Genomic DNA, 144,179 nt, shown 5'->3' on the forward strand with positions numbered 1-144,179 from the left:
AAAAACTTAAATCTAAAAAATATCTCTGGGCTGGGACTTAATTATTGGAAGTACATTGAAAGAATTACCACAAAAAGTAAGTTATTTAGAATAATTATTTAGATTTTTAACACCATTCTCTAACTGAATATTCCCCAAAACAATGGAAAATAGCAGAAATCATTATGGTTTCCAGACCAGGTAAACCAACGAAAAATATTACATTACTTTGGTTGATAAGTTTACTACCTGTACTTTCAAAAGTTTTTGAGAAACTTATACTTAAAAGATTATAACCTCTTTTTATAACAAATATCTGGCTATAAATTTGGCTTTAAAGCAAGTCACAGCACCAGCAAACAGATTCGTAGAATTTTTTATAATATTCAGACAGCTTTGGAAGAAAATAAATTATACTCTACTGCTTTTCTTGACATCTGCCAATTTTTCGATAAAATGTGGTTCACCAGCATTCTTTGTAAAAATTAAACAGTGTCTACCTTATTAGTATTTTAACATTTTCAGTTCTTTGTTTGCATAACAGATATTTCAAGATTAAATTTCAGACTAAATTGTCTCAACTATTTTCCATAAATGAAGACGATCCTCAAGGAACTGTTCTGTCTTTGATCCTGTACTAGGTTTACTGATCTTTTTTAAAAGAATTAATTGTACAGATAGGAGCTAATTGATATTGGGCTTTTCTCTCTCAAGACATTTACTATTATTCACTCATCTATTCATTATTCTGGTGGAACAGATTATAGATATCTAATTGTGTTAAAAAATAATTTAAAAAATGAAATTGTTATAAGAATGAACTTTAATACTTTGTGTGAAAATATCTATTATGTACTTTCAATTCAAAGCAGTTACAGTTTGGAGAATTTTACATTTTTGTATCTGATGAAATGCTATAAAAATAGAAAAACTTATTACAAAAAGTGAAAAGTGAATCCAATGTGGAAAAATAAAATGAATTATTGGTCATATTGTACTTACAATTTTCAAAAAAACACATGCTTGAGGGAATCAGTTCTTGAATAACTAAACTAAAATTTCTATATGAAGAGTAATAACCATAAATGTAATCTAAATATATTAAAGGAAGATTAGAATGTATAGAATAGATTACTAAGAATATATGTAATACATTACATTAACTTTACAGGTTAGAGCAGAACACAAAGGAATTAAGAATAGCTCTACCAAATAGCCTTAAAAAAATGTAAATTTAGCTACTACCTAACTGCAGGGTTTAGTTGACAACCCTTCTTTGGTTAGCTTAACTATAAAGCGCTCAGATTAGTACAACTAGTACTACAAAAGTTAGTATTCTACTCTCTAAAAACATAAGAGAATTTTTATTGAGGGCGAAAAACGCTTTCGCGTTATCATTACCCGGTATGAAATGATTTTTTATAAAAGAATAAAAAAACTAAAACTAGTCTAAAAAATTAAAACAAAAAACTTATAACTAATATCACAGTTAAAATCTAAAATTTAACTAATAATAAATAGAATTAACAAAGTCCGAGAGGGGTGTAAGAGCCGCTGCTCAGATACCGAATAAAAAAAAATCAAAACAATTAAATGAAAAGAAAAACAAACATATTAAAATAATCCTTCAGCAGTAGAACAAAAAAATATATTACAATTTGAAATTCTGTGTAAAATATTAACACTTCTTAAAAATAGCAACACCAGGTCTAAAACTTCCTTATTATTAGCCAGAATTTGACAAATGTTTCGTTGTAATTTACATTTACGACGCCGTATAACATATACAATCCATAAGTATGTGGCGCACAGCCAAGCGGCAGTTACATCGTATGCATAGTGGTGCGTGTCCTGTTGATTACATGAAATATTCGTGTGTGATTCTGGAATGTCCTAACCGCAATCGACAGAGGACCACTTCCTCACGACGAGTTTTTCTGCATGAGACATCCCATGGCAACACAGAATCTTTCCCGGAGTTTGTTATCAATGGTAGTCGTCCAGTCACCTTACCACTTTTCTCGAAGAGACTGTTCTATACAATTAGTAAAGTCAGAAGCAGCAAGATGAGTGGTTGATTATGTGCGTCTTTAGCACACAAAAAAAATTAATCTGCACGTTCATTAAATGGAATTCCCACGTGGCTAGGAATTCAACAGAAATTCACTTGTGTGTTGCGATTGCGTTATAAACGGTGACTAAACGATGTCGAGAGTAAAAATTTTCTAAAGCTTGGAGTGCACTACACAAGTCACTACAAAAAGCATATTTTGGAATTTAGGGGGTTAATGATATTCACAGCCTTATTTATAGCATATAGTTCAGCAGTAAACACACTTGTAATACCAGGTAGACCAAACATATAAGTTTTATCATTGACAACAAATGCGCAACCACGGTATCATTTTGTTTCGATCCATCATCAGTGTGTACTACTGTGTCTGAGTTTATGTTGGCGAGAGTACAGTGAAACATTTGTTGGAAGACCGTAGGTGATGTTGATTCGTTATTCTATATCGTAAGGTCAAACATAAAATTTATAAGGTTGATTCCCTACGGAGGATATGAGCATGGATGTCTGGGAAAAATAGAAGTTGTCCCGATATTTATAAGGTGCAGTACAACGTAGGTGGTCCTCATACCTTTGTAAATTAGGATTCCCAAAGATTGAGTAAAAGCCGGGTGATTTGGCTGTCCTTTGAGACGGGCAAATTAAGATGCTAAAAGCTGGTCCCGTCTATCCCAAAGTGAAGGTTCACCACAATCAACAAGTAAGCTTGCGACAAGGCTTGATCTAAATGCAGCTATGGATGATGTACAGCATCCAGCATTTTAAGAAAGAAAAACTCCAACACGACCATGGAAAGTTCGGTAAGAAACCTTTGATAAAAGCAAGCATCTTGCCCTTGAATCCCCATTCTTTGAGGGTGTATAGAGTACCACGTCGTCAGGTCGTATCGAACGCCTTTCTGAAATCAAAGAAGACACGACGAGGCGTTGGCGTAGTAGGAAAGCATTTTGGATGACTGTTTCCAATGATACTAAATAGTCAATGGATGATCGTCCTTGTCGGAAACCACACTGTTCTGAAGATAAAAGGCTATGTCTCTCTAAGTACCATGTGAGCCTGCGGTTCACAATTCTCTCCATCATTTTTCTATAAAACGCTCGTCAAAGAGGTAGGGCGGTAGCTTGAGGGGCTTCCTTTGTCTTTACCAGGTTTAAGTACTGATACGACAATGACTTCTGACCAGACTGAAGGGAAAACTTGTGAGGAGAATAGACTATTATAAATACACAATAGGTGTTGTAGCACAGAATTACGAAGGAATGAGAGCATACTAAGATGAATGTTGTCAGTTTCAGGGGAGATGTGCGAGTTTTTAAGTGCGTGTGACGTTGAATGAAAATGGAGCGTTTAATTCAACAACCAAATCACCAACGGTTAACGATAGTAATTCCATCTATAATTTGTACCTCTGAAATGCATTACTGTATGATGAGGTGAGGAACACCGAATGGAAACAATCTGCCAAAATGCTTGCCATTGTAGAAAGTGATGTAAGAAGTTCTCCTTTATGAATGAGTCCGAGAATAGATTGTTTTGGTGATCTGCAGAGTGTACGGATCTTTTTCCATACAGTAGACGTGGGAGTAGTGCGTGAGATGGTGTCCATGCAATTCCTCCATGACTTCTTCCTAGTGTCTAAGAATACCCGACGACATACTGCTCTAGCCTTACGGTACAAATCTAGGTGTTCATTTGTAGGCCTACGGTTAAATTTGCGTAGTGCTTGTCGTCAATTGCTAATAGCGTTTTGGCAATAAGCATTCCATCAAGGAACGTTAAGACGTCATGGTTTTTCCCAAAGTTTGTGGGATATATCTATTAGCATTGTCAAGTATCAGAGACGTAAAAGAGATAAGTTCGTCAAGGGCGTCTTCACCATCGTCATATTGTGATGGGAAGGCTTGATGGTAACTGTTCCAATCTGCCTTTTCAACAATCCATCTCCGTGGTCTTTTATTCACCTTCCCGTCGACACCAAAAGCTGTAGTAATTGGCCTGTGGTCACTGCCATGAAGATCGTCACAAGCAGACCAATTAAGCCAAGGGAGTAAATTTGGTGAGCAAAAGGAGAGATCGATGTTTGAAAGTGAACCAGAAGATGAGGGCATAAATGTGTGTGACCCATCATTCAATAGCAAAGGTCCAACTCTTGTCTCACTCTATTTATCATACTTCCTCCAGAGGAACAGAAAGATGAGCCCCAGAAAATATGGGGGCATTGAAGTCTCCTATTATTAACGACGGCAATGGGATTTTCATGAGGAGATTTGACATTTCTAGAGCATTGAACTCAGAGTTCGGTGAGAGATACAAATTGCAGATATGCAATTTAAAGGGGGACTGAGATTTTTACAGAAACAGCAGGAATGAGGATAGCTAGTTGTAGCTTTATAGCAGACACCTCGTTCCGCATGAAAATAGCAGCACTACCACTCTCTCTACTATCTACAAGACACATGTATAGCCACATACATGTATCTCTCACGTGTATAGCCTCTGAGTGTTACTGCATCTTGTTGTAATAGATGCGTTTCTTGGAAAAACATTATTAATAGTTTATATGCATGCATCAACACTAACATCTTCAATGTGTGACCGAAGACCTCTAACATTCCACTGAATAATGCCCATAAAGGTATACATAGAAATACAGATAAATATATATGAAAAATTAGTTGTAGGTGATTTGATTTTCTTTTTCGAATTTTTTGTTTTAAAAAACTCTGATGCCCTGGGGTCGGGCAGTTCCTCTACCATATCCTCCAGTAGATGTGGTGTTGGAGGGGGAGATTTTGAAAAATGGGAAGTTGTAGACATCCCAGAGGAGGTGGTTGTGGGGGCTCCCTTAACAGGAGCTTATTTGGTGGCCTACCGCCAGCTGTATTTACTTGTGTCCGCAAAGGTAAAACTTTAGGGACAGGAACTTTGAGAGGGATCCTACTATTGTTAATCTCACTAGTTGTAACTACTGATTTCTTCTTCATCTTCATTAACTCAGAAACAGTTGCAGTAAGTGAAGTAACTTGATCAGATAACACCTAAACAAGCTTCTTCAGCTCACTGCACGATCCGCACTGTTGGTTGTCTGCATTTACAGGAGCTTTACTTGATGTCGCAGCGGCGAGAGTGAGACATCTGATTTAATGAGGTTTCGAGAGCTAAGTGTCTTTTTATATTCTCTTCAGGTGATTGGGAAGGAAATTTTTTGTTCGGTACAGATTTTTAGGATTGCCTTCTCTTCTTTAAAAGCTGGGCCATCTTGAGATCGAGCTGTATGTGTTTTTCCACAGGTAGCAGATTTTTCTTCTTCCTCGTAGTTGGTGTCGTTTTGACCTTCTTTAGCACATCGAGTGCAAATGGCAGTTCTTGAACAAGAAGTTGTGGTATGGCCATAACCTTGGCGTTGAAGCCATTGTCGTGGATTGGAGATGAATGATCTCACCCGAACCGACAGGTAAGCCATTTTAATCTTCTCTGGTGGTACGGGAAGATTAGAAGTTAATATAATGGATGGTATAGGTTCTTCCACTCTGTCCTGTCGTTTGTTTATTCATTTCACCTTCACAACTTCTAGGTTACAAAGTTCATCAGCTATTTCAATTAAATCCATGTCCAGAAGGTCGCGGCAAGAAATTACTCCCCGGCTGGTATTTAGGGTCTTGTGGCATACCGTACTTATGCTTATGCCACCCATATTGCTAAGGCATAACAGAGAGTGACTCTGCTCGTCATTAAAAGTTTCTGTAAGAATCGTTCGGTCTCATAATTTTTTTATGTTCTTTGGAGAACCACTTTAACCGGTTATAACTTTATTAATTAGGAAAGGCGATACCTATTGGAGGGAGCCACCTACCTGATTGTTCCAAAGTACAACAAAACGAATGTTTCTGTATTTTAGATTTGATGCTTTAGAATTTCATGTAATCTCTTTGGCAGTACTATTATTCTCGTCAGAAAAAGCTGACCGAGGCCTTTTCACTAGACAAGAATTGGTGGTTTTTTCAGATGGACCACCACTGTCATAAAGTTAATTTGTGGACTTGAAATCTTGGTCCCACGAGTGCCGGCGATTTAATGGACCACTCCAGCACAGCACACGTGTACTGGAGCTAGAGCTAATTACAACTGGATTCGCCCAGGTGCTGAGATGACATCATTCAAAACACACTACGTAAAGCCATTCACCCATTGGCATGATAGTTTCCACGTTAGTTTTGATTGTCGCAACTACTAAACATTTATGTATGTGTTGTGTATGACAAAAGAAACGGAACAGCACTTCAGTAAAAACTGTTCGGTGTTAGTAAATATAATATTTTCACGAAGTTTAAAACATCTACAAAGATCGTATGAGTGAAAATATTAGGAGTTTATTGCATGTGCTTATAAATTTATTTATTTGGTAAAATAAGGAAATTAAAAATTAATTTTGCTAAAATTTAGAATTATTTTTAGTTTATAATTTATAGAAAATATAAGGTTGGGAAAAAATAAGGTTTTTTATAAAATAAAAATTGATGAGATATTGTATTATCAGTGATTAATTCAATGTTTTACTTCACACACCTACTGATGTTTTTGTTATACTGATAATAGTGTTTATTTCGTGTTGCATAATCATGCTATTAATTTACATAAACTATTTTGATTTTTGTACGATTATGATTATCTAAACTTTACGTAATGGACCTAGAATAATTAAGATTCAGTCACTCGTAAAAAAAAACCTGTGGGAGCACTGCTATTGTCATACTTGAAGATCGTGGGAAATTTAAGAAGGGAGTTATATGAAAAAGCCATGTCATGGTAACAGTTTACGTATTATTCTGTTATTCTGAAGCTAGTACATTAAATACTGAGAAGAGGACTGATTAGTTTTTTTTTTTATAAAATTTTTGTTTATTTTTTAATTACGAGTTTTCTAGATTTATTACTTTATGTAAATGCGGTTACGATAACAGTATTACATCGTAACGAAAATGGGAGAAGTTGATGGAAGTAAGATTTTAGCCGAAAGCTTAAAATCGCAGGTAATTTTCACACTAATTTAAGTTTATTTTAATGAGATATTAAAAAATTGGATATGTTTCGTATAGGTTATGTTCCATTTTTGATTAAATTTGCTCATTTCTTTAACTTTCAGCAAAAGAAATTAAAAAGTTAAAGAAATGAGCAGTGTTTGGCATACAACAAAGAATATATGTGTTCAGTATTTTATGACAAGTGGGTATGTAAATATTTATTTAGATTTGTAAGTTATATAGCTAATGTTAGGTACAGGTAGGCCAGATAATATCATTTAACCTACCGGTTTGGTCTACTGGTGAGTCCGCCAACGCAAGTCAGCTGATTTCGAAATCGGAAGTCGGTAGGTTCAAATCCTATTAAAGGCATTGACTTTTATACGGATTTGAATACTAGATTATGGATACTGGTGTTTTTTGGTGGTTGGGTTTCAATTAACCTCATATCTCAGGATTGGTCAACCCAAGAATGTACAAGACTACACTTGATTTACATTTATACATATCATCCAACATCCAGTAGCAGAACTTTTCCAGGCAGGTTAGAAACCTGTTTAATTAAAAGTAAATCCAGTTTTTAACATTTTGTTGATAATGGTAGTACTTAAAAATTAATACTTCATTTATTAGATAAAGAGATTAAACATCTGAAACATTGTATTTATGATTGAATTGATCAAAATTTATTTATTCCTATGTTGTAATCACCATTATGTTTTTAAATTGATTACCCAAAGAGATATTGTTAGTTTAAACAGTGTTTTATCTATGTAAAAAAAGTGATCTCTTTGATATTTAATTTACGATATTCAAATATGGTCTCATTCCAGAAATATTCACATTTGTCACTCATTGGAGAGAAGCTGTGCTAATTAATGTAAAAAAAATGTGCTGTGAGATGTAAAAAAAATCTATTCAAAATTAATTTCATTATCTTTCTGATAACAGAGATTTATAAAGTTTTAATATTGACCGCTGTCACCATAAGAAAAGTAAATTACATTCTTTCTTTTTTTTTTATAAAAGGAAGAAGGATTATATTTTTAAATTAGTTTTTGTTATATGTATCATGAAGAGGCTCAAAAAACGAAGACTTTCGGAAACTTATTTTTGTTATACATTGTGAAAGGATGTAGGTGTTGCATGATAACATCATTACCTTGGATTATAAAGGAGAAATTTTTTGAAAATGGCAGTTCATTCTGAAGGTACTTTTTTTCTTTAATGTATGCTGATTGAGTTTTTAAGATTTACTTTTTTTTTTTAAAGAGACTAAAGTAGAAATAAACCGTTAAACAAATTCATGATATGTCTTATTCCAATAACTTAATAAATTATTTCTAATAATTTCTGACCTTGGACTTTCATCACTTGTTATACACGCATATTTTATTTTTAAAACTAATTTTTTAGTTGAGGTGCCTCACCTTAAATCACAAAAAAAACATATCAAATTGTTGTAAAATCTTTTTAAATATATTTTATTATGGAAATGAAGTGTTGGAAAAGTAGATATTTGAATATTGATGCACTTGATATTGTAACTTAAATAATAAGTTTATTATTTAAATAATCAAAACATTGCTATTAATTAGTTGAGGTTAGCGAGCGAAGCGAGCGTAGGTTAAGTTTGGTTAGATTAATAAAATTTTAATATAGTTGAGTAATTACCAAAACTGAGAAGAAACCAACCAAAAAAGCAAAAAACCACGGAGCGTTCAACAGCATGTTTTCACTACTCAATGTCTTCCTCAACTATATTAAAATTTCATTAATCTAACCAAATTTAACCTACAACCTCGCTTCACTCGCCAACTTCAACTAATTAATAGTAATGTTTTGATTATTTAAATAATAAATTTATTATTTAAGTTTTAAATAATAAAAGAAGTATAGTGAATAAGAAAGAATTCTACATTATCCGGAGGTGAGAATCTGCATTATCGAGCGTATCAATATTCGAATACCTACGTTTCCATCATAAAATACATTTCAAAAAATTTTACGATTTGATCTGTTATTTTATGATTTCAAGGTGAGGCACCTTAACTAAATAGTTACCATTAAAACTACTGACTGAAGTAATTTCTGATAATACAAATAAATTTTGCTCAATCACGCATAAGTTTATATTTTGATAGGCAGTACAAGGGTACATTGGCAGTATGGATACTAGTTGATCCTAAGTAAACACCATTATGGTTCAAATTAAGCAAATTCAATTTTAATTTCAGTTAAACATTCATTTTAGAAGAGTGAATATTATTCTTTTAAATTGCATAAATTTAAACTGATCAGATTGCAAAATTGATTCTTAACTCATTTTTGGTACCTTCATTCCACAGATACGAACAGTCTTTTTAACTAGGTTATACTCTATTATAACAGCAATTCTCATTCATCTCTAAAATAGTTAGCACTATTTCTCTGAAAAGTTATTGATATTTTTATGTTTTAGAAGAAACCTTTATTTTTCTGTAAGCATTAAACCGCGTCTTGCCAAATGTCTGCTAGTCCCAAAACTCTTAGCTTAGTTCTGATTGTGACTGGAACTATATATTTTAACATTATCAGCCTATTTTACTTATTTTTTGAAATTATGTATGTCCTGTTTCAAATATGTCATGGTTTAAGTGTTATTGTAGTAAGAATAAGAGAACCTTTATTTATATGAATGTTGGGAAAGTTTGGTTGGACTCACTGTTAAAAATTGTGAATATTACAATTTACATATTATATATATTATATTGAATTTTAAATATTACAATATAATTGTTATATTGTATTTTTAAAAAGAGCTTCCTGTAGAATCTCTGATCAGCCTTAAACGATTTGGAACTTAATCATGTTCAGTGTCATGGCTTCCCAGTAACTACTATACTGGCTATAGTAGTAGTATAGCTAAAACTAGCTATACTGGCTAAGTATCTACTATAACTGACCTCCGTACAGTGGACTTTCGACATAACGTGACGTCATGTTGGAATTACGGCAACAGTTTGCGCCAGAAGACACGTATGGTATTTCCACTGCAGTGCAGTGCATGTTGTGATTGAAAAGAGACTCATTCTTGTGTTATTTGTTCTCGTTAAATCTGTATTATATGTAGTAGTTTTAAAAGTGTATTTACCAGGGTATATATATATATATATATATAATTGTGTATCGTGTAAACAGTTTTTGTAGATTTCATTTGTTAGTAATATAGACTTTGGTTCTTTTTTTTTAAGATGTGTATGAGCAATAACACTAGTAAAAGAAAACTTTTTAATTTGTGTGTAAGCCAAAAACTTGGATTGGTAAAAGAGAGTCTGGTACAAGGGTGTCAATGTTGGAGAAATGTGCCGTAAAAAAAAACAGTATCAAACGTTAGAAAATCAAAACTTGTTAAATTTTCAATAAATTTTAGTTTTTCTAAGACTGATTCATAAATTGAACAAAAACATATGAAAGTGAATCTGGAAGATTTTGTATTAAAATAGTTTATGGAGCAATGCAGTTGAGGAGTTAGTATACATGAAGTGGAAATTCAGAATGCAGCAAAAAGATTTGACAATCATTTAGGACTTGAAAGATTTGAAACCAGTTTTAGTTGACTAAGCAGATTTATAAATTGTTATGGCCTAATGAGTCATATAACTTATAGTGAAGCTGCTAATGCCATTGATGAAGAAGTAGAACCGTTTAAAGCCAGGATGGACCAACTCATCAAAGATGAATCACTGCAGCTGCCCCAACTATATAACACTGATGAAAGGTAACACTGAGTGGTCTCTTTCGCAAAATACCAAAGCACTACAACACGAAAAGAATCTACCTAGGCATAAAAAAACAAGGATAGATTTTCTGCCTTATTTGTGCAAATGCCGATTGCACACATCGAGTGAAGTTGATTGTTGTTGGTAAAGCTGCTCATTTGCGTGCTTTAAGTATATCATCATGCAAAATATTCCTGTGCATTACTATTCTTCCAAAAAAGGTTGGCTTAACTTAGCAATTTTTGAAGACTGGTTTTTTTTTTTTTTAATAAATTCATCCCTGCTCTGAGACAGTATCAAAAAGACATACCCAAACTACCTGGTGATAAGGTAAAGGCTGCTTTAATTATTTTAGTTAATGCCCCAGCATATTCTGTACCAAAAAAATGTGTTAGTTATGACGGGAAAATAAATGCTAGCTTTTATCACCCAACATAACCTCTTTAATACATCAGATCAGAGTGTGATTGTGGCATGCAAAAGGTTATACCAGGCAAGGTATTTAGATGAAGTATTTACCATACTTGAAGAGGAAGATGATTTAATTGAAGATAAAGATAGGGGAAAACTGTAAAGAATATAAAAAATAGACAGCAATATTTAATTTAAATAATGCATGGCAGTCATTGAATAAGACGACCCTCATACATGCTTGAAAAAACATTCCCTTAAATAATGACAGTGTCGAAAAAGATTTGGAGAAATAATTTTGTGAAGTGGGTGATATTCTGATGGTTTTTAGAAGGAAAGGAGAAAATAGATTGCTGAAAATATCATGCAAGAATGGTTGGAAGATGACAATACCAATCCTGGGTACAGAATTATGAATGACAAAGAAATAAATCATGAAGTCCTTTTGCAGACTGAAAATGATTCTGCACTTTAGGCAGAAGAGGAAATGGTTAAAATACCCAGCTTTTCTAGTGTTTGTGACGTGGTTGATTCAATAATTTCATACATCGATTTGTTGCAAGAACAAAACATGCAAGCTATATATGAAAGTGTTAGACGGTTTAAAGAAATTTTTAATTGCTTGCATGAAATTTTTACTCCCCAGTTCTGTCAGTTTTGCGTCAGTAGGCTAAATCAAACATTTTTACATTTCTAGTTTTTTTCAGTTTACTGTAATCAGTATTTTAGAACCACCATTGTGTAGTTGTGAGCGTAATGAAATAAAAATTAGTTTTTCGTGTGTTTTACATATTTCAATTTTTTTCTCAAATTATGTATTTTCATCATGGCTTGCGATCTGGGCTTGGACTATGTAATTCAAGTAAGTACAGTAAAAAAACTTAATTCAATTTATTAATTTACATACAGTATTAATATAAGGTATTTAATAATGAGGTATGAATATATAGGTAGTGTGTAAGCCTGGAGATTTCCATAACATAGGTATACTGTAATACTATATGTGAAATTTGATAATGTACTTTGCCAACAATGGACAACGGTCTCCTCCAATTAGTCTATTACAGTGGTCACTTACTGTACTTCCTCATGAGATTGAAGAATAAGGCAACTTTATATGAGTTATCTTCTTAGGTTTTTAATGTCTAGTGCTTTATACTTTATGTTTGTCTCAATAGTCTACTCTTTGGGTTCAACTTAGGCACTACAAGAGGCAGTCTTAGATTACCTTCTTTTACCTATAGAAAGCATCCTGCTTTTTTTCCTTCAGCCTTAAATGATGCTCTCAGAACTTCTGACCTTTGTGTGTGTGAAAGTCTTTTGGTTATCAACTTGATAGATTCTTGGTTTCCAAGTAGCCCCTGTGACCAGAGAGTGAAGTAGAACCTTCTGGATCTAAGTAGGATTGCTTTTTCCTTCTCTGTAAGTTGGTGTTGGTTGTTCATACTCTGCAGTGGATTACCTGTTGGATAAAAAAACCGTGTTAGCAGAAAGACTGTTGATAGTTGGTCATGTTCTTTGAATTAAGATTGTTATCAGCTCCCTTTGTTCACTACTCTAATGTAAATTTTAGTATTTTTTAATACCATCCTAGGAGACTTTTTGTTATTAATTATAGTGAGAGTCAGAAGTATATTTTAAACCGTAACTACCCAAATTGGTGATTCCAAACTCATGGGTCATGAAGAAAAATTTTTTGAGTTGTGAATATTTGAATAATGTGATTATAAGTTATTATAAGGTTATTCAAGTTAAAAAGGTTCTTAGGATTATATCTGACAAAAAATTTATCAACTAATCATTCCACTTGATAGTTTAATAACTTGCTTTATTGGGAGGGATAGTTTACTTCTGTATTTCAAACTGTTTGACATTTAGTAATTATTTTGTGTATGATATAATTAATACATATAAACTATATTTATTTGGTTTTCAGGGTGTTGAGTATGTCTTTGGTATTGTTGGTATCCCCATCATAGAATTAGGAATGGCCATTCAGCAGGCAGGGATAAAGTATATTGGGATGAGGAATGAGCAGTCTGCTTGCTATGCAGCACAAGCCATTGGTTATCTTACTCGTAAACCAGCTGTTTGTCTTGTTGTTCCTGGTCCAGGATTATTACACTGTACTGGTGGCATGGCAAATGCCCAGATTAATGGATGGTATGTAAATGTTTTTTTCCCAGTAGGCTTTAATAAAGTTTTTACTTGTAAATTTCTGCTCATGGTTTAAATGGTTAATGCTGTTTGGACTCATTGAAGTTTTGAGAGGGAAGAAGGAACCTTAATATTTGTTTTAATATAAAAAAAGAAAAGCTGCTCCTTTTAGCCATTATTAAATAGAAAACAGTTTAGAAAAGTGCCAGTTGATATCACCGTCAGAAAAATTGTGAAAAAATAATTATCTTTAAGAAGCAATGCTGAAAATAATATTAATCTTAAATACAATTTTACAAACAAGAGATAAGTATTGAAAAAAAAAAAAAAAACATGACAGCTGAAAAAAACATTCCTGACAAATATTGTTCTTTAATATAGGATAATTGAAGAGTGTGCAGGTGACAATTTTGTTTATTTAAAAAAAAAAATTTTAAATCTATTTAAAGATATTTGTACAGCCTCTGACATTCCCGGTAACATAAGGATTTCAACATGGGGTCATACATCTAAATCGATTCAGCTGTTGAGCTGCTGTGGTGGAACAAACGTAGTTACACACATACGTACACCCTAAATACATTATCTCCTTTTACGGCAGTTGTGTAAAAATTATAAAGAAGGGATTATTAATTAATATTTAGCAATAAGATTTTGGCCTAAAGCAGACCAGTGGGAGTGCACCGGGTGGCTACACATGATTCCCTCGTGCTTGAGCAGTCCGTTGTCAATTAATCTACAGTTTATTTAATTTAATTTCTAAGTGTAGATTATTTTTACTTATAATTTATATTTGTATTTTTATTTATTAATTTTATTAATAAAAGAAAGGGATTATCAGTTAATATTTAGCAGTAAAACGAACATGTTTACATGATTTGAACATACTGCCCGTCAAAAAATCATAAGATTTTTTTCTTAAATGTTTATAAACAATAAATAATAATTATAAAATAAATTAGTAAATTTTACTGCCGTAATTCATTCATTCCATATTGTAGCAGATCTTAAAACAACTATTTTCAATACAAATAAATACTATCAAAATATTCACTGAAGATACTGAAAATACTATTGATTCAATTATCCATTTATAACTGAAAATATGATTTTTTTTTTGGCCTTGTAATTACAATTAAAAACACATACATACATACATATCTATGTACCCTGTAACACTCCCTGTAATGTAAGGATTCCAATGCAGGGTCATACATCTAAAACAGTTCGGCTGTTGAGCTGTTATGATGGAACAAACATACATACATACACCATAAAAAACATTACACCCGTTTTTGGAGAATCGTGTAAAAACAACTCATACTTTATGTGCTGAGTTTAAACTGATGGTTGGAAAAATAACCTTAAAATCTGTTAACTGTGCAGAATGTACAGTACAATCTACTGTATGCTATATTGCCATTTCATACATTTTTTACTGATATTGACATATCAGGTGTAGGTATTGCCTGTTCTATTTTGTTTTCAAATTTCATTAGATATATTGTAATTTTTTTTATTTTTTTTTATTGCCAAGTAGAGGGAGTGTTAATTACCTTTAATCAGAAAGGAATACATTAATTTCTTGCTTTACATTATCTGGCCCAGTTTTCCTTATGGATTTGATGCATGTACAGTACCTAAGTTACAAGGACAAAAAAAGTTGCTTTCCCTGATAGTAATGATGATTGAACTGAACTCTTTGGTTGGCAAGACATTTGTATCACATACAGATGAATAGTTCCTAGTTTTTTGGTGGGCTTGACATTCTTATGTATGACAGGGAAACCAACAGAAAGCTAATTAAGTTTGTATTTTCCCCAGTCCGTTTTGAAATATTTTCTTGTTCTTACATATGGCTACTCAGACTTTAGAAGTGACTTCTGCCTCATATCAGACTGTTTGAAATGAGACGTCTGGTTATGGCGTTTAATAATGGGATCTAAAGTAATATAGTTCTTATGATAATTTATATTGTAAAGATGGAAATTAAGTTTAGAGGATGTTAAATTTTCATCCACGTGTTAATTCTAAAAATTTAGGATTTCAATAAATTTCATATAGTGAACTCCTCCTTAAGTGTCAGTACTTGTACTTCAGGTTTGAAAAGCATTAGTAAATTAATTCATTGGTAATTGGTGTTACAAATTTGTTAATGTTTACATTGACTTGGTGTTTTAATTCTTATAGTTTATTAAGCTAACTTTCATCTTTTTTAAAATCAGGGAGGATACAATAAATTTGTTTTGCAGTATTTACTTTTAGTCCTAATTTTAACATCAAAGAAAAGTTTTAATATTATAAATATTTGTTTTAGGCCTTTATTAGTAATAAGTGGAGCTTGTCCTGAAGATCATGAAGGAATTGGAGGTTTTCAAGAATGTTCTCAGGTAGAATTAAGCCGTCCTTACTGCAAGTATAGTGCCCGTCCACCTAATGCATATCTTATTCCTCAGCATGTTGAAAAAGCTGTACGTTTAGCTACTTACGGTCGTCCAGGTATACACGTCTAATATATTTTTTTTTGATAATTTTAATTTCTTTGAATAAACAAGCCAAGTTTAGTATAAATATTTTTTATTTACATTGCATAAAAAATATTTTTACTTGGATTAACCTTTTTTATTTGATATTTTTGTTATTTGGAGTTTGTTACAAAATTGACACAATATTTACATAATTTCAGGATTTTTTAATGTTATTTTTTTCATTAATTCTATAGAGAATGCTATAAGGATTTCTGATATATGATTTTTTCTTTTAGTCATTTCAGGTTTAATGAATATTTGCCATTTGATGTTTCCTATTGCTGATGGAAAAAATATTTATGTATTATTAAAATAATGTTAATGACAGTTACTGCCACTGTGATGATGATGGCAATGGCAGTGGTGATGGCTACAATAATAATAATAATAATAATAATTGATTGTTGTTAAAATATAATAAGATTTTGGAGAAAACTTACATAAAAAGAAATAATGTATAATAAAAGTCTGATTTGATACGAAATATTGGTCATGGTGGATGGAATTTACTGATTTTTATGCTTTATGTGCGCATGTTTTATGTTGCGTACTGCCACAGTTGTGTTTTTTGACCATCAACTGATGTTTTGGTATCAAATTTTATTCTATAAAATAATCTTAAGATAACCCTTTTTTATGTTATAAAATTATCTTAAATTTAGTAACTTAATTTGCTGTCTACTTCAAAGAAATGTAAAAATTTAAAGAAAAAAAACAACGGGGGAAGTGTTATTTTTAGTGTGTTTTTTAAATCAGTTTTATTAACTTTATTTAATCTTCTGTTTTATTTAAAATATGGATAGGCTTAAAAAAAATATTACATGAAAAGAGCTGTTTGCAAGGAATAAAAAGGAGATGTAGACCTGTGCCTTAATAATAATAAGAAAGTTAGACCAGAGATTTAATGTAGGTTACTTGCTGACTATGAGGTAAAGATTTCTGGAATGTGAAACTAAGCATTAATGTTTACTTTCAAGTTTATGCACTTCTATTGGTGTAAAATATTGTGCCAAATAATTTTTCTCAACTGACCTTAAATCTACATTTTACACTTAGAACACACGCAATAAAAATCAAGATTTAGCAATGATAACAAATCTTTAAATCTTTTTATAGAACATTTAAATATATAATTTACATATGTAGTGTATGATATATATGTATTGTATAATGATAATATACATATGTATATTATTTTTTGTAGACGACGTACATAATTCTTTTATTAAAAAAGTTATATTCCACTTTAGTTTTATGAAAGAAACTTACTATGAGATTATCAGAGGAACTTGTAAACAAAAGGTAGTTATTGAAATTGGCATATCTGCATATTTGATGAACAGTAAAACTAGGAACTATATACTATAAACTAGGAACCATATACTATAAAAATGCATATGGACTGAATTTTTTAAAAGTTGTTTAAAACAAACTTTTTTGACACAATGTCAATCTAAAATTTTCTTTTGTAATTTTCCTTTCTGTATTATTTATACATTAAATGGATGAATTTTTCTATGAAGTTTAAATTAACCAGCTATGTTTATATTTTTTTAACTTTTGAATTTCTTTTTAGGTGTGTCTTATTTGGATTTTCCTGCAAATTTGCTAAATATTCAGGTGCCTGTAAGTAAAGTACATGCATACCATGTTTGTCCAACTCCTCCCCTTGTTTGGCCTGACGAAGCTGCTATTACAGCATCGGTGAAAGCAATAATGTCTGCTAAGAAACCACTGGTTATCGTCGGAAAAGGTACTGTAAATCAACTTTTTATTCTGTCAACTCCTTCGTTCTTTTTTAGTACTTTCATGAATAAAATTGCAATTAATTTGTAAATAGATTTATGATTATTACACCATTAGTGATTAACAATTTTTCAAAATGAGTAGTAAAAAAGGAGCAACAGGAGTGCTCCAATCAGGGCTGTCATAAAAAAAAATTGTTGTTGGAAAAACAGCTGGATTCTGACCCGCTTAAAAAAAATGAATCATGCACTTTGTAACTGTGGGAGCAACAGTGAGAGGTTTTATGTTTTCATTGGCTGCTGTTTTCCCTGTACTGAACAAATTTAGCAGTGGATGGCCATGTAACATGATTACAAACTGCTGATGGCTACATAGTTGTTCCAGACCTACCAGTTTGTCTTAAGTAGCCAAATTGAAAGACAATTTTAAAAAAGCTTTTCAATGTTGAAAGTGGAAGAATTCTAACAAACTTCCTAGTAGACAGACTGTCATCTGTAGCCCACCGGGTTGGTCTAGTGGTGAACGCGTCTTCCCAAATCAGCTGATTTGGAAGCCGAGAGTTCCAGCGTTCAAGTCCTAGTAAAGCCAGTTATTTTTACACGGATTTGAATCATGGATACCGGTGTTCTTTGGTGGTTGGGTTTCAATTAACCACACATCTCAGGAATGGTCGAACTGAGAATGTACAAGACTACACTTCATTTACACTCATACATATCATCCTCTGAAGTATTATCTGAACGGTAGTTACCGGAGGCTAAACAGGAAAAAAAAAGAAAAAAGAGACTGTCATCTGTGTGATTATATATGTTATCTAATAAATACTGTTTTCAGGAATCTATAAGTTCAATACCAAGCAGAACTAAAGTTCAGTTTTGTAAAGACATCTCAAATCAAGGATAGAGAGAAAAAAACATTCAGTGTCCTCTGAGGAAGTGGTAGAAATTGCATTTATTATAATTTTTTGTTGTTTTTAATTTTTATTCTCTCATTGTTTTTGGACTTTTAGCTTAAACTGTGGAATTGATTTAGATGAATGATTGCTTATTTATATGTTCTGGAAGAAGATACATTATTCCTGTTATAATGTGTTAGTTAACTTAACACATCACTTAACATAAATTTAAAATCATGTTTTAAATTGGTTAATAAAAAAGTTTAACAAAAAATTTCTTAAATCGTACATTCATAATCCTATAATACATGATGCAAGTTTATATATTGACTATTAAATAATGACTATTAAATTATATATAGTGACTATTAAATAATGAGACTAAAGCTGTAAAAAATTTTACTTTAAATTTATACATATTTAGTTAGTATTCCCTTCAATACATACACCCCTCCTCTATCTCTACAATTCTCCATATGAATTTTCCATTGTTTGAAACAGTGCTGGAAGTCTTCTTCTGTGAGCTCTTTCATGACGCGTGCCGCATTTTCTTTCACAGCTTCCATGGTCTGAAATCTTGTACCTTTTAATATAGATTTGACCTTGGAGAACAAATAAAAGTCACATGGTGCCAGGTCGGGCAAATAAGGTAGATGGTCTAATACTGGGATGTTAGTTAGAAAGTCTTGATGGTGCAGTGTGAGCCGGTGTGTTGTCCTGATGAAGAACCCATGACCATGACTTGTTCTTCTACAATTCAGGTCGTTTTTTCTTATTTTTTCATGGAGTTGAGCAAGGACATCAAGGTAGTAATGTTGATTAATAGTTTTAACTTTCAGGAAACAATTTTTTCAATACTTTTATCCATTTTTGATCTGGAAGGGCGACCTGGGTGAACATCATCTTAAATGTCTTCTCGGCCATTTTGGAAATGATTAAACCACTCAAAAACCTGCACACATGACAAACATTCATTGCCATATACTTTTTTTAATAAAAGATAAGTTTCAGTAGTAGTTTTTCCAAGTTTTGTATGAAATTTCATGACAACTCTTTGCTGTAATAGAACACATATCATTCTTTCAGCAAAATAAAAAAAAACAGATGTTATCCAAATGAAGGCATGGCCAGACTGATATGTCTACAGAAACTGGAATGGCAGCAATCGAGAGAGAAGGCTTCATGCTACACAGCTGTCAGTCACATGAATTTTGAGCATGCACAGTTCTTCTGTAGCAGTATGTCTTGTTATTTAATATCCACACCTCATCTATCTTATATTTTTCTGTATATTGCAGAAATTAATAATTTAGTTACTATTAACACTGCTTTTAGTACACTATTTTTGGGTTTTAATATTAGTTTTTTTTTTTTTTTATGTATATATGCTGTTACTTTTATTGTTAATTTTTGTTTTTACTATAATTCATTCACAACACAAACTTCTGTGTTCATTACTCTCAAAATAATAGATTAATGCCAAAAGTATAAGTGCAAACTACACCTCCATTGGTTTTGTAATAAAATTTATCAACAGGTATGGGGAACTGGTGTATTAAATGTGATTTAAGTCATTTTCATTGCTTTATCTGTACTTCACATCCTAATTTTTCAAGATAAATATTATTATGCCTTCTGTTTAATTTTGTATTTAATTTCTATTTAATTCATATTGAATTATGTAATTTTTGTTTTAATGGCTTCGTCAATGTTCATTTCTGGTCTTCATGCTGGAGTTATTACCAAATAAAGTTTTTATTCTTACTGGTACATAACATATACATTATATGCACCTTTTTTTCCTTACTTCCCCATGCCAGACATACATTTAAGTAAAACTCAGCCCAAGGGAGTGTCATTTACTCTATGGGGCCTCCCCATCTACCAGCAGTAAGTCCGGCATGGCAGGTCAGCCCCCTCCCCCCCCACCAGGGGATCTTTTCATTCTTTATTGCCCACTCAAATAGGGGTACTCCAGTACTGGATTCCCCCCCACCGGTATCAGGTCTTTTTGTTAGTATCTCCTAACCTAGTCTCCCTTGGAGTCCTCACTCGATCGTTGGAAGCGGCATACTTCGGGATGCCGGCTCTCCCGATTGGGGCTGTCCACCCAATCCTAACTAAAACCCTCTTCTTCTATCTTCCATATCTTTGCATCGAAGCACCTCCCTCAAATATTCCTCCACTTTCCTCCAGTTACTCTACGATGTCAGCATATATGGGACTATATCCTTTGGCTACATTACTTGTATCTTTCTTTCTTTTTCTTGTTTAGCCTCCGGTAATTACCTTTCACATAGTACTTCAGAGGGTCAATGAGAATGATATGTATGAGTGTAACTGTAGTATAGTCTTGTACAGTTTCAGTTCGACCATTCCTCAGATGTGTGGTTAATTGAAACCCAACCACCAAAGAACTCTGGTTTCCATGATGTAGTATTGAGATCCATGTAAAAATAACTACTGACTTTATTAGGACTTGAACGCTGAAACTCTCAACTTCCAAATCAGCTGATTTGGGAAGACACATTCACCATTAGACCAACCCGGTGGATTACATTACATGTACTTAACATATATGTACCTAACATTTATTACATATATCTGACACACAGTATACTAATGACTCATTATAATTCTAATAATATAATACCAACATATATATATATATATAAGGAATGGATAAATATATATATATATATATAAGGAATGGATAAATATATATATATATATAAGGAATGGATAAATATATATATATATATATATATATATATATATATATGTTACTCTATGGATAAAAAATGTATCTGTCCCATTATTTGTCTAGATCGGTCAAGGGAAACCATGTCAAATCCATGATCAGAGCAGAATCACTAAATGTACAGTTATAAAATAGATTTGATTAAAGTTGATATTAGTTATTTAAAATAGAAACACATGAAATTATGTTAAGGGGGATACATGAAGACTCTAAATACATAAACAATAATAATTTAATGAAAAAAATTGATAATTTAATAAAATGTATTTGAATGGTCACGCACACCAGGCTGTTTTTAAAAAAAATTGATTATATTTAAACATTCTTTGGCAGAGTAATATTGTTTCTGTAAAGAAAATCGTTTAACTATTTTAAATAAATTGTTGGGAAGATATTTTAAATGGCTTATAAAAATAACAGAATCATAAGGCACTTTCTTGTAAGCCAAAGTGTTGTGTGGAATTCATTTGAATTTTCAGATGATCTTTATCAGATCATCTGAAAAATGATCTGATAAGGTATTAATTTTTGAATAAAGTAATGATCTGACAGCCCATTCTTGTAATTTCAAAAATTTGTTTTGAATTTTTAAGGGAGCCTCCATGAGGTAGATGATATAATTATACTTCAGATTTTAATATGTGTAAGATATTTTAAGGCAAAACAGTACGGTTTGATTTTGCAGCAAATAAATTCATTTGATCATCCCAAGAGAATTTGTGATTAATATAAAATACCCAAAAATTTTGCTTTATGGGCAACAGAAATACTATCGTCATCATTAATAGAAATTTTATCTATGCGATTAGCTATGTTACTTTTACCTGGGAAATGCAGTACAATTAGTTTTATCCATTTTTAAAGTTATGGTCCAACGAATGATATTTTGAACTGCTAATATAGAATTTTCAAGTTCTATTAAATAATTACCTACAAATATAAATACAATGGTCATCTCTGAAGAGGGTGACAGTGCATGATTCAATAATTTAAGGCGGTCTTTAATGAACAATAAATAAAGCAAGAGACACTTCTTTAAAACACTGTATATCAAAAGATTAAAATTCAACTAACCTGTTTACAGTTAGTAAGGTATGGCTGACCAGTGTATGCATTTCGTCTGATACCTTAACTATTAAGTCTTTTTGTCAGAAAAATAGTGTGGGACTAAATGATTTATTGAGATGGCAAACAAATGAAAATGGAATCTTTTGTTATCTATGCAATTTAAAATATTTTCTTAAAACTGGGAAATGGCTGTGTCTGTAGATAATTTTTTCCTAAAACTATATGCTGAAAGTTTGATATATTAATAATGATAACGATATGGTTTTCAAGAAGTATTAAAAAGCTATCTTATTCATTATAAACACTTAAGAAGATATGAAAACAATTTTGTAAATTAACACACACTATCCATATACTGGCTGGAATTTCATCATTACCCTCTGAATGTTTACTGTTTATATTTAAATACAGGTCTTAATTTGCTTAGTATCAAAGGGAAATAAAATTATTGATTAATCAGTAGGGTCATTCATCAAGAAAACCAACTGAGTAGCTTTGTTTGAAATGAATCAGTATTAGTGGAAAAGAATTTATTAAATTCCCTGGGGTACATGGATGAGGTAATAGAAATTGAGTACTTTTGTATTTTTGATGAAGTTGCTTTTTTTTTGGTCTGCAGAGGTGGAGGAATACCATTTGTGCACTAAGTGTCGGGCTCGCTAACAGGTTTTGCAAGATGTTATTTGTGTGTACGTGTGCCTGCACCCTACCGACTAAACTTCCACCTCTGGATTCCCTCCCCCCTTCTTGGACTACTAATGTGGAATTAATTCAGAAGGGGGGCGACACCAACAGGTGCAGTATCTGGAATGCCCATAACTTCATTGCACCAAAACGATCCCTACGTGCCTGGGGGACCCTCTGCCACGAGCCTGTTCAGCCTCGCACCCTCCGATATCTCCTTTCCTTATGGGATTCTTCTACCGTCAGTTTTGCCAGTAACTTCCTAGCAAAATTTTCCATGGCTTTCCAGCTGCCCACTCCATTAATCAGGACCCACTGGGTGTCTTCGGGCTTGAACATTATCTCTCGTCCAAGTGCATCAAGCATTATCTTGCGATCTTCTATAAACCTTGGATGCAGGAAAAATATGTGCAGTGGAGTTTCCTCAATCCCTCACTCCGGACAGCTGTCGGTGCAATCCAAATTAAATCAGAAAAGATAAAATCTAAAGCCCCCATAGCCCGCCAGAAACTGTGTAAGTTTGTATGTAGCGACCCACATGCTCTCCCACACCATGCTCTTACATCTCCAATGAGCCAGTGCATCCACCGGCCCTTTGTGCCCTGGTTCCATCTCTCTTGTCTTTCTATCATCAGCTCATCCTTGATTTCCTGGGCTTTTCTTGTCAGGTGGACTTCTGTTCCCTGATTTTCTTCAACATAAGTATCTGCAGATCTATCGACATGTGCCCAGCCAGGACTTATGTGGCTTCCCTGAGTACTGTTTGATATACTGATATCATTCTCAAACAGCATCTTCGGTTAATAGACTCCAGCTTGCCTCAGTATATTCCGTATTTCACTACTTCTCCCCAGAGCTCCACACCATACAATAACGTGGAGTCTGCAACTCCCACAAGCAGTCTCCTGCATGCTGAGCTTTTTTGCCAGTGGTAGGAGGCCGGCGATAAGCCTTAGTGCTCTATCCACTTTATCAGATGCTTCGATGGCTTGTGTCCCAAACCTAAGTCTTGCATCAATCCAGAGGCCGAGATACTTGATTGCTGGTCTCGTAACTGTCCTGCCTTCCAGCATAAAGGTCAGTGGGGGTCTCTTTCTGGCAGTTATTGCCACATCCTCAGTTTTAGCCAGGGCCAGTGTCAATTCAACCTCAACCATCCAGTCTTGTATCATAGAGAATAAGTTGCAGGCCTTAGAGATAGCCTCCCGCCATCTGACAACACCGATCACCAAAGGTAGATTGTCTGCATACCCAAATAGCTTTATGTCCTGATGAAGGAGGACCTGGAAGATGCTGTTGTAGGAAAGATTCTACAGAGTTGGTCCAAGGATCAACCTCTGTGGAACTCCCCTGTAAAGCCTCTGTTCAACTGATCCATTCTCCACCTGGCAAACAAAATGACGCCTAATGAAGTACAACTGCAGACCGCTGGTACTTGTCAGATCAGGTACATAGGGATCCCAAAACTATCCAGTGAACTCATTATTGGGATCTTCTTGTAATTCATTACTGGGATGCTATTAAAAGCAGTTCTCTCATCCAGCATTATCAGGATGCAGATCTTGCCCCCCGCCGCCTCTTCATCCTCTGCACTTCATCGTAGACCCTGGCTACAGCATCCATGGCAGACCTAATGCCAGTGGCCGGTAGGAGGATGGGAGTGTATGGTCCTAGCCGAACTTAGGAACCAAAACCAATCGCCACTTTTTCCACCTCCTGGGAAGACTCCCTATGCTAGGTTTTATAGACATTAAAAAAGGCATCTGGCTCGGCCTGGGCTGCCACTTTCACTACCAGGTTTGGCCACAGGTTCGAGCCAAGCGCCTAACCCTTCAGTATTTGTGATACTGCCTCCGCTAGCTCCTCCTTTGTAAAGGTGGGTGGGGGTTCTTCATTACCTCCTCCATTAACCTTTAATTCCTCCCTGTGGGGGAAGAGCCCCTCTATGATGTGCTGTACTTCCTGTGCATCTCTTGTGACAGGGGCTTTAGGTCTTAGTACCTTTTTAATAAAAAACCAGTTGGGCCTCCCCCATGGGTCAGTTTCAGAAATTAGCTTTATCCAGGCCCTCCTCTTCAACTCTCATATACATCGTATGAGATCTTCCATACACTCCCTGTATTGTCCAGTCTATATTGCTCTCAGGAAGTGCAGGTACTCCCTCACCATCTGCCTTCATGCTTTATGACACTCTTCCCTCTTTATTGCTATTTCAGGTTTTTGGGTAGCCCCGCCTGTCATATCACTGTGGAAGTCCAGAAAAAACATCATAGAGGCAGCCCTCCTTGTGGGAAGTCATGTCCTTCACTGTAGTAGCTCCTTGTATATTCCGTAAGTCAAGAGACTCATCTAGGGTCTCTGGCTCAAGGTCCCTAGTACTCCACCTGCAAAACATAGGAGTTCTGCCTCGAACAGGACCAACATCAGATATTGTCATTGCAATCCCCTGATGGTTGGTACCTGTGAACTCAGGAACCCAGCAGTATGGGATCCACACAGCTAATTCTAGCGAGCAAATGTCAGGTCCACAATGGATCCCGTCAGACTTCTCCTGTATGTGTAAGCTCCTCCTCTGTTGAGGCAGACCTGTATCTATATCAGACCTATATCTAGCCCTGCAGCAGTGTCCATGACCAACTTGTACAGATCACACATGTCCGTCCTTGCAGATTCCTATGTCACTGACCAGGCATTAAATTGCCTACTAAAAGTGTCTGCCGATGTGTTTGGAGATCGCTCAACAATTTGGCCAGGATTTACTTGTACCATTATATGTGAATGTTGGGTGAAATGTAGCATGAATAGTGATATACCCCGCCAACCCTTGCCTTCACATATCCGACACTGCAATGGGTGTCCTGCACTGGCAGGGATGCGCATGACCAAATTGCAGCAGTACCATCCTCAAACATTATCCAATTCAATTCGCACCAGGGCAGGGTGCATACGGCTTGGAAACAAGCCCAATATCCGTACCCGTATCAAAGACATGCCGCGTCAGCATATCGCATGCCAACGATGAGTGCTTCATATTAAGTTGGACCATCTTCATCAACATGCCAAGGATTGACCGGTTCTTCCCTGGTTTTCTTCCTGGTCCCATTATTGCCTCCCTTGGGGCATGTGGCACCGCTCATGCGGGACCTTCTACATTACAAATTAGACACTTTGCTGGTCTCTTGCAATCAGCCGCTCAGTGGTCTGCTCCACCATAGTTGAAACAGGCCTCCGGCCTATCCTCAACTCTACAATTCTTTGCTGTATGTCCAGCCTCCAAACATCGGTAGCATCGCCAAGTGAGGTTGATGATGTTTAGCCTGCAGGAGACCAGTCCTATGTGGATTCTACCCTTCTGTGTTAGTGAGGAGACAAGTGGCCCTAGGAGTTGGTGGGTTGCCACAACAGTCTCTCGGAAACCTGGTCTTATGTTTACCTTCAGATCGCCTGGCATTTCATGCCCAGCCGCCACTGCCAGCCCTTGTACAATCTCTGAAGCTTGAATGTCACTCTCCAAATTTTTTATTCTAAGGATGACTGATCTGGTCTTTATGTGGATGCTTCCTTCTGTAATTGCCATTGATATGGCTTTTCTGAATGCACTAGAAACCACTACCTCTGACTTGACTATTTTAAGTAATTCTGCATATGATTTATTAGTTTTTACCACAAGTGTCTCTGTTTTGTGAGTTTCCTGTGTTGGCTCAGTGCTGCTCCATGCAGCAGGCAGCCTACCCATTGGAGCAATAACATGAAACCAGCACCTGGTCCTCCTGCCCTTGTATTCTAAAATTTTTTGGGTGAATGTCATCGTATCTTGTCACTATAATTTGATCTACAGCCACCTTTTGTTTCTAACCTTTTGGGAAATATTGATAAGAGCCTCAGCTAAGTCTGTTCCACTGTCAAAATCCATGTTCACAACATGGAACTTGTTGGCAATTGGGGTCACACTCTCTGCATCTCCAATTAATTTGGCCTCCAATGTGGCTAACACCAGAAGGACTCTGGTGTTAGCCTGGCTTTAAAGCCAGGACGGCTTTAAAGCCGGGTTCATTCCAAAGCCAGTCCACCTGTGGGTGCCTGGTCGCCAGGGTCTGGAGCAAGGCGCTCCAGAGGAGGGTCAGGAGGGCAAGGCGCCCTCCTTCATTGCAAGCATGTCTATTACGACCAGCATATTAATTTATCACTAGTTTCTATCAGATATTCCAATCAATGTGTTTCTGAAAACCTTTTTTGGCCAATCCTTCTTTATCAGCTCGATTTAACTGAGGTGTGTTTGCACCATTGTTTAGTGCATCCAGAATGGGGCAACCAGTTGTGACCTGTGTCTGTCTGGCCATGTCTATTGTTTGACGCTTCACAATGCTTAAAGGAATACTATTGACCAGCCTCCTCAGGGGCCTTGACTATGATGCTAATATCTGTCTCAAGTTCCTTAATAGTGTGCTTCATGTTCTTGACAGTATTTTTTTGTAACTCCTTAGCCAGTTGTTCAAACCATCTGACTACTTCTACCTGAAGAGGTACTTCCTCCTCGTCAGTAGAGGACTGCCTTGATTTAAGTCATTTGACCCCTCTCCTGTTCTCCGAAGCAGGTTTAGGAGGGATATCCTCAGCCTGAGCATCCGCCAGTGTTGTGCTAGTCACACAGTCACCACATCCATTTCATCTTGCCTCGAGGTCATTGGGTTCGAAGCAGTCTCTGATGCCTTTTCTGGAATTCCCTTCATAACAATGGGCTGGACAGGGAAAATATTTATCGTAGCTTGGGGAAGGGAGGGTCAGGAAAATGTATCTAAACACTGTGTATCTTAAAATAAATATATCTTATGAATAATAAAATTAAAATTAAATTATCACCAAGTTTAGATAACAACTCTTGATGAAGTTGCCTACCTATTTTATTTCTAAATATGCTTTCACTTTTGATAACTTTCACATAGTTTTAGATTTATTGTTTGAATTTAGATTATCATGTATATAATGTTTTAGCATTACAAATAACTTTACATTGAAAAATTACAAGTTATCAAACAGATTATAGACATTTCATTGAGATGGAGATTTTTTATCTTAGAGCTAAATTTTACAATTCCTTTAGTAATCCATATGTTTTTCTTTTTGTGTTCAAACTGCTTTTTTTTATTAAAGGACAATTTAGTAAGATTGCCTTCTGAAAAATAATAAGAAAGTTGTTGAATTTTTCATTGAAGCTGATTTTGTTATCACTTTTCCAATTTATTTCTCGTAATAAGGTTCTCAAATTTCTTATTATATCTATATTCATTACTCTTTTAAAAGAATAAAAGTAGTCATGTCTTATCACATTTTCATTAATAAATGATGCTGTTACAGTTGTGGCTTGAAAGACAGCAATCTGCACATACTCTTATCAGTTAAATTTGTAAAACTTCTACTAATACAGGTGGTCAAGGTACTTGTTCTCATTGTTGGAGAAAGAAACATTTAGCCCTGCTAACTCAAACTGATTTAGTATTTCATTCTTCCAAAGTTATATTTTTCTATCAAGTTAACATTAAAATTGGCGTACACTATGGTAGTGAATTTAGTAGGACTTTTAATGAGAGTTTCTGATAATTTATGCAGAGAGTTTTCAGAAGGTCAAGAAGAATAAATTTCCATTAAAACCAGAATAAATTACCATTAATATCAGATTTAGATTACAATAATGAATGATACAACATTCAAAATTATTCTCTTGTGAATATACAGTAACTTTAAAATTTAATATAAAAATCTTAAAATTGAGAATCCTATTTTTATGTAGTTGTACAGAAAACTTGAAATTACTTAGTACAGAAATGGAAACATCTTTACTTTTCAAATGTAAGGCTATAGATTTCAATTCCATTTACACTGGGAAATTTTAACATGCTAAAAAATACTCAATCAGTCCTGATGTTATACAACCCCAAAAAATTGACCGTTTCTATGTTTCTGGGTCTTTTTCTTGAACATATTTGATCCTCTTCTAGGTTGTTTGATTCATATTTGGACTGTTAGTTTCTTCCTTTTTTTATTAACAGAAACTTCATTTCATGAAGTGAAATGTTTGCCTGCCATTTTGATAATTTTTTATGCAATATACAGGGCTGTGTATTGTGATGAGTACAATCTATTTTATTTTGCTGTTTTTGTTTTTGATGTTTGATTATCACAGAGAAAAAGTAAAATTACTAAAATTATTGGAAGGCATGTCTTCTGGTGCTTTGAGATGTTTATTGATAATATCTATATGTAATATTTATACTGACTTTTTATAATAGGATATGTAATTTTGACTTTGTCGATTTTTTTAGATAAATCTGAAATTAAACAATTTTGTTTTTAGGTGCTGCATATTGCAGAAGTGAGAAACAAGTGAGACAACTAATTGAACAAACCAATCTTCCTGTGTTATCTACACCAATGGGAAAGGGTGTTGTATCTGATAACAGTATTCAGAATGTTGCATCTGCTCGTACTCTTGCCCTTCAGGAAGCTGATGTTATTTTACTTTTAGGTGCTCGCCTGAATTGGATACTTCATTTTGGTCGTCCTCCAAGATTTAAAAAAGATGTTTTCATCATTCAGGTATTTTATATGTAATTTAGATAAATAGTAAGTACTATCTGATAATGAATATCTAATAATGGATAAGTATCCATTATTAGATATTCAAAAATGTTAGCTTATTGAATAATAATATTCTTTTACAATTCATCATAATGAAGTGATAAGGTTTTATGAATCTTCTGAAAATTAAAAATCTGTTATTGATGCTTGTGCATTTATGAAGAATGGTAAAACACATTCTCAGTCTGATACTGATGACAATAATTTTGATTTATTATAATAATAAAAAAATTATAATATTGTATAATGTAATATATAAAAAATATTTATAAGCATATTTGAATTTAAAATAATTATATATTATTTATTATTTCTGTATTTCATGATTGATATTTTATTTTATTTTAATGGGCTGTACAGTTTTGTTTTATGTCAGCTTATTTAATTTCAGGTAGACATTTGCCCAGAAGAGTTACACAACAGTGTTTTAGCTGGTGTACCTATACAAGCTGATGTTAGTGTTACTGCTGGTCGACTTTTAGAAACATTCGTAAAGAACAACTGGAGATTCAAAGAATGTAATGAGTGGTGGACTCAGCTGAGAAAGAAGAGTGAACAGAATCTAAAAGCTGTTTCTGTAAGTAAACCCCATTCTTTTATATATATATATATATATATATATTTATAAGATTGGGATTTACTTTTACAGAAACAGATTATACATATGTATATGATCATTTTACCGTTTTTGATATTTTTTTTTAACATGTCTGATATGCTATAATTAATAAAAAAAAAATATTAAATTACCCAAACAGCAAGTTTATTGTAAACTTATCAACATGGATTCATCATCAGTTATGAACTGTATGAAGGAATGTACGAGAGAATGCTTATAATCATTGTAAATAAGAGTTGATCTCTAAAGTTACTTATAGAGTCATAGTTTACATACAGTGAGAGTAATTCAGTTTTATAACTGTACTCCAAATTAAGAACTTATGACAAATGTGAAGTAAATTACATCTGGTAATATTCACAATAACCCACCGGGTTGGTCTAGTGGTGAACTCGTCTTCCCAAATCAACTGATTTGGAAGTCAAGAGTTCCAGCGTTTAAGTCCTGGTAAAGCCAGTTATTTTTACACGGACTTGAATACTAGATCGTGGATACCGGTGTTGTTTGGTAGTTGGGTTTCAATTAACCACACATCTCAGAAATGGTCGAACTGAGAATGTACAAGACTACACTTCATTTACACTCATACATACATATCATCCTCATTCATCCTCTGAAGTATTATCTGAACGGTAGTTACCGGAGGCTAAAATCAGGAAAAAGATAGGTAATATTCACAATAAAGTTTACTGGTACGATTCATAAACGTTCAATGTGGCCCCCTCCAGCTGCATGGCACACATCTAAATGGTAGCTGTACACATCCCAGATGCGACAAAGAATATCTTTTGTTACAGAGTTCTTCGCAGCTTTGATACGGTTCGGCAGGTCGGCCATATTTATTGGTAGAGTTGGTACATAAAGTACATCTTTCACAAACCCCCACAAGAAAAAGTCACATAGTGTGAGATCAGGTGATCTTGGAGGCCCGGACTGAAGAGCCAGGTCTTCATTCCCAATGAAGTCCTATCCATCATTGAGGTAGAGATTCTTTCAGATAGCGTCGAACATCTAGGTGACAGTGGGTCAGGGCTCTGTTCTGTTGAAAAATGACGTCTTGTGAATCTTCATTTAGTTGAGGGAAAAGCCAGTATTTCAGCATGTCCTGCTATGTTATCCCAGTAACCTTGTGTTTTGCAAAAAAGAATGGTCCATAAACCTTTGCGATAAGGCGTAAAAGACATTAACTTTTGGGAGTCTCTCTTGTGTTGCATTGTATCATGAGGATTTTGTAGTTCCTATATGTGAATACTTCTTCTATTTACTTTTCTTCTGAGATGGAGTATCACTTCATGTTTAAAAATTAAACATGGAAGAAAAGTGTCATCCTCCATGTTTTCAAGCATTTGAGGACAAAATTCAATACGCTTTGGTTTGTCACCTCTGTGACGAGTGTTTAAAAGTTGTAGGTGTGGCTTGAAAAGTAAATAATGTCTCAAAACACACCAGACAGTTGATTGAGGTATTCAAAGTTCTCTGCTCACTCTGTGGGTTGATTTTCTTGGGCTTTGTACAAAACTTTCCTCAATTCATCTTACGTTCTCCTCTGCCACACAAGGTCGGCCTGTGCTCTTGCCTTTCTGGAGACACTCTGTTTGTTCAAACTAGTGAAACCAATGACATATGTTCTTCCTTGTTGGAGGGACAATGTTAAATCAGAGACGAAATGCACACTGCACTGCAGTTGCCGACTGGGATTTGTTGTACTCAACAACAAAGAAAATCTTGTATTATACTCTAGCAATCTTCCTCAACTGACACGTAATGGCAGCGCAAACATCTTAGCGGTTGTTTACACAGCTATATGTGCTCTAGCAATGTTATTTGAAACTTTCAGACCTACTCTCTCAATTATTACGTATATTACGTAGATCAGTCAGATACAATGTATAGTTCAGAAAATATAGAGTTTCTAAATTGAGTTCATCATTGAAAATTGCCCTTTATAGAAGTACGTATAAAGTAGTATAAATAATATAACCAAAAAATACAAATGTAATACCATAATGAAAATAAAATGACGTATGCATAGCCTCAAAAATGATGATAAAGTTAACCTAAGTAGTATATATAAAATTAAATATCACAATTGTCATTAAATATGTACTGGAAAAACTATCAGGTAGTTGAGAAAAAGTTTTCAGAGTACTATAATTTCTATAAAATAAAGCAATAATAAATTTTTCAAAGTAAGAGAATATATAATTGTAAATAAGAATTGAATTACAAATGAAAAATTCACACAACTTTTTTGTATGCCAAGATCTGTTATTATTTGGCAACAGTTTCCTGATTGATGTTCACTTCTTCTGCAATCATTTTTACAATTAATCTTTGATCGTATTGTATGATTTCACATATCCTGGCTGTCTTAATGTCTGTCTGTGAGGTTGATGGTCGTCCACTGTGGTCTTCGTCTTCAACATCATTCTGCTTTCACAAAACATTTTATGCCACAAAAAACTTCAGCTTTTGACATAACCTCATTTCCAAAAGCCTTTTGAAGCTTACTTAATGTTGTTGCATTCTCACAGAATTTAACACAAAAAGAAAAAGTAGAAACCATAAACCTCCCACAATAAAAACAGATACCAATGGTAGAAAATATGCTAAAAGAAAATATGAATAATAAACTATTCATGCAAAAAATAAGACATGCCATAGGAAAATAAGTATGCTGTATTTTGGTTCCTTTTTGGATTATTTCTTTGTCCTTTTTGTGTTATTTTATGTAATATGTTATGATTTTCTAATATAAAAATAACAATATCTTGTGTACAACTTATTCTAATTTTAAAACAGCTGATAATAGAGGATTCCATGAAAATATTACCTGTATAAATATAAAAAGCTATTACACTTGCATGGACGTGCACACATGCATGCATGAATGCACATTTCACTTCTTGGTTATTTGGCATACCTTTGCACAGTATTTCCCGATTCTAGTTGCGTGAAGAGAGACCAAAACATGTGTTTGCTTATTACACACACCACTACTCAAGACTGTTGTACTGACTTGTTGCTTGGACTATTAGTGGTGGGAAGATCAAGGTCAAATATGGAATGTCTATGAAGGCTGCTGGGTTGCCACATGTTGCTCAAAAAAATCAGACTTGTTGTTTTATTGTTGCACCTCGCATTTTTCTGACTTGGAAATTGGAGTTGGTTAGTGGGGAGCAATACCTGGCTTTAAAATTTAGTATCATCTGTAAAATATAATTCGGAATATACTGCAATTCTGCACCATCTGCAGAAGCATGCAAAATGTTGTAGCAGACATATTGTGAAGATTTTCTTCTGTAACTGACTGTGTTGGTGTTTTGAACAGTTTCAGAATGGTTGACTTTTGACCTCAATGCAGGGCAGTCCAGACATTCCAGCCACTGTAGTGATATCAGATGCTGAGATTGCTAATGGCTGAACAGAAAATGATGTGAGTAGAAGTGTGCTGGGAACTTCATTGCCTGGTTGCAGATTGTGGTGAGGCATGACTGAATCCCTTCATTACTTATGATGAGAGTTACCTTCGGCAATGTGATCCTTAAAGAGAATAAGCAAGCTCAGTATGAAAATCGTCTTTGTCTCTAATATCAAAGTTATTTGGTCAGTGAAAATTTTATAATGATTTCCTTCTTCAACTACTGTGGACTGGTTTGCCAACATTGTATACCTGCATGAAACAGTTACTGGGTAATATTATGTGAGTTTTGAAAACTTGAACACATCCAATGAAAACACCCTGAGCTGCATCCATCTTATTGACTTCTTCACTACAATTATGCTTACCTTTACATTGCCAATGTTTGTGCCCAATATTTGTCCTAACAAAACAATGGATTATGTTGTATCCTGTACACTTGGCTCTGTCTGACCTTTTGCTATTACTTCATCTGAAATCTGAGTTACGATGTCAATATTTTGACTCTCAATGGCCATTTTGAATAAAGCAGACGAGATACTGAAGATGAGGCAAAAAATTTGAGCATTCTTCCAGGATTGACAGACACCTTTAGTTTAGTGAAAATCAATGGAGACTTTTTTGATTGATTTCATATTAAGTTAGACACCTAATGTATTTGGTAAATAATAAATTCATTCTCACTTTTTTGATTAGCTGTTGTATATAATAATTTAATGAATAATAACTTTTTATTTATGTTCAGAAAAAATAATCTAGATTTTGCCAAAACCTGCTAGAAATGATTGGAAAAAATATTAAATCACTATAGTAAGTGTGAGTGCATAACTTTATGCACTGTGTGTCTGCTGTTCTATATGTTGACATATAACAATTTTCATGGCCACAATAACTTATTCATATCTATACAAATGTATGCAATATTCAAATAAGTCTCTTACACTGTTGTCAAATTAAGTCATGCCAGAAAAAAAGGTATTTCAATATGGAGGATGCGTATAATTAAAAATACAGTGCAGTAAACTTGTTAATTTTTATAACATGTTTAGAATTGTGCTAATTATAATAGTTTGGAAACCTGATTTTACTGTATACAGCTGTAAATTGTTTGTTGATTTATTCACAATTTATTTACCTATTAAAATCATTAATATATTTAAGTTTAAGTGTTTGTATTTCAAATATCTCTACTACTTTTTAGGGATGCTAAAAGACATACCCCAAGTGACTGGTGATGCCCACTTTTGGAACTAGTGCTATAGAATATTTAATTCCTTCTTGCAGAGCTGCTGTGATATATGTAATAAAAAATAAAACATTCTGTTTATTATTGTTTTGTATTTTGTTGGGAACATTTACATTTTTCGTGATTAGTTTTTACATTTATGTCTGTTGTTCATTATGCTGTAGTATGGTTCTTTTTTGTTAAACATAGCTAGCTGATGGTGTAACTTAATTAGTCAACCTTCTGTATTGGCTCTTAATTTGTTGGAAATAATATTGAACAACTGCTCATTATTTCCTGCCCTTTTTTATTGGTATTCATTCGTCATTACAAATCATGAGACTTTTATACTGTATAAAGAAGGGTCCGCTTTACTTACCTAAAGCTTATTATAAAAAAATCATGATTTCAAAAAAGAATTTTAAATTATGTCGCACTACTTTTATCCTTTTATTGCTTCTTGGGTACTAAGCTGGTAATTTCCAACCTTATCTCATTGATTCAGTAATGGATTCTACTTTTTCTACAAATTGAATGAATCTTTGAGCTAGGAAAATAATGTTTTGCTAATTTTGTTATTAAAATGTTAATATATGATTTTACCACCTACATAATTAGTTTAAGTTTATAATTGTTAATTGTTTTTCCCAACATTTTTTAAAAAGATTTGTGATAATGTGAAAGTACATTATTTTATTTGTATGTTAATTATTGAGTACATAAAATAAACTTTATTTTTCAGATCATGTCTTCTGATGTATCAGTACCATTGAACTACTACACAGTATTTCATCACATCCAGCAAGTAATACCTCAAGGTTAAAACACTTAATATTATGACGCATATAATTATTAAATAAGTTTTTTAGTAAATATCCTTTTTTAAAGATTATTTTGATAGATATTAATGTAATTTAAATTAAATAAATACTGTTAGATTATTTAATTTTGAATTCAACTATTTAATTTTTTTTTTTTTTGTATAGTTCCATTTATTATTACACTTGTAAGGAAGTTACAAGTTCTTTCATATGCTTTTGTTCTCCTGTATTTAATTTGTGTTGTTTATTTGCTATTAAAAAATATAAAACGTAATTAAATTTTTATTATAAACATGGTAGTGGAAGTTACGGGTTATTAATTTAAAGCTAAAAAGGTTTTTAAAAATTACCAATCAATATTCAAGGGTCATTTTTAAGCCAAAAATCATTTGAATATATTGAAAACATAAGTTGACACTTTCGAATATGATCTGATCCAAAATATTCCAACATGCTTTGCTGTCAGCTCCAAGCTCTTGAGGATATCAGATATTTTTTTTGCAGCATCTCATTAACTACGTCAATCATCAGTTCCACTGATTAGGTATGATTGACGATTGATTTTTTAAAATGCTACATTTGGCCAGCTGAAATACAGTCAATTGTAGTGAATGGAGAACGTATGAAGAGGATGAATGAGGAAATAGTGTTTGTTATTTATTTAATGAAGGGAGAAAAAATGTGCATGATGAAGCAAGATCGGGACACCTACTTACCATAATCAACACTTTTTGGGACCAGTAAGGCATTCTTCTAATCAGAAGAATAATCAATCATAGGCAGATAATCAATCGATTATCTGCCTCAAAAAGAAACCATCAGAATGGAACTCTTAACAGTTGTAGCACACTATATAGAACTGTCAGTGTAAGCTGTTCACTCAGGAAATGTTTGTTCGATGATAATGGGTGTCCTCACATCACTCCAGAATAATTGCAAAAGTTTCGATATGAGATATTAACCATCAGCTGTTTATTTTGGAACTGGCGTCATCTTATTAAGTTTTGCTGAAATTAGAGGGATTTTTCAGTTGAAAATGATAATGTCTTATCAAGTGGACACCAATTGGTGGTTCAAGGAACAGATAAAAGAGCTCTTCAGGAAGGAATTCATCAAGCTCATCTTCTCATCTCAAAATGCTGGGATGTCAATAGGAATTATGTTAAAAATTATTTGACAAGTCTTCATTCTTAAAAGAAGGATTTTGAGTCAAACAATGGTGTTTACTTGTAAAATGACCCTTGTATTTTATTTTATATTGTGATATAGATATTAATATTTCACTTCTTTATTATTTTTTTAACTGTTGTTTGTAAGTTGGTTATTCATTGATGCTGTCTTTTTATCATTCTCGGTGTTAATTTTTATAAAAAGAACCATATTTTTTTTTTTCATTTAAATTTTGTTGTAAAATAATCTAAAACTTTTGGTTGCCTCATTAATTTATGTTTTGCACCCATATTTTAAATCTTAATGATGATTTGAATGTATTTTTTTTCATTTAGATTGTATAGTGGTCAGTGAAGGAGCAAATACTATGGATATTGGGCGAACTATGCTACTCAACATTTTACCACGTCATAGACTGGATGCTGGTATGTTAAAGAATCTACTACTGGTATATTTAGTTTTCATTTTTAAAAAAAACCTAATTATTTACTAATCTTGTTAATTTTGTATTAACTAACTTTGTTCTTTATTGAATACAGTAATTTCAACTAACATTTTCTCTAATTTCTAACTATGTTTGACTACTTTAAATAAACTACCTCTTTAAAGAAGTGATGTTGTTCAAGTATGTAGTAAATTAATTGAGTTGGAGTAGAACTTATATTGAAGAGAAAGTAATAATAAGAACATTTACAGAAAAGAAAGAAGCTTAAGACAGGTAAAATAATTATGTTAACATTTATAATCTAAGGTAAGTGAAATTTGTGAATGACCATACCCTGAATATGACTCAAGACATGCTATTTAAATTATACAGGGCAGAACAGAAACACTTAGATGATTTAAAATTTGAAAATGAACACTTTAATTGCATAAGAAACACTAATTAGGTACACTATTGTAAAAACCAAGAACTGCATGTAGTTTTCAACTTATGTTTTGAAGATAACATGATGCAAGTGACCACCATTACCAGTAAGTCACATCTCTGGATGTTGTCTGTGACCTTCCTCAGCCAATGCACTGAAATTGCATGAATTTCTGCTCAGATGAAATCTTTCAGTTCCTGTGTAGTGAGGTTGATTGGCGTAAACTTTCTCTTTCAAATGGCCCTATAGGAAAAGATTGCTTGCTGGTAAATTGGGTAAGCTGGAGGCCTGCAATGTCTCTGAAACGAGAGATGATATGTTGAGGAAACATTCCTTGGGTGACTGCCATGGAATTTCATGCTGTGTGGGCGGTAGTGCCATCCTGTTAGAACCACACCAGGCATGTGTTGAATGACACTGATGAGGTTCATTATGAAGAAACATTTGCAACAGCAACATATATTGATCTGATGTGACTGTAACAGACTGACCATTAGCATTCTCAAAAAAGTACAGCCCAATGACTCCAAATATACTTATACAATTTTCATGCAACATAACATGGGTTTATTGCAGCCTAAAATATGAAGTTCTGCTTGTTAATATATCTGTTTAGATGAAAATCATCAGACATTAGCAGGTGGCCAGAAATTGCAGGTTTCTTCGATTAGTTGCAGCAATTGCCTGCAAACATCACTCTGATGATTTAAATTATGCGGATGGTGTTGTTGCATTACTTGCTTTTTATAGGGATGAAACATTAAATCCTCATGTAAGATGATTCCAGTAGTTCTGCAGGTTAAGTGTAAGGCAGTTGAATGATGACAAGCAGAACACTAAAACTCTTCTGCCATTCTGTTCATTTTCTGGGGTTCGCAGTCGAGGGTGATCAGACTACTTCTTGTTGACAATGTATGCATTAAACCTGAATTGCCTGACCCAGTTCAAACATGTGGGAACCTTTCCATTTTTCCAATTTGAAAATGCTATCGAAAACTTGTGTTACTGTAGTGGAACTGCTATTTTTGCTGGAAGCTTCCACAACAAAACAACAATGCTGCATCATCATTGAAGGCTTTAAACTGCTTTATTCAGCTATATGTATTTCTCTCTACCATGTATGAACTTTTTTCTGCATTATTTTTGAGAGTTTCAGTCTATTTAAAGAAAATCTCTATGAATTACAGTAAATTAATGTAAAGATTCTTCTTTTTTTACTTTTTATTTTTGTCTTTTAGTGTAATTTTGTGTTAAATATCTGCATTAAGAAGGAAGTCTAACTCGCTAGAAATTCAAGTTTAAAATAATGGTAGAGCCAAGTGGGTTTACTAGCAAACTATTACAGATTGTTTGTTTGTTTGTATGTGTGTGAACATTTAAACATGTTTTCTCAACACACGTTGTAGTCAAGTTTAATTAGATTGGAAGAAAATGATAATAAAGAGAATTATAACTGATCAATTTTATTTTCTATACTTAGTCTTCATGGCCAAATCTCTGTTGGATACTTTCATGCTCTATGCATTAAAACCATTATTAAAATCTTATTATGAATTATGTCATATAATCTCCTTAAGTTTAATGAGTAAAAATATATTTGATTACAATATAATAATTTGGAAACACTGACTTAAGTAAGTATTAAGTAAATTGTAAATATTAACATTTAATATTAAGTATTCAAAATCATATAATATTTAATGTGTTGGGTTTGTGGATCAACAAAAATATTTTCCCAAACAGTTAAATTATAATTATATTAATTATAGTTAATTATAATTTATCATTGATGCAAATACTTGACTAACCTGGAACATTTTTCTGTGAAGAATATGTATAAAAAATCATGAGAAAATTACTCAGACAAAAAGTTTTTAAAAGTTAATTATTATTGGCTGAAGTGTTCAAGGATTAGTTTTTGAAATTTTTTATTGCTATTTTTATTTTGTTATTTATGTTTTCTTAATTTTTATATTTTTAATTTTTTTTATTTATTATTATTGCTGTATCAATATTACAGTCTGTTGTTATAATTATATCTGATTCCATACATATGAAATTTATACTTAACTTTTTAATTTTTGCAAGTACTGTTTGATTTTAGCGTATTCATATAGTGTTATCAACCAGAAAATTATCAATGTTTAACTAACGGCAAGTACTTGCAAATATTTTGTTTTAACGTTGGATGAACTCAAGAACATTAATTGACACAATATAAAAATTATTTCTGTCAAAGTTTTAGCCAGTTAATTTGTTTTGTTGCTCTTATTTTTATTATTTCACTTGTCTAACTGGTGTACCTATTTTTCATGTGTAGTTATTTATTATCATACATAGTTAGCAGTATATGAGGGTAGGGTGAAAAGTTCTGAGCTTGGAAAAGAATAAAACATTTTTCTGGGTACATCTTATATATTGATTTATTTTTCAATGTGTTCCCCATTAAGGCTGTCTTAGCCCAGCATTCCACGAGAGCGCTTCTACCAGTTCGGTATGTCAATTTATCCAGCTCCTTAAAATAACCATCTACATCAGCAATAACTTCATTATTGGTCAAAGATCTCTTCCCTCCAAGCCATTTTTTTAGTTTAGGAAACAACATGTTTTTTAGGTTCAGGTGAATATGGAGGGTGTTGGAGTAATGCAATTTGAACTGTAATTTGTTGACTTTTGCCATTGCAATGGCTTAAGTGTGAGTGGGAGCATTGTCTTGTTGGAAAAGCGGTATTTTTTTGCCAAATGCGGTTGTTTTTCCGTAATTCATTGCTGAGATGCTGCAGTAGGGTCTCATAATATTCACCATTAATTGTTGCACCCTGAAAATTATTCCACTTGCACCCCAAAAAATTGTTACCATAATTTTTTCTGCGAAAAGTAATTTTCACTTTTTTGGAGCAGGTTGACATTTTTCAATCCATTGCTTTGACTGCTGTTTTGTCTCGGGAGTGTAGTAATGAACTCTGATCTCATCAATCACAAATTGATGTAAAAATTCCTCTTGATTATTGCTTGAAATGTTTTTTCAGCACTGTTTTTGATCAACTGAGCAAACATGACACCCATCTAGTGTACAGCACTTTTTCTATCATTTCTAGTTTAATCTCTTCAGAAGAGCATCCACTGTATGGTGGATCGCTATGATACCCATATAGTGTACAGCACTTTTTCTATCATTTCTAGTTTAATCTCTTCAGAAGAGCATCCACTGTATGGTGGATCGCTAGTACGTGTTCGACCCATTTTAAACTCTATGGCCCAGCATTTAACTGTTGTATATAATGGAGAAGAGTGTCTCCCAATGTTGCATCAAGGCCTTTAATAATTTTCTGTGCATGTAAGACTTTCAGAAATAAGTATCACTGCATGAATTTCCAGTTTTCCATTTTTCAAAACACTGCCTAATTCTCCACTTTCACAGATTGTAAATACTATACCAAGTGATGCAGTGACTTGAAACCCTTATAATAAATTAATTAAGAAGGAATCATGTGATACTGCCAAGAAATTAAGCATCTCTGTGAGGCCTAGAACATTACATTTGTAAGTGACAAAACAGTAATCAAAGCAACCATGATTACCATTGTTTTGAGAACATTGGTAGTAACTGTGGTAAATTGTTCTTAATATCATATATAATAGTTTTTTATTGAATTAGAACATGTACTACGTTATGTACAATCATCATCAATTTCCAATCAATTGGCCATTTGCTGTATGGATATTTCCCTTACATGAATGAAACTTGTTTGCAGTAAGTGGCTGAAGAGAGGTGTTTTGATGAATTAATGAAGAAAATATCTAAAATCATAGTTTTTATATTTTATAAAAAAAAGGCTTCAGATTAAGATAAAATTTTCATATAATCTATGATGATTGGTACATTAGTGTCTAATTTTTGAAAGAAGAAAAAAAAAATAAATTTTGTAAACAATTAATGTAAAAAAAGATAAAAATATTTTATACTGTTTTGTACATTATTTAAATTGATAAAAATTCAAAAATTCAGTAATTAAAAACAAAATGATTTAAAAATATGTGAAAAATGTTGTATTCTGTTTACAGAGATATAAACACAAACTATTATAGGTATACTACAGTTTAAGTCAAGAAATTAATGTGTTAATAAAATGAGTAAGAATTTAATATTATCAAACTTTTTTTTTAGATATTTCTGTCCTCTTTATCTATTTATTTTTAGTTGAAAATGTTTAGTTTGCCTAACTAAAAAGAAGTTAAATAGTGTGTTTATAAAATTTATGATTAATAAGTATAATTGAATAGCTATCTAGTTGCTTATAAATATTAATATTATTGGTTTTTAACATTTTGTACAATAAAAAAAAGTCAAATTTTTTTATGTTACCGATTGGTATTTGTTCTCTCTTGTAAGATTTTGCTGTAACATATTCTCTAAATTATTCAATTAGTGGTATTTGGGGTAGTTTACCCAGTGCTTATTCTTTAATTTTTGTTAGATGTTGCATAATTTATTGATTTTTGATTTAGATTAATTAAATGTTTAAGTGAGAGAATGAGTTAATGAGTCATGTTTTTATGAATACAAATAATAATATGAATAAATCCAGAAACATTGAAATATTTCCACTACAAGTTCGTTTGGTTTGGTACTACATTTTGCTACTGGAATTATTTACTGGATTTTTTTTATCATTCTTTTTAAAGGAAATAATGTTTTAATTTTTTTAAAGGAACATTTGGAACGATGGGTGTTGGCCTTGGTTTTGCAATTGCTGCTGCTTTATGGTGTCAAGATTTTTCACCAAAAAAGCGTGTATTGTGTGTTGAAGGAGATTCTGCCTTTGGATTTTCTGGAATGGAAGTTGAAACAATGTTTAGGTAAGTAGTTATTCTGTGTTCCATTTTATTAATTGACCATTTTGCATCAGCGATAAAGAGGATGAGTAACTTCATCATCAGTGAGTTGGAAAGCTTTTCCCTTTTCTTTTTGATTAAATTATTCTTTGATGTCCAAATGTTGTAATCTGTAAAGTAGACTGAGCTGGCTTCGCTGTTCCAGTAGTAGTTTTTTTGCGGAGTAAATGATTTACATACTGAAGAAAAAATTTAAACCACAATTTCTATAAGATTTTTTTATTGATATTCTATCCACTATCCATGAATATAATCAAATTAATTAAAACTTTTTTTGACTTAATACATGTTACTAGTGACACTGCATGGATGTTGGATAATGTTGCCGAACAATAAAAATACAGTAAAATACAGTATAGTAAAATAAAATAAAATATATTACAGTACATTAAAGTAGAAAAAATAAAAAGATTATTATCCTACATAGTAATTAGGTAGTTTATAAAATATGTTGTTTGTCTGGCAATTCTCAGCTTGAATGAATAAATTTCTTGGTGAACCAACTCTTGAGCATGCCATATATAATTGACCAAAACAACTGTTTTCCTATAGTAATCCAGCAGTGTTTAGGGATTATCCTTGTGATATGTTGATTGTCATTGCGTGTATGATATTCTTAAAGGGAATTGCAAACTTTTAAATTGAAATGAAAGACTGGTTGAAATTATTAGAATCCTTGGTATGAAAATATCTTCTTCTATATTTTTTTCAGCAAGAAATGTTGCTTCTATGATATTTCGTGATAAATTTTTTATATTTAGTCAAGCGCCATTGCAAAGTTTTGGTGGCTTCAGATTCTGTCAGAGCATAACAGTAGTTCCTGTCTCTAGCTCCAGGTGATATGGTGGCATTCTGTTGATGTTAATGGAAATCAGAAACTCTGTTGGATACAGAACTTATTCATCTTACTCCATTATAGTATCCGTAGAAAGAAAAATCTTTGTTGATCTCGGAATGAGTTTCATAATATTAGAATTTATAATGTTAAAGTTTTCATTGTAAGGTGCCAAAATTGCCCTTTCTCGAATCCAGTGTTGATTTTTGTACTTTGTAGTCTTCAGAAAAATTCAGGAAAACTCTTTCAATTAATTTATTTGATGAAACACAAAAATTATTGGGAAAGGTGATAGAATTATCAAACTGATGAATTCAATTTCTTATTCTTAATAGTTGATTGGCAAATTTTTTAGCTTTGCAGTCATGAACTCTGTTAGTTGTAAGCGATAGTACCATAACTTTTCCCCAAAGATGTGAACTCTTTAGATACATGTCAATTTCATCAGCTGCTGTTGATTTTGGTATAACAGGAAGGGTTTGTTGGAAATCTCCTGCAAGTAATAATACTTTCCCTACAAAAAGAGCTCCAAACAAAAGTCCATCCATTAAAAATGTGTTCTTAGGTTTTTGAAGATTTCCTGGTCTTCTGTTCTATATGGCATTTACTCAGTCTTCCACAAATTTGGAAGTCATCCAAACATTCTTGTGGGCATGCATTATCACTTCATTGAAAAATTTCTTGTTTTTGGGCATTGTTTCCTGTTTACTGCAATATTAATCAAGTTGAACTGTTAGGATCAAGACTGCAAGGTTGGAATTTACTTCAAAAATGTTTCAGGCTTTCGAAGCCGACAAAAAGAACTCTCTCAGTACTTTATTGATGAAAATTATTTGTTTTATTGCACAAATATTGATGAGCTTATGTTGCACTTAGTACAAGTTCCTAAACCTGAGGACTGGTGCCTTTTCATAGATTCGTCTCAAGTATAGCTTAAATGTGGTTGTACTATACAATGATAACAAATATCCTTCAATACCAATCGCTTATGGTATTAATTTGAGAGACGTATGTTGTGATGAAAGATGTTCTTGAAAAAATGAACTATAAAAAACATAGCTGGAACATATGTGGTAATTTAAAAGTTATAGATATTTTGTTAGGCTATACTAAGAACATGTGTTTTCTTTGCAAATGGAACAGCTGAGCTAGGGATAAAATTATGTTACCAAAGAGTGTAAGAAATGAGACAACTTAACTTCAAATGGGAAAAATACAAGCCCTTAGTTGAACCCAAAAAAATATTTTTACCTCTCTCCATATCAAGCTAGGGCTAAAGAATAATTTTGTAAAAGCAATGAGGAAGGATAGTCTTGGATTTTTGTACATCAGGCAGAAATTTCTGAATGTAGTGAAGGAAAAATTAAAGAAGCAATATTTGTTGGTCCACAAATAAAGAGAGTTGGTCAAAGATGATGTATTTAACTCAGTGTTAAATGTAGAAAGTGCAGCTTGGGCTTCATTAAAGGCTTTTGCAAAAATCCGACAATTACTGCGATATTGTTAATCAACTTTTTACTTCATACAGAGCTGTGAGATGTATTATGACTTTGAAAATACATTTTCTCCATTCACATCTGGATTTTTTCCTGGACATCCTTGGAGACATAAGTGATGAACATGGTGAATATTTCCCCCAAGACATTTCAGTGATGGAAAGCCACTATAAAGGGAAATGGAATACTAACATGCTAACTGATTACTGTTGGACATTAATTGGGGATGTACCTGATGCTATTTGTAAAAGAAAAGCATCAGTGAAATCATTCTAACTCAGGTATGGCCATGCAAAATTATAAATTTTACAGATTTTAACTACATTTTTCCTTAATCTTTTTTGAAGCATAATTTATTTAAAACTAAAAAAATTGTATTTACAGTTCTGTAATGTAAGCAAAAAAAGCAATTCAAGTAGTGGTATCATTTGGAGAAACATTAAAAAATTTATTTTTGTCCTGTGTAATCCCAGGCGGTATGATCAGCTAACCCCAGCCACTGTATTATGAAGCTTTTCAAAGACCATGTAAGAAAAGAATATAAAAAATGCTTGTTTTTGAGGAAAATTTTTTGAAAAAGAATACAAAATATTAAAAAAAATTAAATACTAAAAGAATACAGAAAAATAAAAACAGGCAGTTGGGAGTGGGTTTCTATCGCCTGGTATAAAATAACTAGATGTTCCTTTAAAAAATGCTGCATTACAAATGCCATGGATAAAATAGAAGAAACTTAATATGAGATATTGATGACTTGACACTACTTTCAGAGACAGTAGTGATAGTGCAAGTGAGTGTTTATGTGATTGGAATTAATATTTATTCAATGTAAATTATCTTCATGGAATTATTTTATGTATTATTTAAATTCTGTTTTTGTGAAAAAAGGTTCCAACTTTTTTTCACAAAAACCTTTTGGAAATTTATGGTGATGGCTTAGATTTGAGGAATATGGTAGTTGTTAAAAATCACATGATTTTCCATCTTTGAGATGCTTATGTGCATTATAAATATTGCTGACAGTTGACTACCATAAATACTTTATTTTGGTTTCTTTTCCAAATTAGTGGTTTAATTTTCCAAATCTATAGATGCAATGTTTAAATAGTTAAATTAAAAATTTGATTGCTTTATGTGTGTCATTTTTTGGCTGATGTTTTGTGAATGAGCTGTCTTTTAACCATATATAAAATTTATTGCAATTCTCACATTTAAGTTTGTAATTTTCATTTTCTTTTCAATCAAGATAGATGTTTTAGCATCTTTTGAATATTATTTGTTGTTTAAAATGCTTATGTTGTGTCAAAATTTATCAGAGCACTGAAAAAACTTGTAAATTTTATGAATAATGATTTAATACTAAATACACTGAACATTTTAGTATAATCAGTATCGGGTATCTGAGAATTATCTGTACAACTTTGATATTGAGTAAATAACTTATTTATTAAGATACAAACACAGGTTGTATGAATTTAGAAACATTAAAAAATGAGGTTTTTTATGCCTGTAATTAAAAACACTCAATGTCGATTAATAATCTGCAAGATATCCAAATGGTAATCAATTTCATGCCATGTTTGTTGCAACATATTCATATCTTATGAATTCGAATGCATTTAAGGTCATCAATGTTCATTACACAAGTTTTATATATAATGTATACAAAACTGCACATGTCCAAGCCAGTGATTTGGGAATGCATTATTGAAGGATTCACGCACTGATAAACTCCAATGTGGCAGTGCTCCATCTTGTTAGAGTATGATTTCAGGTTGTGTAACTCTTTAAGCTGAGGGTAAACAAACCTTTCTAACAAGTTCAGATAGATATTTGCATTAACTGCCGCTTCCGCAAAGAAAAAAGTTCCAATCACATGAAGCAGTTTTCACCAAGCATTAATTTTTGGGCTATCTCTAATACGATCAGTTATAAAATGTGGGTTCTCTGATCCCCATATTTAAACGTTCTGAGTGATCACTTTTCCAGACTCATGAAACGTAGTCTCACTAAGAACATAACTTTTTTAAGGTACCACAATCATCATTTCCACAGCAAACTCCTATCTAGCAGTGTGATATTGTGGTGTAATGTACTGTTATATTTGTAATTTATTAGGAACAATTAATTATTTAATCAAAACATCTGAATGGAAAATTTAACTTGTGTGCTGCACTCAAAGTTGAAAGGCTGCAAACGAAAGACTGATGAATGAACTCCATTTTTTCATATGATGTTCCTGTACCCTTCTTATGTTCAACACTGCTAGTTTGTTTGAATTTATGATATCACAAGTGAATACTTGTTCTAGAGGGTGGCTGTAAGTTGTACAGAGTCCTAAAATTGCATCGAGCTTGTGTGTCTGATTTTGTTTCAATAAACCACTTTACTCATTGTGCTTTCATGGCGACTGATATATGTAATCACAGCGCTATCTAGTGTTTGGTAAGGTAAAGTTTATGTGTTACCTGTTAAGAGCCTAATCATTTATTAATAGGACTATTACTTTTTTTCTAATAAGACATCAAAGTTGTTCAGATAATTCTTGAAGACCTGGTATTTCTTTAGCTACAAATTTTCAAAATCTCTAGTATATTTTGATCTCCCTGTATTTATTTATTTATTACTTACTATAAAAATGTAATATTCTTCAAATGATAAAGGATTATAATGTAACAAGGATAGATATTTTTTTTAAAGATAATTGGCCTGATTGCTAGTTCATTTCATTTTTAAATATAAAATAACTTTTTATTTATTTTAGTTTCTCTTACAAAATTATTATTTGAATTACTTTAGAAGCATTGAACGATTTTTCTGCATTTTTTATTTTTTTTTCCTTTATGTTATATCTTTTTTAGATATAAACTTCCTGTAGTCATAATTATTGTTAACAACAATGGAATATATAGTGGACTGGACAAAGAAGTGTGGAATGAGCTCATAAATTCTGGAGATGCAACTAAATTGTAAGTGCTGTTTTTTGTTTAAATTTAATAGCTCTTAATGTAGATGTTTTGTAGTAGTTTGAAAAATATTGTTTTATATTATGCTGTACAGAACGGGCAGTGTGATCAAAGCACTTTGTTGATTTGTATTCCATTGTATATTTCTGGAAAATTGAAAGTGATGTATTTCATCTATGTTTATTTCAGAATTAATGTAAGAAATTTTTTTAATGAAAAATATTAATTTGTACATTTCTTTTTTATTTGTTACTTTTAAGTGACCTTCTATTAACTGAGGTTATTAATGCATTACTGGTTTAATTCATACATTTTCTAGATTCTGGCTGGGAATGGAATTCAGGACCTTCCATATACAGGTTAGCACAGTATCACCTGTGCCAATGGGTGGTTAGTTTGTAAATGTGTTAGAAAATGTTAATAGTTGAAACAAATTTCTGAAATAAGTCCTTTGGTTTCAGGGTGCCACCTACTAGTCTTACACCATCTATTCATTATGAGAAAATAATGTCACTGTTTGGAGGAAAGGGCTTCTTTGTAACTACAGTTCCTGATCTTAAAGATGCTGTTAAAGAAGCATTTAAGGTAAAATAAAATGTATAAGTTAGTTTGCTAATTTTATTTAAAATTAAGTATAAATACTTTTTTCCACTTAATTAAAGTTTTTTTAATAAGTGACTAGATAATCCACCTTTTTGCTAAATTTGTTCACACTAGTAATTAATAGCTTTAAATGCAATAGAATGCTTTAAAGCATTTGTTTGCACAATGTTCGTCTTAGTTTATTACCTCGATTTGGATTAATTATTCGCTGATTCAATAAAATAAATAACATTCCTTATATATTTCACATAATATTTTATTATAATCTCTAAATTTCTATTTTATATTGTATGTTAATTACTTATTTTATACAGATGCATTGTTACAATATTCATATAAAATATCAGCTGTTAACAAAGCCAACTGAATATTGACAATTCAATTAATTTATAAGTAAGAACTAGACAGTTGTAGTTTTATTTTTAACACACACAAAAAGAGGAAAGGAATGAATTATAACATTTTTTATGGAGCTCAAATATCATGTATGAATGTTTTAATTGTAAAGATATTTCTTACCAGTAAACGTAAGTAGATAATTGGCACCAATGAAGTGTGGAATAATGTAATGTAGTGTGTAATAGCTGGAATAGTATAAGGTGGGTAAACTGCGGTGGGTGAATAAAATTTTCTGCTATTGGTAAAACAAAGCAATATACATCAGACAGAACGTTATGATAAATGCCATATCTTGCTCATCTCTTCAGTTAACATTGTTTTTTGTATAATTTTTTAGCTGATGTTTCTGTTTTAAACTCACATTAAAATATAAAAAGTCAATGGCTGGACTTTTTTTTTTTTTAATTTTCCCTAACGCTATTGGCTTAATTTTACCTAAACTTTGTTTCAAAATGTTTTATGTAGTATATTAGCATTTGTAGTATATAATGTAAGTTTTATTTCAAATAACAGTGTCATTATGGTTGTAAGTGAATTTCTTTTTAATAAAAGTTGGACCTTATTATAGTAGCGGTGTTCATAATTTTATGGTAATATTAGTGCCTAATGATTCATAAATGGAATGAAATTAATTATATTAACATCAATATTTTATCATAAAACTAATAATATTGCAAACCTTGTTGATTTTACACTGTTTTAGATTTGACTTAAAAAAAATCTGATGTGGACATTGCATGACTTCCTTGTATGCCTATTAAATTACATATACATTTTAAAATAAATTAGTACATAAAATTTTATTTCATTAATAACTTCTGATATTTTTTCATATTTTTTTTTTTATTGTTATTGATTTGTAAAAATGTTTTTACAATCAGAGGTTAATAATTATTAATAGATCAAAATATTTAAATTTAAAAAAAAAAGTTAAAAGTCTGATTTAAAAATCTACGTGCCTTCCCCTTGTAAGAACCAAATATTTTTTTATTTGGCTATAACTCTTGAACCAATGAAAATAAGTATGACTTAAGTCCAAAAAAGTTGGGCTTTTTTTGGACACTTTGGTCCAGTTGATTGCAATCATAATGGGATATGCACAACTAGATGTTACAACTGTCCTAAACAAAATTTCAACATCCTATGGCTACAGATGTCATGCTGATTGATTCTATTGCAATCTGAAAACCGAAATTTTTCACCATCACAATAATTTAGTTATTGTGATGGTGATGGTAACATATATATATTATGGAGAATAATGGTTCATAGTAATCATAAATTTAGGTGTTTGATTGCAATTTAAGATCAGATATTAAGTGTTGAAAAAGTTATGCTATAGCAGAGCAGAACATAAAGAATACCATTGGAGTTCATCTGACAGTTATTTTTTGATAATACCAAAAATTAAATTAATAATAATTGAATACATAATAAGTGTTATAATGGTTTTTATATTTTCTTTTGTGAATTCTGCATTTTTAAATCAAATTTTTCTGTTCATTGATTTAATATCAGATTGATAAATTATATTTGTAATACTAAACGAGGGTTGACTGAAAAGTTTTGAGCCTAGCATAGAAAGATGTATTTTTTCTGTCAAATGTAGTTTTCAACAAAGTTTCCTTTCAAGTCAATATACTTTTTCCAGCAATGCTCTAACCTCTTTAACCCTTCTAAATAGTAGCTGTCTTTCTCTCTCGCAATTTGTGAATTTTAGCCATGGCAATCGTCAAAGTATGAGCAGGCGCTGTCCTGATGGAAAGCACTTTTTTCTTCTTCAAATGTTTTGCAAAGTAATGATGTGTGATACTGTCTCGTTAGTTTTACTTTTTTGAAGATAATCAATAAACAATACTATCCCAAAAAACAGTTGCTATCACCTTCCTGGCCGATGGAACCGTCTTTGCCTTTTCCAAAGTAGGTTACCCTCTGCAGTCCATTGTTTTTCAACTGTTGTTTCATCTCAGGAGTGTAGTGTTTCATCACGGTTATGAATCGATGCAAATCTGACTAAATTTAGCTTAAACTGCTCAGCAGGGCCTTGGAAATGTTCATTCGAATGTTCAGGCATCAGCTAATTTATGACAAACACGTTCTTTCAGTATGCCCTGTGCTATCTCTCTAACCTTAATTTATCGGTCGTCCAGTATCATTTGGTGAACTTTTTCTATGATATATGTATGTGGTGGATGCAGTCTTTGGCTGTCCCAGATGCTCATTATCAATGAAGCTGGTATGACCATGTTTAAATTCAGCTGCCCATCTTTTCACTGTGGCGACGCAGTTCCCATAAACAATGTCCAACTCTATTTCAATTTGCATACGTGTATTGCCTTTCAGCAAATATTTAATCATGGCATGATATTAGATTTTTCCATTTTCACAAAAACACTGACGATGACTTGCTCAAATGTCAAACAACTGAGCATCCAAAATGACTGAAATTTTAATGAGTACTTTCAACGCATACACAATTCTCTAACTTTTGTAGCCGAGTACTGCCATCTTCATGTTGAGGCTCAAAGCTTTGTCACACCGTTTAAACCGAATTCTATTTTGAAGCTGTAGACTGTTGACTATTTAATTTTCTTTGGTACCCCTTCATGAAAAGATAACCTGTAAAATGAGATTAAGATTAACTTTAGAAAAAATGAAGTCTGCTTGTGTGAAAATGGATTACCACACATAAACCCCCAATTTTGGAGTTATTTCTTTATATATTTTTTCTTATTACATAACAGTACCGATTTTCTAGTGAAACTTTTTGAAGTATGCAGGGCTTACTGTGTTGATGAGTATGACTCCTTCCCCCCCAAGATTATGAATTCCCTCTTCTGGCTACTAGGATCCACTTAATCTGGGGTTAGTTCTCATTGCTTAGATGTTCTATGTCACTGCTTTGATCGTCGTTCAATTCAGCGTCACAGTTCACAACCACAATAATTAATATATCCATTTCCTTGTCAACTACATAATTTTCAGTGTCTCAGATTTAATATGTTCACAAAGTTTCCAATTTTCTGCACTATAAGTCTGAAAGTTTCAGACAAATTTTTTTTCTTCTTCTAAAGGTGAATTGAGCTCAACCACTTGTTTTTCTCTATTGCAAAAATTATTAAAATTCATGGAGTCATGATAGTCTCTCCTTTTTTCTCCAGCTTTAAATATTAATGGTCCTTAAGTATATTTATCATCGATTTTTTTTTAATGGAAATTCCATCTTGGATATAGTACATAACATAAATAGATTATGTTCGAACCAACTTTTCTGTATTTGCATATATTCTGCAATTTACATATCCGCCATGCTGCAATGTCTGACTGTCGAAAACTAAGCTTTATTATTAATTTTTGTAGTCCTGACTACAGTTGATGACGTCATCTTTTTGTGCTCACACAGTTTCTATGAGGGGTTGAAAACTGTAATTGACCCTTGGCAGAGGATTCTTCTCTGAGATTTTCTGTACTGTTCTTTCAGAAATACCCATTATCTCCACTGTCATGTTAATGACAATGTCAGGTGAATTAACTTATTTTATGCATTCAAAATATTAAGCTACATTATATACAATTTCACATGCTTGACCTTTTAAAGGTCTTTCTGATACGCTTATACAAATAGTGGCCGAATCGCTTGTTAATGAACTTTATTTGACAAAAATCTGGTAACTTATTTGACAAAAATCTGGTAACTATTAACAGAAAAATGTATTTGTAATAAATGGTATTAAAGAGAAAACAGAAAATTTAATATAGTTTTAGGCTAGTTATAAAATGACTTTTATACATTTATATTAGAAGACACACAAATACCTACACTCACAGGCCACAAGTACAGACTAAGACATGTTTTATATAACCCACATAAATCCTAATTGAGTAATTAACTGCCGATAATTCTAACAACCTCCTAGTTTTGTGTCAGTAAATTATGTATTCATCACAATCAATAAATTATATTGTCTCTGAACATAAATAAATTAATCACTGGAATCTGATTTTAGTTGCGAAATACATTATAGTTATTTGTTTATAAACAAATTTTATTTGTAGTTTATAAACAAAGATGCATCCACACATGTTTTTGTAGCCTAATTATTAAGGCTGAACAATTATTAAGCCTAATGACTGAACAGCATTTTGCAATGAACACTTTGTCTATAAAATATTCTTTAGTGGATTATAAACAATAAGGAATTCAAAGAGCTTACTTAAACTAATGGATTAATAAAAGTTATTTCTGCTTTATTAATTAAATGTGCAGTATTTGGTAAATTTATTTTTTATTCACATTAGAAAAAATAGAAAGTAGTGTGGAAAACCTGACCGGAATTATGCATGTTGTTCAGTAGTAGATTTCATAGGTACTTAATTTTATTACAATGTGTTGCTTTGAGCCGAGTAGAGAAGTATCGGCAACCATCCTTATGTGCATGTGATGGATGCATAGTATCGGCAACCATCCTTATGTGCGCGTGTGATGGATGCATACTTCTTTTTTTTTAAATTTGCTTTGAAAATATTTTGACATGAAATTTTTTGGGATGGTATTACTCCTAACAAAATTATTCCCTATTACACTTAACAAAAGTTAAAAAAATTGAATCTTTTACTCATTTGGGTAAAGTAATTGTTGTATGTCATGCCACAACAATCAGTTGTGGCATGATAACATATCTACTATTTATTATAATCTGATAAAAGGAAATCTATATTTAGCAGATAATAAAATCTATGATTTCCTTTTTTTCTAAAATTGGTTTACTTTTATTTCTAGATTGTGGATCAGCCTACTGTTATTAATGTTATGATCAATACAAGTGCAGATCGAAAACCACAGACTTTTAATTGGCTTACTGAATCTAAGTTATAACTTACTGAAGCTAAATATAATCTAAGTTACTCAGGAATTGTGTATGTTTTTATGTTATAAGAGTTAAGAAAGGGGGCTTAGGCTATTAAATGCAGTTTGTTATAATTTTCTCCTGGATAAGAAAATTTGACTGTAATCAGAATAATTGATATATACACTTAATATACAAGATGTTACCATTAATTGTCATTACAAGAGGATCAATAAATAATAGTAAAACCAGTTGATGCTTCATATCTAGGCACCATATCAGTATTTGGGGTCCTGATATGCACGTAAATAGTAAACAACCTTTTATTTTCTTAACGATTATGTATATGCCATCCTCCTTACTGGTTATATAATTTTGAATAAATAAACCTGCCTGCCTTAATTTAGAATGAAATACTACTAATCAATCCTTCTAAATCAATCTGTAATGCAAATTAGATTTATAAAAAAATATAACTTGTAAATATAACAGTTTTCTATTTACAAGTTTTTTCTCTTCTTAAAAAAAGGAAAGGAAAAATACTCTGAAATGTATAAATAATAAAATATGCCAATGTATGTAAAATCAAGCAAATAAAGAACCCAGTGAGTTGACATTAAAATAAAGTTTTTAAATGCTTGATTTGCGCATAATGATTGAATATTAAAGAAGGAACTTTCTTTCATTTGCACATACTATTATTAAGTTGAACCACATAATCTAATCATCTGAAGATATAATAACAGTTAGAATAAAAAAATGACTGGCTTTGGATGTTCTGATTTTTGACAATTGTATGGTTAATTTATATGGATTTTTTTTTTATCATATCGGTCATCTTTTCATAGGATATGCATAATGGGATTAAGGCAATTAGGTTAAGCTGAAAATAAAAAAGGCTACAGCTTTTTTATAGTTTATGTAATTCATTTTGTATTACTTTATATAATATCAAATTTTATTTTCTGTACAAGTTAATAAAGTTGCAATCACAGATTGAAGATTTCATTGTACCTTAACCTCTACTTAACTCATTACCTAATTAAATTAAGTTCCAGAAATGTAATTGTACCTGCATTTCTTAAAATGAAACATTTATCCTTTTTTGTGATTACAATACACATTTATTATTTTTTTAGTTTACAAATTTTGATACAACTTATATTCATCTGACTTATAAAGTTTATTTTTATTTTTAGATTTCTATAAGTGCAGGTTAGTAGATTATAATTCAAAACCAGTTTAGCTTGAAACCCACTGTTCTTGTTTAATGACCCTGTGTATGAATTTAACAGCTTGTGTTTTAGAATGTGTGATTATTAATTTTCCAGCTCAGGTCACAAATGAAAATTATATGTGGTTGTTGATTTGATGCAATTCCAAGAGAACTGTTACACTCTTCAAATATGGTTCTACTCTTCAGCTACAATTTACTTTTAATAAATAAATTACTTTTTATTTAATAAATATTTAGCGACATGTTAGCTTTAAACCATATTGCATTTTCTTTCATAATCACTATTCACTGTAACACAGAACCAATTCAATCAGTTCTCTTGGGCAGCAAATCAACAACCACATATAATTTTTATTTGTGACCTGGACTGGAAAATTAATAATCACACATTCTAGAAAACAAGCTGTTAAATTCATAAAATGAGTTTATGAAAGAGTGTACATCTTTGAAAAAGAACAGGTAATTGAATGGGAAATGAAAGATAATTTGCAATATAAAAAATATAATAACAAACATCCATTTCCTTATTTCTTCAGAAAAATTAAGTTCTTCCATGGACTACATATGCATTTCCTTATTTCTTCAGAAAAATTAAGTTCTTCCATGGACTACATACAAATCATCTCAATACTTTAAACAATTTATAAAAAATGGAATATTAGTTTTGAATCACAATATTAGTTTAGTTTTACTTCACTCTCATTATCAAATAAGTTTCTCATTCTTCTCATTCTTTAAATAAGTAATTAAAACACCACTTACAAAAAAACACTTCACTTACATATCAACATTCTTTAAATAATTAAAACACCACTTACAAAAAAACACTTCACTTACATATCAACATTCTTTAAATAAGTAATTAAAACACCACTTATAAAACACTTCACTTACAAAACATTAAAACATAAAAATTAATACAAAAATAAAATAATAAGCATAAGCAACTACAAATAAAAACCGCACATATGTATATGAAAAACCACACATATTGTTTGAGAGGATTAATTCTATAAAGTTAGCGTGACTTGGTATTACCCAACTCTGAAAACTCATTGCGTTGGGTTCTTAATTTATTCAAAACTTCATTCATATACATTTTCTGTAAAAAAAATACAATAAAAAGTTAAACCTTGCATAAAAAAACACACCTTAGAATATTTTCTGTTAAGGCAATAAGTACAGAACAGCAGATCCTGCAGGGGTTGTGATTGTGAGAGAGAGAGAGTGAGGGGGAATGTTTATTGTTTATCTGATGTCTGCCATATTATAAATTTCTCTACAATGTTCAAGAATTAGTTTTAAAAGATCTATTTGTTTTTCCTACATAAATACCATTACAGTTGCGACATTTAATTTTATAAATTTCACAAATTGTTTATATTATTTTTTTGTAAATATTTTATTACGTGGTTATTAGGTTTGTATGATGGTTAAATATTTCTTTTTGTAAGTTTTAATTAAGTTTTCAATGATATTCTAAGTGCATTATACTTTATGGTATATATTTTCACTTTTTTGTATCTTATTATGTACTGGTTGTCAGGTAGTTTATCAAAAACATTTTCAACTGCTATAAGTTGAAGTGTGTATTTTGATTGCTCTGTTAATAACCATAAAATTATATATTACTAGGTGTAAGTTTCCTATATACTAATTTTTCAGATTGGTTGCCCACATTTATTTCATTATTACTGGGTTATATATAATGAGAATACAATCAACATGCCATTTCCATATTGAAACTAGGATATAAATAAATGTTTATCTGAATCATATATATATATTACTTACAATTATTTTTTTTAACTAAGTTAAATTCTTTAACCAAGAGAGATTTTTAAGTAAATTGATCTGACAGTTTCAATCATTATGGACAGTGCAGTCACAGGCAGCCCCCTTATTAGGAAACACCGAAATGACTAAAAGCACAGCTCTGACATCATGGAGGATATGATAGATACTAACAAAATTGATGATAAAAGAAACTGAGATAAGAAAAAAAGGGATGGGTGGTGAGAAAGAAAGGATGGTCTACCCATCCTATTAATTTACCATCTTGCATGTATTTGTTATTATTTAGTGACTATTGTTTTATTAAAATTGCCACTTATTGAAACCGCACTTTGGATATGAGTATTTAAAAACTTCATGTTCAAAGCATTTTTATTTTAAACTGACACATCAGCAGTTTTTGTCAGTCTGGTAAAAGCCATCTTGTGAACTGATGACCTGTGTTGTTTATTTTAAACTGACACATCAGCAGTTTTTGTCAGTCTGGAAAAAGCCATCTTGTGAACTGATGACCTGTGTTGTAGAGTGCATCATAGTTTTCCACCTTAATCTGTAGTTTCCTATATTTACAATCTTATCTATGGTTATGAGGCAAGTACCACACAATCCCAAAATTGATAAGCCAATATTTTAGTGTGCTGAAGACATTATGGTGCAGGATTGTTCTTGCCCATAAAATATTATAATGGATCTTATAATTAAAAATTTGTAATAATTGTATTACAAAAATATGATACAGAAGTAATCTCTTACATTACAAATTATTTCAATGATTTTTTTTTTTTATTAGAGCAAAAACTCACCTTGTAATTAATAATACTTTCTCTATACAAATCCATAAATTCACTAACTGTTAAATCTTCCTCCTTTTTATTAATCTTTACAAACAGACAATCTGGAGAATGAGATGCATGCTCAGCTCTGAAATAGAAAAAAATTATTTTTTTTGCAACATGCAACTGAATTATTTCTTTCCTTTTAATCTTGTAACAAGTAGAACACAGTTTGAGGACTGTGTTCAATAATAGTTATTCATCGTAAGACAAATAATAAATTCTATCTTATTAACAAAGACATGCCTAGCTCGCTTGTCTGTGAAAAAACCTTTGAAAACATTAAATTTACTAAAGGTTTTTTCATAAATAAACAAATGATTTAACTGATCATCCTATTATGACTTTTTTAATTCTCTGTTAATATAATGTGAAGTTATCCTTTAAGAAATTTTAAACGTTTCTTTCATAAAGTCATCAAAATTAAATTATTGCCTTTAAAGAAGTGTAATTTTTATATGCAGAGGAATTTATTTATTTTCCAGTCGATTGATTCATTCATTGAAAATGACTATCATTGATATGCAAGTAGAAAAAACAGCATTAACAGTTACTGTCTAAAACAGCATAGCTTAGCTGAATAAAGAGAATTATATTTAATTAATTATGGTTAGCATTATATTCTTAAAAAACTAATTTTTTTAAATGCTACTTCCATAAAGTTGCAGATGTAGGAAAATAAGGATATAGTTTTTCAGCAATCGATGAACTTTTTTATATCGCTTTACAATGGAAAGAAATATAGTAAGCCCACAAAAAAGGAAAAAATTTCCTCGTAGGTGAACAAAAAATTTTTATATTTATTTTTCTCACAATAGATGCTGGAAATGTCCTCCTTCTGTTGCTACACATGCCTCATGTTAGTTGCTACTTTTCGGATGATTGCTGCACTATGCGGGATATTTCACCTTCAATGTTGGGTTTGAGTTGGTCGATTGCGTGAGAGTTGTTCTTATAGACATTATCCTTCAGATGTCCCTAAGGAAGAGTCTGGAAGTTAAATCTAGTGATCTAGGTGGCCACAGTCCACCCTACTGTCCTACTGCCGCCAGCAGTCTCATTCATCAGCCTTTAACAGTGCCATGAATGATGTCCTGGTAATGTTCAGCTGTTATCATCATTTCTTTGAAAAAGATTGAGCCTACAATTCTTTTCTGCAAAATCGTACACCAAACTCCAACCTGTTAATGTAACAGGGTCTCACAGGAAATGTGAGGGTTTTCTGAACTCCAGTATCTGTGATTCTGGCTGTTTACATACCATGCTTCATCAGAGTAGAAAACACCTAAGATCCAAAAAATATTGTGAGTAAAACACAATAACTATTGACAGCACTTTCCCCTATCAGGTTGAATCTCATACACAATGAATGCGATACAGACAGAATTTCGGTTTTTCTGTGGCTCTGTGAACACTCCTGTAAGACATTCTGGTTTGTTGACAGTTTTTGTGTTGACTTTTTCTTTGAATAGCAAAGATGCACGGGTACTTTTTAAGGACACATCACTTAAAACTGTAGGTCGGCCAGACCATTTACATACATCCACAACCAGTTTCTCTAAATTGAGTGACTATGCGTAAAGTCATTGATTTATTAGGCATGTGCGATTCAGGAAAGCTACCCTAAAGTCTTCCTGATATCTTAAACTGTGATTTAAAATAACTTTCAGTAATGAATACACATACTGTTTCAAAAAGGAGGGAAATTACTCTTCTATCACAAGGTCATCCGTTGCCAACACATACATTCCCGTCAGCAGAAAAATCGAATTTACCTTTGCAATATGTTTTAGAATGTAGGGTTGCTTATCATTTGGCTTCCTCTGTATAAATGATTATTTTTATTAAATAATGCCTGTAGTTTAAATAATAACCCAGACAGAGTTTGTACTGATAAAGATAAAACATGAGGAATCAGAAAACAGGTAATAATGCATGACTGTGCTGATTATGTCAGGGAAGGCAGTGGAGTAAGATGTGTACATTGTCATAATAGCATTATGGAGTAAATAGAGATGTATATTAGTTGTACAGTTCAAAAGTAATAAGAGAAGTGTTAGTTGTACAGTTCAAAAGTAATAAGAGAAGTGTCGAGCTGAAAACAAGCGTTTCAACTCCGTTGGTAACAAGGAACATAGAAAAGACATCTTCAAACTAATCGGAAATTAAAACTTCCTGGAATTCAATTGTAGTGGAGGATTTATGTTGCAGGATCTAATACTTTCATTATAACCTGCAACTAAAGCAAAAGCACGCAATGGGTGACCTGAAGGAAAAAACACTAATCTTAAAAAAATCAAAGAAAATATGCTTGTAAGTTTCTTCTTTCCTCTAAAGAGTACAGGATCTTTATAAGTTTTAATAGTGTGGAACACTCTTTTTTGGATTTATATTTATTCTTATTTGGATTTTTATTTATATGATTTGAAAAGAGTCAACAAGAGATGTAAATATACATACATGAGTATGGAATGAAGGGATATTCAACAAGCAGATGAAGTTAGAAAATTTAAAAAGACAGCTAGAAAAAAGAAAAGAAAAAATAGAAAAAAAAATTTAAAAAGAAACATAGAATAAATATTATTGGGGTATTCCATTTTAATTAAAAAAAGTTATTTTTGAATAAAAAATGGCTGTTATTCAAAAACAGACATTTTGATCACTTTTTACATGAGTGTGGCATTCTTATCATCAAATGGAAGTCAAAAAGGGATCTTTGGAGAGTAAAGATGGAACTTCATCTTAGTGTACTCAAAATTCATTTTGTTACATAACCAAATCTTGTAATGTTTTTTAACAAATTGTTTTTTTAAATTTGGGGCCAAAATAAATAATGAAGAGCTTAGGGCAACAGAAATGTTTCATTTTTAGGGCCTAAAAACTACATAAGGGACAGGTGGCAGAAATCTTAAATGTTTACAGCAGTGAGTACTTTTTAAAACCATATAAAATTTATTTTGTTACTCAAAGGGGTTAATGACACCATCAAAACTGCTAAAAACACAATTCCTTCTAACTATGAACAATGTATCCAAAAAATTCACAGCATGTATTGATTTTCACACAAATGTTTAAACACGAAAGTGAACAGACATGCATGGATGTGAATGTTTACATAATCCTGAATGTAAATATTGTAGAAGGCTCAGTTACTGTTTTGATTTCAATGTAATATGTTGTATTGTCCCTAGTGTTAATAATGTGGTTAGGTAATGTACACTTGTTTATAAATTTATAGCAATGAACTTCTTTTTTATGCAATATCATTATGGATAAGACAAAGTAAGGTGCAGTTGGTAGTTTTAAAATTTATACTAACTGTATTGTTATTGTAAGAACCCTTGAATTTTATAAAAATTGGATTATGGAGTGTTCCAATTGGCATTCACACCGAAACAGTATGTCACAAATTGACTTACAATAGATCTTCAGTATTGCCGACATTTTAGAGTTTACAGAACAGCAAATAACATTGATATCTTTAAGAAGTGGATGTATTGAAACAAAAAATATCTGTACTTTACATAAAAACCAAATATTTTCATGTTAATGGGAAAAGTTGTTCTGACCCATTTAGTAGTCACATTAAACCGGTTAAAAAATATCTTTGACAAATTCAACAAGCAATCCAAATTAATTCCATGCAGAGATTTGTGTACAAAATGCTTAAACAAAATACAAAAACCACAAGATGACACAGAAAGCGAATCGGAACGTCAAGATATATTTGAGCCTCAATGTGAAGTCAGTGAATAAAGCTTGTTCAACACTTAGAATTTTCCCCGTTAAAGGTTCAAATATCAAGCAGCGCAAAGGAACCAGTTTTAAAAAATAAAGTAACAAAAATAGCTAAGTCAGTTACCAGTAAATTAAACTTTTAAATTAATCTTTTACACAAACAAATGAAGGTTAGACACTGCATACTTACTTAGGATCATCATTTTTCTCCCAATACATTTGTTTCAAGCAGACAAAACAAGCAGCAAGATCTGGCTCATCCTCTAGTTGCAAAGAGAAGAAACCTGTTTCTGCAAGCTGTAAGTAGAAATTGATGTATAAATAAAATAATAATATAATAATATTGTTGTGTGTGGTTACGCGGCTCGATCAGGATATTGAGAAGTTGTTGACAATTTAGAATGTTAATATAATTACAGTTTATTGGTTTAAAATATTCATAATTACAACCAGACAAATTAATAATAACAATATTGATAAATGCAATAATGATAATAATTGACAATAATAAAACAATTAATGAACACAAATATTAATATAGTAATTACACCCACAATGATAACGATAATTACATGACATAAAACATAACATTATCAAAACAGTAAGCATGACATAAAAACAGAGAAAAATACATAACGTAAACAACACAGATAATCAAAATATTATACATCAAATAGTGATAGTAATGTCAATAGTAAATAAATAAGTACAGGTTACACAAACAACAGAGTTCAAAATAAATAATAGTTTGGAATTTATCCCAGAAAACTAGTATTCAGACCCATTAATAAAAGATACCGCTAGTCGTATTAACAAATAACAAATAATCTCATAAAATTAATAGACATGTCTTACATGTAATAGATATGTAATGTCTATTACATTATTTGCTTCACTTATACACTTATAGTTTTACTGTAACTCACCAATAGTATTTCTTGGTTACTGGAATTACTCGTGGCATCACCTTAATCGTATCGAACTGGATATTCTCCTTGCTGGACTGTTGTTGTACATCTCGCTAGACTGATTGCAGAATTCTGCCAAATCTACACAACTCATAGTCTCTCCTCACAAAACTGCCCTTGTGTGGCGTAACGTCTCGCAGACTGGTTCTGATATAATTCTGCCGAACCCACACAACTCGCAACCTCTCCTCGCTGGGCTGACATAGTAATGTCTTGCAGAACAGAACTGATTTTTAGCTGGTCTTCCAGAACTATTTATACTGCTAGCCTCTTACCTGCTGAACTGGACCCAAGTCAAAGAATGAGAACAGTCGCCTGAGGTTTTTGTTTCCATGAATTCCAAACCGGGTCTCTTCTCACCGTACAACAGGTGTTCATTGTATGTTAGTGGGCAGTATAACAAAAGACAATTGTAAGATGGACCTATTCTTTACAAAAAGGGTTCTCCTTTTTATCACTTTCTGGATTCTTCCAATTATTATATTAATTATTATTTTCATAATAACTTGTAGGAATCCGTTACTCAGGCCCGCTATACCGGTCTTGTTACAATATAAAATAATAAGTTTTTAGCAAACGTTATTATTTATTTTGTGCAATTAATAGAAAAAACAGTGAAAACATTTTTGTTCAGTACTAGGAAACTAGATTAGTGTATGTAGATTTTACAATGTAGATGGCCATATCAATGATTATAAAAAAAGCAAGTTACGTGTACTAATTCTATCCATGTGTCTGTTCGGCACAGAATTCAATAGAATTAAATTAATAACATGAATGTAAAAATTAAAAAATAAAACACCAAATATTGTTTTTAGAAAGTAAGATTTTTTTTATAGGCTTAAAAACAACAGTTCTTCATAATGCTTTGTGGGATAGCTCAGTGTAGCTGTTCAGCTAAAAACAAAGAATTTCTGTGGTTTCTAATCTCAACTACTTTCCACAGGATATACCACATAGATATTTCTACGATTATTTACAATAAAAAAGATTATTAATTTATAGGTAAAATAAAAGACCTAAATAGTGTACACAATTAATTTAATTGTAAGGTTATAAAAATACACATCTAAGATGTAATTAAAACAATTTTTGCTAGATAAAATATAATTCACACAGGACAGTCAGACATATGGAATACTTTTAAGTTTTTTTATTGGTAATTAATTTAATATGTAAGCTTAAAGCTTATATGTAGGAATGGAAATTTGGTGTATATGAAAAATGCCTTGCTTGAAAGAGAACCAACTTTGCAGCCATGTGGATGAAAGACAAACACTGTCACTCCACTAATGAGGTCAATGGAAACTAATAATATAATTTGTGTTTAATAATTATTATTTCCTTTACTTGATATCATTCTCTTTTTTAGTAATGATGGGGCAATTTATTATTGTCCCATCTTACTGTGTCATTTTTTGAGAAGTCAAATCATGTCTAATTATGATTTTTCAATTAAGAAAAAAAAAATAATGAAAATATTTTTGTTTTGTGCACCACAGTATCATGATTTATTTTTTGAAAATATTTCAAATGTAACTTTCCTAAATTTAAATTTTGCTGGCTATACATTCTTGTATTAAATTATTTTTTTTGTAACCTTTATTTTATCCTTAAGCATTAATGTTATTTTTTTTAATATGATCATCTCCCAAGAGTCAGAATTAAAAAAAAAATTAAAAGATAAAATTTTTATTATTTTCTACAGCGTAAATGTTAGTTCATATTCGAGGCTGATGATGGTAAACTTTTAACTTACACTCATTTTAGAGTGCACAGCTTTGGGGAACTAGCCAGATCAGTTCTTATATTTATCTATTTTTATTACATAACATAATGTAATGTGTAAATACAGATTTTTTTTGAAGTGGTAGAGGGGGCTAAGATATGAATACAGAACTTTTATCTACTTTGAATATAAATAACGTTTTTATACATCATGATATCAAATTTATTACGGATGAAGTAGATATTTTTTTTCTAGTTTGTAAATAATTAAACTTTTATATTTCTAGACACAATTATGAATATAGTTTAAAGGAAATATCTTTTAAGTGTGTGCAACTGCTGTTGTTGTTGTTGCTGTCAATATTGATCTCTTTGTATAATCTACAAGATAATCGTGTGCGGAAGGCTTTTTGTATCTCAGACTTACAAGGATAAATTCTGTTACAGTGGTGAATCATTTTAGAATCAAGTATAGTAAACCACCATCAACAGCACATTATATCTATGACATGAATTTTGGAACATGAGGTGTTTGACTAAAAGAAAAAGTTCCAGAAACTCACCTTTGTTAGAGGAAAACATTTATCATGTTCATGCCAAATATCCATGCAGTCTGGGTAGAGTACAAGGGTGAGTTTATTTTCACCTACAACTGAATGTGTGGAAGTTTTTGTGTCAACAGTTGAAAGTGGCCACACTGTAATTAGTTCAGAGTTTAAGAAATAATAAAATCCTGTGTAATGCTTCCAGAGAGGGGGGTACATGCAGAAACATGTTGAAAGAGAACATAAAAACTTCATTATCTAGTTTTCAGTGATGACTGTACCTATCGTATGAGTGGAGAAGTCAACATACATAAAGCATGAATATGAGTAGCAGAAAACCCTAAAGAAATTAATCTATTTGGGATTTGTTTTGTACTATATCCCATAGATATAGTACAAATGGGATGAGGCTATGTACAAGATGGAGCTCAGCCTCAATGTTTTAGATAGAGGATTAAATTTATTTGGATGAAGGCCTTCCAAGATGGTGGACTGGTTGTTTAATAGAGAAAAACATGATGACGTTGAACAACTGGTTTCCAATAAGTCTGGACCTACTGCCTTATGACAAATTTTTGCAATACATTAAAAATGACAAATATTTTATCTTTACACTTCCTGTAGATATATCTTGAAACAATTTACTGGCAACAATCCAGTATTAAGCAGGATATGCTGTAATTTGTTTGGAATGAATTATGTAACTGCCTCAATGTCTGTCATTGAACATATTACATATAAATTTTCAGAAAAGAAATTTAAATAAATTTCCTATAAAATCATGTAATTGTCTCCATATACAAATTTTTAATTTTTATAAACTATATAAATTCCAAACACTTTTTTCTTTATAAAGGCCTCATATTCCAAAAATAATCTATATACTATATCCAAACCTCTTTATTGTTTAATACTAATGGACTTAGCAGTTAAGAGTTACAGTAATTTCTCACACTTGTATTTATATTCTTCAATTAATCTATTATTCTTGGGTTTGGAGATTTAGAACAAATGTTTTTCCGAGATAGAATTTTATCACGTTATTGTTCAACCATTAATCTACTACTGTGGTCAATAATTTCAGCCTTATCTTAGAAATCAACTTACTTATTTTAACATTATATCTCAATTTTTAATACACAAGATAACCTTGTCATAAACTGCTTAAAAAGATATTTAAGCTAATAAAACACTTAACTATAAAGCAGGTAAATAAAGTAGGTATATACCGTTAAAGAACAATAAAGTGCTAAAATTACAAAAAAATAAGCAAAATTCTATTTTACTATTTTTATGAATAACTATTCGGTCAAAACAATGAATTACTGCTAGATCCAGATTTATACATATGCAAAATGCTTATCAATACAGACGGCACAGAATTTCAAGGACAAGCAACAGGAATTTTGCACTCAGGGTGGTGAAATTTTATTTTTGACTGCACAATTTCATAATGAGATCATTGTAAGGAAGCTACAATATGAGCTGCAAACAGTCTGTGATAGTGGAATGCCACATCAAGTTTACGCAGCTATTATTTTGTAGGGGAAACAATTCTGTACTACGTTATAAGCTACTGAACTTAATTTTTACTTAATGAGGAAAACGATGTTGCATGGCTACAATAGCCATCACAGGAGAACAGTGTTACTCACCTCTCACTTTCTACTGTTTGTATTGTAGCCATAGCCTTAGCTATAGTTGGTATTAATTAATTTAATTTACTAAGTTAAGATGCTAATATGATGCGATTGTCTTATGTTATTATTGATTGGGCTGTGCATTTTTCATACACTAAAAAATTTATTTCTGATCAATCATTAGGAAAAAGTAATTATAATTTGATATGATTCTATTATTACAATAATAATAATATAAGAAAACTATCAGTAGGAAATGATTAAATGAGATGGTACATGGAAGAAAAAATAATAGTTATTTAAAAAAATGTGAAAATTTGAATTTCTTTTAGGTAAAAGTTACCGATTGTATTGGTCCTACGATGATTGGGTCTTTAGCAGCTTTATTACAAATAATGATAATTATGCTGTAAATAGAAAACTGAACACGGTCAAGGAAATTAATAAATTTAGCTCAAGTAATTTCAGTAGCCTTGCTTATCTTCCAGTAATGTTCCAAAATCTAAGAGGCAAGATATCTTAAGACCAAATATCACATCTTAATAGTACAAAGTGATATAAGTACTTTTCTTAATCACTTTGTGAACCTTGATAGTGTCAAAAATAATGTTTAATAGAGACAATATATCAAGTAACAATCGTTATAGGCCATGTTGTAAACAAGAATACTTTGTATACTGTGTCAGGGGGGGATCTATTTATTTGTCCTTTGCAAAATATTCTAATGTCTGTTAACTCAAAGGTTGCTGAACAAGTTTGTGAAGTCATACTATTTTTTTTTTACACTGAAGATGAACATGTGGACACTAGTTGTAATGATCAGCCCAGTTTCATTTATTATCATTATCGTGTAAGACTGATTAGAAAATTATTTTTATGTTACAAGGAAAAACCTTGTCATACACCCCAGAAACTTGCCGACGTGCTTTTTTTATGTTCAAAAGTAATAATAACAATAATTTGCAAACATAAGATTGAAGAGTCAATAAGAAATTATCCCTTTTGATCTTTATACTACTCTCTTATACTCTTGACACACTACTTTTTGTGCTTAATTTGAAAGACCCCTTATATAACTTATGTTTTAAAAGGAATAGAAAATCAGAGAAGATATGATATTTTTATTAATTATCACAAAATTATATATGAAAAAAAAACAACAGGATGTTCATGTATTCCATTGAATATTTACATTTGCACAATATCCAATTCTTCTACTTAGAACGATGTGATTCTGTGCTAAGAACAGTTAAGTACTACCTAAAACCAACAGAACAGGCTGATCAACACTGCTATCCATTGTACTAAATAAGATATTACTGTAAAACAGGATTTTCAAGACATTATTGACTTTACAAAAAAACTATGCTGAATGGAAACTTCTAGTATAGTTTAGTTTTTAAGAAAATTTACTTGATAATATTGCTCAGTGAATAATATATTATTATTAATCAACAGAAAATTTGATACTTTTAAAATAACTTTTACATGCCCGCAATTTTACATTTATGAATTCTAATTCTAATACAACAATAAATTTTTAATAAGATCATTTTTATAATTGTGGCAAATTATGAGCTCATGAAATATACTATTAAAAAATAGGAATCTTACACTGACAGGGAGTGGAAAGGGAAAATATGCACAGAATATTGACACAAAAAATTTGGTTACTTGATACAGGTAACTGTGATTGCAATTGTTAAACTAAAAACTATGTAAATTTAAATTCTAAAAGATAAACAAATTTTTGAGGATCTGTAATCAAAACAAAAATAATTTATCTGTACTGATAAAAAAAAACTGTAATAAAAGAGAATGTAAAAGAGGTTTATTTATATATACAGAAATTTAAGACGAAAATTGCAAAATCATACTAATTAATCTTTTGTCTACTTTGATTTCATTTCAGGCCATTTTATAAAGTTTCACATAACTGTAAATTAAAGGTAAATATGCTTCAACTGTAACAAATTTCAGAGGCGGGCAGAATTAGTTAAAACTGACTGGGTCTTGAAAGGTTTTTTTTTTTTTACAAGAGTAATAGCAATAAACATTATTAGGCTGCTATAATGTTAATCATTAACATAATAAAAAATAGTCTTTCAAAAGCTACTGCATGAATAACCCACTTTATGAGTCTTACAAGCAACTGGAAAATAAAAAAATATACATGAATAAATACAGCTTAGTTCATTAGGTATACAAGTTTAGATAAGTGAAAAAGGATATAGCAAAATAATAATAAATTTACCACCTTTCGCGCTGAACATGGTGCAGAGTCAGGATATGGCCACTTGCTTAAAGTTGATAATCTCTCTTTAAGCCAAATCATTTTTGCCGAGGGCTTCAACACAGCAGGTACAGCAGTCATGTTATGTAAAATAGGTCTAAAAAAAAGGAAAAGAAAAAATACAATAATTTACATGATTTTCTACTTGTGTTATATATAGTTAAGGTAAGTTAAATATTTTTTATATAATAAATCATTTTAAGTATAAATATAACTTTCAAAATTGATAATTTTAAGGTACAGTGAAAGAGTAATTGAGTGACTACTCTGTGCAGTACCACTTCTTTTTTTTTTTTAGCCTCCAGGACCACAGTCAATAATAGCTTCTGAGGATGAGATGAAATGACAGTTCTGTAGCGTGAGAAAATACCATGCTTGACCGGCTGGGATTTGTACCCAGGACCTCTGAATGAAGGTTGAGATGCTACCACTTGTGCCATGGAGGCATACAGTACCACTTACTTGTTATGTAACAATTTTTTTTTGACACAAACATAATTCAAAGGAGATTTAAAACATAGTTTCTTGATGAATGTGTTAGCAAGTCAACTGAAATGAAAGGATTCCATTTTGAATTAAGTATAGTCCAACACAAATCTGTAGGTTACAGGTTGCATGTGTGTGCGGTTATGTATAATAATCTTTGAACAATATTAAATGCTATGGACTGTAGCAGTTACGCGCCAAGATCACAAAATGCTGTCCTTTGCTACAACAAATGAGTTTTGTTAGCCTAGAATCCATGAATATTGTACGGGTTTACTGGCTTGTTTAAGCCGCTCTCCCTCTGATTTGTCAAAAGGTACACCTGGAGTCTATTCCAGCAACTTTAACTGAAAGTAATATTAGTAGTAATTATTCTACTCGGTGAAAACAAAAAAAAACACACCAGATTTTGAAATACTACATTACAATCACATACACTAAACACATCATAAATAAAAACAAAATAGCTTATAAAGTTTTTCAATGCAAAGTTTATATGCTGACAAAATACTGCTATTTTAGAATCAATAGTTACTTATTAATAAGTTAAGTATAATAGTCGCTTATTATTCTAATTACATTAAATTTTAAAATACTTTTATAAGATTTTAATTTAGACTTTTAAGTGGATTTTACTCTGATATATATAAAAGAATAAACTCCACTTACATATGTACGATAGTATAAGTGAAATTGCAGATTAAATAATATTAAAATAGACAACTTATTTTGATTTCATAATAAAGTACTGACAATGTATTAATAAAGGGCTACTTCAGTAATGATGATCTAAAAAACATAAAAAGCTTCTTAAATGATTATGTTAATTATTGAAAAGAAAACAGAAATCAAAATTATGCTGAAGAAAAATGTTCAACTGATACAAACAAAATTCCGCAAGGCCTATGCTGGAGTATTTAAGTTTTTCTGCTAAATTACAATAGTTAACTTACTCTCTTTCCTAACTGTAGTACTATTTAAAACTATCAATCAGCAAAAAAAAAAAAACTGCAAATATTGAAATAAAAAGTTTATTACATCTAGCAGAAACAAAATTGGCCAATAAACATAACACGATCAATCAGGTTTCCAACAACTACATTCAAGCAAGTACAATGCAAACTTACTACGTAAGTATACTCTGTATCTTTTTTACACACTCCCTACTGTACATGAATTAACAAAAAAAAAGTTTCCAATAGGAGATAAAACCCTCCTATTTCATTATAAACACTTACTTCAATAAAAAAAAAACAACTATATTACTATTGAATATTATCGTTAACTTAGATAAATGTTTGTGGTGATTAATGATTATGCAAATTTCGAAAATCTGAAAAAATGTGTCGATTATTCTGTTTACACCAACCTAACCCCTAACACTATAACTTCCGACAATTTTTTTTGAATCAGATTGAAACTTAACCGTTCCTATTAAGTGTAGCCAACATTATAAAATCAAACCTGTTGTAAAACAGCAAAAGAGGATCTCAATTATATTATAACAGTTTTATTATTAAAAATTGTGTAACATATTATTATTATTAAATACAGGTTTATTTTAAAATGATTAAATATTAAAGTATGTCACATTTCATACTGTTCAAGTACAGTTTTGTCATAATTTCGTTAGAAAGTCTTGCAGTTAACAGTTACGTAGTTCTATAATTATGTTTTGTGTTATAAAATTAGTTTATAGTGATACAGAAACCAGTTAAATTTCATGAACTAAAACGACAGAAATATATTCGTTTATTTATTCGGTTTGATACGATAGAAGTTGGTCTGTTTGAATTGTTTGCATTAATATTTATAATAATTTTAAATCAATTACAACAGAGTTTAATTTAATCCCAGGATGTGACTAAATTCAGTACATGTACATTTGAAGTAACTGTCTGACCGCGTCTGTTTAGACTTCCAGAGGTCATCAGCAGCAGTTGCATGTTGTGTTGGGATAAACGATCTTTTTCAGGGATCGATTTTTTTCGATTCGATTCTTAGAAAGGAATCGTAAAAAAGAATCGTTCTTCCGATTCAACTTCTGATTCTTTTCCTTGCCACCACTACCAATAATGTAAACTCTAACGCGCATGCTCTCTCTATTCTTCACCCATGTTTTGCGGTACATTTCTCTTCATACACCTGTTCGATTAAGCCGATGCGTACCTACTAAATATCTTAGATTCTTCTCTTTTCAACTCTTATTCGACTCCTTAAGAAAGATTACTATGAATCGAATCGTAACTGAGAAAGATTTGGTTTCCTATCACCTATTCAATGCATTGTTGAGAATCGTAACAGAATCGGTTTCTCCCGCAAACCGAATCTCGATTCTTTCGTTCAGTATAAAGGAATGACTCGTCATGATTCTTCCCATCACTTTGTGGAGCTGTTCTAGTGATCGAAACTTCAGCGCACGTGATTCATTTCATTCTAGGTGGAAGGATTCGTTGAAGTGATGCGGTAGCTTTGGTCATGTTTGCCACTTATAAAATTGAAAAACTACAGAGAGCGTCTGTTCAACACCCAGCGAAAGTCGGATTTGGTCGCCGTTAGGGTGATAACACCCATAACAGCGACCAATTGTTATCTTAACTGTTGACTGTTTGTCTCATTCGCCTGCCACACAGATGATTCTGTTACAGTCAGAACAGGATAACCAGATGACTATTTGGGAACAGTTTTTTTAGTGTTTGGCTGAAGGATTGACCCAACCATATTTGCTTCTCGCATTCAACATTTTTATCATCTGCGAGACATTTACCGAGTAGGTGAATTTTAGTGTACCAAACATTTTAAAGTTTCTAATTTTTCAGTAAATTCTATAAGGAGATGTCACTGTTATTTATTAATTCTCTCCTGGGTCGTTATTGATCTGTATGAAATCAGTTGTGCAGATAATTGCATATTTTCTTTGAACTGCATTCCAAAGTATAATAGAATTTTAAAGTGTATTTGTGAAGTAGAATTTTAATGCTACTGTTGCATTACAAACTTGTTTCAAAAAATTGACAATCAACAAAAAATTATGAAAGCATATTCTTCTTACCAGCTGAGGGTGTAACCTTGAATTTTGTTACATGTATGTGATGAAGGGTGATTACATTACACTGAGTCAACTATTATTTTTTGTTGGCTTCAGTAATTTTACTGGTTTGATGCAGCTCCAAGATTCCCTATCTAGTGCCAGTCATTTCATTTTATACCCCTACATCCCTAAAAATTTGTTTTACCCCTTCAACCTGTCCCTCCAGTATTAGAGTGACTATTCCAGGATGCCTTAATATGTGGTTTAATATATGTCCTTCTTTTAACTATATTTTTCCAAATGTTTTTTCTTCATCAATTTGCCACACACAATACCTCTTCATTTGTCATTTTATCCACCCATCTGATTTTTAACATTGTCTTATAGCACCACATTTCAAAAGCTAATAATCTTTTCTTTTCAGGTACTTCGATTGCCCAAGTTTCACTTCCATATAAAGCTATGCTCCAAACATATATTTTTAAAAATGTTTTCCTGACGTTTAAATTAATTTTTGATGCAAACAAATTATATTTCTGACTGAAGGTTCGTTTCACCTATGCTATTTGGCATTTTATATTGCTCCTTCTTCATCACTCTTTAGTAATTCTACTTCCGAAATAACAAAATTCTTCTATCTCCATAATCTTTTCTCTTCCCATTTTTATAGTCAGTGGTCCAACTACAATATCTCTACTACATTTCATTACTTTTGTTTTGTTCTTGTTTATTTTCATGCGATAGTTCTTGTGTAGTACTTCATCTATGCCATTCACTGCTTCTTCTAAATCTTTTTTCCTCTCAGCTAGAATTACTATATCATCAGCAAATCGTAACATCTTTATCTTTTCACCTTCTACTGTTACTCCAGATCTAAATTGTTCTTTAACATCATTAACTGCTAGTTCTATGTAGAGATTAAAAAGTAACGAGGGTAGGGAACATCCTTTTCGGACTCCCTTTTTTATTACAGCTTCTTTCTTATGTTCTATTATTGCTGTTGCTGTCTAGTTCTTGTAAATGTTAGCAATTGTTCTTCTATCTCTGTACTTGAAACCTAATTTTTTTAAAATGCTGAACATTTTATTCCAGTCTACGTTATTGAATGCCTTTTCTAGGTCTATAAATACCGAAGTATGTTGGTTTGTTTTTCTTTAATCTTCCGTCTACTATTAATCTGAGTGCTAAAATTGCATCCCTTGTCCCTATACTTTTCCTGAAACCAAATTGGTCTTCTCCTAACACTTCTTCCATCCTCCTTTCAATTCTTCTGTTCAGAATTCTAGTTAAGATTTTTGATGCATGGTTAGTTAAGCTAATTGTTCTGTATTCTTCACATTTATCTGCTCCTGCTTTCTTTGGTATCATGACTATAACACTTTTTGAAATCAGACAGAACTTCCTCTTTTTTGTAAATATTACACACCAGTTTGTATAATCTATCAATCGCTTCCTCATCTACACTGCACGGTATTCTGTTTATTCCAGGAGCCTTTCAGCCATTCAAATCTTTTATTGCTCTCTTAAATTCAGATCGCAGTATTGTTTCTCCCCTTTCATCCTTTCTGACTTCCTCTTCTTCCTCTATAACATCATTTTCTAATTCATTTCCTCTGTATAACTCTTCAATATATTTCACCCACCTATCGACCTTTCCTTTCATATTATAAATTGGTGTACCATCTTTGTTTTACACATTATTAGATTTTAATTTATGTACCACAAAATTTTCCTTAATTTTTCTGTATGCTCTGTCTATTTTACCAATAATCAGTCATTTCTCTTTCCACTTCTGAATACTTTTCTTTAATCCACTCTTCTTTCACTATTTTGCACTTCCTGTTTGTATGTATTTCTTAATTGTTGGTAGTTCCTTTACTTTCTTCACTAGAATTCTTATATTTTTGACATTCATCCATCAGCTGCAGTATATCCTCTGATATCCAAGATTTTCCAAGGTTCTCTTTGTTCTGTCTAAGTTCGCTTCTGCTGATTTAAGAATTTCCTTTTTAACATTCTCCCACTCTTCTTCTACATTTTCTACCTCATATTTTTTACTCAGACCTCTTGCAATGTTCTCCTTAAAAATTTTCTTTACCTCCTCTTCCTCAAGCTTCTCTAAATTCCACTGATTCATCTGACACCTTTTCTTCAGGTTTTTAAATCCCAATCTACATTTCACTAAATTATGGTTGCTATCAATGTCTGCTCCAGGGTAAGTAAAGCTTACCTCGGATGAGTTGATTTCTAAATCTTTGCTTAACCATGAGATAATTTAGCTGATACCTTGTAGAATCACCTGGTTTTTTCTTTGTGTGTATTCTTCTATTGTGATTTTTAAACTGGGTTTTGGCAATTACTAAATTATACTTCATGCAAAACTCTATATGTCGGTCCCCTCTTTCATTCCTTTTGCCCAGCCCATATTCACCCACAATATTTCCTTCCTTACCTTTTCCAATGCTTGCATTCCAATCTCCAACTATTATTAAATTTTCTTCTCCTTTTATGTGTTTAATTGCTTCATCAATTTCTTCATATACACACTGTACTTCATCATCATCATGGGCACTTGCAGGTATATAGACATTAACAATCGTTGTCAGCTTAGGTTTTGATTTTATCCTTATTACAATGATTCTCTTGCTATGCATATTTAGGTAATTATGCATAATTAATAATGATTATAATTCATATATGACTCATTCCTTGTAGTAGAACTACTGATTCAGCAAAAGTAACAATTGTAACGTTCTGTCTTCTTAATTGGTGTATAGAGAGAGATGTGGCAAGCATAGTACAGAAACAATATTATGTACCAAACTTAATCTTACATTTGCTAACCTTGTCTAATTAACATTAAATATATAAATTTTATGCAAATTGTTTATAATATAAATTTATTACTTAAAATAAATTAGGTGGTATGCTGAGTAGGTGGGACATTGCTACTTTAGACTTCATGATGATTGTAACCCATATACTAAAATAGCACCAATAATTCTATAATCATTTATAATTTTTGTACATGTGAGTCCTGAATGAGTAAATTATAAACAACTGTTTATGCCCAACTGTTGTTGGGCAGTGTTTGCAGTTAGGAAAAGACTTAAAATAATTTTTTCAATGTTTCAAAGAATTAAAAAAAAACATTGTTGAAAGGGAGATTTCCCATGAAAAATATTTTACATTAAAGATATCAACTCATGATATAAAAAAGATATGTTTCAATCAACAAACTGTGTAACACCACACATAAATATATAAAAATCTTTGGTAAATAAGAACTTTGTATAAATGATTCAGGTGTTAACATAGATGGAAAGGAACTCTTCAAGAGACTGGTCTCTTGAGTCTTTAACTGATCTTTCAGTTAAAGATTGCTTTTCATTTTTGTAAAAATGTGTGTTTTCCCAGGCACTGACGTGGAATAATTTCTTTGTGAAGTATTGCCTTATTTAAGGTAGTTTACTTCCAGAGGTATACTTATTCCAATTTCAGGATCATAGTTGAGTGTGTTTCTTCTGAGGTATCTTTACCTACAATTGATAATTGCTTATAAATACATAATGAAGGATCAGCCTTAATTGTTAATTTTTAACAATGTTATGACAGTTAATTTTTAATTGTACAGTTTTTATTTCGTTACCTCTATCATTTATGTATGACTTTCTTCTGGTGTATAAACCCCTTTCCTAAATTATGTTTAGATGATGATGAGCAATGAACATGAGAGATTGTCAGTCTGTGATATGCTGCTGTCATCAATTTATCATCAAAGTTTCATTATTCTTAATGAAAAAAATATTCAAGCTTATCTTTTTGGAAATGTTATTTACATGGGCATTCCAAGAAATATAAACAACCTAAGAACTTCAGTTATGATGATGGTTCTATGGTATTATTACCTATTATGTCAGTGAAACTGTTTCTTGTGCATGTGTTTTGGATTCATTGCTCATTCATTCCTATCATCAGACTGGCTTTATGGTATTCTTCACTACTTTCTGTTCAGTACCAATCTTTAACCTTACCATTTTGTTACATCTTATATCCTCAATTATTTGTTTTATATATTTACATAATTGTCTTTTTCTACAGTTTTTACCTTCTACATGCCCTTTCAAACTGGACTCTAAATCCAGCCAACTTTCTAAATTAAAAAAAAAAAACTGGATGTTAGTTTTTGACCTACCACTATATCTCTTTATAAGATTCTACCACAAATTGTTCCCCCTCCTGTTTGTCTTAAGACTTCTTTATTTTGATGTCTATTGACCCACCTAATTTCAATGTCCTCCTATAGCAAAGCCTTCATTTCTGATCTGATTCTGAGGATGCCAAGGAGGGTAATAACATACAATGACCTTCCAGTCTTTATATGTTATTTCCCTCCTTGGGTATACAAAGACTGGAGATCTTTATATGTCCTTGGCATCCTTCTCTAGTTAATTACTAATTTGATCTTTGTCAATATAATAAACAGAACAAATCCAGTACTCTTACAAAATGAATTTTATAATATTAAAAATAGCATGAATCCTGTTACAGTTTATAAAGATGGTTCTAGAAATGTTTTCTGTTGGTTGTGGCTTTGTTGTTAGCAACAGAACATATATGTTTGGCCATCATCACCAGTATTTTTCTTGCAAACTGTACGCCATTAATAAGACCTTACATATAATTACCTCAAAATATCAGTATGTCCTTGTTTGTTCAGATTACATGAGTGCCCTACAGGTGATTAATGACGTGTATGCTAGATACCCTGTCATCTGTGAGATTCATTGTGTCATTTTGCAAATGAGTAGATATAATACAATAATGAGCTTCTGCTGGAATCCCAGCCAGATAGGAATTCAGGTGATAAGCGCGCAGACAGTGCAGCAAAAGAGGCTTGTTTTCAGCCCCCTTTAACCAATTGTGTTGCTTCTAACGGTCGAGAGGAAGTTATTATCCGCCATTTGTGAATAGGACACACTAGTCTCACTCATGGATACTTGATGACACAGACACACCAATTTGTGCTCTCTGCGACTGACGACTGACAGTGCACCACATCCTTGTGGATTGTATCTGTTATGTGGCATTGCATTACAAGTTTAAATTATGGTTAACATCCAAACAATTCTGGGGAAGAGTGAAGAGTTTTCTGTTTTATGATTTCTTAGAACTGTCCGTTTATATTCAAATATATAAATTACTATAGAGTGTTCCAAATATTTATTCCATTTGCTGTAATGCAGATTGCGATTTCTTTTCCCTGAGATATATCTTTGGGTTATTTCATTTTTAACATGAGTCACAGGCTTTTTACTTTGAAGATGTGTTTTTATGTTCTGGGGTTTTTTAGTTTTTTAATTTAATTTTTAACTGTCTAGTTTTTGTGAAACAAATATCGTAACTGGGCGATGATAACACAAAAATGTTTATCACCCTGAAAAAACAAAAAAAAAAAATTACCCTTAAATTCTTATTCTGGTCCGATAACCCTTCTCGTCAAACAGCTGTTGGAGATGCCACTGTCTGCACTACAAAGAACAGATTGTTAAACGGATCTGTTAGCCTGAGAAAAGGATCCCTTTTATTTCCTTCTGGATCCTCATTATTATTTTCTCATACTTTCTTCTTAATTGGAAGGAATCTGTTACCCTGGTCCATTATTCTGGTCTGTAACAATATATATTCATCATCTGATTCAGTGCAATTTTGTAATTTATGAAAATGAGCCAAATTTTTAAAAAGTAAGTATAATATTGAGTAGAGACTGATTCTGATAACAATTTTTAAATAATGAAGTGTGGGTTGAAGTTAAAAAAAAAAAGAGAACAAAGAAATGATACACAAACAAGCTAAGGAAGAATGATGTAAAGTTAAAACATGAACAAATCCTAGATTCAGGCTTAGAAGTTACTGCAACAGAAGATTCAATTGAGAAAATAAATGAATAAAGTTAAAAATGGATAATAGACACAGGAGATGTTAGGTAGAAAAGTAATGGTAGGTAAAAATCCATGGGTAACAAGGAATATACTAAACTGATAGATGAATACATAAAGTATATGAACAAAAAAATTATGAAGACAGAAAATTGCCTGACATAAAATCTTAAATTAATGTAAAAAAGCAAAGGAAAATTTATTGAAGAAGAGATTTAAAGAATCTAAAGAAAAATATTTTACTAGTAATGTAGTTGCAGCATACAAAAAAAAGAGGATACAAAACAGAGGATATAAAATCAAAATACATTGGTATCAGAAGTGAAAATGGAAACCTTTGTTATGAAAAAGAAGAAAGAGCTAAACATTATGTACTGTACAGTACTTCTATTAAAAATTGTCTATGAGAAGAAAGAAATCAATGATAATTCAGAGTCAATATTACAATCTGAATTTCAGAAATACTTTTAAAAAAAACAGAAGTTGATAACATACCACTTGAAATTATGTTGTTATGAAATAGGGCTGCTGTATAAGCTTTTCAAATTACAATATGAAATCTGTGCAAATAGAAAAATGCCCTCAGTTTAAAAAAAAAAAATAATTACCACCATTTCAAAGGAGCACAAATGTAAAACTATCCCACCACCAGTTTAACATCTCATATGTAGAAAGTGTTTACTAGAATATTTTGAAGGCGAACAAACATATGGCAGAAGGGTTATTAGAAAAAAACCAGTACAGTTTTAGACAGAACACTGGTACAAGGAAGGCCATTCTAGTCATCATTTTAATTATAGAAAGCAACCCTAAAAAGAATAAAGCCACTTAAATGGCATTTGCAGGTCTAGAGGAAGGATTTGATAATGTAGAATATAATAAATTTTGATAAATTATATTATAAATAATATAATATAGACAGAGTGGTGGTGATTTTAAAATCTTAAAAAAATTTGTACTTAAAGATAAGGAAGGAAGAGACAGGAATAAGGTAGCGGTTGTAAAAGTAGAAAATGAAAAAGTGTAGCCTCTGATTTAGAAGGAATGAGGTAAGGATGTGCTCTGTCCCAGTTGCTTGTTTGAGAGCAGAGTAACTTCCAGTGAGAAAAAATAAAGATGTTAAGATTTTGCTAACAAAATTGTCTTTGGGCAGAAAAAATAATTAAAAGAAATTCTGAATAGCATGGATTTATTGCTAGAACAGAGCTTCTTCTTCTTCACCTCACAGGTGAGGCAGAACAGAGAGTGTTCTTACATCATATCTGCTCCATTGTTTCATCAGTCTTCAAAAATCTCTAGCTCCTTGCAGTCTGTAATTCTAGATCTGCTCAGAAATATTCTCATTCTCTCGAGATGGTTATTCCACTTAGCCTGCATGATGCAATTCTGCCTTTTATGTTAACAACTTGTAACTCCTTTCACACTTAGTCTAAAAATAAATAAGAGTAAAACAATGGTAATGGAATTTGATAGAAAAGAGGATAATGAATAACTGAATATTAAGTAAGGAGAATATAATATTAAAAGGTAAACATAGATCAGAAGTGGGCGAATGTTGTTATTAAGTAGAATATTAAAAAGATGTCAAAGTAATGCAGACATCAAAGGCAGATCGGTACAAGTAAGGAGTTTTCATGCAGAAAGAAATTTGCTAGCCAAATATTGACATAAGAATTAGAAAAATGTTCTTGAAAATGTTAATGTTTTTATGGCAGTGAAACATGGAGAGTAGGAAAAGTACAAAAGATCAGAAATGAAGCTTTGCTATAGGAGGACATTGAAATTATGTGGGTCAATAGACTTCAAAATAAAGAAGTCTTAAGACAAACAGGAGGGGAAACAATTTGTGGTAGAATCTTATAAATAGATATAGTGGTTGGTCAAAAACTGACATCCAGTTTTTTTTTTAATTTAGAAGATTGGCTGGATTTAGAGTCCAGTTTTTGAAAGGGCATGTAGAAGGTAAAAATTGTAGAAAAAGACAAATATGTAAATGTATAAAACAAATAATTGAGGATATAAGATGTAACAAAATGGTAAGATTAAAGATTGGAACTGAACAGAAAGTAGTGAAGAATACCATAAAACCAGTCTTATGATAGGAATGAATGAGTTATGAATCCAAAAAAATATGCACAAGAAACACGAGTACAAGAGTATTCTCCAGGAATAGTCTATCTTTATAAGATTTAAATACCTAACGAATATTTTATACTATTCTTTTCTCTACTCCAATAACTGCTACTGTAGGGGGCACTTCTATTAAATAAAATGTGAAAGTCAAAATGCTGTCATGCACATTATTAGTCAAGAATAACAAAAATGAATAAAAATGAGATAATCTGTCTTGATAAACAAGACAATTGCCTTTTACATTATAAGATTTACTGTACATAATTTTATAAGTGTTTTGTGTTGCATCTATATAAAACAATACTCACCTAAGATTGGTAAAAGAGTTTTTGATTTCTCTTTCTTGGAATTCATTCTTAAACTTGCCTTGTTTAGTACAACTGAAAAAAAGGTACACTGTGAATAAAAATTAATTATAACCAGTTGTGTGATAAGATAACAGAAAAACAGAAACAAATAAAACTTTATATTTTAAAAATATCTTACGAAGACTATTCCAAAACTGGTAAAGAAGTTTGTTGAAATTTGTAAGAAAGTTAAAAATTATGAAACAGTTTTTGTCATTAAAAAATTATTCAGTTTTTTGAAGAAATTTATCAGTCACAATTGCATGTCCCTGTTCCCCTCACATCACACAATCTCTTCCTCTCTTAATTTTTAGCATCAAGCTGGTTCATTACATTAATACCATAAAAATTATAAATTATAGATCTTGACAGTACAAAATCCTTCCACAACCAGAAAAAAAACACACTATCCACCTAAAGGTTGATGGCAGTGACAATAGCAAGCAGGTTTTATATTTTATCAACTACTGCTTTATCATTGCTGAACAGAATAAATGGTATATGGGCAAGTGGTGAGATAATATCAACTGCTGCTATTTCATATTTTGCTTGTACCCTGTTCTTAAGGCAACCAATCTGTTCTCAAGAACCAATCAGACGTCAAGTTTAAAAAAGACCAAGTATATTTTTATTATTGATTTTTTTTAATCTTAGTCTTGTAAATAAAAATCTGAAGATTTGTCAAATTAACTAACTACATTTAGAGAAAAATTTCTAACCAAAAATAAGTGATCTTTTTTGTGATGAAATAATGTCTATATTTGTAAATTAATCTTCATAATATAAGCTCTTTAAAACCTGTAAAGATCCTGACACTGGCCCAGATAAATAAAAATATTTACAACTGATTTTTGTATTAAATCTCAGCTGTTTTATTAGCTACAGCAAAGTTTCAAGTAAATGGTTCTAATACGTTGAAAAGAAAGGCACTAGAAACAAATTAGTTTTAAATGGTTTGAGATGAGCTATTCCTAGAAATTTATCATATATTTCATTATCAAAATAATGACAATGCTAATGAAGAAGTCATTACATAGAAATCCACAATTGGATGATCAGTAAGACTTAAAACTAAACTATATCAGTCATTTGTCATGTGTACTTTAGCCATTGATGTCAAATTTTAATTTGACATCTTCGATTTTAGTCAAATTATGTCCTACTAGATAGATAAATGTCCTACTAGATAGATAGACAGGTTTCTGTGACTGAAATCTAAAAATCAACTAAATTTTATTTTCACACTTACTGGTCAGGGGGCTCAGCCCCCTGGATCCTGTTGTGTTCATTATCCTCATGGTTGCGAGAATAATACTGATAAATTACAATTAAGGCCTGAAAAGCTCTCTTTCCTCCTAAATTTGTCTCATTCTTGACATAAAAGCTCTGTTACCCCTCATATCCCCAAGGAAGCTAGGACCTTGATCTATGGCTTAAAACCTTCCCTAGGATAACATGTTATCCTGAAAAGCTGAAAACAACTTATATGATTTTATAAGCTAGCACCATGATTTTAATAAGCAAACATCATAAAACTTTAAAAATAATTTTCTCTATAAATTATTCATACTGTGAGCGTTTTCTTTTAAATTTCCACAATTATCAATACAGTATGTTAGGTTACAGAAGTTAAGATATCTTATTACAAGATTTTGACTTTAGTTTAAAGATTGGATATTTGAAGAAGTTAGAATAAAATCCTGACCTTTTAACATTCCCTATCAGTTTACTCTTCGCCTCTATACAATATTCTAAAGGTATGCACACTTTCTATCAACTGAATAAATGTTGGAATTATTCAATCTAAATGAGCAGTTCAATTGGTTTTGCTTTTACATCTTTCTTGTCCAAAATAGGTTTCCTTTGGACATTTTTTTTGGAATAAGTAAAACATGCAACATTCGATGAATGGAATGGGTATTTCAAACTGAGATGAAAATTGCTAATCAGGCAAGGTAGACAGTTCAAGTGAAGTGCCTTGATTGGAAATCTGTTTGCATTATTGAACACGCTCAGTAATTTCTCTTCTTTGCTTTTTTTAAGCTTTATCAGAACATTGAAATCAAATTTAGAACTATTTGACCCTCAGGTACTCACTCAGTCATGATGATTACTTTAATATAAAAAAAAATAATTAGCATAGCTTAGAACATTCATGGCATTTTTTTCATCACTTGTAACGTGAAGTTTTCAGTTTGTCAATCGCCATGTAGTTTCTGATCATACTAAAATACCAAAGCATCATCATAAGTTCCTTTGTGTGTGTAAGTATACTTACTGTTCTAATCATTTCAGAATGTCAGAATGAATGTCCTTTTCACCTTTTTGTTTAGATGAGAATATTTGAAACCATCTTTATGTATTATCTGACATATTCAAATTATTATATAAAATTTCTACCATCTCCTTGAATATCTCTATCATATTTTCTGTTATTTTAATGCTCAACCATCAGTCACTTTGAATTGTTTGATTGAATTTTTAGAAGTTATATCTGTCTTTGAAGTGATTGGACATTTACACTGTAAGTCATACTTAATGACTTCCTGGGCCTCATGCCAATCAAAAGCAACTATTGTAGACTTCAACTTTTGCAGAAATTCTGATAGAAATTTGATAGGTTTTGTAAGAAGCTTGAAATTGACATGCTATTTAATTTTTTAACTTATATTATTTTACCTCCTCTATGAATCATGAGACCTTGCCGTTGGTGAGGGGGCTTGAGTGCTCAGGGATACAGAGTAGCTGGACCGAAGGTGCAACCATATCGGAGAGGTATCTGTTGAGAGCCAGACTAAGGAATGATTCCTGAAAGAGGGCAGCAGCTCTTTCAGTAGTTGTTAGGGGCGTGAGTCACAATGACTTAAACGGCCGTATCAACATCACTCAGTCCTCTGAGTACTGCGCAGCTGAAAGCAATGGAAAACTACAGCTGCTTTTTTCCAAGAAAATGTGGCTCTCTGCATTTTCACATATCAATAATGGAGGCGCCTTCCTTGGTAAAATATTCCGGAGGTAAAATAGTCCCCCGTTCGGATCTCCGGGTGGGGACTACTAAGGAAGGGGTCACCAGAAAATTAAAAAATAACATTCTACGAGTCGGAGCGTGGAATGTTAGAAGCTTAAAAAAGGTTGGTAGGCTAGAAAATTTAAAAAGGGAAATGGATAGGGTGAATGTGGATATAGTAGAAATTAGTGAGGTTCGGTGGGAAGAGGAAGGCGACTTTTGGTCAGGTGATTTTAGAGTAATTAACTCAGCGTCAAATAATGGGCAGGCAGGAGTAGGTTTCGTGATGAACAAGAAGATAGGGAGGAGAGTGGAGTATTTCAAAACGCATAGCGATAGAATCATTGTAATAAGGATAAAATCAAAACCTAAACCGACAACGATTGTTAACGTTTATATGCCTACAAGCGCCCATGATGATGATGAGGTAGAGTGTGTATACGAAGAGATTGATGAAGCAATTAAACACGTAAAAGGAGATGAAAATTTAATAATAGTTGGAGATTGGAATGCAAGCATTGGAAAAGGCAAGGAAGGAAATATAGTGGGTGAATACGGGCTGGGCAAAAGGAATGAAAGAGGGGACCGACTTATAGAGTTTTGCACGAAGTATAATTTAGTAATTGCCAACACCCAATTTAAAAATCATAATAGAAGAATATACACTTGGAAAAAGCCAGGCGATACTGCAAGGTATCAGATAGATTATATCATGGTTAAGCAAAGATTTAAAAATCAACTCGTTGACTGCAAAACTTACCCTGGAGCAGACATTGATAGCGACCATAATTTGGTGATAATGAAATGTAGATTGGGGTTTAAAAACCTGAAGAAAAGTTGTCAGATGAATCGGTGGAATTTAGAGAAGCTTGAGGAAGAGGAGGTAAAGAAGATTTTTGAGGAGGACATCGCAAGAGGTCTGAGTAAAAAAGATAAGGTAGAAAATGTAGAAGAAGAATGGGAGAATGTTAAAAAGGAAATTCTTAAATCAGCAGAAGCAAACTTAGGCGGAATAAAGAGAACTGGTAGAAAACCTTGGGTTTCAGACGATATATTGCAGCTGATGGATGAACGTAGAAAATATAAGAATGCTAATGATGAAGAAAGTAAAAGGAACTATCGGCAATTAAGAAATGCTATAAATAGGAAGTGCAAACTGGCGAAAGAAGAGTGGATTAAAGAAAAGTGTTCAGAAGTGGAAAGAGAAATGAACATTGGTAAAATAGACGGAGCATACAGGAAAGTTAAGGAAAATTTTGGGGTACATAAATTAAAATCTAATAATGTGTTAAACAAAGATGGTACACCAATATATAATACGAAAGGTAAAGTCGATAGATGGGTGGAATATATTGAAGAGTTATACGGTGGAAATGAATTAGAAAATGGTGTTATAGAGGAAGAAGAGGAAGTTGAGGAGGATGAAATGGGAGAAACAATACTGAGATCTGAATTTAAGAGAGCATTAAAAGATTTAAATGGCAGAAAGGCTCCTGGAATAGACGGAATACCTGTAGAATTACTGCGCAGTGCAGGTGAGGAAGCGATTGATAGATTATACAAACTGGTGTGTAATATTTATGAAAAAGGGGAATTTCCGTCAGACTTCAAAAAAAGTGTTATAGTTATGATACCAAAAAAAGCAGGGGCAGAAAAATGTGAAGAATATAGAACAATTAGTTTAACTAGTCATGCATCAAAAATCTTAACTAGAATTTTATACAGAAGAATTGAGAGGAGAGTGGAAGAAGTGTTAGGAGAAGACCAATTTAGTTTCAGGAAAAGTATAGGGACAAGGGAAGCAATTTTAGGCCTCAGATTAATAGTAGAAGAAAGATTAAAGAAAAACAAACCAACATACTTGGCGTTTATAGACCTAGAAAAGGCTTTCGATAACATAGATTGGAATAAAATGTTCAGCATTTTAAAAAAATTAGGGTTCAAATACAGAGATAGAAGAACAATTGCTAACATGTACAGGAACCAAACAGCAACAATAACAATTGAAGAACATAAGAAAGAAGCCCTAATAAGAAAGGGAGTCCGACAAGGATGTTCCCTATCTCCGTTACTTTTTAATCTTTACATGGAACTAGCAGTTAATGATGTTAAAGAACAATTTAGATTCGGAGTAACAGTACAAGGTGAAAAGATAAAGATGCTACGATTTGCTGATGATATAGTAATTCTAGCCGAGAGTAAAAAGGATTTAGAAGAAACAATGAACGGCATAGATGAAGTCCTACGCAAGAACTATTGCATGAAAATAAACAAGAACAAAACAAAAGTAATGAAATGTAGTAGAAATAACAAAGATGGACCACTGAATGTGAAAATAGGAGGAGAAAAGATTATGGAGGTAGAAGAATTTTGTTATTTGGGAAGTAAAATTACTAAAGATGGACGAAGCAGGAGCGATATAAAATGCCGAATAGCACAAGCTAAACGAGCCTTCAGTAAGAAATATAATTTGTTTACATCAAAAATGAATTTAAATGTCAGGAAAAGATTTTTGAAAGTGTATGTTTGGAGTGTCGCTTTATATGGAAGTGAAACTTGGACAATCGGAGTATCTGAGAAGAAAAGATTAGAAGCTTTTGAAATGTGGTGCTATAGGAGAATGTTAAAAATCAGATGGGTGGATAAAGTGACAAATGAAGAGGTATTGCGGCAAATAGATGAAGAAAGAAGCATTTGGAAAAATATAGTTAAAAGAAGAGACAGACTTATAGGCCACATACTAAGGCATCCTGGAATAGTCGCTTTAATATTGGAAGGACAGGTAGAAGGGAAAAATTGTGTAGGCAGGCCACGCTTGGAGTATGTAAAACAAATTGTTAGGGATGTAGGATGTAGAGGGTATACTGAAATGAAACGACTAGCACTAGATAGGGAATTTTGGAGAGCTGCATCAAACCAGTCAAATGACTGAAGACAAAAAAAAAAAAAAAAAAAAAAATATTATTTTAACCAAAGCAAGAAAAAGAGTTACAAATAATAGAGTTACAAATGTCACTACTTCCACAGGTGAACTGCCTAAGCTAGCTTGCTTAAGCGAGTTTGATTCTATATGAGTTATAGATTAATATTATACCTTTTTCTGATATGTTGAATATTATTAGTACTGCACATTCAGCCTTCAAAATTAATTATCAGCATGCTGATTATCAAGCATCCCTTGTAACTCAGAGCTTGTGTTGGTTTCTTGGTCTAATTCTGAGCTGGTGTGAGAGTGTTGCCAGACTTTGTTCTCCGACTGCATAAAGAAGTCTTAGGTAATCCTGTAATTAGTAATCCAGTAATCAATATAAATGCCCTGATCAAAGCCTGGGTAGATGCTATTCTACAGACTTAACTGATTGGTTGAAAGGGATTGCTTTTGAAATGTTCTATTTTTCTTTACTGGAAGTGGAATATTCCAGAGGCACTTGTGTACTACAGGTCTTTTTTTGGTTGATATCCTACGTAGTCTGTTATCAGTCTCCAGAAACTACAAAAACATATTCTTGAATGTGAAGCTTTTGAGCAGAGGTGTTTCTATATCTTAGAAGGTTTGTTTCTTGGGTGATATTTCTAGCCTGATGGATAATTCTGGGAATTTTTAGAAATAGAATTGGAATAAAATAATTTGCTTTCTTCAAGTGTGTGTAATGAATCTTATGGCTAAAGTGTTTTGGAGGCTTGCCCTGATCTATTAAAAAGAAATAACACAAACACACACACACACACACACACATATATATATATATATATATATATATATATATATATATATATATATATATATATAGATGTATGTATGTTAAATTTAATAGCAGTATATTGTAGTTGTTTTTATTGTGGTGGTGAAGGCAATGATATATTTCTTTATAGGGGACAGATTAGCCTTGTTATGACTTGAAAATACATTGTTAATATAGAACACAGATTTGTATAACTTATTCAAAAATCAATACTTTTAGAGAGAGGTAAATGGAAAAATTTGTTTAAATACATGAAGATTAAAAAAATGTATTGTTAAATCTTTTACGGGAATAAAGAAAAAATGTTAATGGGGGTAATAATGGTAGATGTAGAGCCAGAATAGATTGGTTAATTTATCACATCTGGTAGCTGTATCATCAGTGGATAATACTGTTAGTAAAGCTAATGTGTGTGATTAATGGCCAGAAACAAGTTCTTCATTGATTTCTTAATGCAGATTTGATTTCTGAACATATTATATACAAAAAAATAAAATTGATACAGATTCCTGTAGAAAAAATATATTGCAAATACATTTGCTTGAATTAAAACATCCTTACATTTATTTGACCACTCATTCATTGATCATTGAAGTGCCATACATTTTTTAAAACTTCTTTTTATGATAGTATTTTTACTTTGTAAGAAAGTATTTTTACTTAATTATTTTAAATATTCATCTTGTGAAATGAGATCAAATTTCATATAACTATAGCTCTAGTATAGTTAACTAATTATTGTAGGCTTGGAAGATAGGTTGTATTATAATTCAAATTCTATTATTATAAATATTTGATATTTATTATTATATTTATTCAGTTTTGTCTATTTTTATTTACTTTTTTATAGAGTACAAAATTTAAAGTAGTTTCACGATCTCATTTAAGTGCAGTTAGAAATTAAGAAATAACAGTTTTTTACTGAATTTAAGAAAATTTTGCTTTTATAAATCAGTGTATTCATAAAACTTATTTTTAATTTGGTATGAAAAAAGTGGTTGTAATTGTTTAATTTATGAGAGAACATTTGGTTGCATACAACTTGACAAATTGTATAAAGTTTACCAATCTGGTCAAATAATGTTTCTTACTTTTCATTTTAAGCATCTGTATGTTAGATGGTAAAAACAAAAATGTTGTAGATGATCTGATATAAGAAACAAGTCGCCCCTGAGACTGACTTAGCCATTCCAAGATAACATGCATCCCATGACAGGTTTGGGGAAGGTGAGAAGTGAAGTGGTTTTATTAACATCTTCTTGAATGAGCCAAACAACATAGTGTTTGACACTGGCATGCAAAACCCATTGAAGTGCAAAGATGTTCAGTTCTACACGTGACTATCACTCTGGTCCCACAAGAACTGTTATAATGGAAAATCACATCACTTCCACAACCGATATGGTTATTGCACCTAAATTATACCACATAAATAAAGGTTTTTTTTGGAGAGACCAATATTTGTAGGAAAAAAATTTGTTTTATTTTTTTAATATTTTATATTGTTATATATTTTTAATATTTTCCTGTTATGTGCTGTCAGATAAAATTTATTATTTCACTTATAAATGATAAATATGTAATTATTGAACATTATTATTTATTGTAGATAAGAAAACTGATAACATTACTTTTAATGAGATTATATATATATAGCAGCCCACTGGGTTGGTCTAGTGGTGAATGTGTCTTTCCAAATCAGCTGATTTGGAAGTTAAGAGTTCCAGTGTTCAAGTCTAGTGAAGGTAGTTACATTTTTACGGATTTTAACACTAGATTGTGGATACTAGTGTTCTTTGGTAGTTGGGTTTCAATTAACCACACATCTCAGGAATGGTTGAACTGAGACTGTACAAGACTTCACTTCATTTACACTCATATATATCATCTTCATTCATCCTCTGAAGTAATACCTGAATGGTAATTCCCGGAGGCTCTACAGGAAAAGAAAGAAGAAGATATTCTTACTAAAATTATAAATGTGAATGTGAGTGTTTGTTACGCTTTCACGCAGAAACTACTCAACCAATCATCATGAAACTTCGTACACATATTCTCAAAGGTATTGCGAAGGACATAGGACACTTTTTAGTAAAAAAAACAATATTTTTTCGGAAGGGTAAAAAAATTTATATTGGTAGGTATGATCGTCTAACAAAAAATTTGACCAAATTCAACGCCATCTGGCGTTCCAGTAATTAAATGAAATAAAGTGCCAATCCAACACTGTAATACCAACGATCAAGTCACTATTCAATTGAGTATAGTGCTTCTGCTGTTTCGAATCCTTCTATATTTATTGTTATTCTTCTGTTACTTCTAAGCAATACTAAAACTTTTCCAGTTTTTGAGGTTAGGTGCCTGTTTATTAATTTACTTCTAACACTATTTTCAGTTTTTACTCTGTTTTTTTATAAAATGCCTCAGAAGCGCAAATCTAACCTGTTCAGGGATTCATCACGGGCCCGGGCGGCAAAAGTTGCTCGAATTCAAGAATCTTCATTCATGCAGAACTAAGACGACGACAACAAGCGAGGCGACAGTGTGCTTTGAGGGCTGGTGAAACAACTTCTCAGAGACAAGAAAGGTTAGATGAGCAAGCTGAATGCCAAGCTACCTTAAGAGCAGCTGAAACGCCAATTCAAACACAAATTTGTTTAGAAAGACAAGCTGAACAGCAGGCAGCTATAAGAGCTAGAGAAACTCCAGAAAAATCGCAGGCGAGAAGAATCGTTGCAGAAATGCAGAAATGCAGATCGCGCGCCGTCAAAATTTCATGCTTAACAACTGGTCTGTATTTAATAATTCTGGATTTCAATATGATCCTTCACTTGAATACCATAAGCATTCTTTAATTGGTATTGGCTCAATGAATAGAAAATGTCAGCATTGTGATGCTTTGAAATGGAAAGATGAAACTGCTGGAATGTGCTGTTCCAGTGGTAAAGTTTCGCTTCCTTTACTTAGTGAACCAGAGGAGCCTATGCACGTACTTGGAAACTCTATATTTAAGTGTTACAGATGAGTCGAAGCAATTTTTAAGTAAAGTCAGAAAGTATAACTCTTGCTTCCAAATGACATCCTTTGGAGTAGATAAAGTGATAAGAATGCCCGGATTTTCACCAATTTTTACTGTACAAGGACAGATATATCATCAAATTGGATCACTTTTTCCAACAGATAATGAACAGCATAAATTTTTGCAGGTGTATTTTATGGGTGATGAAGAAAATGAAGTAAACCGTCGTCAGTATATAGAAGGAGTCGAAAAAGATACAGTATTGAAAATTCAACGAATGTTGCACAACCACAATTTGTTGGTAAATACCTTTAAAAGTGCAATAGAAAACTGGTCTCCAGATAATTTCATCCTGATCATTCACATGATCATTCATGGTGGTTATTCATGCTGATCGGACTCCACGTGGCAAACATGAGAGGCGTTATAATGCGCCGATGATCAATGAAGTTGCTGTTTTGGTTACTGGTGACCCATGCTCTCCACAGAGATAGTGTTACGGGCACATGATAATACGCTGAAACGCGTAGCCGATACTCATAAATTTTATGATGCTTTTCAGTACCCGTTAATTTTCAGTAAAGGTGAGCCAGGATATCATTTCAATATTCCAGTCATTAATCCAACAACTAGACAGCCAGTCCCCAATAAAAAAGTTTTCTGCATGGATTTTTATGTGTATCACATGATGCTTCGAGAGCACGAGTTCAATCTCCTTTCGCGGTCAAGGCAACTCTTTCATCAATTCTTGGTAGGTATGTATATTAAAGTAGAGAGCGAACGCCTTCGTTACATTTCTATAAACCAGACGAAATTATGAGCTCAAAATTACATTCATCTACAAGATGCGATTAGCGCAGATGGTAATATTAGATCTAATGACATAGGTAAGATGGTTATTCTGCCTTCTACTTTTGTGAACAGTTCCCGTTACCTGCATGAATACACTCAAGACGCTTTCGCTTATGTACAAACTTACGGCAGGCCTGACCTCTTTGTAACTTTTACCTGTAATCCTTCATGGCAGGGTGTAACTAAAGAGCTAATGCCCGGGCAAAAAGCCACTGATCGACATGACATAGTTGCTTGCATATTTCGTTTAAAGGTTCACCGTGAGCGAAGCCGCGGGTAAAAGCTAGTATATATATATATATTATTATTATTATGCTTTTACGGCCAACATGGGACCACTTAAGTCAATTTTAGTTGGATCTTTTCTGAGAAAAGCGTGTTATTTTACTCTTTCGAGCTGCCCAGTATTTCTTCATCTGTTCAGATCTTGCTTTCTTTTCTTCATCCGTAAACACCCTCTTCGTTGTATTTTGTCGTTTGTCTGTCTTTTGTTTAAATCTAATGCTTTTATCTTTTAGCTTTGTAATTTTTCCAGTTTTATTCTGTAGGTCATTCAGGGAAATTCCCAATTCTTTCATATCTAGTAGTATATATATATATATATATATATATATATATATATATATAAGTAGTATATATATATATATATATACTACTTATATTTTACTTAAATATGTATTTTACTTAAATTGCAATTATTACTTTTAATACAAATATGTAATATAAATAAAAATAGGTAAGTAAAATTCCACAAATATACAAAAAAGGTACATGGTACATTGAAGATTAAAAATATCCAACGATGATGTCACAATATGATGCTTTTTTAAATTTTAAGTATTCAATATACTTCAGTTAGGGAAAAGATGTATAGAATTACTTACAGAATTACAGTATTTTATTTATTTATAATTTCACTGTACCTTGGTAGAGTGGGGTTAAAAACATTGAATTAAGTCTAATCTTTTCCCATACTATGTTGCCCTGTAGCTATTTATTTGCATCCAATTAGTGGAAAATGACATTTCCCATATCAGAATTGTGAAATTTAAATTCTTTGGATAAAGTAACTGATTTGTATAAATGGATTATAAACATTCTTTTCTTTGAATACAGGATTACAGGTTTTCCTGGTTCTTAATATATATGTGCATGTATTAATTCTTGTGAATAATAAATTAAGTAAGAAAAATATTTATTAGAGGTACCCAGTCACTCAATGTTTTCAAAATATATTTCAAAAACAGAAAAACACAAAAATGAAAATGTACTGGTTGATGTGTCGGCATTATCTATGTATTAAAAAATAAGTTTTGTATATCTTTTTACAAAGTATTTAGATGAGCTAACATTGTAATTTTGTAACTAAAATAAGACAAACAGATTTATTGATAGTTTTGCAAGATTTTTTACAATGTACACCAGCAATTAAAGATCTTAGATGATTATTAGCTTTTTTTCAGTATTACACTCATAGTACCCTTAGAAACTTGTATCTATGTTTTATTATTATTGTTAACTATCTTTCAATAGATACTCAAATGATTAATTATGAAGTTATTTAGTTAGCTTATGGAGTAAGTAAACAATCTGTGCATATGAGTGTTCAGGCAGCTGATTCACAATTATCTCCTGTAAATCCTGATGCATATAAAAGAAACTATGTGATGTTAATATTCAATAACCATGGGTTATTATATTTTAAATTATTATTTATTTTTTAAATTTAAATAAATTAAGACATTTTATTTGAGTTTTATTTGTCTTCAGTCAGTTTACTGGTTTGATGCAGCTCTCCAATATTCCCTATCTAGTGCTAGCTGTTTCATTTCGGTATATCCCCTACATCCTACATCCCTAACAATTTGTTTTACATATTCCAAATGTTGCCTGCCTGTACAGTTTTTTCCTTCTACCTGTCCCTCGAATATTAAAGCGACTATTCCAGGATGCCTTAATATGTGGCTTAATATCTGTCTCTTCTTTTAACTATATTTTTCCAAATGCTCTTTTCTTCATTGATTTGCCACACACAACACCTCTTCATTTGTCACTTTATCCACCCATCTGATTTTTAACATTCTCCTATATCATCACATTTCAAAAGCTTCTAATCTTTTCTTCTCAGGAACTCTGATCATCCAAGTTTCACTTCCATATAAAAAGCTACGCTTCAAACATATACTTTCAAAAATCTTTTCCTTATAATTTTTGATATTTCTGACTGAAGACTTGTTTTGCTTGTGTTATTCGGCATTTTATGAGTTTTTTAAGAGCTTTGTCAATTGTACACAAACAGTGAAATTTCACTAATATTTTAGATTAAATTTCTATGATAATAAACAAATAATAAATTCAATTCAGTTTTCGTCATATGATTGCCAGTAGTCCATAGTACTGTTAGTATTAAGAGATGCAATAGCAGGCTCAATTTTGTTTTATTTTATATTATTCAGTTTCCAATAATTTTTTTCAATAGTATCAGTTACATATTTTATGCAGTTTTCTATTTCTGCTGGACTGTTTTATCGATGGCTTTTAAGCATAAATTTTTAGCATCAGATATTTTAAAAGCAGTATTTTCTGTCGCTATGTAACTTTTGATTTGCTCCCAAATTAACTCAATTGGGTTGAGTGCACAATGATAAGGAGTTAATCAAAGCACAACTTTGCCACTGGATCTTGTTAACACATCAATTTTATACACATTAAAATTACTTTTGATATGTGAAACCCTTTGCAATAATTATACCTTAAGTTTATTCTCTTCAAAAATCACTCCTTTTGAACTAAGCTGTATTTTGATGTCATTCTTTTTCCAAGACATAGCTGAAATTCTTTCCTTTTTACATGAATGATAAGGGGCATTGTCTAAGCAGTAATCGAATTTATCTTGTAGAGGAGGTAGCACATCCCAAAACCATTTCTCAGTAAATAAAATTCATGTACTTTTTTATGAATTGCATTTTTATCGAAATTGTCAACTTTTCCTCCAACTGACTTGCGGGTTTTGTTTTTTAGGAGATTGTAATTCATTAGTAGATTTATACTTGGGAATCACGTTGTAGATTGAAACAGCACAACTTCCATTTATGTTAGTAGTTTATTAATGGCATCTGAAATCAACGTCTTTGGATTACTCTGTAATTTGCTTTTGAAACCATTTAAAATGGTGTGTTTTTTCGCATGACTTAAGGGCTTTCTTGCGGCCTTTTTCAGAGAAGATATCAGTAATTCTGCACTATTATCAGCTGAATCTGTATCAGAGATGGTGTCAAAATAATGGTATAACTCAAGTTGTACAGGTACAAATCTAGGAGTAGACTACACTCACATTCCAGTAAACTTAAAAAATGCATTATATTAATTTTAAATAACAGAGTAAATAGATAAATAGATAAGTAACAGAAACACAAAAATTGAACATGAGAACATTAGAGTGATATATGAAAAGATCAAGGATTTTATTAGAATTGAGAAGATAATGTTATATAAACTTTTGATTATATTGACTACTATATGATGAATTAATTATACAGTGACTATATATGAGTAGTGATTGTAGTGTTGTATATAGATATGGCTGCGTTGTGAATTGGCACTGATCCACAATGCTGATTCCCAATCGAATTCAGCAGAGTGGATGTGATTCACCAGCATCATGATGAACTCACTCACAGAAAGGCAATGTATGTTTATTCTTCACGCTATAAGCTAACTGAATACAGTATAGCTTTAGTTAATATGCTTTTGAATTCTTTTCCAAAGAGGTACACCATACAATTGGTTAGACATGTTTGAATATTTGTACTGTCCAATTCACATGAAATTTTGTAGAAAGAATTATCTAACTAATATATTGGTTAAACTTTACAAGTCAGATATTTCTAGAAATTATGTAAAATAGTTATATTTTATTATAATATAAAATACATCCAATAAATTAGCTATTTCAGAACTTCTACCTAAGTTTCATGCTTTCAAATTCAGTTTGAGAAAAAATGAGCTGTTTCTGTATTATAATCTATATAAACTGATAATGCAATCAACTCTACACTGCGATAATACAATATTTTTTCACAGATAGTTTGTTAGCCCCAATGATATTTTTTCTTATGTACACTATTTTTATTTTTAATTTGCCTGAATAATTTTATTATATATTATATATGAAATAATCACCTTATAAACATAATATGATAGTTTAATTTGTAAAAATAAATTGGCAGAGTAGCTCCTGGTGTAGTATAAATAATCTTGTTTGAAATGATACATTTTATGATAATTTCAGATAATGTTACATTCTATTAATTTCACTTCTTACATTCATTGAATATATACACTTCTTATTCACTGAAAAGAATCAGTTTAGCAAAATATTTTTTAGAATTTCATCCATGTTTTATGGATTTCAGTTGGATGTCCTCCTATTTTTAGTCCTGAACATTTTCTTTTATTATCAAGTAGATTATTCCTTCCTATTGTATTGTATTAGCATCTCAGTGCTTCTTCCTCTTCTTTATATCATTTTTCCCTCTTTGATGTGATTTTCTACACAGCTTAAGCCCCAACAAAGATGTGTTCCTCTTCCTTATCATATTCATCAAAATTTTCTCTATCCTATTCTTGTCAATAATTTATCATTTCTTCTGCTTTTATATTCTTCTCCAAAACCATATTTCAAAACTATCTAATAATTTCTTTTCCATTTTCTAACTGTTGATTCAAGTTTATATGATATTACTCTCCCACAAATTATTTTATTAGTTCAATCACAATCCTTCTTGCCATCAGAAGGATTCCATTTACCTTTATGAAAGATCTTTTCACTTAGCCATAGGTATTTTGTTTCATCTGCCTCAGACATTTTGCATTCCAAATCATCAAACTTTGCAGATACATAAGTGACTTTATATAGCTTTCCTTTTTATAATTCTATTATATAAAATATAATCTTTCCTTTTAGTAATTTATTAATAAAGCTTTCTTTCTTACCAACTCAGTTGGTAAGTTGGGGATTTTTTTTATTCCATTCTGTTACAGCTCTTATATGTTGGATATCTTCAATAAATGAAATAATCTTAGATGAATTTCTTGTTTGTTTGTTCCTAAATAATCACTTAAACTTGTGAATGTACAGCATTCACAAATTTATGTCATTTACCATCTTTGTATAGTAAATTATATTTCCTTTAAGAAGTTCTATTTTATGAAAGTATTTTAGTTTTAAATGAACATAAATACTTTGATTTATAATATACACAAAATCAGCACATATGAGTGCATATATAGTTGAATAACACAATAATAGTTATCAGAGTTAGTGATATTCACTATGGTAATGTGTTGTAGGTGGCCCTGCCACTATTGTTGACAATATAATGTTCCCTCAAATATAATTAAATACACTAATAAATATACTTTTACTTACAACTGATATTTATAATAAATACTACATCAATTTTATAAATACAGTGAATAATGATTTTGTACATAACAAATGACTAATTTTAACTGTTTAAAAAACATTAATGAAAAAGAACTTTTAACAACACTTACGTGGTGTTGTTAAACTCTTGTACCTATGTACCATTGAGTACCTATAATAAGTTTTATTTCATTATCATCATTACGATGATTATACGTAATGAAATTGTGTGATAATGGTTAAATATATTTTTCATGTTACAATGAATACATGAAATGGTTATTTGATAATATGTACATTAAATGATATGAAACAAGACAATAAACATATAACATAATGAATAGATCATAATATCATTTACGTACATGTACAGATTCAACATGACACATCAGATATGGCTTCATAATTTTATGTTTTAATTTTAACACTGGGAATAAATATTTCAGTTTTACTTTATATTCTGAATTTTGGAAACTGATATAAACGGTTAAGATAAGAACAGTAACTAATATTATTAATTAATTAATTAATAATTTTTCTTGAATTTGTATCATATATTTATTGAGTTTTGATAAAATAGGTATGAGGTAATAATAAATAATTTAACTACTTATTTATGCAATATAATATACGTTATTCCTTGTGTACAGTCTTTTATTGTTTATGTCTTTACTTATTCACTTAATCTGGACAACACAGTAAATAATATTCTACTAACATACTTTATCAACATTTATCATTTAGTAATATGAATATAAAAATGATAACCATGAATACTTTGTATTAACTGGATGGAAATGGCCATTGCCTTTTTTATCAACCTGTTAGGATTTTTGTGTTTGAAATTATAAAATACCATTTGCTTCTATTTTGTTACTAATAAACAATAAAATAAAAATTGAATTGTGTGTTTGAAATAGTAACGGTAAATTGTTAAAGTAAATAATTCTTATGATTAATCAGTATAGTTATGCTTCCGGTCTAACATTTGTTTTTAAAAAAAGGAAAAAAGTAATTTAAAAAAAATGTTTTTTAATTTAAAGTGTTGGAGAGACTGTTATTAATGTCAGAAATGATAAAAGAAAATAAATGTTTATATATTATTGTTACAGTAATTTTTTTCAAAGCCATTTAGAAGAAAATCCTTCCTAGAAGAACATCTTCATATTTTAAAACATGATCGTAGGGGACAAAGTTGATAACTTCTGTAATTTTTTGTGGAAAAGTTTGAAACCTGCAATTTTAAGATCGACCAATAATCATGCTTACTTTCTGTAAATATTTAAAGGCAATTTAACTTGAAACAGGATTACTTCTTAAAACTGTTAATAATAATTAAAACTGAACAATCATTAAATGGCATGTACTAATCAACTTCTAAATCAACAATATAACTTAACAAAATATTCAAACAAATTTCTTAAATAAAATAATCAGTACAATTAGCAAGTTTGGTTATTAGTACATATTTTATGTTAAAATTTTGGTTACTTTGTGTAATAGAAATTAAAATAAAATATTCTTACATTGTAAACTAAAGCACATAATAAGAAATACTTCAGTTAGTACAACCTGTCATGCAATCGGCTACAGTTCAGCAAAACTGCACTAGGTGTACATTGTTTGCAACGCTGTGCTGAGACCTTAGAAATCAGAGTCTGGGATATTGATTTGAAACAAGAGGACATAAAGAAGAGGTTGAGAGAAAATGTCCAAGGTGTGACGGTTGGAACAGGAATTACAGACTGCAATCTCTGTGTGTCAAGGGCCTGGACCTTGACACGACCCAGGAGGAAGTGGTGCAGGCCATAAGGAAAAAGGTAGGCTCCGTCATTCCTCCCTCCGACCGCAGGGGGGAAGCCCTCTAACAACTACCAGAGTTTTTAGGGAGCTTGAGAGAGTAAACTCCTTTTTGGATCTGCAGGTCAATTGGAAGACTCGTAGAGAATGGACCATAGTGGCTGGCTTTCTCAATTTCCTTGCATTGCACAGATCAGCTGAGGAGGGTATAAGTAGAGTAGCACCCGGGGTGGCTCCGCCTGGACAGTTGATTGGCCAGAGGTAGGCGTATTGGCATCGAGCTTCGGTTAGTTTGAATGTTTTGCATAAAGTAGCAGAATTGCTGTCGGCCGGATGGCGACTGCACTACTGAGGGTATGGTAATCCATGCAGCCGAGAGGTGAGCATCAATCTTGACGAGGGAAGTTTATTATTTGATGGAAGTAAATGTCACGCGGGACTCTGCGATGGAGCTGAGTGGGAGAAAGAGATTTGTCCTCTACTCCCTGATAGCCCAGACAGGAGTCCGTAGTTGCAATTAAGTTAAAGGCTTAGAATTGATCATGTTGAGATTACTAAGGGAACTAGGTCTAAATTCTGTTGTTGCGATCAACATTTTTGCGGTGTGCATTATTACTGATATAGACTCGTATATCTCGTTTATGAGACATTTACAGTCACTCATAGCTTGTTAATGTTTTGGACTAGGTGTGGGGTTCGTGCTTCCACGAACTCCGTTAGCTAGTTCAGAGGGCAACGTTGTAGGACAGAAGAGAGAAGATGTCCGAAAGAAGCCTACAGAGAAGGCAAAGTCTGAGTTAAAACTCACTATGTAAATGTCTACCGGGGCATTTACATCGGTGGGATCCCATCTGAGGCCTGGCTGATGACTGTGAGATGTAATCAATTAGAGGGTCAAAAGTAGACCTCCGTTAAAACCCATTAGGGGTATTATTGTAGGGGGGGGGGTGACCGAAATTGTCAAGGTAGGTGTCTTCCCCTACGGAGGTTGGGATGTCCCTACCGATGCTGTATATTATGTATATGTACATGAACATGTAACATGTTATGTATAGTGTATATTGGGTTTGAAAGGCTGAAGACGAGATATTTCGATTTTTGATGATTTTATTAACGGTGCTACATATCTTGTTCAGAAACTGACGTTAGCTGCCCTACAAAAGACCATATAACATCATCTAACAAGACGCATGAATATAGAGTATCAGGATTCCCACTGCCCCTACCTACCCGCCCGACGGCGAAATAATCTTTTTTCAATCTTTTGTGACTAAGAAATGTTTTCAACGTTATGGTACCACAGTGAAAAGCAGCTGCGTCGATTGCAGCAAAATTTATTTTAATCGGATTAATAGGAAAAAAGTTATGCGTAAATAAACATAAAAAAAATCTGATGTGGACACTACATCACTTCCTTGTACGCCTATTAAAATACATATACACATTTTTTGTTGCACTTCATTTAAACTTATTTCATTTGAAAGTGAGATACGATCCTCCAATTCTTTAATAAAGTGGACAGTTACGCAATTCCTGAAATATTAGTTTTTATTGACATCAAATATTTATACAATTATTAATTCAACAATCTTTCATGAAATATTAGGATAGAGTAAAAGTTTCTTTATTACTTGTATTACTAGATCAGTATTATTCGTATCTTCGTGAGTTGCTGATTAACAAAAGTTTCAGATTTCTGGTGTGTCGCATAAATAAGACTTAATAATAATTAAACTATTCCGTTTAGTCAACTCCTGAATACTGGTTACAAATGTTAATTTCGACCTTACGGTGTAAAATATTCAGGTTTTATTACTGAATTATTTGGTGAATAATAAAAATGAAAAAAAAAGAATCATACAGGAAAAAGAAAGATAACATGAAGAAATATATCTCAAAAAAACGACAAGAAGATGAATATCAAGAGGAAGAAAATGTTAAGAACAAGGGAAGAATAAAAAAATTAAGAGATGATTATACATATAAAGAGGAAGAAAATTTTAAAACTAAAGAAAGAATAAAAAGGAAGAAAATGATGCAAACAGAGAACGAATAAAAAGATTAAGAGAAGATGATAAATATAAAGAGGAAGAAAACGTTAAGACCAAGGAAAGAATAAAACGATTAAGAGAGGATGATGAATATAAAGACACAGAAAATTAGAAAATTAAAGAACGTGTACACAAATTAAGATCAGAATAATTATATCAAACCAAAGAGCGATTAAATTATTCTCAACAAGAAACAAATAAACGAAATGATGACAACTCCGACTTAGGGAGAATATTGTCCGACAATATCAGAGGAGTAATGAACAAAAAGATAAGACTTTTTGGCAATTTATTAAAGATCGGGCATGTATGACTCAGTGTATATGTTGTTAATGTGAGGGTTTATTTTTCAGTCACTCTGTAGTTAACTTTAACGTAAATAAAATTAAACAAGAAAATCCAAAAATAATACGATTCTAAATTACAATTTTCAATTAATATTAAATAATCAGATGTTTCACCAAATCTATTACATACACACATATGTAATAATGCCTATTAAATAACATATACACATTTTTAAAAGTACATAAAATTTTATTTCACTAATAGCTTTTGATATTTTTTGATATTTTTTTTATTGTTATTACTGAATAATTATTTATTATAAAAGTTAATAATTATTAATAAAGCAATATATTTAAATTTAAGAAAAGAGCTAAAAAAAATTAAAAAAAGATGAAGTTTGATTCGAATCGATGTGCCTTGTAAGATCCAAATATTTCATTAATTAAATTTTTATTTGGCTATAACTCTGGAACCAATGAAAATAAGTACCACTTATGATATATTGTTGAAAAGCTCTTAATGAGGGCTTATTATTACTGCTTATTACTCAAGAAAATGTCCAAAATCCAGATTTTTGGGGATTTTGGCCTTTTTTTGACGCTTTTGGTTCAGTCGATTACTATCAAAAGAGGAGGTGCACAACTAAATGTTACAATAGTCCTAAATCCAAAATTTCAACATCCTACAAAAATCCTTTTTGAGTTATGCGAGATACGTACAGACGTCACGCCGAAAGTAGTCAAAATGGATTCGGGGGTGGTCAAAATGGACATTTCCGTTGAAATCCGAAAAACCGAAATGTTTTGCGATCACAATGCTTCCGTTACATAGTACAAGGAAGTAAAAATATACGGGTCGAATAATTAATTTCATTTTTTGAAGTCGGTCAAAAATATTCATTTATAGGTTAAGCTTAAAACATTTGCTTAAGTAAAGTTTTCGCTGAATCTAACACCTTTTTTAATAAAAGAAAGAGAATAGTATTTTTTGAAAGCAAATATGCTATAATAAAAATTCTTCCAAATATGATTAAATTTGCGTTTAATTGCTCTCATTTAAGTTTCAACTCAGAAATAGGATATGCCACATTTAAAAACAATAATTGCAATTGCTGTTTTAAGAGTTCATCTTAGAAACAACAATTGCAATTATTATTTTTAACAAATGGTATATTTAAAAATTTTGGGGGCGGTAGAAAATTTTTGATTCTCAATGTGGGCGGTGAGCGAAAAAGTTTGAGAATCAATGGTCTAGATGAACTAGATGGATCCTGAAACGTAAAGATTTGCAAAAAAACCCGATATCCCATTTTTGACATGATCACCATACTGTCTCCTTTAATATAACTATATTAGCTATATCGCCGGGAAAGTAAAGAGCTATTTTAAGATTAAATGAAATTAATATATTTTTTTTAAATTTCGAATTTTAAAAGCCGGCGCCAAATTAATCAGTTTAATTAACCGTTAATTTTATTTTCAGTTTAGTTTAAAATATGAATTAGCCTATAGAATGATCTCAAATAAAAAAATAGTCAAACGTAACAGTAAGAAGTATGCTTCTTAGTAAAAACAGAAAGAAAAGGCACATTGAGAAAAGGGGTAGAAGTACTGGTACCTAACGTGAGTGGATTACCGGCATAAATTTTTACTCCAACTTTTTAATTAATTCTTTTGAGTTTACCGCGAAAATAGTTTGAATATCAGAACAAATTTTATCATTAAATTATAATTACGTAATGAAAACACCAAAAACATTTTAAATTTATATATGTACTCGTAGATAATACATTATTTCATTTAAACAATCTTTCAGTTTGATTTATCAAGAAAACATTACAACTGAACCACTAATAAAGATTTCTTTATAAAATTAAAAAAAAGAAGGATCATGGAAAAGCTTTTTAAGGAAGAATAAGGCTCTAACATAAATGAAAAAATTACAAGTTATTTAAATCGATTGAAGAACCTTTTATTTTTACAGTTCGTTAAAAAAAATTCAAACTTCAGTGATTTTGTGAGTTAACAATTAAAACTGTAAAAATGTAATTTAAGATGTTGTTTGGAAAGAAATTCGTAAATTTTTGAATGTTAAACATACTATTGTTGTTACTAGAGGATAAGGAGTAAGAATTTAGCCATTTGTTGGATGTTGAAGGGAAGAGAAGAAAATTATAATCCTATAATTATTGATTTATATTAATGTAAGATTGAACAGCTATACCATCGGACGCCATGAACAAAGAATGACTGTCTTATTATTACAAATGAATGACTGTCTTATTATTAAAAATTTTATCAAAAGATTGTATCAGAGAATAAAAAAATAAATTTACTTATTGCTGAGAAACATAAAACTTAATTTTATTTAAGTTAAAATATCGGATCGTTAAAAAATGTTTTTTAGGTTCACCATAATTTAGTATATCGACGTTAAAAATTAAAATGCTTTTAATAAATTATTTAAAAATTTAAATATAATCTTAATTTTTTACGATACTGATTTTGTATACAGTAATCCCTCGCTATTCTTCCGTTCCGTTCCGCGTAAATAGCGCGAATAACGAAACCGCGAATAGCAAAACCAAACTTATTTGGCAAAAAGGGGGTTACGTTCTTATGTAACCCGAATGACAATTTTGTACACTACAGCACCTATTAAAAAACTACGTAGAAATATATTATATACTTATGTATGAATGTAACCATAATAAATATGTTTACATACGTATTTACTGTATTGTATTGTTATTCATGTCATTACTTTGAACAACGTAAAACTTATGAACAGTACATACAAAAACCGTAAATACTAAACACTAATAATAGAGTGTTTTAACTACGTAATGTAGGCCTATGTTAACTTACTTTATTCTTTAAAAAAACTCGTAATTTTTGTTTTTTATTTATGTTTTTAACTTTTTACGTAATTCGCTGAATGACGCTATGCTGCTTCAAGCTGTCGCTTAAAATTTATTAACCGTTCTAGAAAAGGACCAGTTTCAGAAATCTTCATTATTAGCTGCCTGACCAGACAGAAAAATTCGTTTACAGATTTTAAGTTTAATTCACTCGTAATCTTCTTTTTCATTTTGTCTTCATCTACCGGAGTAGGTAAATGGTATGTTCTTTTCAAGTCAGTTCTTAAAGATCAGCTGTTCAAGCTCTTCCGTGAGCTCTTCCTTGTTACAGTGCACTAGCCCCTGAACATCTGAAACGTCGATTTCATTGAAACCTACAGCTTGAATTTTATGTGCTATTGGCACAATATCGTTCACAATTTTATCAGTAGTTTTTTTATTCGTTTTTTTCAGTTTTATTTTTTTCTTTACAATGTCGGGCCACAGATTCTGCCAGCATGCATTGATCGCTGATGGTTTAATTTCATCAACAGACTCCATAATGTTTGCAATACAACCTGCAACGGTGTAATTTTTCCACCACTGACTCACAATCAATGAATTATCCACCTCTCACTTAAGAATCCGCTGTAAGTCGCAGATAATAGCCTTTGAAAGCAACGATGATCCCTTGATCCAAAGGTTGAATCAGAGCTGACATGTTTGGTGTCAGAAATAACACTTCTTCATAAGGTTGAAAAAGTTGTACTTAATCTTGATGTCCTGGAACATCAACAATTAAAAGAAGAACTTTAAATGGCAAAGACTTTGTTTTCAGATAAAGTTGAAAATGTTTCGAAAAAAAATGAAACCGTTCAATAAAAAGAAATACTGTTTTACCCACGCTTTTTGGTTTTATCTCCATAAAACTGGTAAATAATTTTTATCTTTATCTTCCAACCCCCTTGAATTTAACGATTTGTAAACAAGAGTTAGTTTCAGTATGAAGTTACCGCTAGCATTGCAGCAAAACAGGACTATTAGACGATCTTTAGATTTTTTAAAACCTGGAGCGGACTTTTCTTTTTCGATTGAAAGGTTAGTGAAGGGATTCTCTTCTAAATAAGCCTGTTTCATTTGCGTTAAAAACTTGATCTGCTAAATAGACTTTTGTTGATACGAGGTAATGCATTTGTTTTAGGAATGAACGCACTGCTTCGTGGTCAGCTGATGCTTCTCCAGTTACGCTAACATTGTGCAGGGAAAACCGTTTCTTGAAGTTTTCAAACCGGCCTTTACTAGCAGAAAACGTAAATGCACTGGATCCACTTTCATTTTCAGGTTTAACAAAGCGGTCACACAAAATAATTCGCGTTTTTTCTCGAATAAGAAGTGAACTGAGAGGTACTCTTTTTTTGCGTTTGATAAATTCAAAGCTTATTCAGTTTTATCATTGTCTATATGACGACATACCGACGTAACCTCAGCAATTTGAGAAGAACCTACCATTACCCTTGTCCGTAATTTTTCTTCATTTTTTTTTGTAGCAAACAGTTGTTTCATTAAACAGTTTTGCTATTGAAGCTATGCTTTCACTAGTTTTCAGTTTATCAAGAAGGTCGAGTTTCCTAATTACAGGCATAATTTTCTTTTGTCTTTTCTTTTTGTAGTTCACTTTGTACATTTTTGTTTAATAAAAGATCGGAAACTTCGAAACAAAAAACACATCAACCCCGATACGCGTCTCTTTCTTTTTCCTGTTTACCCTCCGGTAATTACCGTTTAGATAATACTTCAGAGGATGATATGTATGAGTGTAAATGAAGGGTAGTTTTGTACAATCTCAGTTCGACCATTCCTGCGTGTGGTTAATTGAAACTCAGCCGCCAAAGAACACCGGTATCCACGATCTAGTATTCAAATCCGTGTAAAAATAACTGACTACTAGGACTTGAACGCTGAAACTCTCGACTTCCCAGTCAGCTGATTTGAGAAGACGCGTTCACCACAAGACCAACCCGGTGGGACGACACGCGTCTCGGAACTTAATAAAACCACGCGCAGATCGCCCGTGTTTTCTTACCGTCATGTTTAGGCTACAGTTAAAAACAAACGTTTTCACAAAAATGTGCACATCACGTAGGTGAAGTGTAAATTTATTACGTTCTACTTTTATTAAAAAAATGATATGTTTATTATTTAATAAAATATCCTGCTATGCTGAAAACCTCTTCCCAAATACGGATGAAAATATTGTTTTCAAATGAAAAATGTAGTACAATAACAACAAAATATTTGTTAAATACTGTACTAAAAGACGGAGCATACAGGAAAGTTAAGGAAAATTTTGGGGTACATAAATTAAAATCTAATAATGTGTTAAACAAAGATGGTACACCAATATATAATACGAAAGGTAAAGTCGATAGATGGGTGGAATATATTGAAGAGTTATACAGTGGAAATGAATTAGAAAATGGTGTTATAGAGGAAGAAGAGGAAGTTGAGGAGGATGAAATGGGAGAAACAATACTGAGATCTGAATTTAAGAGAGCATTAAAAGATTTAAATGGCAGAAAGGCTCCTGGAATAGATGGAATACCTGCAGAATTACTGCGCAGTGCGGGTGAGGAAGGGATTGATAGATTATACAAACTGGTGTGTAATATTTATGAAAAAGGGGAATTTCCGTCAGACTTCAAAAAACGTGTTATAGTCATGATACCAAAGAAAGCAGGGGCTGATAAATGTGAAGAATACAGAACAATTAGTTTAACTAGTCATGCATCAAAAATCTTAACTAGAATTCTATACAGAAGAATTGAGAGGAGAGTGGAAGAAGTGTTAGGAGAAGACCAATTTGGTTTCAGGAAAAGTATAGGGACAAGGGAAGCAATTTTAGGCCTCAGATTAATAGTAGAAGGAAGATTAAAGAAAAACAAACCAACATACTTGGCGTTTATAGACCTAGAAAAGGCATTCGATAACGTAGACTGGAATAAAATGTTCAGCATTTTAAAAAAGTTAGGGTTCAAATACAGAGATAGAAGAACAATTGCTAACATGTACAGAAAGCAAACAGCAACAGTAACAATTGAAGAACATAAGAAAGAAGCCGTAATAAGAAAGGGAGTCCGACAAGGATGTTCCCTATCTCCGTTACTTTTTAATCTTTACATGGATCTAGCAGTTAATGATGTTAAAGAACAATTTAGATTCGGAGTAACAGTACAAGGTGAAAAGATAAAGATGCTACGATTTGCTGATGATATAGTAATTCTAGCCGAGAATAAAACATATTTAGAAGAAACAATGAACGGCATAGATGAAGTCCTACACAAGAACTATCGCATGAAAATAAACAAGAACAAAACAAAAGTAATGAAATGTAGTAGAAATAACAAAGATGGACCACTGAATGTGAAAATAGGAGGAGAAAAGATTATGGGGGTAGAAGAATTTTGTTATTTGGGAAGTAGAATTACTAAAGATGGACGAAGCAGGAGCGATATAAAATGCCGAATAGCACAAGCGAAACGAGCCTTCAGTAAGAAATATAATTTGTTTTCATCAAAAATTAATTTAAATGGCAGGAAAAAAATTTTTGAAAGTATATGTTTGGAGTGTCGCTTTATATGGAAGTGAAATTTGGACAATCGGAGTATCTGAGAAGAAAAGATTAGAAGCTTTTGAAATGTGGTGCTATAGGAGAATGTTAAAAATCAGATGGGTGGATAAAGTGACAAATGAAGAGGTATTGCGGCAAATAGATGAAGAAAGAAGCATTTGGAAAAATATAGTTAAAAGAAGAGACAGACTTATAGGCCACATACTAAGGCATCCTGGAATAGTCGCTTTAATATTGGAAGGACAGGTAGAAGGAAAAAATTGTGTAGGCAGGCCACGTTTGGAATATGTAAAACAAATTGTTAGGGATGTAGGATGTAGAGAGTATACTGAAATGAAACGACTAGCACTAGATAGGGAATCTTGGAGAGCTGCATCAAACCAGTCAAATGACTGAAGACAAAAAAAAAAGTACTAAACGTTAATCTTTCAATTTATTTGAGGTTATACTAGTAAAATTCACTCTTTAGAAGGTAGTTTGAGGCAACCGCGAATAAGTAAAACCGCGAATGCCAAACCTGAGAGTAGTACTCTAGTAGAATGAGTCTGTTATGAATATTCTGTAAATTTGTTTTTGAGAACTTCATTTTACGATATTAATGAGTTCCTCGCGCTTACTGATTTATTAAAGTAGGAACAAATGTCTAATCGGTTGAGATCGATAAATGTAATTTTTTTTTTAGGTCTTGTTCGAAAAAGCCATCAGCATAGAGATATTATCGTTAATTGAACCTCAAAGATAAATATTACATATATAAGTTACGTATAACACACTTGTATGTACTTTTTTTACTAAATTACTACGAAATTACTACTAAATTACCGGAAGTGAATTCGTTTCGATATATAGAACAAAATATTTATTCTGAAAAAGCTATTTTAATTCGATAGGTAGTTAAAAATGATTTAGTATGAACGAAACTAATGTTTAATTACTTAAAACGAAATTAGAAGTACTACGCCATAAAACGGAGATCAAGAGACCTGTACTTTAAGTATGTAGTAATTAAGAATGAAATAATGAGCTGTAACTGTGGTCGATGAAGTCAGATGATGTAATGGTATAAACTTCCCCAATATTACAGACAGCTCATTTCAGTAAATAATTGTCTTATTAGTAGACAAATGATTTTCGTCGCTGACCACTATAGAGTTTTTTTATGTTCCCACATTTATCTTTAACATCTGAATTTTATTAATATTTAATAATGTAATTCATTACGTTTTCAAGGAAGTCTTTCTTTTTAAACAGTCCAGCTACAACAGCAAGCAATAAATTTAAAATTATTAAAAAAAATTCTACGTACTGATAAATAAAAATAAATTCACTCACTTTCAATGTTTCATTGTAAAAGTTACTTTCGATTCCATAATATTGAAATTTATGAAACACATATGTACATAAATAATGGAAAATATAAATAATTGTAAGAACATAAATTGATTGGGTTACGTAAAGTATAATGTAACATTTTTAAATCATTTGATTACTACATTAATAATTTTCATTTTAATATGATTGAATGTGAATTACATCTTTGAACATGCACAATAAGTTTTATAAGAATCTTAGTACGTTTTAATAATTTTAAAATCATTAAAAAAATACGTGGTTTGTTGTTTATTATAAAATATAAGCAGCCTAAAGGGATTGTATTAGGTTTTTTGTTATTCCATCTCAAGAAAAAAATTAATCGAATATCTTAAATAGCCTTTATAATACATTAATATTTATTGATATTAATATAATTATAATATATTTTCTATTATAAGAAATAAATATATCTTTAAATGAGTTAAGTCAAAAGCATTTCTGTACATGCACGATTTGTTTGTATTGGTATATCCCACACAAATGGGACTTCATTTCAGGTTCTGTTAATTATTTGAATTTTATGATACGCTTTTTTTCAGTACCATACATTATAACAATCAGTGTTTACTAATTACTATTACCATATTCTCCTTCCTTTTCAATTTTTTAAACGTCTCATCAGCACTATTAGTCTTAAGTTGATATAGTTCATTACATTAAATTGATAATAAGGTAGAAAATAGAAATGATTAATGAGTTATGTCTATTAACTGTAGATGTGTAACTGTTCGATATTTTCATCGAAACTAACTTTGATGAGCTTTAAATGTAATGATGTTACGATTACTGTTTTAAAAACTCTGTCCCTGAGATTGTGAACCGTTTTAAAGTATCTGAAGTATAAGAGCCATCGCTAAAATTTGGTAACTCTGAAAGTAATGATGTTCGCTATTCGTAAATTCCTTTGGTGAACAAAGCCGCTTAAATTGATACACGGAAAGTGTCAGTTAGTGTTGAATGTCATTTGTATTTTGGCAGAATTATCGTGCAGCAGTATTATCGACTCACAGAAAAAGCAACGTATTATCGACTCACAGAAAAAGCAACAGGGAACAACTTCATTCTTCACTTTCCCGATTAAGAACGGCATAGGATTTTACCGTATTTCCGATAGTGGCTGTCGATTTTCAACCTACTTTTATTTTCAGCAATTTTACAATAAAACTTCATCATAAATTAACCCCACTCCAAACCCCCAAAACCCCAAAACTGAAAAGTTTATTTAATGTCCTTTTTTCAAATCCACACAGAAGTACACCTCAAATATAGAAATTTCACAAGATGCTGCTTCCATTTAACTATAACTTAGTTAAATAATGATTTTTACTTTCTATTTAATGCCTTAGTCATTGTTATTTTTGTTTTTATTTCGCTTTTGCAATCTTCCATTAACATGATTGTGTAAGTATCTCTATTCTTTTTTAGGGTTCACTGTCACCTTCTGTCTCTATTCCTGTAATTTCCCTAACATTCATTTTCATTTAAGATTTTATCTTATTGTCTTGCAGTTTTAGACACATGGGTTATAAAACACAATTTCTTTAAAAAAAAACCATCTTCTCTGTTAAACTGACAATTTATTTTCCTTCCTTCTGCACAAGTTCTTTCATTCGTTTTAGAACATTTTGATCATATTTTCATCATACAATTAAACAAGGTTTTGTGATAGGAACATTCTCGTTTTTTTAATTTAATTGTAGTTTTTTGTTTTTGTTTTTTAGTCTTTGCTTATTTGGTTGTTTTTACATTAGCCTTATTCCTGTTTTCAGTTCAAACTATTAGTAGTCTGTTTAAATTTCTTAATATAATCGGCTAATATTAATTTATTTGAAAGATTAATAAGTTAGATAAATTATTTAGTGAAAAGAATAAATAGAAGAAGACCTATATTTGAACTCTGAGGGATTCAGGAAAAGAAATCAAAGTTATAAAATCTAGAATTCTGGTTAAGGACATACGAGTATGTTGTCTTGTTGTATTGTATATATATATATATACACGGGTTTGTAATTAATATAATGTCTTGTGTTATTAATATTCAGGTTGTATTAACATAAGCTATTATGGAGTTTAATTTTTTTTAAATAAAACTGGAAGTAGGATAGGTGTGATGGATTTAAACATGAGTTTGTATACTTTAGATTTGGCTATTAGTTTCCATATTTTAGATTTGCCCATTCTACTACATTTTTTACTTCCTTGTACGAAGTAAGTACTTCATAAATTTATGAAACGTTAGGCATGATTATCCAGTAGGTATATCGAATGAACCTTGTGTATGTTGCACACAAGTGTAAATTTTCAAAGATAACTCATAGATATTATATACAAGCGTACGCTTGCGAGCTTTTTCAGCACAAAAAGAACATTTTATGAGAAAAAATGTAATCTCTGACAATCTAATTAGAATCACTTCCTTACCTTTGAATTCAAGTACTTCTCAGCAGTACCACTCATGACCTATTCAACGCCATTTGTCAGCTTAGAAGGTAAGCTGACATAAGCTTTTATTTTGATACCGGTATTTCCTTACTGTTTTCATAACTAGATGAATGATATTCACCACAATCATTCCAGTAGCAGATAGATCAAAATCCATTATGCACTGAGAATGCTCATCCCAGTGAATCTTCTAAGCATCTAGCGCAGCAATCTTGAGAGCAACGGGCTATAACCTCAAGCAGGGCAAAAACGAGGCGATTAGCCACATTCAAACCGTAAGCTTAAAAGGATAGAATCGATCAGAGAGGAGCTCGCCTCGGGTTTGAAACTTAAGTTTCATGCTCGCCATAAGCGACGATGGTTTGCTACTTTGCAGCAGTTTGAACCTTAATCCGCTGTGCAGTAGAAGTTGTACTGTTGTCAGTGACACTTTATGGTAGGCTAACCATAAAGCCTACCATTGATCAGCATTCTGGTCAAATTCTGGACAAGGATTGCAACATCCGTCCTTACAGTCAGGCCCTCTAAATATAAAGCTTTCTACGCGCTAGGGCTCTGGATCACGATAGAATACAACTTTGAATGTAGAATTACACTTCAGATTAGATTTTACTGCTTTTACATAATTTATATAGAATTATTTAATTTTTATTTAGTTTCATTTATAGCCTGTTTTCTTTCTGGTTATATTTTTTGTGAAAAATTATTATTTTTTATTTTTATTTATACTGTTTAATTCGTTGTAATGATCAATAAAAATAAATACAACCTTCTTTTTGTGTGTGTCCTAATAACTCAAAAACTACTTAACCGATTTCGCTGAAAACTACATAATTTATTATTATTTGTCCCGGGAGTGTTTACATGTTATTAGTTCCATGTGTTGCAGACCGTTTAAAAGAGATACATTGAAAATTTAAAGACATAAACTGTTATTTTCAATCGGGTTCAATATAAACTGAATCGCCGAAGAAAGAAAATTAATAGTGAATTAATATTGTACAATTTATTATTTTCGAAATACAGTCAGTTTCATTGTTTCTGTAAGTTACAAAAATGTAAAAAAAAACTTAAATAATAATATTAATATTTATATAGAAGAAAAAACGTTTATAATTTAAAAATAACAACGCATCCAAAATGTTGGTCGACAAACAATTCGAGCCAAGAGAATGAGAGAACACAGAAGATATGATACAGAGGAAGAAACAGCACAACGAAATGAACGAAATAGATTATATATGTCACAGTTACGGGCTACAGAATCATCACAAGAACGGAAATGATCGATTGCATCAATTGATAATAGTTGATAAACCTAGTGATTTGTTTATACATGCGCCAAATGGAATCACCAGAAACGTATATCCCAGAGCATTGTAATGAATTTGATTTATTTAATTAAAATACAATTAATATCGTACATTTTATTATTTTTGTAATATAATTTGTCAAATATAATACAAAATTTATTTAATTTATACACTCAAATTTAGCAATAGCAAAGTATTGCCGGGTCGGCTAGTTTTTAATGTTGTAGTCGGTCAATGTAATGTGTCAATTTCTTTTCATTTGAAGTTCGTTAAAAATTGCTGAAATATTATTCTAATAAAATATACTCATATTATTAATAACAATTTATTTTTTCAACTACAAATTAATTTTAGTGGTAATTAAATGTTAACTAAATTTTATTGCGGTGGATAAGTCGATCCATACGAGTACATTACCCTTGTTATGTTGGCTGCTACGTGGCCGGTGCTCCGTTTGCTACTATCTACTGTTACCGAAAGTCTACACTGAAAAGCTCATTACGATTTATTTTCACCCAATGTATATATTTCAGCAATCAATATTCATTCAAAATAATCTTAGCTATAATAGTTCTTAGCAAAGTAATCCATACATAAATATACAGATGTTACAATACATTACAGATTAACTTTTAACAAAGTTCATTATCATTATAGAATTTTCTCTCTCTCTCTCCCTCTCCCTCTCTCTCTCTCTCTCTCTCTCTCTCTCTATATATATATATATATATATATATATATATAATAAATTTAATTTTTGTTGCCTTTTATTTGTTTTTATTAGGAAAACTATAAATTTTAATAAAACTTGGCTTGGTTTATCGTTTTTTTACTTCCTTCTACGAAGTAAAAGTATTGCGATCGCCAAAACAAAATTTTTGGCGATCGCAATACTTTCGTTTTTCAATATTTTCGTTTTTCAGATTTCAACGGAAGTATCCATTTTGACCACCCCTGAATCCATTTTGATTAGGTTCGGCGTGACGTCTGTACGTATGTATCTAACATAACTCAAAAACGATTAGCCGTAGAATGTTGAAATTTTAAATTTAAGACTGTTGTAACATCTAGTTATGTACCTTCCCTTTTGATTGCAATCGGCTGGACCAAAAGTGTCCAAAAAACACTTTTTTTTCTTAACTGCAGTATGAGAGCTTATTACTGCAATTTTCAACTTTTTCAACGATGTATCATAAGTGGTACTTATTTTCATTGATTCTAGAGTTATAGCCAAATAAAAGTTTAATTAATGAAATATTTGGATCTTACAAGGGGAAGACACATCGGTTCGAATTCGACTTCATCTTTTTTTTTTTTAATTTACATATATTGATTTATTAATAATTATTAACTCTGATTTAAAAAAAAAAATTATAATAAATAATAATTCAATTATAACAATAAAAAAAATAAAAAATATCAAAATTTATTAATGAAATAAAATTTTATCTACTTTTAATTTTAAAGAAATGTGTGTATGCAATTTAATAGCTGTACAAGGAAGTCATGTGGTATCCACATCAGATTTTTATTTTTCCGTGCTTTCGAATTGTCGAATTCTTAAAATTTTTCAAGCGTTTAATCAAGACTTAAATTTTTAGCTTGTACTTTTTAAAAATAAATATTTTACCATCTCTGGGAAATTCAATTATAAATAAAAAATGCTATATATAGAATGTATGTACTAAGTATCATATTCGTAACGTTGTAAGCGACCTGATAAGCCAAAAAAACCGTCAGAGCCATCCTTAAGAATAAATAAAAAGATCCCACGACAGATTTACTAGAAAAAATGAGGAACGTGGGGGTTTTCATTGCCTTCACTGAACCGTTGCAAATCATCATCTCAAGCCTTTTGGAAATTTAGTTGATATTTCAGCAAAGGGATTGGATATACAGTGAACATTATAACTACAGTAGAAATCAATTCTGACTGATGGTTTTGTACCTCAGGTGTATGACATGCATCATAGTCTTAAAAATAAGATTGAGACAGATACAGTAAAGTAACAGTTTAATGCACTCATTTCGTTGTGCAACAATGCATTAAATATATTTCCTCAATTCAGTAGCAGAAAACTATTTATTGATAAAACAAACTCTAATTAACTTTTCTTAAAAAATAATATAATTATTTTCACGATAAAAAGTTTAATTAAACATTTGCTCTTTAAAATAAGCAGTGTATCAATGAAGGTGATATGCTAATTTATGATAGTGGTGTGTTTTAAGAATTCCTATTTGTGGCTTGTTAAAAATTAATTTGTTATAAGAATTGAGTAACCTGAATATTAATAATCGGTTTTAATTTAAACGTGTGTAACAATAATATGTACATTTTTATATTTGAATTGCTATTTATATAACGAGAGACAATATTTATGGAATGTTATATTATTTGTTTTGTTTATATAATGACCTGTTCTCGTCGTAGCTAGACATCAAGCAATTTATTCAATGATATTTTGATTTTGTCTAGCGATTTTTTTTTAACCGTAAAATATAATTCACTATAACGTAGAAACGTTTGTCGAGTGTCCTGTTGGTGGCGCCTATGACTGGAAAAGCATCTGAAGATTCTATAAAGGTAATCCGTGAAGACTGCCGCTGGCCGAAGCTCGATGTTGTAGAAAGCTTATCGTGTATCTGCGCTAGTCGGGGGTGCCTGCCTAATCACACGATTCCCGCAGACAATTAAGCTGCCAGTTCCCACGGTCCAGGGGCCGGCCTCAGGCAGGACTCCGCCATTGGCCGCTCTCCAATATGGCGCTCCCCCTTCGCTTCGCTCCTTGTAACTATACAATCACTCATCTCTTAGTAATGTTCGCTCTCTCTATCGAATCGGGCGCAATGAATTTTCAGTTCGATGTAAAACGGATTTAATTCTCTTTTTTTTACTTTCAAGTAACTTTGAATGCAGACATTAATGAAGTACTCCGCCTTGCTTTTTAATCGTTCTGGTTTATTTATTACCAGTTAAAAATAAAGTAGCTTGACTTATTTGTTAGCTAGAATTTTATAAATAAATACTTTATATATATATATATATATATATATATTCGCTCCCTGATGGAAATATTAAAAAATAAAATTTCCTTGTCGGGAATCAAACTTGGGACTTTTACATAATAAGCTATATTATTAATAAATTAAGTAATTCATACTATATTTTTATTTTGTAATAATTATGCGTAATATTATGTAATTTTTAATACAAGAAGAAACGGAAACTTAACAAAATATCCTTTATATTTCTAATTTACATTAATTAACTAAATCATATCTTCAATTTAATCTAATAAGCACAGGATATGTATTATTAAAAGAACTGTAGTTTTATTGTATTTTCTAGGCGTTATTAACAGTAATATTATTTCTGATATATTACTTTTCCGGCTATAGCGATATACGCAGCTATAGCTATAACTGAAAAGTATATAAATCGGTCAAAATGAAATCTAAAGAAAAATGATCTTTTATTAAGTTTTGTGCCGTACGGAGACATTAAAAAATATTGATTTAAATAAATTGTAAATAATCTGCGAAAACATTTTTATTTCAATACTCCCAAGTCCAAAACGGACGTTTGCGCGTATGTACGTTGGCCTGCACTTAATGTTATAATCTGGATCCCGTTGATTTTCTTTAACATGGTAGACAGGTACTACCTTCGAGAGGGAAGAATATATTAAATTTTTGTAAAAATGATGAAAAGGGGGGTGGTTTTTCTCAAAAAAAATTCAAATCTTTACCTTGGCACATTAGCAAAATATTTTCTTAGAAAAGTTAAATATTATAGGTAAGTAAATATTTTTATCAAGATCACAAATTACTAAAACATTTTACTTAATATTCATCTCCTCCCCAAAAAATTAGTTTATATATTTACTGACTATTTTTTACTTTCAAGTTCAAGGAAGTATTTTAATCGCGAAAAACTTTGGTTTTCAGATTTCAACGGTTTGACCGTCCCTGAATCATTTTGAATAGTTTCGGCGTGACGTCTGTACGTACGAATGTATCTCGCATAACTCAAAACGATTCGCCACAGGATGTTGAAATTTTGGATTTAGGACTGTTGTAACATCTAGTTGTGCGCCTCCCCTTTTGATTGCAATCGACTGAACTAAAAGTGTACAAAAAAGCCCAAAATCTGAAAAATTTTGATTTTGGGCTTTTTATTAACTGCAGTATTAAGCCCTCATTGAGAGCTTTTCAGCGATAAGTGTTATTTATTTTTTTGTTTTGGTTCTAGAGTTATACCCAAATTAAATTATAATTAATGAAATATTTGGATCCTGTAAGGGGAAGGCACATCGGTTCGAATCCGACTTCATTTTTTTAACTTCTTTTTAATTTAAATATATTAATTTATTAATAATTATAGTATATTAATTTATTAATAATTAATAATTTATTAATAAAAAGGTTTACAATTAATAGTAGTTCAATAATATAAAAAAAAAAATGAAAAAAATCAGAAGTTATTAATGAAATAAAATTTTATGTACTTTTCATCTTAATTAAAAAAAAAAAAAAATATATATATATATGTATATGAAATCGAATTCGAACCGATGTGTGCATGGTTACGGATCTGACACGTTCTCACTTACACGATTTAACTATTGTAGCGACGTGAAACAAAATTAATATATAAAATAATATAAAATGCTGATACGGACACCAAAAAAAAAGTGATACAATGTGGTGTCCATCACAATGCAATTGCATAACTGTTCATGTTATTAAAGAATTGGAGGATCGTATCTCACTTTCATATGAAACTCGTTTAAATGAAGTGCAGAAAAAATGTGTATATGGTAATTTAATAGTCGTACAAGGAAGTCATGCAGTGTCCACATCAGATTTTTTTTAGCTATATCTTGCTTCAAAAAAGAATCTAATGGTAGTTTTTTGCATCTATATTTTATACATCAATAGGTCTTCAAACCACTATACAAACTTTTGCCCGTCCCACTCCAGTTGTCTGGTAAAAAAATATTTTTTTGAAAAATCTTTTTTAAATTTAAATCCATCTCGCAAGTTATCATTTAAAATGTAAAATTCTTAATTTTTTGATAGCTGTTTAGTATTTATTGAAAAAAAATTTGACAAACATTTTCACCCCTCCTAGAAAATTACAACTTTATTTATAATTATAGATGTATAACTGTATTTCTAAACAACTTTAAAAAGCTATTTTTTTAAAATAAATTTTAAAAGTAAAGTTGATTTTACCCGAATGCTTTCCCTTGAATACGGATGCCCCAAAATGAAAAACATTTTTCTAAATTTCAAATTTTTAATGCTCAAAATATATTTTGTTAAAAAAATAGTTATTAAAATAACTTAATACCCCCTTCCCTGCTGAGCGAGCTTCCAAATTTAAAAAAAGTAACTTTTTAAATTTAAATTAAAAAAATGAATAGTATAACTTAAACGGCGTAGCCGGGAAAGTTATGCAAATCATTTCCGGCTTTTTTTGATAGATTAGCATACTATTAAAATTGTAGTTATCTTTTATTAATGGTAACTTACAGTTAATAAAATTAAAAAAACTGGTGGTTTTTTTAAAGATATACCAACTTTTGATCTATTTTGATGAATTATCATTAAACTATAAAAACATTTTTTCCGTAATTGTACATTGGTAATTATAAAAAAAAACTTTAAAATTTAAATAAATTTTCTTTTTTAATTTTATTGTAAAGTTTTTATGGTTGTTTCAAATTACTATTTTTATGTCAGCGTATTTAGGGAATTTAATATAATCTAACACATTTAATTTATTACATCATCAACTTGCTCCATTTATTATATCATCTTAATTTCTGTGATAAGAGATGTGTGTTCAACAAAAATTAATTCCTGTGTATTCTTAAAAAAATAACTTTTAATTAATTTTTTTAAGCAACTAACTTAAAATAGTATTAATTATAATCTCTTAATTCCAACTACTTATGAAAATGAATTTTGTAGCATATGAAATATTTTAAGCCTCACCGGGGTTTAAACCCACAACCTTCCGGATGAAAGGTCGAAAAAAAAATAAAAGATATACAAACAAAGATTTACTAAAAAGAAGTCGAAAAAATAGTACGGTATTAATTCTTCTTTAGATTTCAACCTTTAGAATTAGGCAATAAATTAAAAACAAACGATTAACAATAGCTTATTATTCTTATTAACTTGACTCGGACAAAAACGTCAAAGTTCAAAACTTCATAGTTTAAACAATAACTATTTTTTTGGACACATTTTATTTGCTAATTTTTTACGCAATAATTACAAACAATTATTATATCATGTAATAATAATGTGAACTTAAAATTCTAAAGGAAACGAAGTAATTACTTTCCTCGTGAAATTAAATTGTTAAATATTTAAGGAAACATTTAATAAACATTAAAAAAAATTTTGCAACTTGCATATACGCTATAGTACATACAAATTAATTTAAATCATTACATTAGCTGTTTGTGTGGTTATATAACCGAAAAGTTGCAGTTAAAAAATTTGTCACAACGTTTTTACTGTCTACAACTTTCAAATTATTCTATAAAACGTTCAAAATTTTATTGCTTCTTAATCTTTTTTCACTGTTTTAATCCTTTTATTATTGAAATTCAGTATATTTTAATCGTACATATCTTAAATATTATTGCGTTTTAATCTTTGTATATCGCCCCTGTAGCCAAAGCAAATTAGAAGTGAATTATTTTAATGTTTTAGTGGCGTTGACTGGTTACTGACACTGAAACAAAAATTGTTCAACTATTTTCTATTTTTGTGCGTTTTTTGAAGCCGGCATTATTATTATTATTTTTTAATAGTTAGATTTAAAATTTTACTTTTCTTTAAAACTAGTGGACCTGGTAACACTTCGCTATTGCCGGAATGTTTACCACAGTACAAAACTCACCAATCTAACTATTATATAAATCATAAAAAAACGTATAAATAAATAACCTAAAACTTATTTTACTAAATTTAATGTCGTTGTATAAATCTAGAGATATCGTCTATATCGATAATTGTCTATGTTAATATCGACTTCATCAGACAGTTATTATGTGATTATTATGTTATTAAATTAGTAAATATTATGGAACTAGTAACATGTAAACATTCATGGGACAAATAATAATAAATTTTGAAATTTTCAGCTAAATTGGTTAAGCAGTTTTTGAGTTATTAGAGCACATGCAAAAACGAAGACTGTCTTTTAATTATATAAGTTTAGGTAAGCGTAGAAAACAGCTACGTATGTAAAAATATCCATACGCAAGAAACGCAAAAATGAAAAACTTTTTCTTTTGTATGAAATTTCAAAAGAATTTTCTTTTCGTAAAAAAGTATGAGATTACTTTCAATCGCATTGTGGAAGTAGGGGGGGGGGGGTGAAAATGAATTTTATTTTTGTTTTAAGGTACGAGAATGAGGAGTACAAAAATACAATTCACTTAAAATCGGGTTTCCTAATATATATATATATATAAAAGACTCGGCAATGCTTCGCTATTGCTAGATTTTTCACAAAATTTAACCTTTCACTTTATTCCTTTTCCCCTATTCCCTTTCCCTTATTTCCTATTTTCCGTTGTCTATCTCACTTTTCCTCTTGTCACTAGTTTTCCCGACTTCACAATTTCCCATTCCTATTTCCCTCTTTCACCATTCCTTTTTCCCATTTATCTTTTCCTTTTTCCACATTTCCCTTTTCCCTCATTTCCCCTTTTTACTTTTTACTTATTTCACCTTTAACCTTTTTCTGTTTTTCTTTTTTCCTATCTTCCCTTTCCCCTTTTTCCTTTTCTTCCTTTTCCGATATTACCTTTTTTCCTTTTTAAATTTTTCCTTTTTCTTTTTTCTCCCCTTTCCCCCCGCGTGTAAATCGGTCCAGTAGTTTTTTAGTCTACAGCGAACACACATAAGAACATTGCCTTTTATTTAAATAGAAGAAGAAAATATATTTAACAAAGAGTGTTTGTATATTTGTTTAAAATACTATTGTAATTTCGTCCTTACGACCATTAAAAAAAATATACGAATATTTTGACTGGATGTATTATTATTGAGAATAAATTTGTATAATATTAGCTTACATTCTTGCCTTAACTTGGTAATATTGCAAAGTTGAAAAATACTGTAGTAAAGTTTCTTTCCAACTATCTAGTTATAGTAACAATGCTATTCTATCATAACATAATTTACGTATTCAGTAAATACGGTTAACAAACAAGATTTATGTGTATCATAAGTAAGATTTTAAATACGATGATGTTTCAACAAGTAATCTATTAATAAACTAAAGAATAGAATTACAAGATTCGATCTTTGTGGAAAAACGAAATCTGATATTCTTTTAACATCTTAATGTATCTTTTCTTTTCTTTCTATATTTGGTAACAATACATTTACCTAATTGCTTCAATTCGTAAGAAATCGAACAAAATAAGAGTAATAACAAAGTTATTAAACTTAAGTAAACTTAAGTAAAGTTGCTGCTGTTACGATTTTTGAGAAAAAATGGCAATGAAATGAAATAACTTTAAAAATAGAAATTCAAAGTATAAGTTTCATGTTTAGCAATAAATCGATAATTTACGCACGTTAGCGACCATATAATATGATTACAAGATAATAAAACATTTAAATCATAAGGTAATGGTTAAAGGGCTGACTTTCTTATTTAGCCTTTGTAGGACATAAACCTCAAACTGCATTACTCTTTACCATTAAAAAAGAGATCTGATATTCGATCGAGAATAATTTTAACGTAACTTATAATCTTTTTTTCTGTTACTTAAGGTAAATTTTATAATTTGGCGTGAGTATACAACTGCATATTTTTTTACTGCATATTACCGAAATTATGAGTTTACCCATATACTGCGCACACACACATACATGTGCTCGCACATTCATAGAGAAAAAGACATAACATGAATTTGATAGACTGCCGCATTCTTAAAATTCCACGTATTTAATGTAACGAGCACAAAGAAAAATAACAAACGTATAACATCTAGTGAAGTGGCTTTTCAAGGTGCTTTTAATGTCTCTTCTTTCCCTGTTCAAGGTGACATCGCTGGAGGTCGAAGTTTACTTGACATGCTTCACTAGTTCATATATCCTGCCCAGGAGCAAGAAACCGCTTTTATATAGTACTATTCTTATGTGTAAGGTATACTATGCGTCGTATGATAAAAATTGTGTTTGAGATATAAAAATTCTTTAACATTATATTTATATTAAAATATTAGCTGTTAAGAGAAGACGGTATAAAAAATTTTACTTAGGTTTTTTTCATTTTTTTCATTTCTAATTCTGGTATCGGCTTACAGAAAACGTGTATTAATTTACTTTGTGTTTATAGGTGTAAGATTTTCAAGTAACTAAACTTTTGTGTTGTCTCAAGGCTTAAAAATCAAATTTAATCTGATATATACGCGCACGCGAGCGTATAACCACTCACACATTTACGAGCCCAGTATGAATATATTTTACTCTACAGTTATTAAGAGCATTCTTTACGTACATTAAAATAAACTTAAAATAAAAAAAGTCATAGAGTGACCATTAAAAATGATAATTAGTAAAAATAATACTGCAAATACTACAATAATTCTATTAGCAGTTTACACATATATCTGTAAAAGCTAGTGCTTAATGTGAGTCTATTACTCTTTCACGGAAAAAGTACTCAACCGATTCAGCAGAAATTCTGCATGCATATAGTTTTTATTCTTGAAAAGACTATTACCATTAGAAATCTTTCACCGTTTCAGAATGCTGACCGTTTTAATAGCTTGAGGTAAGAACCGGATTATCTTTTTTACCGATATTCAACTTTACTATGCCCAGATCGTTGGTCAAATCGAATTCTAAAACCACTTTCAACAGTTGAAATTAAATTTTCTATAGAAAAGCTTTCCCTTTTTTTATTCGATATCTCTTTCGATTATTCATTAACCAGCTTTAAATGTGCGACGATGTGAGGGGTACATTCCTTTAGACTTGCCTTCACTTTCAAACGCCTCCAGTTTAGTCTTAAATTTACTTTTTCGATGGTAATTAATAAGTTACAAGGGCAGTGCTTCAAGTTATTGATCTCCATTTGGAAAGTCAATGCTTCTTGCAATGGCAGCTCCAGAATCTCCTGTGAGAACAATCTGCATATATATATATATGTTACCGTGAAAAACCGAAATTACAGAATGTCAATTATTCTCTGATGAATGACAACACATACCAAGTACGTCGGTGAAAGACCGAAATATTTGCTTATATTATTATTATACATTCGGACCTTCACCGGTATATGTCGAAAAACACAGATAAGCTCTGGTGAAGGTCGAAACGATAAACTAAAAATTAAAAAAAAAATCACCCAATACCAATCTCTAAGGTATATAAATAACGAGAAACCCTAAAAAAAGGAAATTTAAATTTAAGCCAAACATTATCTTCGTTCGCTAACCACGTCTAATTAACCTTAAATATACAAATTACAAATGTCATTTTCCAACATTGGTGGCGATTAATTAAATTTATCGCATTCAGCACGCACTGATGGTGAAAGTTGAATAAAAATATTTTTCTAAAAAAATTGAATAAAGGACAAACTATCTGACCATTTATTTGTATCGTTATCGTTCGTCCATGCAGTTAACATATTCTATATGTCCTGATTGGCCCTTTCAATTTATAAAATGCTGAAAATTCGATTAATTCCTCCAGTGTTGGGAATAATATATGTAATTTCTATATTTAAAGTTAATTAGAAGAGGGTTTCTCGTTATTTATTTACCTTAGAGATTGGTACTGGGTGATTTCTTTTAATTTCTAGTAATCGCTTCGATCCCCTCCAGAGCTTATCTATGTTTGTCGATATTTTTTATTTTTTTTTTGTTTGGGGGTGAAAAACGCCTGAGCGTTATCATCGCCCGGAATTTTTATTAATAAATGGGTAAAATAGCTCCAAAATAATAAAACTTATAAGGTGTAAAATTAATATTAATCATATTATAAAAATTTATTAAAACAAAAGTCAAAAAAGTGAAATAAAACTCAAATGTTTTGAGTTTGTCGATATACACAGTATATCGGCGAAGGTCCGAAAAGCAAATATTTCGGTCTTTCACTGACGTATTTGGTATGTGTCGACATACACCGGAGAATATCGTTTACCAGACATCGGTCTTTCACGGTAAAAAGCTATAAATATTATACTATTATAATATAATAATAATATTGTATTATTTTCACGGGAAAGTTGTAAATATTATATACAAGTCCATTCTTAGATTATGTTATTCACAAACTCTTCCAAAAGAAAAACACATAAAAAAAGTTAAAACATAAAATAAAATAAAAAACAACACTTAAAAGAGAAACGAAGTACGGTCACCTCCTCGTGGTTTTCTCGGGTAACGTTAAGTACCGTGCAATATACTTTATCCGTATAACAAACGGTTAACTAGTTATAACTAACATTTTTAAGATGGGGAAAACAGAAAATTTCGAGCTCAACAGCTGACCAGACTGTTGATCTGACGAAATTACAACACACTCTTTTTATAAATTGAACAGGCTTTAATCGTTATTTATCAGTATTATTCTCACAAGCTTGAAGATAATGAACGCAGTGAAATCCAGGGGACGGGCCCCCTGGCTAGACGAAAAGGGCTAGTGAAGCTGCCTGGACCGGCTAGTGTATTTTTTTTACTCACAATCAATCCAAATAATTTTTTTATATCTTCCTTTAACATCATATTTCAAGAGCCTCTCTTCTTTTTCTTTCTAGTTTTCCTGTCATCTTCGCTTCCCTATTATGTTAGAATACAAACATTATGGAATTATGTATGTATTCCATACACCCGTACACAAGCTTTTAAAAATATCATTATAATTTTTAAAACTACATCTCAAATGAGCTAGCTTGTGTTTAAAGCTCGTCTTTCTTGTGCCAGTTTGCTTCTGATCTGTGTCTTGCTTCAACCATCCTTTGTATTTTTTCAATCTAAATAAAAAAATTCTGCAAGTTGCAGAATGAGTTTATACCCACTTTACTTAATTGAGTTACTTAATTTTATTGGTATTGAGTTTGCTTAATTTCAGCTTTTTAATTAATTACAACGTGTGAAATACCTTTTTTGAATGATTAATCGTTTAAGTTTACTTAACTATTTAAAAAGTTCTTTCTAACGGCCAAATTTAATTAAGTTTGTATTTCTTTTCAAAGTATATTTCTCTCCTAGCCTTAAATCCATGCCATTCAGCACTTCTTTTAACTCAACTTTCGTTTCTGCCAAAAGAATAATGTCATTAGCGAATCATTAACATCTTCTTCATCTTTTCTCCTTGGATGGTTACTTCGATCTCAAAACTTTTTTTAAATTCCTGTATTCCTTCTTATATGTACAGTTGGAAAACAAATTGGACATACTAAATCCTTTTGCTTCACTCCTTTCTCAATCAGAGCTTACCTTTTTCATCTATTCTTCTACTCTAATTCTTTTTTAGGTAACTATAACTTATCTCCTATAACTATATTTAAAAATTATAACCTATTTAAATCTATATTTTATGTGTGTGTGTGTACATATATATATATATCCTACCCTACTAAAGGGTATTTGTGTGTGTATCCGTCCCCCTCAGCTTAGCACAGGAACGTACTGATCACAAGCGGAAAATCTCGATTCATTGTATCAATTTCTAGAGTTAAACTTCTAATTTAACTTTCGTTATATCAATTTTCATCATTCAAAATATACAAAATTTTAAACTAGATGTAATCAATTTTGGACACCTAATAATCCCATTACCAGACGCCGCCCGCCAGGGAAACCTGCCCGGAGGGTGTAGCTGCAGATGCGTGACATTGGTACGCCTCTGCAGCTAGTATATATGTATAAAAAATTGTGTGCATTTAATATACTTAAACCTTATAACTCCCTATTTAAATCTGTTTCTAATAAAATTGTAACATTTCAGTCTATTCTACATTTTCAAATGCTTTTAACTGGATTATAAGGATCAAAATTTACAAAAACACAAATATATTTTTTGGGTGAGATGCGTGGGCCTCTAGACTTGTTTCTCTTTAAATTTAATGGACTTTCCTGTTTCTAAATTATAAACGCCTTCTCCGCCTCCTTACATCTTTCACTTCTAATTTTATTAAATTGTTTCATTTTTGCCGATAAATTATTTCTAGTATTAAGGATTTTTACCTTATTCTTTTTTTAATAAAGCACTATGTCAAGCAGCTGTATAATTTATATATTTAGATCATCCTCTATATTTTTTTTTATTGTAATAGGATTATGTAAAAAATATTTAAAAAAATTTCGCAAAAGTTTTCAAAGAATGATTAAAACGGCTTGAAGACCAAAGGTAAAATTTATTTACTTTGTTAGTGTAAGTTGTAAAATATATAGTGAGTATAGAAGAATAAAAAAGTGAAAACAAATATATTATTGAATTTTATTTTGTTTTTAAATTATTGTACGAGTAAATTCCTACATAATGGCGATCTCTAGTAAATATTTTTTTAAATTAAAAATAAAATCTACTGTATAAAATTCTAGAAAAAACTTTAGTTCAGATTTTATGGAATTTTCTTTTAAAAAATGATTATATTGTCATTCTTAAATAAAAACATATGTAATAATTCTGAAAAATTTCTACTGAAGTGGCAAAATATTAGCTGTTTTAGCAACAAAATAATTCCTCGAACAAAGAAGGAAAAAATAAAATTTACTTTAACATGTTATCACCGCGGTAGGCCTCCCTGGTGACTAATCATTATATCATATTACATAGAGGTAAATAATACCGGGTAATTCGCCCTCCCGCTTAGAGATAGGCTACCTAGAGGAGTTTAGAACTTTAGTAAGCGGTTAAACTACTACATAAATTTTAATTGTGTACAAAACAGCTCACTTTTTAGCGAGTCGAACAGTAATTATCAGTAACTTATTTACCAAAAAATATTTTTAAACATTTTTATTATTCTCTAGAAGATAAATATTATTGTTTTTGTTATAATAGCAGTTGTTATTCTGTTTTATTATTATTATAGCATTTTTTTTAATATCAAATAGAAAATACTACTAGAAAATTATGTGGAATGTTATCTGAAATGAGATACCACCATAGTTAAAACAATATGAATAATTTATGAATAATTTTATGAATAATTTTCAAGATGAGGTTAAAGTTTTTTGTTTCCTATATAAATTTAACATTAATACTTCATATTTTTTTTTTGTAGAGAATGGAAAATTTCAGTAAATCAAGGGATACAAATAAACCGTGATGTATCCATCAATAATATTTTATTTGCTGATGATCAGGTAATCCTTCCGAACGGAAGAATGATTTGCAGAGGGTGTGATCTATCTGAATGGCTTAAGCTGTTATTATAATATGATGATATCCCTGACAAAGACAAGAGTCATGGCATTTCTGGAAAAGTTTTCTGTTAGATCAAAAATCATTCTAGGAGATAAGATTCTTGAACAGGTGTCTCATTTAATTACCTAGGTTGTGATGTTACTTACGAAAACGAGAGAGCGTGCGATAAGAAGATCTCTTACTTCAAGCCATTTGTGGAACCGTAAGGAGAACACTGCACAGGAACGTATTGAATGAGACTCAAATGAAGTTTTATAAAGTGATGGGGCTGTTCCTACTCTGTTATATGGCTCTGAGGGTTGGGTCTTATCAAAGAGACAGCTCAGTAAAATTCAGGCAGCGGGAATGAGATACCTGCGTTCGGTAAAGGGGTGCGCTAGACAAGATCGTTTTAGGAACGAGGATAACAGAAGAGAGTTAAGTGTTCTACCCTTGTGCGACACAATAGTGGTGAACAGGGAGAGGTGGAAGGACCATGTTAATAGGATGGTAGACGGAAGGTTCCTCAAGGAAATAATACACTATCGATCGATAGGCAAACGAAGTGTGGGACGGCCAAGAAAGCTCTGGTAACCCTTTGAAACTGGAACAAGTGAATCGCCTGTACCGTGATGGAAGAAGAAGAAGATTTTTTTTGTATTAAAAGCTTATATGTAATAAAAGAAATAAAAAAAGAAAACAAATTTTGAATTAAAAAAAAAAAATAAATCTATAAAAAACATGAACTTAATTTTTGAAGTAATAAATCTCACATTTTTATAAAATTTTAACATAGACACTTCAACACACACACAACACACACACACACACACACATATATATATATATAAATATATATATATATATATATATATATATATATATTAGCATCCCCATCGCGGCTTCACCCGTGCTCTACTTGCGTTTCCCATCGCGGTCAGGGGGTATTTAGCCGGGGATATTGTTGTACGTCGCACATACAACAGTAGCTATGTTGGTTGAGCCGCCGCGCCCTACACCATCGCACCCCTTAAAAAATCGAAATTAAAAAAATCCGAAAATAATTTTTCGATATTTTTATCTGAAGAGTAATTAATTGCAAGCCCCAATCTAGTGAATATTACGTTTAGTATAGTCGGAAATAGGGGAAATTTGCAATCATTATTCAAAATGTTTTTACCTTTTTTCACCTCTTACAAGGTCGAATTTCGAAAAATCTAGTAATTGGTTTTTAAATATTTACATGAAAATTACACTCACCAAAAATCAAGTTCATGTCTTTAGTTTATACCGAGTAACAAATAAAAGCCGAGTTTCAAAAAATATTTAAAATCTATTTTTACCCATCGTACTCGAAATTTCAAAAAATCTATAAATTAGTTTTTAGATATTCACATGAAGGTTACACACACCAAAAATCAAGTGAATATCTTCATTTGTTACCGAGTAATTAGAAAAATAGTAAATTTCATTGTTACTACGTTTTAATTCTTTATTTATTCTACTCGAAATTTCAAGAAATCCTTTATTAGACCGTACTTACACCGTAAGAAGAATGTGTATACAAATTTTGCTATATAGTAACTAGTTCTGATAGTCTTTTTTTATACAGATATAAAAGAAGATATAATTAATAATTACTAATTCATAGTCAACGCCTAACAAAAACTACTGAAGATAAATTGACGAAAATTTGTATACAAATTCTTACGTATTAATGCACACTATGAACGGATTTTTTGAAATTCCGAGTTTAAAGGGTTAAAATGGAGTAACAATGAAATTTGCTATTTTCTCAGTAAATTTATCAGTAACAGATGAAGATATCAACTTGATTTTTGTTGTGTTTAATCTGCATGTGAACATCTAAAAACCAATTTTTAAATTTTTTAGAATTCAACAATTGAAAGGGGTAAGAAAGATAAAATATTTCGCAGAATGTTTGAAAATTTTTCCCATTTCCGACTGAATTAAACGAGATATTCATTAGATTTGGGCTTGCAAATACTCTTCAGATAAATTATTAAAAACAATTTTCGGGTTTTTTGAATTTTATTAATGTTTTAAGGAGGTAAAAAAAAAACATAAATCGTTTTTAACATTTTTGCAATTTTACGCTACCGATATTGAATCAATCTTTGTGAGATTTGGTAACATTGTGATGGTAATTTATGTTTGTAATCCTGATTATGTATTTTGTGAGCAAAGCAGTCACGGAAAATGTTAGTATATATATATCATTAAAAAAATTTGAATATCATTAAAAAAAATTTGAACAAAACAAACATATATGTATGTATATATATATATATATATTTTTTTTGTTCAATTTCTTTTAATGATCATAAATAAAAGTTTTTTTAAAAATATTTTTATTTATATACCCATCGACAGTTAAAGTCATTAGAGACTCTACAAGATTACCGGTAAATGTGCATTCTTGAACAGAATCAGGCCGCCACCGGCCATTCCTGAGACGTGTGGTTAACTGAAACCCAACCCTAAAGATATATCTACGATCTAGTATCCAAATCCGAATAAAATTAATTGATTTTACTCGAATTGAACCTTAGAACCCGCGACATTATAAAATCAGCCGATTTACGATGAAAAGTTTACCACTAGACCAGTCCGATTGGTTATGATGGGTCAGGTAAATCATGAAAAAATAAATTTTACAAAAAAAAAGGTTTATTACTAATTTTTCCATCGTATAAACAGCTTAATTTTTTTTAAAGATTTTGGTTCAAATTTTGAAGTAAAAAATATTTCTATTGCATGTTTTAAAATAAAAGTACCGAAGCAGGATTAAATCTAGGTGGTAAGGATGCCGAAGTAACTGGAAACTGTTCCAAAAAAAGATGATCCAACAAATTTTCAAATATTGCTTTTACTTCTTGTTTTCATAAAAAAAAAAAATTAATTTTTATAGGAACCTGGATAATGAAATTTTTATATTAAAATAAGATAAAATGAATATGAATTATTGTTTAGAATATCTGAGACCTTAAATTATACCTTACACGTATTGATAACTTTTCCTATTAAGTTTTTATTATTTACGTTACCTTCTGCACTTGATTAACTTACAATAAATTCTCGAAAATTCAACCTTTTTTTGAACGCAAAAATACGACAAAAATGTACGACCAAAATTTAAGACATTTGTAATAAGAATTTAACTTAATTTTAGTGTAAACATCGGTAACATCGGTGTAAACGTAATGTTAATCATATGATAAAAATTTATTAAAACAAGCCAAGAACGCAAAATAATACCCAAAACTAATACCACAGACGAAGGCATTAAAATATAAAGGTTAAAATAATCGAATAAAGAAACTATATAAAACTTACCTAATTCCGATGGGTTGTGGAAAAGGTCCCCTCCCCGGATATTAAAATTAAATACATAGAACCAAAAAAATCAAAATTGAAAGTAAAGGTTAAAATTATTAAAAAACTCTTCTAACAGAAAAATATATATGAAAATATTAAACTTTTTAACTTTTTTTTAGTAACCTGGTACTATGCAAAAAGAGAAACATCCGGTCAAAAATTCCGTTATTATTGAACAAGATATCACAGATGTTTCTAGGTAGATTAAACTGATGACGCAACGCCGCATAACATATACAGTCCACGAGAATGTGGTGCACAGTTATGCGGCAGTTGCATCGTGTGCATAAGGGTGGGGCTTCTCCTGACATTAGGTATTCGTGTGTGATCCTCGTATGTCCTAACCGCAACCGGCAGAGGACCACTTCCTCACGACGAGATTTTCTGCAAGATGAGCCCCATGGCAACACTGAATCTTTAATCCGTCGGAGTTTATTATCGACGGTAGTCGCCCAGTCACTTTGCCACCTTGGTCTCAGTGATTGCTTTATACGATTGATAAAATCAAAGGTAATAACTCGGGTGGTGAAAGGAGGTTGAATACATGCTTCTTTGGCAGCAGAATCTGCTCTTTCGTTACCTAGAATCCCTACGTGGCTAGGGATCCAGCAAAAACTTATCTCTGTGTTGCGTTTATCTAACTCAGCGATTGTATTATAAATGTCAATGACGACAGGATGTTTGGAATACAAGTTTTCTAACGCCTGGGAAGCACTGCACGAGTAACTGCAAATAAGAATGCTCCTATATTTAGGGCTAACGATATTTAGAGCCCTATTTATAACGAGTAGTTCTGCGGTGAACACACTCGTAATACCGGGTAGGTCAAACATATAAGTCTTTTCATTGATAGCAAAAGCACAACCAACGGTACCGTCTTGTTTCGACCCATCAGTGTAAATCACCGAGTCTGGGTTCGACTTGGTGAGAATAAACTGAAACATCTACCGGAAAACAGTAGGTGGTGTTGATCGTTTATCCTATGTTGTAAGGTCAAATGTAAAATTTACAAGGTTTATTCTCCACAGAGGATATGAGCACGGACATGATGGAAAGAACGAGGGTGTGTCAACATTTATACGCTGCAGCAGACGTCGTGTACGGACACCCACAGGCGCAGTACAACGTGGACGGTCCTCATACTTCCTTAAATTAGTATTCTTAAGAACTGGGTCAAAAGCAGGGTGATTTGGCTGTCCTTTGAGACGGGCAAAATAAGGTAACAAAAGCTGGTCTCGTCTATTCCAAAGTGATGGCTCGCCACTGTCTACAAGTAAGCTTGCGATAGGGCTTGATCTAAATGCACCTGTGGCAAGCCGAAGAAAAGCATGATGTCCACCTTCCAGCATTTTAAGCACGGTTTGATGAGCTGAAGAATAGGCGACACAACCATAATCTAAACGGGAACGAACAAGGGAATAGTAAAAACGTAACATACATGACCGATCGGCTCCCCAATTGGTGTTACTAAGGACCCGCATCATATCTAAAAGTTTGGAACATTTTGTCCTTAATTCCTTTATATGTTTGATCCAAGTAAGACGGCTATCAAAAAGCAAACCTAGAAACTTGATGTAAGGAGAGACAGCAATAGAGACAGGGAGAGCAGCTCTCTGTTCAGAAAAACCCGCGGATTAGAAGGGTTCCGTAGCCGAGAAAAGACTACACATTTCGTTATGTCGGGTGAAAATGTGAAACCAGTAGTTTTTGACCAAGCCTCAAGGCGAAAGATAGTGATCTGTATCAGTGCAGTGGGTGTAGAGCGGCTCGCAACGTAAATAACAAAATCATCAACGAATAGTGAACAAGAGACAGGAGCCTGTACACAATTGGTAATGCTGTTTATGGCCACAGAAAACAAGGTGGCACTTAATACACTACCTTGAGGTACTCCATTTCCCGAGACGACACTGTCTGAAAGTGAATCGTCTACACGAACACGAAACGTTCGGTGATTTAAGAATCCCCGGATAAAAGCAAGCATATTGCCATTGATTCCCCATTTCCTAAGGGTGTTAAGAATGCCACGTCGCCAGGCTGTGTCGTACGCCTTTTTCATATCGAAGAAGATAGCAACGAGGTGTTGGCGGTTCAGGAAGGCGTTTTGTATGGCTGTCTCTATTGACACTAAATGGTCAATGGAAGATCTCCCTTGTCGGAAACCACACTATTCCGAAGAAAGAAAGCCGTGTTTCTCTAAGTACCATGCAAGCCTGCGGTTTACTATTCTCTCCATTATTTTACGGAACACGCTTGTTAAAGAAATAGGGCGGTAGCTTGAGGGATCGGTTTTGTTTTTACCAGGCTTTAGTACTGGTATAATAAATGCTTCTGACCAGCCGGGCGGAAATACTTGTTCGGAGAATAAACCATTGTAAATATTCAAAAGATGTTGTAGTGCTGAGTTAGGAAGGTGTGAAAGCATACAAAGGCGAACGTTGTCTGGTCCAGGGGAAGTGTCACGTGAATTCTTAAGTGTGGGCAACAATTCTTTAAGTAAAAATGGAGTATTCAATTCACCAACCGAAACACCAATATTTCCATCTGTGCTTTGCACCTCTGAAAGTCGTTACTATATGATGAAGTGAGAGACACCGAGCGGAAAGATTTTGCTAAAGTATTTGCTACAGCAGAAGATGATGAAAGGAGTTCTCCTTCATCGATAACACCGAGAATAGATTGCCTTGGCGACCTGAAAATTGCATGGATTTTTTCCACACAGTAGACGTGGGAGTAGTACTTGAGATGGTGTTCACACATTTCGTCCATGAATTTCTCTTAGCGTTCAAGAAGATCCGACGGCATACCGCTCTAGCCCTGCGGTACAAATTTAGATGTTCAGTTGTAGGTCTATTATTGAATTTGCGTAGTGCCCGCCGTCGATTCTTAATAGCACATTTGCAATAATCATTCCACTACGGAACGGAAGGACGTTTAGGATTACCCGATGTTTGTGGGACATATTTGCTGGCAGTTTCAAGTATCATAGACGTAAAAGAGGAACATTGCTCAAGGATGTTCGCACCTACGTCATACTGCAATTGGAAGGCTTTATGATATCCATTCCAATCTGCCTTTTCAACAATCCACCTCCGTGGCCTTCTCCGAATCTCGTGGTCCACACTGAAACCAATAATAATTGGTTTGTGGTCACTGCCATGAAAATCATCACAAACAGACCAATCAAAATGAGGGAGTAAATTCGGCGAGCATATGGAGAGATCTATGTTGGACACATTATCAGATGATAAAGACATGAATGTATGAGATCCATTATTTAGCAAACAAAGATCTAAGTCTTGTCTCACATTGTGTACTATATTTCCCTGAGTGGAGCAGAAAGTCGAGCCCCAAGAAAGATGGTGGACATTGAAGTCTCCTACTATTAACGATGGAGATGGTATTTGTGTGAGGAGGTTTGAGATATCCAGAGCACTGAACTCGGTGTTCGGTGAGAGATACAGATTGCAGATATGTAACTTGAAGGGGACAGAGATCTTCACTGCAACAGCAGGAACGAGAGTGGTCAGTTGAATTCTTGTAGCCGATACTTCATCCTTCGTGAAAATAGCCACTCCACCACTCTCTCTACCGTCTACTACACAGTCGTATCTCTCACAGAAGTATATCCTCTGAGTGCTATTGGGTCATGTCGTAGAAGATGAGTCTCCTGGAAACACATAATAATCGGATCATGTACGTGCGCCAGTACTCCAATATCTTCAATGCGAGACCGTACACCTCTAACATTCCACTGAATAATGTTCATAAAAAATAATAAACAAAAAAAATATATTAATAACAAATATATTTAGGAAACTATATAAAATTTAGTTGTATATGATTCTGTTTTCCTTTTTTGTGTTTTTTAACTTAGATAACTCCGACGCCTTTGGGTCGGGAGGTTCGACAACCATATCCTCCAGTATATGGGGTGATGGTGGAGGAGACTTACGAGAATGGGATGTCGCTATTGACATCCCAGAGGGGGTGATTATGTGGGGATCCTGTTAGTTGGCTGACTGTCAGCTGTGGTAGCCTCCGCCCGTACCGGTAGTACTTTGGGAGCAGGAACTTTTGTATGGACCACACTGTTGGATTCAGTTATTGCGACGCAGGACTTTTTGTCAGTCCGTAAATAGTGGCTGTAAGCGAAGTAACTTGATCAGAAAGCATCTGAACGAGTTTCTTAAGTTCAGCGCAGGTTCCGCACTGCGGATTATGAACAGTTGAAGGAGTTTGTTTTGACGCAGTGGTGGCGAAAGACACATCTGGTTGTACGAGGTTGCGTGATTTAACTATTTTTCTGTATTCCCTATGTGCAGCCGGGAAAGATAGTTTCTGCTCAGTACAGATCTTGAGAATTGCCTTTTCCTCTTTAAAGGTTGGGCAATCTCGGGAGCGGGCTGTATGTGAACCACTGCAGTTCGCACTTTTTTCACTTTCCTCGCAGTGTCATTGTGACCTTCGGTAGCACCTCGAGCAAGATGTTGTAGTGTGACCGTACCTTTGGCACCTGAAACACCGCTGTGGGTTGGGTATGAATGGGCGTACCCGAACGGAGAGGTAATCCACTTTAATCTTCTGTGGAGGAACAAGAAGACTGAACGTCAGTAAAAGGGACGGTGTTGGTTCTTCTGTTCCGTTCTGCCGTTTCATCATACGTTTCACCTCTACAATACTCTGAGTACGGAGTTCCTCAGCCACTTCCCTTAAATTCATTTCCAGAAGGTCACGACAAAAAATTACTCCTCGGGTGTTATTGAGGGTCTTGTGGCATGTCCTACTTACGATTATGCCGCCCATATTGGTCAGACGTAATAAAGAGCGACTCTGCTCATCGTTATATGTCTCCACCAGAATTGTCCCATCACGTAATTTTTTAATGTTCCTCGGAGAACCAATACATCCTGTGATGCATTTATTAATCAGGAAAGGTGAGACCTTTTGAAGGGAGCCACCCTCCTGACTATTCCTAATAACAACAAAGCGAACTTTTTTGCATCTGATACCATCTTTGTCGGCTGTAGCAAAATTATCCTCGTCAGACGAAGCTGACGGAGGCCTTTTCACTAGACTTAAATTGGTGGTTTTTTTCAGATGGACCAGCAACCATCATAGAATTTGCTGAAGGAAATGAAATATTGGTCTCATGAGAACCGGCGATATATTGACCACTCCAGCAGAGCGCACGCGTACTGTAGCTAGAGCTAAATACAACTGGGTTTGCTCTGTGCCCAGAGGACATCGTTCGAGAGTCACTACGTAGAGCCATTCACCCATCGGCACGATAGTTCCCACCTTGGGTTACGGTTGCGTTTCGTACGATGTCGCAACGCCACCGAGTGTAAATGAAAGAGAAAATTGTGTTGGATGTTGTTGTGTAGTTGAGTAAATGTACATGTTGTAATTTGTGTAGTATACGTGTATAGTGAAAAGTATTCTGCAGCTAAGTGTGTAGTGGGAAGAAAAGCTGCAGAGGCTAGGCCCGTGGGGCGCCAACCCCCAAAGTCTTAAAGAATAAGACTCCCCGTCGGGGACAACTCAGGCAAAAAACAACCTTCTGGAATATCAAAAAAGTGTAATTTTTAATACTAGGAAAAAATGGGTTGGTCACAAATGGCTTTTATTTATTATAAATACGTACATTGTTTAAGAAGGGAATAAAGAAGGTATTGAAGATCTTGAAGAAAATTTAAAGTTTTTTTTGATGTACTTAGTTAAATATAAATATATTTAACCAGCATGTTTTTATACTGGTAAATATCAGTATCTCCTTAATTGTTAAAAGAAATTCCAAAATAAAATTAGTTAAGTAAGTAAAATACTCCGTATGTTTAAATTTTGAATTAAAAAAAATTTTTTTCTGGACGTTTTAAAATGAAAACACCGCAACATTATAAAATTTAGGGGATAGGATATTTAAATAGGCTATTAAAATATTTTTTAAAATTTTGTCTTTTTGAAGTTGATTCCAAGTTAAACACAAACAACGAGAGTTTCAAAAAGGACGCAACCCCTTTGTTTGGCAACCGTAAATTTATTATAAAAATATTGTTAATAAAATACTTTTACAACAATATTCAAATTACCTTTAAAAACTTTACAATAGGTGTTAAAAATGATTTCCTGTGATCCTGATGCAGGTTCGTACACGTTTCAAAACATTTGCAGCCACTTTTCGTAATGTTTGCTCAGTAATGTATGAAATCTCACTTTCAATTGGTCAAGTGTATGAGGATTATTTCTGAAAATTACATTTTTTAAGTACCCACAAAGGAAAAGCTGGTGTGAGATCTGGAGCCGCAACCGCGTAAGACGTGGAGATCACAACCCTTTTGATATCAAACGATGGCCAAAAAATTTCCGTTAACATATCCAGCGTTTCATTAGCAGTATGACATGTTGCGTTATCCTGCTGGAACCAACGTTCTCGTTCGTGTAAATCTAATATGGTAGTAAACTGTTCGATTAAGTTGCGATAAATCACACATCTACAGATTTGTAAAAAAATAATGGCCCTATTATACGACGTCGGGAGATCGCATACCAAACAACCAATTTTACGTGCGTGCAATGGTCGTTCGTGAAAAGTGTGAGGATTTTCAACACTCCATATTCGGTAGTTTTGGATGTTAATGTAGCCATCCAAGTGAAGCTATGCCTCGTCGCTGAAATAAATACGATCAAAAATTTCAATACCGTTGTCATCAACAAGAGAACGAAACCGTCTACAATACTGTAAACGTCTTCCGCGGTCTATTTCTTTCAGTTTTTGAAAGTGACTGATGCATAAGCTTGCGTTTGTAATTTTTAAGTAGCCCTGAAAGCTGTAGTTAGTGAAAGCCCAGACTGCGAAGATAACTTTCTGAGCTATTTTGTGGAACGGGCGTGTGAGTCAAACATTCTTTCACATCCTCCAGAACTTCTACTGTTAACAGTGATGATCAATCTTTGATTTTCCGATAATGTAAATTTCCAGTCTAACGAAATTTATTAATCAAACGCGATATTGTCGACTTATTAGGAACTGAAGAATTGGAAAATTTTATCCGAAACTCGTCTTTCATTCGTTCGTAAGGTTTTTTTGTCGATGTGTCGGAGGAACCTTTTACGGGTTCGCTAACAGGTTCCGCAAGATGTTATGAAGGGTGCGTATGTGTGCTTGCGCCCTACCGGCTAAACCTCCTGTCTCACTGATCCTCCCCTCCCGAGGCCGGACCCGCAATTAAGCATACTCAGCCTCGTGAGGTGCCATCGGGCTCAGGGGATTCAGAGTCTCTGTTCCTCATCACCGCCGCCGATCCGCGCAAATGTGGACCAACAACGGCTCCACAGGGTGTTGTCCTCCACCCCTTTACCTTCCGGTCGATTTCTTCACTTCAGCCTTTAAGGACTTATTGCAGGCATCTATTCCGCAACCCAGTCTTGTGTTCGTAAGGTTTTCGTTCGTAATGTTTATACGCGTAATAAGTCTCAATAATAAACAAACGTTCGTCCTTGGAAAACGACATAGTTAAGACAATAGAGACGAATTTATACTGGTATAGCACTAGTGCATAAGAAGGACATTTCAACTATTACAAGGTGCTAACCTTGAGTGTGGTGTTGCCAACTGATAGTGGGGAGAAATAAAATTTACCTATGCGTCACTTCTACATTCTTAATTTTAGGGTTGCGTCCTTTTTAAAACACCCGTTAGTATAGATTTACTAACCTTTAATTTGAGGCAGAAATTAATAAAAGATTGAGGCAGAAATGAAAAAGAATTATTTTTTATTTTTAACAGTAGTTTTTATTGAAGATGCATTTTTTAAATTTACTTTACATATTTTTATTTAAAATATGGATAGGCCAAAAAGAAATGTGACCATAAGAAAGCCGCTAGAAGATACAGAAATTTCTATATTGTTAAAAAAAATACAGAAAAATAACAAAAACCGTTCGTCTTCCAGAAGCTTTCTGGAATACGAGTACAATTTGTTTTTTTACTTTCCTGATACCATAGCTCTACAGCTATGCTGCAAGGAGGAAAGGCAATTAAAAAATAGGTTATGGATTTTTTTTACATTTCTCGAGATTTCATGACACAGGGGCTCCGAAAAGAAGGTGGGTGTTCGTACGTACGTGTGTTGGCGAATTTGAAGCAATAACCTTTGACTGACTTACTCGATTTTGATTAAAGTTAGCACAGAGACTCGTGTATATGAGGCAATTTGTTGATAAAAGTATGGAATCAATATCTCCACGGGTAGATATTTTCTTTGGGGTCAATTTTCTCAATATTTTGCAAACATAACCCTACTTTATATTAAGCTCAGTACATGTGTACAACCTGTACATCTTTCCGTTTAAAAAATATGTTGCCTCCAAATTCTTTCTCTTCCCTAAAAATCTAAAAAATGTTACCTTCTTATTTGTTGCATATTTTTTTATTTTTTTATTTCTTTCACTTTTACAGAATTAATAATTAATTGAGTAATCCTAATACTAATTATTATATTACTTAACTTAATCATACTTAATTTAACATTGTTTTATAATACAATTTAATATTAGTTACTTAACTTAACTTAATTATACTTAATTTATATTATTTGTAAAAGATGAAAGATTAGGTGTCTACAAGGTTCTTCCCCGTTTTGTGGCACCATCCCTTTTCTATTAATATTTTTAGTTAGAGTAAGGGGAAAGTAAACAGTTTTATCTTATATAGGAGGATTAGTTTTGGTTCAATTCATGATTTACTCTGGTGGAAACTCATATTTTCTGCAGTTAAGTATAGAGAAGATCAATCGTCGCCAAATATTTATGTATACTAGTAAATCTTTCATCCAGCGCTACTCGTTAAGTTATATATGTAAAAAATCTATTACTATGTTAAGACCAATAGTATAAAGCATTATAATTAATTATATATATAATCATAAATCATGTAATTACATGGAACATACTTTCAGCGTCATCAATATTAATTAGCCATCGTCTTAGTAGCTTTAAGAAAGTGTTTAGGTTCCTACTGGTCTTTATATGATTAGGAAGTATGTTATACAATCTAGGAGCAGTACTTGAAAAGAACTTCATATAACTCGTTTTTTTTGCTCTGGGGACATATACATTCATTTTACTTCTAAGTTCGTACTCGGTTTTCATACTATCTCTATGACCACTTCTGATAAAGAAAATTTTCATTACTTTATAAACATATAAATAACGTAGCGGTAATATAGACAATTCCCTAAATATTGGAAAGAATGATCCGTAGTTCTTTTTTTACTTATCATTCTAACGAATCTTTTTTGGATTTTGATTATGGAATCTAAATTTGTAACATAAGTTCCTTCCCAACAGCTGATGCCGTAGTCTAGTCGACTATGCACAATAGCAAAATAAAGTTTCTCATGGTTATTTTTGGGGATAGTTTGTTTAAAAAATAAAATATCCTAAGATAGCTTAAAAGTTTTTGCTTTAATAGCGCAATATGATTCTTCCAGGTTAGACCACTATCTAACACAACGCCCAAGTATTTACAAATATCACGTTGTTCGATCTCACTACATTCTAAACAGTCGGATTTATTTATCACATATTTTTACATTTATATTTTATTGTAAGTGGCAATTTTATTTTCCCTTTTAAGCAGAATTTGATATACAAAGTTTTTTCAACGCTAAAGATCATATAATGATTTTAAAAGCATAACCGCAGTGCGTCCAAATCTGATTGCATGTCCTCAGCCACTTCTATTCAGGTGTTGTGGACATAACACAAGGCAGTATCATCTGCAAACGCATATACATTACCTTTAAGCGTGGCCGAACAGACACTATTTACATATATTATGAATAGTATGGCTGCCAATACGGATCCTTGTGGGATTCCATATTGTACCCCAGCAAAGTTACTTAAACACCCTTTTATTCTCACGCACTGTCGCCTGTTGATTAGATAGCTCTCAAACTAACCAAATGAAACACCTCTGATGCCACTCATCCACAGAATGCGTAGAAGGACATTGTGGTCTACACAGTCAAAAGCTTTTGTTATGTCTAAAAATAGACCACTCACACATTTCTTATCATTTATGCCCTGAAATACTTGGGTAGTAAAATTTAAGAGCGCCTTTTCAGTATTGCTCCCAGCCATGAATCCATATTGGTTTTTACTAAAAAAAGAAGTTTTATTGAGGTACGATATTAATCTGTTCTTCATACATTTCTCATAGATTTTAGAGAAGATAGAGAGTAGAGATATTGGTCTATATTGAGTAACAGAGTTTTTATCTCCTTTTTTAAAGACAGGTATTACTACTTCTTTTTTTATAGCGTCCGGGAATTTTCCAGATTGGAGGCTTATATTTACAAGAAAGGTTAAGACATGTGATATATGATCTACCGCTAATTTAACAATTTTTGAGCTTATTCCATAGATATCATTTATTATTTTGTAAACGAAGTTTGTTTTTATGTCTTCCTAATCATAACAGTAGTGCAAGGGGCCCAGAGAAATACATTGGGGTCAATATTGGTGATGGGGAAGCCGATCAAAGTGTAAAAAAATATATTTTTTGAAATTTTTAAAACTTAGTTTATTTAAACTTTTAATAAATATTACAATAAATTTCAACAAAGTTCATTTCCTTCATGAAAAGAGATTTCTTAGGTAAATTTTTATTGGTTTTACATTTTTCATTGTTTTTTTTTTTTTTATTATTTATTTCATTTATCATAGTAAACGTAGACATAAAAACAATTTCTTGGGGATGTAGGAGCATCCTCAAAAATTAAAAAAAATATAGATATTTTGAATTTTTTAAACTTTTTTCTTGCATTATCATTTTTCCATTACGTAAGAATAAATAATCAATGCCAGGAAAGTATAACAACTTGGTTGTAAAGTTTTTTGACTGAAAATATTTTGAATATCAGAATAATATTAGGCTACATGTATATCATACGCTAAAATAATCTAAAAAATAAGCGATTATTATCATTAAAAATTGAAGACCTCTTCAAATTATTAATAAATAGAATTTAATTATTTTTCGTTAAAAAAATCATCTGCTTATGTTATTTTAAGGAAAGTTATTTCGGGAAGATCATAGTTTATTTCTACTAAATAAAAAAGAGCCTCCTTCTTTTATTCAAATCCGTTAAAAAATACGAATTAGAAGGCTTTGTATTTAAATTTAGGATAACTTTATAAATTAGTAGACTATTATTTTATGACCGGGCTAATCATAATTGAAGTTAGGTATATTTTCCAAAGATTTATTATTCTACTATCTCTAAAGCTAATAATATACTTTTTACCGACACGGGCAAGTTATTTGATAAATACGAGATCAAAGTAGAAATAAATGAGTAATATATAACATGTCATATTATGTTTGCGCATTTACACCCACTTGTTCTGCTGTCCGATTCGACCGCTTAAGATCTGATACTCTCCCTACCCATTTTTTCACCTACCAACAGCCTAAACACACCCACTCGATGCACTAGACGTTACACACAGACGTTGATGGGTTCGATGATAGATTGTCATTACTATTAAGTTAAATGATCTTCAGTTTTAATTTCAACTCGAGTCGGAATGTTAATCTTCTAAGTAAAGAAGTTACTCAACTTAACTCAAAGGCATGCTTATTTGAACATTATTAATTCTTCTTGCAGTCAATAAGTACATTATATAAATACTTCTTATCACTTATTATTTTTAACTTACTCAAAAATCATCAATGATTTAACACCAAAATTCGGTAAAACATTTCAATAAATTTTTTCAATTTTAATATCACGGAACGATGAATATAATATAACTTTTACAACTAGTTTACAATATGTAATTTTAATGTATTGCTACGCAAATATAAAGTTAACATTTGTTGTAATATTAGTTAAGGTAGATGTTGTTTAGGAGTTAATGAAAGAAACAAAAGAAAAAATAAAGTTTTGTAATATCCGTGCATAAAATTAAACAGCTAATTGTGAAACGTAAAGAGAGAGCTATTGTTAAATATTATTGAAAAAAAATCGTAAATAGAAACGTTCAACAAACATTTATAAACAAATAAAAATCTAAAATTAACAAAATTTAAATATTTAAACTGTGAAATTCGACAGTTAAACAGTCATTATCGATAGATGCAAGAAAAATAACTAAAGAATTAATAAAAAATAAGTAAATACATCAAATGTAATACAAAATTTGATAAAAAAAAATTAATATAACTCGATAAATAATAAACAATACACGAACCATTTCAAAAAGAGTATTTTTACCTGTGTTTACGCAAAATAAAGAATACTGTGTTTTCCAACTCGTACTAGGATCCGAACAAAGAAATGTATTGATTTAGGCTGATATTCCACTTTTGACTTGAACTGCCTTGTGGGACTTAATGTGGACTACATGGCTTCTTTCTTAATCAACAACTGGCTTTATTTTAATTTTATTAACACAAGCAGAAATATATGTATTTGTAATGTTTTGCGAGTAACCGTCGAAAACGTAAGGTCTGATAAGAACATTCATTATCATCCCACATCAGACATTTAATTAAAAACGGTGCTGGAAATTAGTTTCATTAGTTTCACGAGGATTGTCATTTTTCCAAAATTGCTGTTGTGGGATATTATTGGTAGATAATTTACATCAATTTTCTGAGAATTGAATTCTCTATCAATTTAACCAATAAGTTTTATTTTTTTATTGATAATCTAACAAAGTTATTTTACTCCAAAGCTAAAAAACTGTGTTTTTCAAATTAATTTTTTGTTTATTACACCCTATTTCGTAGAAAATAATGGTGATACAAATCTGGGACCCATTTAAAAACCTTTTCCAGATTAAAAACCATAAGAAACCACTAAATTTGGTCCTTAATTTACATTCTCCAGAATTTCGGTAGGGCTTCATTTAGCGGAGGAGCAGAAATCGGGACGAAATCTTTCACTAACCATAACTCTCTGAAGAAGCGTTTTCGGATCCATGTTTATATGAACTTTTTTCATTATTTTAATGAGAGAATTCCTAAAAGTTTAGAAAAATCCTTTCGGAACACCACATATAGGGTATTTGCTTGACGAAAGGTATTGTAGATAAAAGAATTTTTTAAGTACGAGTAATTTCGGTCATTTTATTTTTAAAAATTAAAATTTAATAAGCTGAATAATAAAAATCGCTAAAAAGAATTATCAGCGCAAATTTGTCGGTCAGGCTATAAAGGAGAACTCTCGTTCACAAACACTTTTATAAAGAAAAAACCCAACTGCGAAGAATTTTTGAGAAGATGCCGTGGCAAAAAATAATTTTAATTTAAGTATTTTTTAGTGAGGTAGTTCTTGAAAATAACTGTATTTTTTATGTTTAAAACTTAAGAAAATAACTTGGATAAAGGGAAAGATATAGTTACAGTTCTGGAAATAAATGATTTTCTTACTAATATTTTTTAAGCGAAAATAATATCGGAAGTAAATGAACAGAGTTCTACTACCAAATAGACGAGGAAGAACTCTTTAAATGCCACTTACAAAACAAAAAAAAAGTTAAATTCAGCAATTCGAACATTCTACTTTAATAAAGAATTAATAATAACATAATATTATTGTTTATAGCTTTTGAATTTAAAAATCGCCTAAATATAATTTATATAAATTCTATTATTTAACCTACTCATACAGCGTGTAGGACTATGTTATATCTGCTGTATTTTAGTTGTTTCACATAAAATAATTCACTAGGAAATTCGTTTCATTAAATACTGACTAGTTTATATATTGTTTTCAATATATTTAAATTCAGTTCTACAGTACACGTAGGAATCATGTTCTCAAGTACCGAGTAACATAGTCACAGTGACATACGGACAACATTCCTACACGCCGAAAAGGTTCACTGTGGATTTATAGCGAAAATAAAATTAATTTATGCACATTATTTCGGGCGGAGCAAGTTATCGCGCTTGCTACGTTGCCAATAAGCACTT

General features: G+C 31.7%; 2 protein-coding genes across 6 annotated transcripts; one reads left to right on the forward strand and one right to left on the reverse strand.

The window, feature by feature from the left end:
* Positions 1-6,619: 6,619 nt before the first annotated feature.
* Positions 6,620-54,879, forward strand: Hacl (2-hydroxyacyl-CoA lyase). 3 transcript variants are annotated; one of them, XM_075380529.1, is made up of 12 exons: positions 6,620-7,080; positions 13,180-13,406; positions 15,718-15,899; positions 17,505-17,681; positions 29,435-29,676; positions 30,110-30,295; positions 35,726-35,801; positions 37,310-37,399; positions 42,556-42,703; positions 47,932-48,039; positions 48,498-48,621; positions 53,819-54,879. In XM_075380529.1, the coding sequence occupies exons 1-12, from the start codon at positions 7,030-7,032 to the stop codon at positions 53,912-53,914; spliced, it is 1,707 nt and encodes a 568-aa protein (XP_075236644.1). In that variant the 5' UTR covers positions 6,620-7,029; the 3' UTR covers positions 53,915-54,879. The 3 variants fall into 3 exon arrangements, with proteins under 3 accessions (XP_075236644.1, XP_075236652.1, XP_075236662.1); XM_075380537.1 differs by lacking the exon at positions 6,620-7,080 and adding an exon at positions 7,136-7,277; XM_075380547.1 differs by lacking the exon at positions 6,620-7,080 and adding an exon at positions 7,481-7,615.
* Positions 54,880-55,616: 737 nt separating this feature from the next.
* Positions 55,617-70,568, reverse strand: LOC142333447 (baculoviral IAP repeat-containing protein 5-like). Of its 3 annotated transcripts, none has more exons than XM_075380560.1 (5): positions 70,386-70,568; positions 68,626-68,758; positions 61,678-61,784; positions 57,720-57,837; positions 55,617-56,224 (listed from the first exon to the last, which is right to left on the reverse strand). In XM_075380560.1, the coding sequence occupies exons 2-5, from the start codon at positions 68,740-68,742 to the stop codon at positions 56,141-56,143; spliced, it is 426 nt and encodes a 141-aa protein (XP_075236675.1). In that variant the 5' UTR covers positions 68,743-68,758; positions 70,386-70,568; the 3' UTR covers positions 55,617-56,140. The 3 variants fall into 3 exon arrangements, with proteins under 3 accessions (XP_075236675.1, XP_075236696.1, XP_075236685.1); XM_075380581.1 differs by lacking the exon at positions 70,386-70,568 and adding an exon at positions 70,186-70,204; XM_075380570.1 differs by lacking the exon at positions 70,386-70,568 and adding an exon at positions 70,101-70,200.
* Between the last annotated feature and the right edge of the window lie 73,611 nt (positions 70,569-144,179).

The sequence above is a fragment of the Lycorma delicatula genome, chromosome 1, assembly GCF_047948215.1.
Source record: "Lycorma delicatula isolate Av1 chromosome 1, ASM4794821v1, whole genome shotgun sequence".
Lineage (NCBI taxonomy): Eukaryota > Metazoa > Arthropoda > Insecta > Hemiptera > Fulgoridae > Lycorma > Lycorma delicatula.

Excerpts from the sequence above, each read along its gene's own strand:
- Hacl (XM_075380529.1), top strand. The coding sequence starts at position 7,030 with ATGGGAGAAGTTGATGGAAGTAAGATTTTAGCCGAAAGCTTAAAATCG. Across the intron at positions 30,296-35,725 it reads AGAATCTAAAAGCTGTTTCT|ATCATGTCTTCTGATGTATC; the intron begins GTAAGTAAACCC and ends TTTATTTTTCAG. Across the intron at positions 42,704-47,931 it reads GAAGTTGAAACAATGTTTAG|ATATAAACTTCCTGTAGTCA; the intron begins GTAAGTAGTTAT and ends TATCTTTTTTAG.
- LOC142333447 (XM_075380560.1), bottom strand. The coding sequence starts at position 68,742 with ATGACTGCTGTACCTGCTGTGTTGAAGCCCTCGGCAAAAATGATTTGG. Across the intron at positions 61,785-68,625 it reads CACCATGTTCAGCGCGAAAG|CTTGCAGAAACAGGTTTCTT; the intron begins GTGGTAAATTTA and ends TTCTACTTACAG. Across the intron at positions 57,838-61,677 it reads GAGAAAAATGATGATCCTAA|AGCTGAGCATGCATCTCATT; the intron begins GTAAGTATGCAG and ends TTTCTATTTCAG.